The sequence below is a fragment of the Leptodactylus fuscus genome, unplaced genomic scaffold (genome assembly GCF_031893055.1).
Source record: "Leptodactylus fuscus isolate aLepFus1 unplaced genomic scaffold, aLepFus1.hap2 HAP2_SCAFFOLD_80, whole genome shotgun sequence".
Taxonomy (NCBI): Eukaryota; Metazoa; Chordata; class Amphibia; order Anura; family Leptodactylidae; genus Leptodactylus; species Leptodactylus fuscus.
In genome coordinates, this window is record NW_027440839.1 from 245,856 (window position 1) to 390,034 (window position 144,179).

General features: G+C 44.2%; 4 protein-coding genes across 5 annotated transcripts in view; all 4 read right to left on the reverse strand.

Annotated features, from left to right (window-relative positions):
- Window positions 1–41,953: 41,953 nt before the first annotated feature.
- Window positions 41,954–66,014, reverse strand: LOC142188812 (NACHT, LRR and PYD domains-containing protein 12-like). Its single transcript, XM_075262036.1, has 9 exons — window positions 65,968–66,014; window positions 61,844–62,010; window positions 60,034–60,205; window positions 58,278–58,343; window positions 55,327–57,019; window positions 49,234–49,404; window positions 47,793–47,963; window positions 44,079–44,249; window positions 41,954–42,044 (listed from the first exon to the last, which is right to left on the reverse strand). Exons 1-9 carry the CDS (start codon window positions 65,990–65,992, stop codon window positions 41,954–41,956), a joined length of 2,727 nt encoding a protein of 908 aa, XP_075118137.1. The 5' UTR covers window positions 65,993–66,014.
- An 11,974-nt stretch (window positions 66,015–77,988) lies between these two features.
- Window positions 77,989–80,238, reverse strand: LOC142188794 (C2 calcium-dependent domain-containing protein 4C-like). Of its 2 annotated transcripts, none has more exons than XM_075261995.1 (2): window positions 78,872–80,238; window positions 77,989–78,059 (listed from the first exon to the last, which is right to left on the reverse strand). In XM_075261995.1, exon 1 carries the CDS (start codon window positions 80,222–80,224, stop codon window positions 79,085–79,087), a length of 1,140 nt encoding a protein of 379 aa, XP_075118096.1. In that variant the 5' UTR covers window positions 80,225–80,238; the 3' UTR covers window positions 77,989–78,059; window positions 78,872–79,084. The 2 variants fall into 2 exon arrangements, with proteins under 2 accessions (XP_075118096.1, XP_075118095.1); XM_075261994.1 differs by having other exon boundaries at window positions 77,994–78,291.
- Window positions 80,239–98,048: 17,810 nt separating this feature from the next.
- LOC142188796 (acyl-coenzyme A thioesterase THEM4-like) lies at window positions 98,049–118,729 on the reverse strand. The gene is made up of 7 exons (XM_075261998.1): window positions 118,637–118,729; window positions 105,941–106,043; window positions 105,714–105,870; window positions 103,441–103,594; window positions 103,256–103,366; window positions 103,000–103,124; window positions 98,049–101,944 (listed from the first exon to the last, which is right to left on the reverse strand). The coding sequence occupies exons 2-7, from the start codon at window positions 106,037–106,039 to the stop codon at window positions 101,895–101,897; spliced, it is 696 nt and encodes a 231-aa protein (XP_075118099.1). The 5' UTR covers window positions 106,040–106,043; window positions 118,637–118,729; the 3' UTR covers window positions 98,049–101,894.
- Window positions 118,730–138,437: 19,708 nt separating this feature from the next.
- The window catches only part of LOC142188809 (protein S100-A10-like), a 13,964-nt gene continuing 8,222 nt past the window's right edge, over window positions 138,438–144,179 (reverse strand). The window contains exons 2-3 of the mRNA XM_075262032.1: window positions 141,018–141,172; window positions 138,438–138,737 (exon numbers count right to left, since the gene is read on the reverse strand). Of these exons, the coding sequence (XP_075118133.1) occupies window positions 138,582–138,737; window positions 141,018–141,152 (291 nt within the window). The 5' untranslated portion in view covers window positions 141,153–141,172 and the 3' untranslated portion in view covers window positions 138,438–138,581. The remainder of the gene's footprint in view (window positions 138,738–141,017; window positions 141,173–144,179) is intronic.

The following is a 144,179-nucleotide window of genomic DNA, read 5'->3' on the forward strand; positions in this document are numbered from 1 at the left end:
GCCCAGTGCTGCCAAACACTGTCTGCAAGTACCAAGAAGAAGGCAAAGGGCAAAGGTCACACCGAATATCGATGGGATTTACATTTCTCTTTTCTTAATTCACTTAATTTTGTTAATTGACAAAAGTAAACAATTAACCCTTCTATTTCTGAAAGCTTTCTTACTGTACAGAATTTTTCCACACCTGCGTAAAATGTTTTCACAGTACTGTGGACATGTAGATGAGTAAGATATATATATATATATATATATATATATATATATATATATATATATATATATATATATGAGGTAGGCAGATAGAAAGATATGAGGTTGTCCTGATCACTCTCACAGACGTCTCTTGTGATTTCCTCCTTATTGTTGTTTTTTATCATCTATAAATAATCTGAGTGAAGTGAAAGTGAAACATGTTATATAAGTGTACAGTATATATATCCATATTACACATATCTATATCACATACATAGATACACATAATATACACATATATATCATACATACAGTCCTATGAAAAAGTTTGGGCACCCCTATTAATCTTAATCATTTTTAGTTCTAAATATTTTGGTGTTTGCAGCAGCCATTTCAGTTTGATATATCTAATAACTGATGGACACAGTAATATTTCAGGATTGAAATGAGGTTTGTTGTACTAACAGAAAATGTGCAATATGCATTAAACCAAAATTTGACCGGTGCAAAAGTATGGGCACCTCAACAGAAAAGTGACATTAATATTTATACATTTATATACATTTATATCTTTTGCAAAGATAACAGCCTCTAGTCGCTTCCTGTAGCTTTTAATCAGTTCCTGGATCCTGGATAAAGGTATTTTGGACAAACAATTCAAGTTCAGTTAAGTTAGATGGTCGCCGAGCATGGACAGCCCGCTTCAAATCATCCCACAGATGTTCAATGATATTCAGGTCTGGGGACTGGGATGGCCATTCCAGAACATTGTCATTGTTCCTCTGTATGAATGCCTGAGTTGATTTGGAGCGGTGTTTTGGATCATTGTCTTGCTGAAATCTCCATCCCCGGCGTAACTTCAACTTCGTCACTGATTCTTGAACATTATTCTCAAGAATCTGCTGATACTGAGTGGAATCCATGCGACCCTCAACTTTAACAAGATTCCCGGTGCCGGCATTGGCCACACAGCCCCAAAGCATGATGGAACCTCCACCAAATTTTACAGTGGGTAGCAAGTGTTTTTCTTGGAATGCTGTTTCTTTTTGGACGCCATGTATAACGCCTTTTTTTTTTATAACCAAACAACTCAATCTTTGTTTCCAAAATGAAGTTGGCTTCTCCAAATGAGCTTTTGCATACCTCAGGCAACTCTATTTGTGGCGTACGTGCAGAAACGGCTTCTTTCTCATCACTCTCCCATACAGCTTCTATTTGTGCAAAGTGCGCTGTATAGTTGACCGATGCACAGTGACACCATCTGCAGCAAGATGATGCTGCAGCTCTTTGGAGGTGGTCTGTGGATTGTCCTTGACTGTTCTCACCATTCTTCTTCTCTGCCTTTCTGATATTTTTCTTGGCCTGCCACTTCTGGGCTTAACAAGAACTGTCCCTGTGGTCTTCCATTTCCTTACTATGTTCCTCACAGTGGAAACTGACAGGTTAAATCTCTGAGACAACGTTTTGTATCCTTCCCCTGAACAACTATGTTGAACAATCTTTGTTTTCAGATCATTTGAGAGCGGGCTGTCCATGCTCGGCGACCATCAAACTTAACTGAACTTGAATTGTTTTGTAGAAAGAAATGGTCCAAAATACCTTCATCCAGGATCCAGGAACTGATTAAAAGCTACAGGAAGCGACTAGAGGCTGTTATCTTTGCAAAAGGAGGATCTACTAAATATTAATGTCACTTTTCTGTTGAGGTGCCCATATTTTTGCACCGGTCAAATTTTGGTTTAATGCATATTGCGCATTTTCTGTTAGTACAATAAACCTCATTTCAATCCTGAAATATTACTGTGTCCATCAGTTATTAGATATATCAAACTGAAATGGCTGCTGCAAACACCAAAATATTTAGAACTTAAAATGATCAAGATTAATAGGGGTGCCCAAACTTTTTCATAGGACTGTATATACACATAGAAACAGATACTATACAAATAATATACACAGACATATATACTATACATTACATCTACATAGAGACAGATAATTTACATGTACACATAACATATATACATAATACACATGACATACACATATACTCTATAACACCATACACTCACCGGCCACTTTATTAGGTACACCTGTCCAACTGCTCGTTAACACTTAATTTCTAATCAGCCAATCACATGGCGGCAACTCAGTGCATTTCGGCATGTAGACATGGTCAAGACAATCTCCTGCAGTTCAAACCGAGCATCAGTATGGGGAAGAAAGGTGATTTGAGTGCCTTTGAACGTGGCATGGTTGTTGGTGCCAGAAGGGCTGGTCTGAGTATTTCAGAAACTGCTGATCTACTGGGATTTTCACGCACAACCATCTCTAGGGTTTACAGAGAATGGTCCGAAAAAGAAAAAACTTCCAGTGAGCGGCAGTTCTGTGGGGGGCGGAAATGCGTTGTTGATGCCAGAGGTCAGAGGAGAATGGCCAGACTGGTTCGAGCTGATAGAAAGGCAACAGTGACTCAAATAGCCACCCGTTACAACCAAGGTAGCCAGAAGAGCATCTCTGAACGCCGCACAGTACGTCCAACTTTGAGGCTACAGATGGGCTACAGCAGCAGAAGACCACACCGGGGGCCACTCCTTTCAGCTAAGAACAGGAAACTGAGGCTACAATTTGCACAAGCTCATCGAAATTGGACAATTGAAGATTGGAAAAACGTTGCCTGGTCTGATGAGTCTGGATTTCTGCTGCGACATTCGGATGGTAGGGTCAGAATTTGGCGTCAACAACATGAAAGCATGGATCCATCCTGCCTTGTATCGGTAACGGTTCAGGCTGGTGGTGGTGGTGTCATGGTGTGGGGAATATTTTCTTGGCACTCTTTGGGCCCCTTGGTACCAATTGAGCATCGTTGCAACGCCAAAGCCTACCTGAGTATTGTTGCTGACCATGTCCATCCCTTTATGACCACAATGTACCCAACATCTGATGGCTACTTTCAGCAAGATAATGCAATGCCATGTCATAAAGCTGGAATCATCTCAGACTGGTTTCTTGAACATGACAATGAGTTCACTGTACTCCAATGGCCTCCACAGTCACCAGATCTCAATCCAATAGAGGAGCATCTTTGGGATGTGGTGGAACGGGAGATTCGCATCATGGATGTGCAGCCGACAAATCTGCGGCAACTGAGTGATGCCGCCATCATGTCAATATGGAGCAAAATCTCTGAGGAATGCTTCCAGCACCTTGTTGTATCTATGCCACGAAGAATTGAGGCAGCTCTGAAGGCAAAAGGGGGTCCAACCCGTTACTAGCATGGTGTACCTAATAAAGTGGCCGGTGAGTGTATACACAAATAGTCTACTGGTACATATACTACATACAAATACAAGAGTAATATACTTATATATACACATATAAACAATAATATCTATACACAATGTATAAATATTACATAGACATACAGGCAATAATATACATATATACATTACATACACATATAAACAATAATATACACGCATGGCATAGACATATACAATAAATCTGTCATATACACAATGTATAGAAATATATACATTACATAGACATATAAACAATAGTATATGTTACATACGTATACATTCTATATAGCCATAGACAATAATATACATATATACATTACATAGACATATAAACAACAATATACATATATACATTATATACCCCTATACCTATCAATATGTTATATCCACAATAATCACAATAATATACATTATAGAGACATATAGACAATAAATACCTTCCATACACAACATATTCATATATACAATACATACACATAGAACTATAAATATGTTATATACACAACATATAGAGATATACATTACATAGACATACGGACAATAATATACATATATACATTACATAGACAATAATATACATGTATACATAACATATACATATAAATATATACACATAGAAATATGTTCTGTAGATATATACATTAGGTACACATATAAACACTAACATAGCTGTATACATGACATATATATATATATATATATATATATATATATATATATATATATATATATGTAGATATATACATTACATACTCAGATATAATGATATAGACACCTGACATCTCCTGACCATGTAGTTTGGAGAATACAATATGGCGGCCTCCTCCTCTTAGCTATTGATACACATGACATCCTAATGTTACTTGTATTCCTGATTTGGGGCCACAGATCCAGGACTGAGGGGGCCCTGACATATCCCCAGTCACACCTATAGCACAGTTGGTATATAGGGGTTATATGGACATTCACCATGTGTGAGATTTACATTATGACTCTCTCTATGTAGTTTTTTGCATCATTGTAAGGTTTATTAGAGCGGTGTGTAGTTATATGTGTATGTGATATTATTGGGGTGCAGAGGTCGCCAGCACTATGGGGGGGCCCTGAAAGCTGCGCCGGCCCAAGGACCTCACTACGGTATTATACAGTATAATATAACTGAGGAGATTGTCTGCTGCTTATGGGAATACATTATACTATAGTCACGGGATTATGGAGTAATAAGAATGAATACATTCATGCAGAAATTGTTTACATATATACATTACATGCACATATATACACAATAATTACATACACATGGACATAACATAGATATATATGCACAGAAAAAACTATATATATGTATAAACATATACAATCTATAGATAGATGTGTGCAAAAATAATATACATTACATACACATAGACACAATATACGTTACATATATATATATATATATATATATATATATATATACATTACATACACAATATACATATATTTATCTATATTACATACTGATATAGACAATATACATTACATGACTGTCCATTCCTTATATACAGCTTATTATACAGCTTATCTGCATATGTCTCATTTCTATCCACCCTATGGCTATGATATTTCTACGTGTATATATATATATGTACACAAGATGTCTATACGTAATGGACATATCCGTGACACATACAGATATATAACAGTATATAACACACAGTATACATGTACGTACGTATATATGTTATTCTATAATGCTTAGTTTAGTGATAAATCTATATGGGCCTCCAGCAATAAGATATAGGACTAGTCCGCCGGAGACTGCAGATTACAGGGGCTGTATATACTTCTTTATCACTACATGGACTGTATATATGTCATTATTATATAGATGTCCCATGTTATAATACAATATCTGCAGCTGATATCACTGACGGTCAGCTACAAGGCAGACGACCATAATATAAGTATATATATATATATATACAGTGTGACAGACGAGCTCCACATCACCACGTATCACTGCCAGCAAGAACTAATAACTCCACCAGATCCACAAACCAGTGACAGCTGATACCATAGACATGTCCTATAAATTTATTCAGGTGTGAACAAGAGCTGAGTGTCATACAGACACCAATATACACACGATAATTGTAATATAGAAGCACAAGATGGCGGCTGCCACAGCCATGATGGCCCACAAGGGTACAACACAGTAAACTACGGTATATACATGAAGCAGACTAATGTCATCTGATATAGGAACGCCGAGCGCCACACGTTACATAAATGACAGAGTATGTACCTGGTAATGTGAGGGCACACGTGGTTGTCACCGTAGTCACATTGTTATGGCCGGTCATCTTGTAGGACTCATGACAGACATTTGTAATGCCCCGAAGGGATCACTATGGAGTAGGGGAGGTAGTGGCTGCCATACAGGCGCTCATCCCCAACTCCCACCAGGGTCTACTGGAATGACGGGTGATCCAGGGTATGTCGCAATCTGTTATATGGCCTCGAGGTTCCTTACTGCCTTACGATACAATATAACCAGGCACCGGTATAATATACATCACCCCATATCACCCTGATCTGGTGTAGCGGAGGGTTATAGAGATGGTGCACTATAGGATGGTTATATCTCCAGTCACCATCGTCCCCACATATAACCCGGCAGTCATTCTGATAAGAATCTGATCACAAAGTCATTTGCAATTCGACAGATACGAAGAAGCAGAAATCGAGAGCGGAGAGAGGGGCGACAGCTAAACTGTGCCAGATGTGGGTCATACCTCGTATGTTTGACATCGTCCTCTTCTTCTTTCGTCCCCACCACATCTAGTCCATGGTCTGGTCCTCAGACTACAGGTGATATCTAAGGTGTAAGCGGGTGAGGGGCCAATAGTGTTCAGGGGGCTGAGCTGGCCTATCACCGGCAGCCAATGGTTGATAGAAATCAGGACTACATCTATACCTGGCTCGCCGCCCCCTACAGGTGGCACATGGAATAGTAGTCACCATGCGTGCCCTTGGGCTAGGTCTGCTACTTCTAGAGCTGAGGGGTTGGCACAGCTGTACAGGATCTTATAACCTCCGAAATAAGATGAAATAAACCAGTGACACATTATAGTAATATGCGGCGGTGAGATGAGGAGACAAGGACGCACCTGCAGGGGCAACACCAGGGCATCTGGTGAAATGCCTAGGATCAGGCACCTGATAATAGAATAGGAATTATACCCGACCCCAATCAAAAGAGAAACCTGGGAGCAAAGTCACCTCAGAACATCATAGGGGCATCCTCGGGACCCCTATATTGTGGGGATAGTGCAGAGCGGCAGCAATGAGCTCTGATCACTCTGTAAGACCTGTCCTGTCCTCCATTACACACAACCCAGGAATCTATAAGATGTCCGCAGATTGCCGCTTAATACAGCAGGAAGACACTTATATATCCATATATACTCCTTATACCACAACTAACATATACAAACAGCAATGGAGGCCAGTGTATAGAACAAGGGATCAGACCAGAGCCCACCCACCACCAGTCTACAGCGTATCTCCTACTTACTATCAGCCACAATCATTCCATGTTAGCACAGCCATGAGACACGGACAGGGAGCAATACACCTGCCGCCACATTATATATACAGATGTTACTGATAAACATGGAGGGTCCCCACACCCCAGCACATCGCCCGCCTCGTGCCCATGATGCCCTATGACAGCTGGTGGGATGTTTGACAAGCTACATGTAACTTCACACCTTGTAACGTGTTAACCACAATGCACTAAAATGTAGACCCCGGCCTAACCACATCTGCTCTTTGAAAAAGCTTACAAAGCAAATACAGAGAAGCAAAAAATATTCTCCAATAGAAAGTAACAGGAAAGTAGAACAAAATATAGTAGTGAGGGAGCGAGACAATAACAAGACGGAGCCATCAAGACCAGGAAGAGAAAGAGAGAGGTGATACATAGTGCAAAGGTGCAAAGGAACAGTGAAAATCCACTTTACCACTTTGCCCCTCACCTTAACGCTACTCCAGGAGGCTCTTTAATGCTCCGGAGCAGCCATGTTTGCCAACCCCCACCGCTCTGACAATCCGCGACACCGCCCACCCATGTCAATACCCCTAGGCGGTCTAATAAATGCAAAAAAAAAAGTTTAAAAAAAGGAAAAAAAAAAAAAAAAGGATTAAAAATTAAAATCACCCCCCTTTCCCTAGAACACATATAAAAGTAGTTAAAAACTGTGAAACACATACATGTTAGGTATCCCTGTGTCCGAAATCGCCCGCTCTACAAAGCTATACAAATATTTTTCCTGTTTGGTAAACGCCGTAGCGGGAAAAATGGTCAAAAGTGCCAAACTGCCGTTTTTTCACTGTTTTGATTCTGATAAAAATTTGAATAAAAAGTGATCAAAGCAATAACATTTCCTGAAAATGGTAGAACTACAAAGTACACCCAGTCCCGCAAAAAAGGACGCCATATACATCCCCGTACATGCACGTATAAAAACGTTACGGCTGTCAGAATATGGCGACTTTTCAAAAAAATTTTTTTAACAGTTTTGGATTTGTTTTTAAGGGGTCAAAATGTAACTAAAACCATATAAATTTGGTATCCCCAGCATCGTAACGAAACACAGAATACAGGGGACATGTCATTTTGGTTGCACAGTGAACGCCGTAAAACCAAAGCCCGTAAGAAAGTTGCAGAAATGCATTTTTTCTTGAAATCCACCCCATTTTGAATTTTTTCCCTGCTTCCCAGTACATTATATAGAATAATTAATGGCGGCATCATGAAGAAAAATTTGTCCCGCAAAAATTAAGACCTCATATGGCTCTGGGAGCGGAGAAATAAAAAAGTTATGGGGTTTAGAAGGAGGGGAGTCAAAAATGAAAATCAAAAAATGCCATCGGCGGGAAAGGGTTAACTTCAAATACCTCTGTCCCAAAGTCACTATGTAAAGTTTCTCACAACACCGTATATATAGCAGCTCAAATACACATTACATCCAACACAAAAGTCTCACGTATTCTCTGAATTACAGAAAAAACAAGATACAAACTTACATTTCATATCCCATACCTTATACACAGTACGAAAACCTTACCCGCGCCTGTATATACCCACTTCTACAATCACCGCAGACGAAGTCGCGGGTACCAGCTAGTAACTACTATAATACTGCTCCTATGTACAAGAATATAACTACTATAATACTACTCCTATGTACAAGAATATAACTACTATAATACTGCTCCTATGTACAAGAATATAACTACTATAATACTGCTCCTATGTACAAGAATATAACTTCTATAATACTACTCCTATGTACAAGAATATAACTACTATAATACTACCTCCTATGTACAAGAATATAACTACTATAATACTGCTCTAATGTACAATAATATAACTACTATATTACTACTCCTATGTACAAGAATATAACTACTATAATACTGCTCCTATGTACAAGAATATAACTACTATAATACTACTCCTATGTACAAGAATATAACTACTATAATACTACCTCCTATGTACAAGAATATAACTACTATAATACTGCTCCTATGTACAAGAATATAACTACTATAATACTGCTCCTATGTACAAGAATATAACTTCTATAATACTACTCCTATGTACAAGAATATAACTACTATAATACTACCTCCTATGTACAAGAATATAACTACTATAATACTGCTCCTATGTACAAGAATATAACTACTATAATACTACTACTATGTACAAGAATATAACTACTATAATACTGCTCCTATGTATAAGAATATAACTACTATAATACTACCTCATATGTACAAGAATATAACTACTATAATACTACTCCTATGTACAAGAATATAACTACTGTAATACTGCCCCTATGTACAAGGATATAACTACTATAATACTGCTCCTATGTACAAGAATATAACTACTATAATACTGCTCCTATGTACAAGAATATAACTACTATAATACTGCTCCTATGTACAAGAATATAACTACTATAATACTGCTCCTATGTACAAGAATATAACTACTATAATTCTACTCCTATATACAAGAATATAACTACTATAATACTGCTCCTATGTATAAGAATATAACTACTATAATATTACCTCATATGTACAAGAATATAACTACTATAATACTACTCCTATGTACAAGAATATAACTACTATAATACTGCCCCTATGTACAAGGATATAACTACTATAATACTACTCCTATGTACAAGAATATAACTACTTCTCCCCTACTCCCCTCCCTCCCTTCCTCCCCTTGCCCTCACCCCCCCTTCTCTCCCTCTCTTTCACCTACCCCCTCTCCCTTAATCTATTCCTTGGTTTTAGTTCTTCTATCCCCAAAAAGAAAAAACTTGTACAATGTATTCTTTAATTGTCTTGTATTTTCTTGAGTTCTGGATTGCATTGTACTCAATAAAAACAGTTTTCAAACAAACAAGAATATAACTACTATAATACTACTCCTATGTACAAGAATATAACTACTATAATACTACTCCTATGTACAAGAATATAACTACTATAATACTGCTCCTATGTACAAGAATATAACTACTATAATACTACCTCCTATGTACAAGAATATAACTACTATAATACTACTCCTATGTACAAGAATATAACTACTATAATACTGCTCCTATGTACAAGAATATAACTACTATAATACTGCTCCTATGTACAAGAATATAACTACTGTAATACTGCCCCATTGTACAAGGATATAATTACTATAATTCTGCCCCTATGTACAAGGATATAACTACTATAATACTACTCCTATGTACAAGAATATAACTACTATAATACTACTCCTATGTACAAGAATATAACTACTATAATACTGCCCCTATGTACAAGGATATAACTACTATAATACTACTCCTATGTACAAGAATATAACTACTATAATACTACTCCTATGTACAAGAATATAACTACTATAATACTACTCCTATGTACAAGAATATAACTACTATAATACTGCCCCTATGTACAAGAATATAACTACTATAATACTACTCCTATGTACAAGAATATAACTACTATAATACTACTCCTATGTACAAGAATATAACGACTATAATACTGCCCCTATGTACAAGAATATAACTACTATAATACTACTCCTATGTACAAGAATATAACTACTATAATACTACCTCCTATGTACAAGAATATAACGACTATAATACTGCTCCTATGTACAAGAATATTATTACTATAATACTGCTTCTATGTACAAGAATATAACTACTATAATACTGCTCCTATATACAAGAATATAATTACTATAATACTGCTCCTATGTACAAGGATATAATTACTATAATACTGCTCCTATGTACAAGAATATAACTACTATAATACTGCTCCTATGTACAAGAATATAATTACTATAATACTGCTCCTATGTACAAGAATATAACTACTATAATACTGCTCCTATGTACAAGAATATAACTACTATAATACTACCTCCTATGTACAAGAATATAACTACTATAATACTACTCCTATGTACAAGAATATAACTACTATAATACTGCCCCTATGTACAAGAATATAACTACTATAATACTGCTCCTATGTACAAGAATATAACTACTATAACAGTACTCCTATGTACAAGATTATCAATACTATAATTCTGCCCCCTATTTACAAGAATATAACTACTATAATACTGCTCCTATGTACAAGAATATAACTATTATAATACTACCTGCTTTGTACAAGAATTTAACTACTATAATACTACCTCCTATGTACAAGGATATAACTACCATAATACTGCTCCTATGTACAAGAATATAACTACTATAATACTACTCCTATGTACAAGAATATAACTACTATAATACTACTCCTATGTACAAGAATATAACTACTATAATACTGCTCCTATGTACAAGAATATAACTACTATAATACTACTCCTATGTACAAGAATATAACTACTTCTCCCCTACTCCCCTCCCTCCCTTCCTCCCCTTGCCCTCACCCCCCCTTCTCTCCCTCTCTTTCACCTACCCCCTCTCCCTTAATCTATTCCTTGGTTTTAGTTCTTCTATCCCCAAAAAGAAAAAACTTGTACAATGTATTCTTTAATTGTCTTGTATTTTCTTGAGTTCTGGATTGCATTGTACTCAATAAAAACAGTTTTCAAACAAACAAGAATATAACTACTATAATACTACTCCTATGTACAAGAATATAACTACTATAATACTACTCCTATGTACAAGAATATAACTACTATAATACTGCTCCTATGTACAAGAATATAACTACTATAATACTACCTCCTATGTACAAGAATATAACTACTATAATACTACTCCTATGTACAAGAATATAACTACTATAATACTGCTCCTATGTACAAGAATATAACTACTATAATACTGCTCCTATGTACAAGAATATAACTACTGTAATACTGCCCCATTGTACAAGGATATAATTACTATAATTCTGCCCCTATGTACAAGGATATAACTACTATAATACTACTCCTATGTACAAGAATATAACTACTATAATACTACTCCTATGTACAAGAATATAACTACTATAATACTGCCCCTATGTACAAGGATATAACTACTATAATACTACTCCTATGTACAAGAATATAACTACTATAATACTACTCCTATGTACAAGAATATAACTACTATAATACTACTCCTATGTACAAGAATATAACTACTATAATACTGCCCCTATGTACAAGAATATAACTACTATAATACTACTCCTATGTACAAGAATATAACTACTATAATACTACTCCTATGTACAAGAATATAACGACTATAATACTGCCCCTATGTACAAGAATATAACTACTATAATACTACTCCTATGTACAAGAATATAACTACTATAATACTACCTCCTATGTACAAGAATATAACGACTATAATACTGCTCCTATGTACAAGAATATTATTACTATAATACTGCTTCTATGTACAAGAATATAACTACTATAATACTGCTCCTATATACAAGAATATAATTACTATAATACTGCTCCTATGTACAAGGATATAATTACTATAATACTGCTCCTATGTACAAGAATATAACTACTATAATACTGCTCCTATGTACAAGAATATAATTACTATAATACTGCTCCTATGTACAAGAATATAACTACTATAATACTGCTCCTATGTACAAGAATATAACTACTATAATACTACCTCCTATGTACAAGAATATAACTACTATAATACTACTCCTATGTACAAGAATATAACTACTATAATACTGCCCCTATGTACAAGAATATAACTACTATAATACTGCTCCTATGTACAAGAATATAACTACTATAACAGTACTCCTATGTACAAGATTATCAATACTATAATTCTGCCCCCTATTTACAAGAATATAACTACTATAATACTGCTCCTATGTACAAGAATATAACTATTATAATACTACCTGCTTTGTACAAGAATTTAACTACTATAATACTACCTCCTATGTACAAGGATATAACTACCATAATACTGCTCCTATGTACAAGAATATAACTACTATAATACTACTCCTATGTACAAGAATATAACTACTATAATACTACTCCTATGTACAAGAATATAACTACTATAATACTGCTCCTATGTACAAGAATATAACTACTATAATACTACTCCTATGTACAAGAATATAACTACTATAATACTGCTCCTATGTACAAGAATATAACTACTATAATACTGCTCCTATGTACAAGAATATGACTACTATACTACTACTCCTATGTACAAGAATATAACTACTATAATACTACTCCTATGTACAAGAATATAACTACTATAATACTACTCCTATGTACAAGAATATAACTACTATAATACTGCTTCTATGTACAAGAATATAACTACTATAATACTACTCCTATGTACAAGAATATAACTACTATAACAGTACTCCTATGTACAAGATTATCAATACTATAATTCTGCCCCCTATTTACAAGAATATAACTACTATAATACTGCTCCCATGTACAAGAATATAACTATTATAATACTACCTGCTTTGTACAAGAATTTAACTACTATAATACTACCTCCTATGTACAAGGATATAACTACCATAATACTGCTCCTATGTACAAGAATATAACTACTATAATACTACTCCTATGTACAAGAATATAACTACCATAATACTACTCCTATGTACAAGAATATAACTACTATAATACTACTCCTATGTACAAGAATATAACTACTATAATACTGCTTCTATGTACAAGAATATAACTACTATAATACTGCTCCTATGTACAAGAATATAACTACTATAATACTACCTCCTATGTACAAGAATATAACTACTATAATACTACTCCTATGTACAAGAATATAACTACTATAATACCGCTCCTATGTACAAGAATATAACTACTATAATACTACTCCTATGTACAAGAATATAACTACTATAATACTACTCCTATGTACAAGAATATAACTACTATAATACTGCTCCTATGTACAAGAATATAACTACTATAATACTGCTCCTATGTACAAGAATATAACTACTATAATACTACTCCTATGTACAAGAATATAACTACTATAATACTGCTCCTATGTACAAGAATATAACTACTATAATACTACTCCTATGTACAAGAATATAACTACTATAATACTACTCCTATGTACAAGAATATAACTACTATAATACTGCTCCTATGTACAAGAATATAACTACTATAATACCGCTCCTATGTACAAGAATATAACTACTATAATACTACTCCTATGTACAAGAATATAACTACTATATGGATATAACAGTAGTATGGCTTCCTCTATGACATCTTTGATGTATTATTTCTCACTGTTATCCAGGTCTCTGTGTTGCTTTGTATCTTTCCATACGGGGTTTACTTTGCTACTTGTTACAGTAAGTGTGTACCATTCTGTATGGGGGAATCCCCTGGTGTGTGACTAAGCCTATGAGTCCTGGCAACTGCTACAATGATGTCAATCACAATGTTGTACGAGTCTCTAGGATAGTGAAATAATAATGTTCCCTCCTTCGGCCGGGGGCCCCACGTGACATGTTACAGTCACTGCAATCTCATTCACACATTGCAGGAAAATATGCACCTTGAAAATGCTGCAATCTCCCAAACCATTACGGTTTTGGAAATCCCAGCATGTTAATTGTACAAAAATTTTTTTCTCTACTTTGCAAAGTTTACATTTTTTTAAAAAATGTATAAAAAAAATTACAAATATGGTATAAATTTGGTATCACTGTGATCCTGAGATGCAGAATACATGTAACTATATATATATATATATATATATATATATATATATCACTGTAATCGCACTGACATACAGAGTACAGGTGATATGTTATTTATACCACATAGTGAATGCCCTAAACATTAAACCCTTAAGAAATTTTTTTTCCAATTCTACCTCATTCAGAATTTCTTTCCAGCTTCCCAGTACATTACACAGAATATTAAATGGCGCCATTACAAAGTACAATTTCTTTCACATACAATAAGCCGTCAGGTGACTCTGAACTGAAAATTTAAACAAATATTGCTTTTGGGATTTGGAGAGGGAAAAACGGAAATGCAAAAAGCAGAAACATACAATGGAATGAAAGGGTTAAAGGTACACCTTCCAATACAAGGATCCTAACTATACCGGTAGCTTATGTAAATTGTAGACTTTTCCTAAATATATTGCTATAGAAATTCTGATTTGTTTGCCTGTTATGTGAAATTATTCCTTCCATTGTTTACATATTGTTTCCATAGCGCCGGACCTGTGTGATAAGCAGGACAAGTGATGTCACTCACAGCTCTCACTGTTATCTAGGGGGAGGGAGAAGAAATACAGGAAGTGTGAAGAAGAGACATCAGGCAAAGCTGCTGAAACACTGAGATTGGAAAACCCCTTTTAAACCTTACCCAAAATTGCTAAAGTGCAAACCTTGCAATTACCATAAGTATATCTCGGCAATTGTTCACACTCTTATAGGACTGAACTACTGCTATTTCCTCCATCCTAGGCCGTGTTCAGACGTGGAATACGAGTCAAAATCCTGACCAAAAAAATGCCTCCAATTGAAATCAGTGAGAGCCGGTTGTTTCCTTTTTCCTCCTTGCGACACCTCCCTCCCAACTAGCTCTATTCTGGATCGAAATGTCACGACTGGATGCCAGTGCACTGCATCAGCATCCAGGTGCATCTAGCTGTTTTTTGGTCCGGTGTCTGAGGTGGCCTCTGCGTTAAATTCCAGACCAAAAAACTCATGTTTGAACTTAGCTTTATAAATCTGTCCCTGATATATCCATTGCAGTCTCAGGCCTTACTATAACTCCTAGGCAGCAGGCCCGCTGCCTCGGGGTTATGTTTGACGCAGACCTTTCCTTCACCCCCCATATTGAATCACTGGCACGCTCATGTCACCTCCACCTCAAAAACATCTCCAGAATACGCCCATTCCTCAGGATCAGGATCCCCCCGACATGTTTTGCCATCCCTGTGGTGTCTTTAACCCCTTCCCACTGACGGCATATTTTGTTTCACTTCTCCGCTCTCAGAGCCATATGAGGTCTTAATGTTTGCGGGACAAATTGTTCTTCCTGATTCCGCCATTATTTATTCTCTACAATGTACTGGGAAGCTGGAAAATAATTCAGAATGGGGGGAAATGGAGAAAAACTGCATTTGTGCGACTTTCTTACAGGCTTCGTTTTTACAGCGTTCACTGCGCAGCCAAAATGACCTGTCCCCTGTATTCTGTGTTTCGGTACGATTCCGGTGATACCAGATTTATATGATTTTATTTACATTTTAACCCCTTAACAAAAATCCAAAACTGTGCCAAAATTTATTTTTAAAAGTCACCGTATTCTGACACCTGTAACTTTTTTATACTTCCATGTACGGGGGCGTCGTTTTTGCGGGGTCGGGTGTACTTTTTAGTTCTACCATTTTGGGGAATTGCTTTTGCTTTGATCATTTTTTATTCAAATTTTTTTCAGAGACAAAACTGTGAAAAAACGGCGGTTTGGCATTTTTGACTTTTTTGTACCCACTACAGCGTTTTCCGTACGGGAAAAATATTTTTATAGATTTGTAGAGCGGGCGATTTCAGACACATGGACACTAATGTGTAGGTGTGTCACAGTATTTAGGTACTTTTATATGTGTTCTAGGGAGAGGGGTGGATCGGAAGTTTTATTAGACCCCCTAGGGGTCTGATCACTAATGCAATGCAGTATAATGCTAATGCATTGCAAAATCACGGCAGTTCTATTGCAGGCTACATAGAGTAGTCTGTAATAGAAAGTATTGATTGACAGACCTGGGAGCCTTCACAAGACTCCCGGCGCCTCGTTCAGCTTTAACTGAGGCGCCAGAGGGCTTAATGCCCATATAAAACAGCAGACACCCACTGGCTATGGCAGCCCCCCGACTCCCGAGCTGCCGCCGTGTTTCAACACCCAGCATCCGGTGTACTAATATGATGGATGTCGGGAAGGGGTTAAAAGAATAGCGACAAACCAACGTACAATGGCATCTATGCACTTCCTCAATGCAATGTTCAGATTAGGTAGCCATCAGACAGAAGAGTTAGCCAAAAAATGCAAAAGACATTTAGGCCGAGGCTCCACATTGCAGCTTATTTTGTTGCGTTTTTTTGAGCCAAGGCCAGGAGTGGATTGAGCAGCTGAGAAGTACAAGAACTTCTTAGATATCTCACATTCCTTTTGTAGCCATTCTTGGCTTTGGCTCAATAAAACGCAACAAAATCTGGAACAAAAGAAGCTGCGTTTCTGCAACATGTGATCTGAGCCTTAAAAATCCTTTTTATTTCTGACATAGCCGGATACAAACGGTTACGTGTTTTGGACTTAGTGCTCCTTTATCACACCTTACGGGCTACCTAAGAGCCAACCACCGTTTTTTTTATCATTTCACCTACCACAAAAATTAGAGAAAAAAAAGCGATCAAAACACCAGACATTCCCCAAAATGGTGTCACAGGTCCTGGGTTTTGCAACAGGATAATGACCCAAAACACAGCTAAACCCCCTTAAGAATGGCTGAGAGGAGAACATTGGACTATTCTGAAGTGGCTTCTATGGGCCCGCACCTAAATCCTATGGAGCATATTTGGAAGGAGCTGAAACATGTCGTCTGGAGAAGGCCCCTTCACCCCCGAGACAACTGGAGTAGAGGAGGGGACCTAAATCCCTGCAGAGAGTGGCAGAAGTCTCATTGACAGTTACAGGAATTGTCTGATCACAGCGACTGCCTCCAAAGGTGCAACAAAACATTTAGGGAACCGTCATTTCTGTCCAGGCCGTGTCGTGAGCGAAAATCAAAGTGTGACTTTCATTTCTTCATTTTCATTTTATTTCTTATTACTTTTGTCAGATACAAGTTATTTCTGGGACCATTGGGGGGTATTCTTTCATTAAACGAGGGGAACAACATGTGTGTAGCCTTATTCCAGAGCCTTATTCACACTGTCCCTAGGCAATGACCTGAGTCTGATATATGGAGATAGAAGCAGTGAGTATGAGAACTAGAGGACTGTAAGGACGCTCATGGAGAGCTTTAGTTTTACTATGGAGTGTCTATTCAAGGTAAATAGGAAATATCAGTCGTCTGCTTAGTGTGCCAGGAGGACCAGAAGAACGGACAGATCGCAAAAATAGTGAATCCTGAGGGACCCTGTTCACTGTAATGGGGTCCATTGGGCGTCCATTCTTTTTAAATGAATTCACCGTATGATAAAGTAAGGCTTGGGGACTTCTGGCAATGTATGTCAGATCTGCGGCGGTTGGAGACCAGGCACCCGGCCTTACATATACATGTATACCGTAGGTAAACCCTTCATATAATCCCTGAGGATCCCAGGATCAGCTCTTGAATACATCTTTCCTCTGCAGAAGTCTCTCTCGTCGCCCACAGAGAAAAAGCATTTGTTTTTGGGCACTTTTGTTTCTAGACGACACTACCCTTCAAAAGTTTAGGGTCACCCGGACAATTTTGTGTTTTCCACTTTTATTTATCAAATGAGTTGCAAAATGAATAGAAAATCTCGTCCAGACATTGACAAGGTTAGAAATAATCATTTTCTCCATCACACTTTGCTCCTTTTGCAGCAATCCCGGCCTTGCAGACCTTTGGCCTTCTCGCTGGTAATTTGCTGAGGTCATCTGGAGACATTTCCCCCTGATACTTCCAGAAGCTCCTCCCACAAGTTGGATTGGCTTGATGGACAATATTTGCGTACCATACGGTCAAGCTGCTCCCACAACAGCTCAGTGGGGTTGAGATCTGGTGACTGCGCCGGCCCCTCCATTACAGATAGAATACCAGCTGCCAGCTTCCTCCCTAAATAGTTCTTGTATAATTTGGAGGTGGCTTTGGATCATTGTCCTGCTGTAGGATGAAATTGGCTCCAATGAAGCGCCCCCCACAGGGTATGGCATGGCGGTGCAAAATGGAGTGATAGCCTTCCTTATTCACAATCCCTTTTACCTTATACAAGTCTCCCACTTTACCAGACCATCACATTCCCTCCACCATGCTGGACAGATAGCCTCAGGCTCTTCCAGCATCTTCTTAGTTGTTCTGCGTCTCATAAATGTTCTTCTGTGTGATCCAAACACCTCTAACTTCGATTCGTCTGTCCATAAGACTTGTTTCCAATCTTCCTCTATCCAATGTCTGTGTTCTTTGTCCCATATTAATCGTTTCCTTTTATTAGCCATTCTCAGATATGGCTTTTTCTTTGCCCCTCTGCCCTGAAGGCCGGCATCCCGGAGTCGCCTTTTCACTGTAGACGTTGACACTGGTGTTTTGCAGGTACTATATAATGAAGCTGCCAGTTGAGGACTTGTGAGGTGTTGATTTCTCAGACTAGAGCCTCTACTGTCCTTGTTTTGTTGCTCAGTTGTGCAGCGCGGCCTCGCACTTCTCTTTCTACTCTGGTTAGAGCCTGTTTGTCCTCTGAAGGGAGTAGTGCACACCGTTGTAGGAAATCTTTCCTGGCAATTTCTCGCATGGAATAGCCTTCATTTCTAAGAACAAGAATAGACTGTCGAGTTTCACATGAAAGTTCTCTTTTTCTGGCCATTTTGAGAGTTTAATGGAACCAACATATGTAATGCTCCAGATTCTCACCTAGCTCGAAGGAAGGTCAGTTTTATGGCTTCTCTAAGCAGCAAAAACTGTTCTCAGCCGTGCTAACAGACTTGTACAAGGGATGTCCAGGGTTTACTAACCATCCATTAGCCTTCTTACACAGTCAGCAAACACAATGTACATTAGAGCACTGGAGTGATGGCTTCTGGGAATGGTCCTCTATACACCCATGTAGATATTGCATTAACAACCAGACCAGGGGTCCTCAAACTTTTTAACCCCTTCCCGCCGATGGCATTTTTTGATTTTCGTTTTTCGTTTTTGACTCCCCTCCTTCTAAACCCCATAACTTTTTTATTTCTCCGCTCCCAGAGCCATATGAGGTCTTAATTTTTGCGGGACAAATTTTTCTTCCTGATGCCGCCATTATTTATTCTATATAATGTACTGGGAAGCAGGGAAAAAATTCAGAATGGGGTGGATTTGAAGAAAAAATGCATTTCTGCGACTTTCTTACGGGCTTTGGTTTTACGGCGTTCACTGTGCAGCCAAAATGACCTGTCCCCTATATTCTGTGTTTTGGTACGGTTCCAGGGATACCAAATTTATATGGTTTTATTTACATTTTGACCCCTAAAAAAAATTCCAAAACGGTGTTAAAAATTTTTTTTTTCTAAAAGTCGCCATATTCCGACGGCCGTAACTTTTTTATACATACGTGTACGGGGATGTATAGGGCGTCTTTTTTTGCGGGGCCGGGTGTACTTTTTAGTTCTACCATTTTTGGGAAATGTTATTGCTTTGATCACTTTTTATTCAAATTTTTATCAGAATCAAAACAGTGAAAAAACGGCGGTTTGGCACTTTTGACTATTTTTCCTGCTACGGCGTTTACCGAACAGGAAAAATATTTTTATAGATTTGTAGAGCGGGCGATTTCGGACGCGGGGATACCTAACATGTATATGTTTCACAGTTTTTAACTACTTTTATATTTGTTCTAGGGAAAGGGGGGTGATTTGAACTTTTAATACTTTTTATATTTTTTTATATTTTTTTTTGCATTTATTAGACCCCCTAGGGGTGTTGAACCCCAGGGGGTCTGATCACTAATGCAATGCATTACAATGCTAATGCATTGCAATGCATTGCAAAAAATCATCAACTCTTTTGCAGGCTGCATAGACCAGCCTGCAAAAGAGAGAATTTGCAGACCGGCTGGGAGCCTTTAACAAGGCTCCCGGCTGTCATGGCAACATGACGTCGGCCCTGGAGCATGCTCCAGGAGCCGGCGATCCCTGCCAAAATGGCGGCGCCCATGCGCTGCCGGGAAAATGGCGCCTCCGGCGCCTTTGACAGCAGCGCCGGAGGGGTTAATGCCTCCGATCAGTCCGGGGACCGATCGGAGGCATTAGAGCCGGTTGTCTACTGCTTAAAGCAGTAGACACCCGGCGGCTATGGCGGCCACCCGGCTCCCGGGCGGTCGCCATAGTTACAGACCCGACACGCGCCGTACTATTACGGCGCATGTCGGGAAGGGGTTAAACAGTGGGCCGGAGGCAGAGCAGGTCGCACAGACATCGGGAGCGGTGCCCTCCAATAGGTAAAGTGAAGTGCGCTCCACGGCCTGGCCCGAGCTCCCCAGGAGCTTCATTATAAATGCACGCCTGCCGGCGTTGTCGGCGGGGCCAGACAGAAGTGCTTGGCGGGCCACATGTGGCCCTCGGGCCGCAGTTTGAGGACCCCTGAACCAGACACTTGCAGCTGAATAGTCATTTACCACAGTAACAATGTATAGAGGATTTCTGATTCATTTACTGTTCTCTTCACTGAAAAAAACTCTGCTTTTCTTTCAAAAATGAGGAAATTTCTAAACTTTTGAACGGTAGTGCATGTCTTATTGTTATGCGATGTAATATGATTGCAGAATCTTAAGACTCTCCTGGGCCGTATAACCCCTATAAGGTGCTATTTCCTTGGCCCGTTCCTTTACATGGTGTAGTTTCTGGAATATTCTGTCACAGATAAGGGCTGAGCCTGTGTATGACGGGTTGTCGCTGACCACACAGCAGGAAGTCTATCACTGCCCTCCTGTGCACATCGTGCAGGTGTAGGTACCTTGTGCCGGGAGTCACACTTGGGCGTTTTTGACAAATGACCACAATTTTTTTTGTGATAAAATGTAGAGCTGATTATTTGTAAGGCGTATAAATGGTGAGGGGTGCGAGGTTAGGGGAGCGAGGTTAGGGGAGCGAGGTGTGGGGAGCCCGCCCTTCCCTTGTGGTCGGAAGGGAGAGTGATTGAGGCCAGAGATGTGCCTGGCAGTTATTGTGGTCAGTGTAATATGCTATATCCAACTCGGACAGGTTAGTTAAGACACCGTAGCGATTACTCAAGATTGTACCTCCTGTGTCTCCCGGCTTCTGACCTGCACAGAGAAGCTTCCTCTGAGCCAACCGCATGATCAGAGCTTCATGTCTAACCTGTATTGCATAAGCATCCCCTTAGAAGAAGCCGAAGAAGAAGCCTTGTCCACGTATCCTGTGCCACAGACCTGATAAGTAACTGCCTCGAAGGGAACTTAACCCCATGGTGGCTGCAGGTATTATTAGTACTAGTTTATATGGCACACAGAATCAATCTATCTATCTATCTATCTATCTATCTATCTATCTATCTATCTACTCCATTTATTTGGGGTGCTCACTGCATAAAGATGTATACCTAGTGAATGGAACAACAAGGCCCCATGCTGAGTGTGCAGCCCGTAGAGGGTTCGGATGCTCCGTTCTGCGGGATATAGATCATGTCCTATCAAGCTCCATGACCATAGAACAGAGCGGCACCCCCATTGAAATCTATGGAGGATGCCATCCAAGTGCCTCCTAAAAATTGTAACCCCCTCGGTCTGCTTACTTGGTTGTGTGCATGAGGCCTAAATCTGCAAGTTAGGCCCCTTGCAGATGACCATGGTGTGGGTCAGTGTGCTATCCATGTATTTCACACACTGACCCATTCTTTTCTATGGGCCCGTACACACAATTGGGATTTTCACGGTCCTGTGTGTGGTCCGACAGTGCGGGCCGCATCAGATACCACAGGTCCTATTTATTTAATGAAAGGAGTCGTGGAAGCTCGACCTGTGCATGGCCAGCACATGGGGACATCCCCGTATCCCCTGTGTGTAGCCTGTGCTTAAGTCATGGCGGGCCGGTGGCATCATGGTCATCTGTAACCGGCCTTATTAGGATCCTCCTCGTGTTGCTGCAGGAGGACAGAACTCCACCATTTGGCTTTGCACCTATGCAGGAGTTCTGTAACCCAGAAATGAAACGTCTAAGCAGCCAGGCATTAAATCGGACCCCGTTTATCATGAGGGGAATTTTTGACACTTCTCCGACTTGGCTTAATTTTTACTAATGTGTTTTTTTTTTTGTGACAAATTTATCAAAATTTCTCCTGGTTTGTGAATTTGTCACAATTTTCTTGCTCTCCGTTGGTGGAAATGCAGCTTTGTTTGGTGCAGATTTTGCTGCGGTTTTTTGATCCAAATCCAGGAATGGACTGAGTGGTAGGTAGAAGTAGAACTTTCTAGATATTTCCCTTTCCTTTAACAGCCATTCTGGGTCTACAAAATAACCGCGTTTCTGCAATGTGGGGCCTCCAACATAAGAGTAGTCTGGCAATGAATGGGGGTTCTCTGCTACCGTTTTATGTACAACTGTACCCCGTTACGAGGGACTGAGACAAGATGACTCCACATCCTGCAGACTATACAGACTGCCAGTGTTATACTGGGCCCACCAGTGAGATTTATTGTAGGGGACACGTCTGACAGCGACTTATCTCCAGTAAGTATGTACATTAGGAGATGGTGAAATGCAACATACCCACGTTTTGCTACCCCATTCACGTGGCCAGTCCCACTGATATCAGCAAGTCCAGACAACATGGCACAGTACAGATGAGTCTGCGATGCTTTCCTATCCTTTAGGTGTTGCGCTGAATGTGGTCATAAGAGCTCGCAATCACAGCTGTGTCAGGAAACGTTATCTGTACGATCGAGCAATTAATTAAAGGTTCACTTGGATGCGCTTGTATCCCGCCTGTTAATGGAGATTCTTGTAACTGATCTGCAATATCAACATGTACACAACACCCGATAGCCCCGTTATAGTATCCGCACCGAGAGACTGATCTTCTGCAAGTTCTACTTCATCTAAATCCTCCGCAGATCCCTGCTATGATCGGTAGTGTTATAGAGTGATGGGTGGTAATGGAATTGTTACTGATGCCCCCCTACCAGAAATAACAAAGCCTCTTGGGGTGTCCTAACACAGCGTGTCCCAAATTGTACTTGTCGTGCCATTGATCAAGTGCAGCCTGGCAGACAGCAGTGGGTAAGTATATAGCTGACTAAGGGGTTATTGTGGCAGCGATGTACATGGGGAAGGGGGGCGATATCTGTTATTAACATCAAACACCCCCCAACAATGTCTATGATGCCGAGCACCAAAGAGGTCATTTAGGGAAAGGGGATTCCTCCGACACCTGGTTGTTTCCACCAAGACTATATCGCGGGATGCTGATGTGAAAGCTTTCACCCAGGCCATGCTGAGTTTCCTATTAAGCCCTGCATGATAACATAGCGAGCGCAATTATAATATACTTCAATACTACTGTATAGGTGATACTAATACTACTGTATAGGCGATATATGGGGACTAAAAAGGAAAGTAAGTTTTCAGTAACCCAGAAGACTCCATGTGCCCCATAATGGCACCAATAAAAATTACAGCTCATCCCACAAAATAAGAGCTCTTACACTGCCCCATAGATGGAAGCCTAAAAAGTGCTGGATATGTCAAACAAATTTTATTTCATAAGAATAGTATTGAGGCCTAACACAAACAAAATAAATCTGTCCCCTCCACCTTCAAGCATGCTACCGTCACTCCTACACTTAAGAAACCGTCCCTCGCCCCGTCCTCTCCTGCCAACTATCGTCCCATCTCACTGCTCCCGTACGCCTCAAACACTGCTTGAGCAGCATGTCCACTCCAAACTCTCCTACTATTTCTCATCCAACCTGCTCTTTGACAGACTCCAGTCAGGCTTCAGACCCCGGCACTTCACTGAAACTGCCCTAACAAAAGTCACTAATGACCTGCTAACCGCTAAAGCCAAGCGCCATTACTATGTCCTCCTCTTCCTTGTCCTCCTCCTCTGTCCTCCTCCTCCTTGATCTCTCCTCTGTTCTTCTCCTCCTTGACCTCTCCTCTATCGTCCTCCTCCTTGACCTTTCCTCTGTCCTCCTCCTCCTTGTCCTCTCCTCTGTCCTCCTCCTTGACCTTTCCTCTGTCCTCCTCCTCCTTGTCCTCTCCTCTGTCCTCCTCCTCCTTGTCCTCTCCTCTCCTCTGTCCTCCTCCTCCTTGTCCTCTCCTCTGTCCTCCTCCTCCTTGACCTCTCCTCTGCCTTTGACACAGTTGACCACTCCCTCGTGTTAGAAATTCTCTCATCCCTTGGCATCTCAGACCTGGCCCTTTCCTGGATCTCCTCATACTTCACCGACCACACATTCAGTGTCTCCCACTCGCACACCACCTCCTCACCTCGCCCTCTTTCTGTAGGTGTTCCCCAGGGCTCTGTCCTAGGACCCCTCCTGTTCTCCATCTGCACCCTCTGGTGTAGGTCAACTCATAGAATCTCATGATTTTCATTACCAATGCTATGCTGATGACACTCAGGTATATCTCTCTGGACCTGACATTACCTCCTTGCTGGCCAGAGTTCCAGATTGTTTAGCAGCTGTAGCCTCCTTTCTCTCCTTCCTCTTTCTCAAACTTAACATGGAGAAAATGGAGTTCATCATCTTCGCCCCACCTCATACGGCCCTGTACATTACCCATCTATCAAAGTTAATGGAACCATGCTTACCCCTGTCTCATAGGTCTGTTGCCATGGGATAACCCTGGACTCTGACCTATCCTTCACGTCGCATGTCCAAACCCTGAACACTTCCTGCCGCCTCCAACTCAGGAACATCCATCAAATCTGCTCCTTCCTCACCCCTGAAACTACAACGATGCTCGTCCAGGCCCTCATAATCTCCTGCTTAATTACTGTAACACCATTCTCCATGGACTCCCAGCGAGTACTCTCGCCCCCCTCCAGTCCACCCTAAACTGTGCCACTTGCTTAATACACCTCGCTCCCCCATTCTTCATCGGCCGCTCCCCTCTGCCAGTCCCTCCACTGGCTACCTATAATAATAATAATAATAATAAATTTTATTTATATAGCGCCAACATATTCCGCAGCACTGTACAATTTGTAGGGTTCAGATACAGACAGATACATAACAAAGAACTTCATTTCACACAATGGGACTGAGGGCCCTGCTCACAAGAGCTTACAATCTATGAGGTAGAGAGGATGACACAAGAGGTAGGATGGTCGGCATTGCTTATGCAGAGGTCAGACGCTTCTGTAATAGAGGTGACTGTCATTACACAAACAAAGCTTTATGGGCCGTCACTAGTAGTGTCCTTTAACATGTGGATAGAGCATGGACAAATATGTTAGGCTGAAAAGGCATCAAGAAGGGTTTGCATTAGGAATTGTGATAGGCCTGTCTGAAAAAATGCGTCTTTAGTTTGCATTTGAAACTGTAGAAATTGGGAGTTAATCTGATTGTCCGGGGTAGAGCATTCCAGAGAAGTGGTGCAGCTCGGGAGAAGTCTTGTATACGAGCGTGGGAGGTTCTGATAATAGAGGATGTAAGTGTTAGGTCATTTAGTGAGCGGAGAACACGGGTTGGGCGGTACCTATAGCCCAGCGAATAGAGTTCAAGTTACTAACGCTAACATACAAAGCCATCCACAACCTGTCCCCTCCATATATCTCCGAACTCATCCACACATTAATATAATAATGTGCAGAGCACCATGGGATTAACATAATAATGTACAGAGCACCATGGGATTAATATAATAATGTACAGCACCATGGGAATAATATAATAATGTACAGAGCACCATGGGATTAATATAATAATGTACAGAGCACCATGGGATTAATATAATAATGTACAGAGCACCATGGGATTAATATAATAATGTACAGAGCACCATGGGATTAATATAATAATATACAGCACCATGGGATTAATATAATAATGTACAGCACAATGGGATTAATATAATAATGTACAGCAACATGGGATTAATATAATAATGTACAGAGCACCATGGGATTAATATAATAATATACAGCACCATGGGATTAATATAATAATGTACAGCACAATGGGATTAATATAATAATGTACAGCAACATGGGATTAATATAATAATGTACAGCACCATGGGATTAACATAATAATGTACAGAGCACCATGGGATTAATATAATAATGTACAGAGCACCATGGGATTAATATAATAATGTACAGAGCACCATGGGATTAATATAATAATGTACAGAGCACCATGGGATTAATATAATAATATACAGCACCATGGGATTAATATAATAATGTACAGCACAATGGGATTAATATAATAATGTACAGCAACATGGGATTAATATAATAATGTGCAGAGCGCCATGTGATTAATATAATAATGTACAGCACCATGGGATTAATATAATAATGTACAGAGCACCATGGGATTAATATAATAATGTACAGAGCACCATGGGATTAATATAATAATATACAGCACCATGGGATTAATATAATAATGTACAGCACAATGGGATTAATATAATAATGTACAGCACCATGGGATTAATATAATAATGTACAGAGCACCATGGGATTAATATAATAATGTACAGTACCATGGGATTAATATAATAATGTACAGCACCATGGGATTAATATAATAATGTGCAGAGCACCATGGGATTAATATAATAATGTGCAGAGCACCATGGGATTAATATAATAATGTACAGAGCACCATGGGATTAATATAATAATGTGCAGAGCACCATGGGATTAATATAATAATGTGCAGAGCGCCATGTGATTAATATAATAATGTACAGCACCATGGGATTAATATAATAATGTACAGAGCACCATGGGATTAATATAATAATGTACAGAGCACCATGGGATTAATATAATAATGTACAGAGCACCATGGGATTAATATAATAATGTACAGCACCATGGGATTAATATAATAATGTACAGCACCATGGGATTAATATAATAATGTACAGATAACCATGGGATTAATATAATAATGTACAGAGCACCATGGGATTAATATAATAATGTACAGAGCACCATGGGATTAATATAATAATGTACAGAGCACCATGGGATTAATATAATAATGTACAGCACCATGGGATTAATATAATAATGTACAGAGCACCATGGGATTAATATAATAATGTACAGAGCACCATGGGATTAATATAATAATGTACAGAGCACCATGGGATTAACATAATAATGTACAGAGCACCATGGGATTAATATAATAATGTACAGAGCACCATGGGATTAACATAATAATGTACAGAGCACCATGGGATTAATATAATAATGTACAGAGCACCATGGGAGTAATATAATAATGTACAGAGCACCATGGGATTAATATAATAATGTACAGCACCATTGGGATTAATATAATAATGTGCAGCACCATGGGATTAATGGTGCTATATAAATAAATAATAATAAATTTGGCATCGCCATGATTTTATTGACCCCCCCCACTTGTCCTTCTTACTTCACAGTGAACACCAAAGACATAAAACCCGAGACACAAGGACACAACAGGTTTTTTTCATGATCCATTCAATAATTTTTTCAGCTTCCAGATATATTGTATGACATAATAAATGGTGTAATTAGGAACTACAGCTTGTCCCACAAAAACTAAGCCCTTATGGCTGTGTTAATAGAAAAATAAGAAATTAAAAAAGCAGGGAGTTAAAAACGGAAATGCAAAAATGGAAATTGTCTCTGATGGGAAGATGCTAAACCTGCTGACTGGTGAAATCTGATGGCAATAGCGCCCCCCACAGGGTGGGATGTATAAGGCAGCAAGTGGTAGGAAGAAGAACAATGGGCAAGCAAGTGGTACTGAGCACTATGTATACAGAGTAAGAGAAGTGGTACTGTGCACTATACATACAGAGTAAGAGAAGTGGTACTGTGCACTATACATACAGAGTAAGAGAAGTGGTACTGTGCACTATACATACAGAGTAAGAGAAGTGGTACTGTGCACTATACATACAGAGTAAGAGAAGTGGTACTGTGCACTATACATACAGAGTAAGAGAAGTGGTACTGTGCACTATACATATAGAGTAAGAGAAGTGGTACTGTGCACTATACATATAGAGTAAAAGAAGTGGTACTGTGCACTATACATATAGAGTAAGAGAAGTGGTACTGTGCACTATACATACAGAGTAAGAGAAGTGGTACTGTGCACTATACATACAGAGTAAGAGAAGTGGTACTGTGCACTATACATACAGAGTAAGAGAAGTGGTACTGTGCACTATACATATAGAGTAAGAGAAGTGGTACTGTGCACTATACATACAGAGTAAGAGAAGTGGTACTGTGCACTATACATACAGAGTAAGAGAAGTGGTACTGTGCACTATACATACAGAGTAAGAGAAGTGGTACTGTGCACTATACATATAGAGTAAGAGAAGTGGTACTGTGCACTATACATACAGAGTAAGAGAAGTGGTACTGTGCACTATACATACAGAGTAAGAGAAGTGGTACTGTGCACTATACATATAGAGTAAGAGAAGTGGTACTGTGCACTATACATACAGAGTAAGAGAAGTGGTACTGTGCACTATACATACAGAGTAAGAGAAGTGGTACTGTGCATTATACATACAGAGTAAGAGAAGTGATACTGTGCACTATACATACAGAGTAAGAGAAGTGGTACTGTGCACTATACATACAGAGTAAGAGAAGTGGTACTGTGCACTATACATACAGAGTAAGAGAAGTGGTACTGTGCACTATACATACAGAGTAAGAGAAGTGGTACTGTGCACTATACATACAGAGTAAGAGAAGTGGTACTGTGCACTATACATACAGAGTAAGAGAAGTGGTACTGTGCACTATACATACAGAGTAAGAGAAGTGGTACTGTGCACTATACATACAGAGTAAGAGAAGTGGTACTGTGCACTGTCCATATATACAGATACAGAGCATTACACCTAATATATAGAACAGACATAGACAATGACTCATCTGAAAACCTTCATACATGTCTAACCATTGTCATCCTGACGTCTATATCTTATAAGACACTAGTGCAGGAGTTACAGGACTGACTATATGGCGGGATTATGGATGTAATGTCTGGATGTTTTATCTGTGGGTGACACCCGGTATAGTCTGTGTGTCTGTCCATTGAGCGTTGTTGTGTGCGCTCAGTCCTCAGACACAAGATGTTATCACATCAGTGCTATACCCCGCAGTGAGGCGGAAGATACTGCTCTCGGCTATCACCACCACAGACATAGTCACACGACATGAGGGAAACCACACTGACATCTCCCCCTTATCTCCTCTAATCAACATATGCCCTCTTCCCAAGTACAGCCGTGCCCCCAGGAAACACACATGAGGGGTCCATGACCCATACACCAGCGAGGCGTCCATTAGTATGTACCACCCGGTAATGTCACCTTGTATACTTGTAATAATCTGTGGAAATAGTCAATCTACGGAAAGTACAAAGGTGAATGGTGGGCGGCCCTGGAAAAGGTAAAGACGACCAAACTTGATGAGATCGATGTTCACGAGGTGGCAGCTGACCATGACTTTCCACTGCCGACTGCCGAAGATGGAGAACTTCTTGCCTCGCAACAGCATCAAAACCACGTGGACTCTTCGTAGTCACAATACAGGGACTGACCGATTCTAGAGATAGCGCCCTTCACAGTATCAGCTTGTATGATAACCTGCACTAGCCCATGGTTCGGCCTTCATAGACCTCCCCAAGAGATTCAGATCCAAATTTTGGAGGTACTTGTGGTGGGAAGAGTCGTCAATAAAATGAGCTATCTTGGAATAATCTAGATCATCTGCATCTCCAGAAGGTTTTATAGGGGGGAATGTTCTCCGGTAGGTTTTATAGAGAGGAATGTTCTCCGATAGGTTTAATAGGGGGGAATGTTCTCTGGTAGGTTTTATAGGGAGTAGAGATGAGCGAACAGTAAAATATTCGATGTTCGTTATTCGTTTTGAATAGCTGCTCAATATTCGACTATTCGATCGAATATCGAACCCCATTATAGTCTATGGGAGAAAATGCTTTGTTTCAGGGGATCCCACCATTCGACTCAGGAGGGTCACCAAGTCCTCTATCACACCTCAGCAAATGATGCCAACACCTCTGCAATGCAACTGGGACAGCAGGGGGCGCATGTCTGGGGGCATCTAACACACCAAAGACCCTCTATTACCCCAACATCACAGCCTAACAACTACACACTTTACACACTCAAAAAAACCTCTTTCAAAGTGGGAAAATACCTGGAACCTTCTTTACTCCCCAGTTCAATAGACAGAAACCCAAATTTAAAGTAGAGAAACATTAATTAGCACCCCTTTAAATCACGTTGCCCATGACAACCACAGATGGAATAGGCAATGGGAAATCCTTCAGTCCCCCCCGAACTGTCATTGTGGATGTGTGTGATGTGGTGAGACCTTCCAAAATTCACTTTTCTAGCCCTTAACGTGAGCCCTTCCAAATTAAGTTCCAGGCCCTTAAGCTGAGCTCCCAGCAGAGATTGAGGCCCTTCAGGTGACTTCAGCCTCTACCTGCAGAGTTTTAGGCCCTTTGGGTGAGTTGATCCTTGCACCAGCAGAGTGTTAGCCTCTTTATAATTGTTAGCCCCCAAAATAGTGGTTCCAGAACCATCACTCTCATTGTGTTGAATTGATGCAGTGGATTGGACTGAGGACCCAGACATTGACCTTGATTGTGATTGTGAAATTGATAACATTTTGGCATCAAGTCCTGGGGGTAACTTTTATTTAGAGGACCGCAAAGGTGGAGAATTGGCTGCAACCACTACTGTCCTCTAAGAGTCCTCTAATATCGGACTCTACATTACCTCTACAGGGTTCTGATCAGGTGTTAATAGTCCAAACAACATGCTCCAGTACTTTAGCTGTAGATCAGAAACCACTTTCCCTTCCGACACCAGATTTAACCAAGCTTCACCATCATCATCCTGCTAAGATGGAGCCACTAAAGGAAACCTTGCCTTCAAAGGCATGTCCTGGAGCTGCGACTGAGCCAAATCTAAACACAGGGTCCTTTGGAATGGAACAAAATTCACCAGTAGTATTTTTGGCCCTTTGGGTGAGTTGAACCTTGCACCAGCGTGTGTCCCGTAACATCAGGCAGTCCCTAAGTTCTGCGCAAAGTTGCACAAAGTTCCACTTGACCACCGACGCGTGGACAAGTGCATGCGGCCAGGGACGCTACATCTCAATTGCAGCACACTGCCTGAATATAGTTGAGGCTGGGACTGGGTCGCAAACTGTGGCGGCCTGCCTTGTCTCCACGCCCAATATTCCTGGCAGGAGTGCTGAAACACCACCCTCCTCCTCCTCCGTTAAATCGACCCCAGCTACGAGCTGGAAGATCTGCAACACTGGCGTGGGGAGATGTCATCAGGCCGTGCTGAAGCTCATCAGCTTGGGGGACAGACAGCACACTGCCTCCGAGGTGAGGGATGCCATCCTGGATATTTTTTGCCCCGCTGCACCTGGGCCCAGGTGCAGGTTGGCGTATGGGATAATGGCCAGAACCTGGAAGCAGATCTGGAGCTCGTCAGACTTAAACACGGTCCACACATGGCCCACGTTTTCAAATTATTGGTGCAACGGTTTCTAACAACTTACCCCAATTTACACAAGCTACTGGGTAAAGTGCGGCACTTGTGCTCCCCCTTTGGCAAGTCTACAGTACCTGGTGCTAGCCTCAATACACTCCAGCAACGCCTACATCTGCCTGAAGCACCGGCTGTTGTGTGAGGTCACCACACACTGAAACCCTAGATACCGTATGTTGAGCAGGATGTGTGAGCAGCAGAGACCTTTGATGGAGTTCCATCTACAAAACCCAAGGGTTCATCAAAGTCAGCTCCCTCAGTTTCTACACCATGAGTTTCCATGGGTGGCAGACTCCTATCCCATCCTTTCCACTGGACAAGAAACATTAGCATGCGCTCATCACAATTCCTGACATTAAGCAGGGTGCAGGGTACAACGCAGATCAGGCCCGAGCATCAGGAACAGGTGTTACAATGGCTAGTGGATAATGCTTCCAGCTGCTTTTCCAGCAGCCGGTCAGCCACTACCTGCAGTCGTGTTCATACCCAAGAGTCTGCCCCTCCTTCCTCCCAACATGCCCAATCTTCCCAACAGAGTCATCCCACCCTTGCCCCCTCCCAGGATCTCTTTTCAGGTCCTTTTACTGTCTCTCCCTCTGTTGAACCACTTCCCGAATCCCAGGAGCTACCAGACGTCTTTGTATGTACTGATACCCAAATTCTGGAGCATGCACCATCACCTGGCATTTTTGTGGTTGTGGACCCGCAACCAGCATTTTCTGCCCTCAGTGATGATGATGATGATGAGACACAGTTGCCATCAGGGAATGCTGTTGTCATGTGCGGTTTGCAGTAAGAGGAGAGTGAGCAATTGGAAGAGGAGTTGGTGGACGACAAGGACACCGACCCTAAATGGACAGGGGTGATGTATAGTGGGGAAAGCAGTGTAGATGTGGAGGCAAGCTAAACAGGAAAAAAGGTGGCTACAGGCAGAGGCATGTCCAGAGGCAGCAAGGCCAAAGATTTTCCGTGTACTAGCCACTCATGCAAAACTCGCCCATGTTGCCAGACTAATTCCTCCAACAAGCTAACAACTGCTATCCGGTCCACACCTACCAGGGGCACACTCTCCAAGATCTAGTACATGTTAATTGTACTCCCTAGCCAAACTACCGCCACTGAGGGGCCTAGTGTTACCAGGAGGGACAAGTATAGGCGCATGTTGTGGGAGTACCTGGCCGACCCCAGCCCTGTCCTCTCCGAACCCTCTGCGCCCTACATTTAGTGGGTCTCCAAGTTGGATTTGTGGCTGGAACTTGCGCTCTACGCATTGGAGGTCCTTTCCTGCCTTGACGCCAGCGTGCTATCGGAAAATGTCTTCAGCGCAGCCGGTGGCATCATCACGGATAAGCATAGCCGGCTGTCTGCTGACAGTGCTGACAGTGCTGACCGGCTGATGCTGATCAAAATGAACAGCCACTGGATAGACCCATCATTTTCATAGCCACCGGTGTCAAGCACCCCAACATGAAGTTTCATGTGTGTGCTCACCCTCTACAATTCTTCCTCCTACTCATACTCCTCCACATCAGTGTTGCACAATTCTGCTCCTACTAGGTTCAATTCACACTAATGCCCCCAAACTCTGCTGGTTAGAGGCTCAATCTACCCTGATTTTCCCAACTGTGCTGGTTTGAAGCTCATTATAAGTCATGCCAAGTAACACTGGCACACATGGCTGACTTCATGTTAGGTTGCTTTTCAAGAGACAAAGGCATAGTTCATATCATGGAGAGCAAACAATAATGGATTTTTGCAATCTTTGACCCCCGGTATAAGTTAAAAATCTCATCCTTTATTCTGGTACAGGAGAGGAAAAAAATTACACAAATCATATGTAAATATGGAATCAGGAAAAAACGTGGCTAGAAGCAGAGGCATGGACAGAGGTGATGTATAGCAGGGAAAGCAGTGTAGATGTGGAGGCGAGCTAAGCAGGAAAAAAGGTGGCTACAGGCAGAGGCATGGACAGGGGTGATGTCTAGGGGCGAAAGCTGTGTAGATGTGGATGCAAGCACAGCAGCAAAAAAGGTGGCTAGAGGCAGAGGGATGTCCAGAGGCAGCAAGGCCACTCATGCAAAACTCGCCCATCTTGCCAGACTTATACGAGATATCTCCGTGTCCACCAAGAGGGTCAGCTGTGACGAAGCACTCATGAGTGTTACAATCCCTCATCGCCATCATGGATAACACATTGTCGGGCATAGGGGCAGAAACATCCCAGCAGTATAGTCAGTGCACACTCCTGTCCACTTCACAGCATATATTGATGGGGGAAGAGGAGGATGACAAAGTGGCAGATGATCTCATTGTCACACAGGAGGCTAGCGTCACCCCCTGGCCAAACTACCGCCACTGAGGTGCCTAGTGTCACCAGTTACATGACAAATTTAGTGCGGTTTGCACACTTTGCAAGTCTAAACTGAGTAGGGGCTCTGAAAAGAGCAACCTTACCACCTTTTGTGTGCGCTGCCATTTGGAAGGCAAGCCCTGGGCTCAGTGGGAGAGAGCAAACACAGGACAATCATCCCCCGGCGTTGCCGACACTGCCTCTTCCACTGTTTATACCAGCCTGGACACCTACACATCTCTCTCTGACACATTGGGGAGTTCACCCTCATCCGCCCTTTTGGCCTTCACCATCATGCACCTCTTCCTAGCCACTCCCCATCTCCCAGGCATTTCAATGCAGGCAGAAGTACAGCACAACCCACCCACATGCCCAAGCCTTTAACGGCCTCATCGAAAAACTGCTGGCCCTGGAGAAGTTGGTGTTTATGCTTCTGGATACCCAGGCCTTCTGTCACCAGATGGCAGCTGGGGCACCTCCCTATGCTGGGCCTAGCTGTTACTACTTCTCTTGGTGTGCTGTCCCCGCCTTGCGCCTGCACGTGTCTGTTAAATATATTTACAATATTCTCTAGCAGACATGGGGTTAACACTCTACTGACATCATATCTGTTGTATTTTGGGTGCATGGGTGCGGTTAGAGTACACCATAGTAGAAATCTCCTTACATAGCTGTAACATGGAAGGTAACACCCCCTCTCATGAACATAAATGAGTGACAGACACACACGTCGGGGTCGTCATCGTTATCCATGAGGGAGATCCATGGGGAATCTATGGCAGGTCTGTCTGCCATCCCTCTCTGTCATCCTGGACAAGATGTCGTGAATATCCCAGATGACCAGACCAGATGACAAGCATGAACCAAGCTGTAACTACAAGATACCCAGATGATTTAACTTCTCTGAAGATGTAAGCTATTGACAATTGACTGATATTTGTGTTATTTGGACATTTTCCCTGTTCCTGCGTTTTCCTTCAAGATATTAATAAACCCTTACATTGACTTATAACAAGCTGACTTCTTCCTATCGTGGATTTGGCCTACAACAAGTGACACAAGTCTATCCCACAATTTCAAGGCCAGGTACGGATATTTAACAGTGGACACAAGTCTCACCGGCAAATACAAGGTATTTAACAGTGTCCCATAACATCAGTCGGGCCCAGAGCTCCGCGCTTTACTGCAAGATCCACTTGACCACCGACGCATCGACAAGCGCCTGTGGTCAGCGACGCTGCTTATCTTTAATGACAGGCCGGGTGAATGTAGTGGAGTCTGGGCCTGGGGTGCAAACTGGGGTGGCCTATCTCCTCTCCCAGGCCATAATTCATGGCAGGGGTTATCTGAAAGCCTACTGCGCTGCAACCTCCAACCCAGCTAAGAGCTGGAAACGCTGTAACACTGGCGTGGGGAGATGTCAGCAGGACGTGCTGAAGCTCATCACATCAGCTTGGGGGGCAGACAGCACACTGCTTCCGAGGTGAGGGATGCCATCCAGGATGCTATGGCAATATGGTTTTTCCCGCTGCACCTGGGCCCAGGCATGTTTGCATATGTGATAATGGCCAGAACCTGGTAGGGCCCCTTCACACGGCGGATACGCTCACTGCTTTGGAGCGTGTAAACGTTCCGTAGCAGCGGCGTCTAAAAGCAGATCGCATTGTTTTCTATGGGAGCCGGCAGACGCGCGCTCGCCATAGAAATGAATGGGCTGCTTTTTCCATTCATTTCTATGGGGAGCGCACGTATGCCGGCTCCCATAGAAAACAATGGGAACTGCTTTAGATGCCGCTGCTACGGAACGTTTACACGCTCCAAAGCAGTGAGCGTATCCGCCGTGTGAAGGGGCCCGTAGCAGATCTGGAGCTTGCCAAACACTCAAACACGGTCCACACATGGCCCACGTTTTCAACTTGTTGGTGCAAAGGTTCTTTGAAACCTACACCATTGTGCCTGATATACTGGTCAAAGTGTGGCCATTTTCGTAAGTGAGAAGTAGCCTCTGCTAGGCTGAAAACATTCAGAGCACACTCCTGTCATCTTCGCACCGTTGGCTGGCGGAGGAAGACAACGGGGTTGGAGTGGCATTTCATGTCACTGTCCCACACAAGGCTTGAGGGTGCACTTCAGTGCATCCCATTGCTTCACCACAGATGGTGTGAAGGAGAGTGGAAAATGGAGGAAATGGAGAGTGACCCTTACAGTTGGGGGCAGCAAAGTCATGCCAAGTAACACACTGGCACACATGGCCGACTTCATGTTGGGTTGCTTCTCAAGAGACAAAGGCATAGTTCACATCATGGAGAGCAAACAATACTGGATTGAACAAAAAATTGGATTGAGTTTATATAGCGTGACTGAATTGCTGTGTCTCCCACTTAGCTTTAGGGGGTAGACCCTTAAAAATTGGATTGGGCTGATATAGCCTGACTGAATTGCTGTTTATCACACTTAGCTTCAGGCAGTACAGCATTAAAAACATGCATGGCCTGACTGAATGAACGGCTGCCTCCCACTTAGCATGGGGGGTACAGCATGTGGAAAGTTGGATGTCGCGTATATAGCCTGAGTGAATTGCTGTGTATCCCACTTAACTTTGTGGGTTAGACTCCTAAAAATTGGATTGAGCTGATACAGCCAGACTGAATTTCAATGTCTCCCACCTAGGTTTTGGGGGTACACACCCTGGATGTCTGGATACATAGCGTACATAGCCTGACCTAATTGCTCTGTATCCCTGTTTTGGGGTTACACAGCCTGAAAAGCTGGTTTGCACGTATATAGCAAGAAGTAACTGCAGTGGAATTGGGCTATTTTGTGTGCGGACACCCCTAAAAGCTGGTTGGAACGTATATATCACAATAACTCTATACTCCTCTCCCTGCAGTGTATAGCTCTGAGAAGAGTTGTTGTTTTTCTTTGGTTTTTCCCTGCCTATTAGAAGCTAATCGCTATCTAGCCCTCAGCTGCTATGTCTCTCTCCCTATCTCTGACCGCAAAAATGGTGAATATGGCGGCGGCCGTTCTTATAAATGGGAGGTCACATGTTTTCGGCAGCCAGTGGGTTTTTTAAATTTTTTGCAATGCCTCAGTTATTGGTGCAAACAACGTCCCAGGGAAGGTGGGAGGGGAAACGAATTTTTACTGCGTTTGCCTCATGGTATTCAATTGGAATCGAATACCTCCAACGGCCTGATATTCAATCGAATACCTATTCGATCAAACGGTGTTCGCTCATCTCTAATAGGGGGGAATGTTCTCTAGTAGGTTTTATGGGGGGAATGTTCTCTACTTCACTTGCAATAGTTCAGACTGGATTAATTGTATATTTTTGGCTCCAACACCAGGTCAGATGGGTGAAACAAATGTGAAAGTGCTGAGGGTGTTGTGTAAGTGATTTCCTGATCTCCTCATACGGGTATCTGGTCTTCACTGAGGGGATCCACAAGGTCACTACCTCTAGGAGTAGGCTCAATTAATGGTGGGTGTCACAGGTGGGCCGTCATATTGCAGTGAATATAGAGCTAAAGATGTGGTCAATGCGTAAGCTGAGGTTAGGGCCGGTGGAGTTCGTTCCTCACAATATTCAGGCACAGGTCAGGTCAAGTAGTAGAGATCTATTTGGTCAGCACTACAACAGCATGCACATATGGAGTCTGATGAACCCAATGTGATCCATCAGGTAGCCATTCTCTCAAACTGGAATCACTGGATGAAAAAGTTGGACTTGCAGGACTTTTTCTGTGCAGCGATCTGAACGCAAACTGCAGATGTGAACGTAGCCTTATACTAAAGATACTGAATTTTACAGGACAGTGGTCCTGGGTGTTGCTTTGTGTAGGAGCAGTCTGCCACCTACTGGACAGTTGTCATACAGCGGTACATACAGGACAGAGCAGGGCAGGAGATGATGCCACATATATACAGCATAGTATGGATAAAAATGACACAAATCTTCTTATTGTTACATGATCTGCTGCCCTCTGGTTTTTATGTGTGTTTGTCAGATGTTTTTATGACATACAGAAATAGAATTGCAATCATATTCTGAGTAACAAAAGCTTATATTGACAGAATGAGTTAATGCAGCAAGTCAGTATTTGCAGTGTTGGCTAGAGATGAGTGAACACTGTTCGGATCATAAAATCCGAACAGCACGCTCCCATAGAAATGAATGGAAGCACCTGGCATGCAGACTTTGCCGGCGGCCGGCCACTTAACCTCCGGCGTGCCGGCCGCTTCCATTCATTTCTATGGGAGCATGCTGTGAGCGTGCTGCTCGGAACGGCTCTAGTGTTGACCCTTCTTCAGGACCTCTGCAATTCTCCCTGGCATGCTCTCAATCAACTTCTGGACCAAATCCTGACTGATAGCAGTCCATTCTTGCACAATCAATGCTTGCATTTTGTCAGAATTTGTAGGTTTTTGTTTGTTCACCCGTCTCTTGATGATTGACCACAAGTTCTCAATGGGATTAAGATCTGGGGAGTTTCCAGGCCACGGACCCAAAATCTCTCTGTTTTGTTCCCTGAGCCATTTAGTTATCACCTTTGCTTTATGGCAAGGTGCTCCATCATGCTGGAAAAGGCATTGTTGATGGCCAAACTGCTCTTGGACGGTTGGGAGAAGTTGATCTTGGAGGACATTCTGGTCCCATTCTTTATTCATGGCTGTGTTTTTAGGCAAGACTGTGAGAGAGCCGATTCCCTTGGTTGAGAAGCAACCCCACACATGAATGGTTTCAGGATGCTTTACAGTTGGCATGAGACAAGACTGGTGGTAGCACTCACCTCGTCTTCGCCGAATAAGCTGTTTTCCAGATGTCCCAAACAATCGAAAAGGGGATTCATCAGAAAAAATGACTTTACCCCAGTCCTCAGCAGTCCACTCCCTGTACCTTTTGCAGAATATCAGTCTGTCCCTGATGTTTTTCTGGAGAGAAGTGGCTTCTTTGCTGCCCTCCTTGAGACCAGGCCTTGCTCCAAGAGTCTCCGCCTCACAGTGCGTGCAGATGCACTCACACCTGCCTGCTGCCATTCCTGAGCAAGCTCTGCACTACTGGTAGCCCAATCCTGCAGCTGAAACACTTAAGAGACGGTCCTGGTCTTTCTTGGGCGCCCTGGAGCCTTTTTGCCAACAATGGAACCTCTCTCCTTGAAGTTCTTGATGATGCGATAGATAGTTGACTGAGGTGCAATCTTTCTAGCTGCGATACTCTTCCCTGTTAGGCCATTTTAGTGCAGTGCAATGATGACTGCACGCGTTTCTTTAGAGATAACCATGGTTAACAGAAGAGAAACAATGATGCCAAGCACCAGCCTCCTTTTAAAGTGTCCAGTGGTGTCATTCTTACTTAATCATGACAGATTGATCTCCAGCCCTGTCCTCATCAACACCCACACCTGTGTTAATGCAGCAATCACTGAAACGATGTTAGCTGGTCCTTTTAAGGCAGGGCTGCAATGATGTTGAAATGTGTTTTGGGGGATAAAGTTCATTTTCTAGGCAAATATTGACTTTGCAAGTAATTGCTGTTAAGCTGATCACTCTTTATAACATTCTGGAGTATATGCAAATTGCCATTAGAAAAACTGAAGCAGTAGACTTTGTAACAATTACTATTTGTATCATTCTCAAAACTTGTGGCCATGACTGTATACAGATTCCCTTTAGTGTCCTTGTATATTATCAGCCTACTGTATCATCATCATCATCATCATCAAAGGTCCGATATGAGACTGATACAAGTTTTGCTTCCCGCTTCAGTGTTTTTGGATCATTTAGGGCTCGTTCACATGGAGTAAACGCGCCGCGTATTGTGGCGTGTTTACGCCGCGTGTACGCCGCGTTTTTTTACGGTGCGCGATAACGCTGCGTAAACACGGCGTTAACGCGGCGTAATCGCGCACCGTAAAAAAACACGGCGTACACGCGCCGTAAACGCGCCACAATGCGCGGCGCGTTTACTCCGTGTGAATGAGCCCTAAAATGCCTTTCATTGCAACTAACAGAAGTGAAGGCGGCCATGATACGACTAGTGAGTTGTGTTTTGCAAATTTGCTAATTTTCTATTGGCTGTGGGGGCAACACGATGGTCGTAAGAGGCCAAAAATGGTGATGGTCTGGATCATGGTGGTGATCGTGGTACTCACTCCCACTGACTGCGATACAAATCGTATACTCAATGATCTCGGGCTGTGTGATGTGGCCATAGTGGTGGCCTAGAGATAAGCGGCATTCTGGTCATTGGTTATTATGTATCATCCATTCTATAGACTGTAGAAGAAGGATAACTCCCATTATCAGAGGGGATGATATCCTGTAACGTGATGGCGTATGGCTTATTTATACAATCACTATGGACACTATGCACTTTCGGGCAAGGCTGTGGAGTTGGAGTTGGTGGTTTTGTCTTCTGACTCCTAGATAGAACCTCTTACGAGTGTGATGTGCAGAGGCCTGTACACAATATCGCAGCCTGTCAGCTCTTCAGGGCAGATTTCGGGTTGGCGACAGTAGACAGACGGATAAATCCGGGGAGATGCCCAATTGTTACTAACCACCACATTGTTGCCCACATACAGATGTCATAAACGCTGGACATAAATGGGTTATAGTGTTTACATATGAATATGGCGGCCGCTATGGCCTGGTGTGCCCACAAAGAACACGTCAATTACTGTAACAAACATTTACTTTTATCAGAGTGTCACAGGGGTCACATGATGAGAGGGATTCCCAAGATTCCAAATAAATAAAAACAAACATAAATAAATTCGATATCCCTGTGTCCGAAATACAGACGTAGAAAAATTTTACAACGTATAAAAAACGTATAAAAAAGTACAACTGACCCGCATTAAAAACCAAACTCCTTACATGGGAGTATACGGAAATATAAGAAAGTTATGGGTGCGTTGTCTGATACGTATCCCACTTCTTGCTTCTTTAGTAAAGTATCTTCATATCGTCATCTTTGTCTGTTTTCAGCTTTCTTATCTTTTCCTTCTCCTCTTCGGACCAGTCATTGCGCCCAATGCTAGAATGAAAAACAGAATCACATTGAATTGGTGACTTATCATTTCGAGGATCTGCCTCTTTGGTTTACATTTTCCTGGATATTAAAAGAAAATTAAAAACAAGCAAAGATAAAAAACAACATAAAAATAAAGCCCGAAATGACGCATAAATTAGGTGACTAATTCAAATGGTAAAAATGTTACAGCCCTCAAAACCGCACAAAATAATCCGAAAATGTGTCCGGTCCTGAACCAGAGAAGCTGGCTGGCACTGACGTGGTTAAGTTGAGAGATGCCACACCCAATTGTCACACAAATGTTTTGTTAATAATGTTAATAATGTTTTTGTGTAACTTTCCCCTTCTGATACGTGATCTCTGTTCTATTGTGTAACTTTCACCTTCTGATATGTGATCTATGTTCTATTGTGTAACTTTCACTTTCTGATATGTGATCTATGTTCTATTGTGTAACTTTCCCCTTCTGATATGTGATCTCTGTTCTATTGTGTAACTTTCACTTTCTGATATGTGATCTATGTTCTATTGTGTAACTTTCACCTTCTGATATGTGATCTATGTTCTATTGTGTAACTTTCACTTTATGATATGTGATCTATGTTCTATTGTGTAACTTTCCCCTTCTGATATGTGATCTCTGTTTTATTGTGTAACTTTCACTTTCTGATATGTGATCTATGTTCTATTCTGTAACTTTCACCTTCTGATATGTGATCTATGTTCTATTCTGTATCTTTCACCCTCTGATATGTGACCTCTGTTCTATTGTGTAACTTTCACCTTCTGATATGTGATCTATGTTCTATTTTGTAACTTTCCCTTTCTGATATGTGATCTATGTTCTATTCTGTATCTTTCACCCTCTGATATGTGATCTATGTTCTATTGTGTAACTTTCACCTTCTGATATGTAATCTATGTTCTATTCTGTATCTTTCACCCTCTGATATGTGACCTCTGTTCTATTGTGTAACTTTCACCTTCTGATATGTGATCTATGTTCTATTTTGTAACTTTCCCTTTCTGATATGTGATCTATGTTCTATTCTGTATCTTTCACCCTCTGATATGTGATCTATGTTCTATTGTGTAACTTTCACCTTCTGATATGTAATCTATGTTCTATTCTGTATCTTTCACCCTCTGATATGTGACCTCTGTTCTATTGTGTAACTTTCACCTTCTGATATGTGATCTATGTTCTATTTTGTAACTTTCACCTTCTGATATGTGATCTATGTTCTATTCTGTATCTTTCACCCTCTGATATGTGACCTCTGTTCTATTGTGTAACTTTCACCTTCTGATATGTGATCTATGTTCTATTTTGTAACTTTCCCCTTCTAATATGTGATCTCTGTTCTATTGTGTATCTTTCACCCTCTGATATGTGATCTATGTTCTATTTTGTAAGTTTCCCCTTCTGATATGTGATCTCTGTTCTATTGTGTAACTTTCACCTTCTGATATGTGATCTATGTTCTATTTTGTAACTTTCCCCTTCTGATATGTGATCTATGTTCTATTGTGTAACTTTCACCTTCTGATATGTGATTTATGTTCTATTGTGTAATTTTTACCTTCTGATAGATGCTCTATATTCTATTGTGTAACTTTCACCTTCTGATATGTGATCTATATTTTATTGTGTAATTTTCACCTTCTGATATTCTTTACATTTTGCGTGTCCCAGTAATATAATATTAAAAACACTGGAAATATGAGTTCCCCCAATGTGTTTCCACATAACGTGGCTTTCCTGTCCATGAATAGACGCCTTGTCACATATTTTACAACCAGCCATTTCTTACATGGGCAGCTAAAGTGATTTGAGTAGAAGAGATGTCAGACATTAGTAGAGACGTCACATATGAAGATGCAGTCAGTATCACAAGGTAGAGACATCACATGTGAAGGTGCAGTCAGTATGATGCGATATAGAAGTCACATATGAAGGTGCAGTCAGCAGTTTATATCATAGATGTAATGATGGTGCGGAAGAACATAAAATAGAATAAATCCTCTAATACTCACTTTACTTCCTTTAACTTGCAATCTGGACTGGACAGAGCAGTCATCAAATCACTGAAGTGAGGACCGGACAGACGATTACCAGACAGGTCAAGTATCTTCAGGGACTGGTTATTCCTTATTCCAGAGGCCAACTGGGTGCAGGCAGTGTCTGGTAGAGCGATGTCAGCTAGTCTGTTGAAATACAAAGATGAGATGTTGGTGACGCTAACAAGGGGCCTTATTACAACATCTGTAGACTGAAAATGTGCAAAACAAATGTCCCTTGTAGTTGTAAAATCCTTAATTTAGAAGTCACCTCTTGTGTGTGGTGGATGTCAGTAATACCGGCAGCTGTGATCTGTCCAGTAACCTCAAATCTATGTTGTACAAATACTGAATCCCTCAGTAATGTCCTCATGTTACGGCCCATCATAAAGGAGTAATTTTTGCAGCACATGAAATCTACAATGGTCATTAAGCTGCTGAGAATCCTTCTTCATAAACGATCTATTGTAGCTCTCAGTCTCTGGCTCCTGGGTCTGCATCTAACATCCTGTTTTGTGTTGGGTGTGTGGGTTGCATTTGCTGGTAAGATGTGAGTATAATACTTATTACTGTGCCTGTCTCTGATAGCAATGAGAGGACATTTCTGGTTAGGTGAATATATGAGATGAGAATTTGACTACAGATGGGGAATAATCATCAGGAGCCCAAATATTCAATAATACAAGATGTCAGAAGAAAAAGGTGTGTGATATCTGATGTTCTTAAAAAATCATGCTGTATCAGTCACTGTGATAAATCAGGTGTAGTTTCAGTAATAAATCAGGTATAGTATCAGTAATAAATCGAGTGTAGTATCAGTGATAAATCAGGTATAGTATCAGTAATAAATCGAGTGTAGTATCAGTGATAAATTGGGTGTAATATCGATGATAAATTGGGTGTAGTATCAGTGATAAATCAGGTGTAATATCGGTGATAAATTGGGTGTAGCATCAGTGATAAATCGGGGGTAGTTTCAGTGATAAATCGGGTCTAGTATCGGGTGTAGTATCAGTGATAAATCAGGTGTAATATCGGTGATAAATCAGGTGTAGTATCGATGATAAATCGGGTGTAGTATCGATGATAAATCGAGTGTAGTATAAGTGATAAATCAGGTGTAATATCGGTGATATATTGGGCGTAGCATCATTGATAAATCGGGTGTAGTTTCAGTGATAAATCGGGTCTAGTATCGGGTGTAGTATCAGTGATAAATCAGGTGTAATATCGGTGATAAATCAGGTGTAGTATCGATGATAAATCGGGCGTAGTATCAGTGATAAATCGGGTGTAGTATTGATGATAAATCGAGTGTAGTATAAGTGATAAATCGGGTGTAGTATCAGTGATAAATTGGGTGTAGTATCAGTGATAAATCAGGTGTAGTATCGATGATAAATCAAGTGTAGTATAAGTGATAAATCGGGTGTAGTATCAGTGAAAAATTGGGTGTAGTATCAGTGGTAAATCGGGTGTAATATCGATGATAAATCGAGTGTAGTATAAGTGATAAATCAGGTGTAGTATCAGTGATAAATTGGGTGTAGTATCAGTGATAAATCGGGTGTAGTATCAGTGATAAATCGGGTGTAGTATCAGTGATAAATCGGGTGTAGTATCAGTGAGAAATTGGGTGTAATATAGGTGATAAATCGGGTGTAGTATCAGTGATAAATCGGGTGTAGTATCAGTGATAAATCGGGTCTAGTATCAGTGATAAATCGGGTGTAGTATTAGTGATAAATCGGGTCTAGTATCAGTGATAAATCGGGTGTAGTATAAGTGATAAATGGGTGTAATATCAGTGATAAATCGGGTGTAGTATCAGTGATAAATCTGGTGTAGTATCGATGATAAATCGAGTGTAGTATAAGTGATAAATCGGGTGTAGTATCAGTGATAAATTGGGTGTAGTATCAGTGGTAAATCGGGTGTAGTATCGATGATAAATTGGGTGTAGTATCAGTGATAAATTGGGTGTAGTATCAGTGATAAATTGGGTGTAGTATCAGTGATAAATCAGGTGTAGTATCGATGATAAATCAAGTGTAGTATAAGTGATAAATCGGGTGTAGTATCAGTGATAAATTGGGTGTAGTATCAGTGGTAAATCGGGTGTAGTATCAATGATAAATTGGGTGTAGTATCAGTGATAAATTGGGTGTAGTATCAGTGGTAAATCGGGTGTAGTATCAATGATAAATTGGGTGTAGTATCAGTGATAAATTGGGTGTAGTATCAGTGATAAATTGGGTGTAGTATCAGTGATAAATTGGGTGTAGTATCAGTGATAAATTGGGTGTAGTATCAGTGATAAATTGGGTGTAGTATCAGTGATAAATTGGGTGTAGTATCAGTGATAAATTGGGTGTAGTATCAGTGATAAATCGGGTGTAGTATCAGTGATAAATTGGGTGTAGTATCAGTGGTAAATCGGGTGTAGTATCAATGATAAATTGGGTGTAGTATCAGTGATAAATTGGGTGTAGTATCAGTGATAAATTGGGTGTAGTATCAGTGATAAATTGGGTGTAGTATCAGTGATAAATTGGGTGTAGTATCAGTGATAAATTGGGTGTAGTATCAGTGATAAATTGGGTGTAGTATCAGTGATAAATTGGGTGTAGTATCGATGATAAATAGAGTGTAGTATAAGTGATAAATCTGGGCCAATGACTCTGAAATGTTCATTTTGGAAACAGTTAGCACTTTTTTTTTTTATCTTTGGTTATATTTTTGCCCAGACCAGGACGTGTCCATTCAGCTGTTGTCTGGCCAGGACGTGTCCATTCATCAGGTGTCTGACCAGGACGTGTCCATTCATCAGGTGTCTGACCAGGATGTGTGCATTCATCAGGTGTCTGACCAGGACATGTCCATTCATCAATTGTCTGACCAGGACGTGTCCATTCATCAGGTGTCTGACCAGGACGTGTCCATTCATCAATTGTCTGACCAGGATGTGTCCATTCATCAGGTGTCTGACCAGGACGTGTCCATTCATCAGGTATCTGACCAGGACATGTCCATTCAGCTGTTGTCTGACCAGGACGTGTCCATTCATCAGGTGTCTGACCAGGACGTGTCCATTCATCAATTGTCTGACCAGGATGTGTCCATTCATCAGGTGTCTGACCAGGACGTGTCCATTCATCAGGTATCTGACCAGGACATGTCCATTCAGCTGTTGTCTGACCAGGACGTGTCCATTCATCAGGTATCTGACCAGGACATGTCCATTCAGCTGTTGTCTGACCAGGACATGTCCATTCAGCTGTTGTCTGACCAGGACGTGTCCATTCATCAGGTGTCTGACCAGGACGTGTCCATTCATCAATTGTCTGACCAGGACGTGTCCATTCATCAGGTGTCTGACCAGGACGTGTCCATTCATCAATTGTCTGACCAGGACGTGCCCATTCATCAGGTGTCTGACCAGGACGTGTCCATTCATCAATTGTCTGACCAGGACGTGCCCATTCATCAGGTGTCTGACCAGGACGTGTCCATTCATCAGTTGTCTGACCAGGACGTGTCCATTCACCAGTTGTCTGACCAGGACGTGTTCATTCATCAGTTGTCTGACCAGGACGTGTCCATTCATCAGTTGTCTGACCAGGACGTGTGGGAGTCCGACAGCTTCAACCATAATGGAAAGAACAGACTAATGCTTGTTTCATGTCTTACCGTAACTCCTCTATCCTGCAGGCTGGACTGGACAGAGCGGCCATCAAGTCACTGAAGTGAGGACCAGAAAGTTGGTTACCAGACAGTTCTAGATTCTTCAGGAACTTGTTATTCCTTATTACAGAGGCCAACTGGATACAGGACGATTCGGGTAGATCATTATAACCTAAACTGTAAGAATAAGAAGATGAGATGTGGAGATGCCTCTATAGAGCAGTAATATACACCTGGAATATTGTGAGAAAGTGTCCATCCAATCTATATATGTCTTCACCAGAACCCACATCTTGTAGAACATGGTGTCATAAATCAGAAATTGCTGGCAGTTATATAATATGTTCGCTGACACCAAATCCTGGAAATAGATAATCTCTGTATAATGGCCTCACTTTATGGGGTGTCATAAATCAGAAATTATTGTCCTACATGTAATCTACAATAGAGGAACTTGACTCACCCAACATCAGGAGGAAGATTACATGTATGAGAAGATAACCCGACCACAATAAGGACATCATGGCTGGTTATCAGTAGGATACTACATGTATGAGAAGATAACCTGACCACAATAAGGACATCATGGCTGGTTATCAGGAGGACACTACATGTATGAGAAGATAACCTGACCACAATAAGGACATCATGGCTGGTTATCAGGAGGACACTACATGTATGAGAAGATAACCTGACCACAATAAGGACATCATGGCTGGTTATCAGGAGGACACTACATGTATGAGAAGATAACCTGACCACAATAAGGACATCATGGCTGGTTATCAGGAGGACACTACATGTATGAGAAGATAACCTGACCACAATAAGGACATCACGGAGCATCATGAGGAGGAACAGACCTGACTGAAGAACATCTTATTACTCGGGCAACAGACTAAGGAGAAGAGCAAGAACCTTGAGCATGAGCTGCTGGTGTGGGTCAGGGGGTATTCTCAGGAATACTTTATTTCAGCTTACTTCTACTTTACTTTCTATTCTGTCAGCCTGAGGTCCCAGGAGAAGTTGCAGGGAGACGCATCTGTTATTATGTAGCCGGTCTCCCTGTAACTAAACTGATGGACGAGCTGGAGATGCCCAAAACTGAAATGCCCTTTTCCAACTAAGCGAATCCTGCTTGCTGCAGTCTGTAGCGGGATTAAATGTGTTTCATGAATTTACAGAAGAACTCAATCACATAACAATATTCCTTATTGAACATAAGGAGTCCCACAAAAGTGTAGGTACAAAAAAGTACTAGTCCTTAGTAAGTGAGAATACCAATAAGGAGGAGAGCGAATGGAATTTAGCCAGAATTCGAATTATACAAAATAGAAGCCACCGAAGGATCAGAACAATAAGGAGATGAAGGAGCAGTACATGGAGTAGAATATAGAATAGAATACAATCCACTTATAACATGTCACCCTGTATCTCTTATACTCACTGTAATGTCTCGATCCTGCAGGCTGGACTGGACAGAGCGGCCAATAAGTCACAGGGTTGAGGACCGGACAGACGGTTACCGGACAGATGGAGAATCTTCAGGGACTGGTTATTCCTTATTACAGAGGCCAACAGGGCGCAGGAAGTGGCTGATAGGTTATTACCCCCCAAACTGTAAGAAGAAGAAGATGAGATGTGAGTGATGCGTCCATAACTCTGTGTAACTGCAGAGAAAGTGTGAAGTCCGCTGAAATACAGAATCCCCAAATAATTGTCTCACTTTATGGCATATGAGAAATCAGAGCTTGAGGCAGAACATGGAAGTTATAAGGGCCAGTCTAAAAACTTGTGTCTCCATTCACCAGCTGGTGTGATAACCCTTTGCTTTCCATCAGTTCTTCTCGGTAGTCACAGGCAGTTTTTGGCAGAACTGGGGAGGGAGCTTGTCCCGTCAACCAGGGGTGAACCTGGGCTTTCTGCCGCCAAGGAGGGGCGGAGCTGAGGGGGTGGGGTCGCAAGAAAGGGGCTGAGCCGAGCAGAAGGGGGCGGGTCGAGCGGAAAGGGGGCATGGCCGAGCGGAGCAAGCGGAGTTTGCAGGCAGGAAGAGGACCTGCTCTCTGCCTGAGTGTGAGGGGCGGCCGCTGGAGCAGCGCTGCGTCCAGCAGGGCCACCCCAATATACTGCTTGCTTCCCGTGTCGGGCTGCAGACATGGTGACACTAAGCCAGTCCAGGACAGCTTGTCCTAGACTGGCTTAGCTCAGCAAAAATGCCGCCCACCCGAGGCCCTGGCATAGTGCCGTCTGAAGTGGTCGCCTCATGGGAAGTGCGGCACTGCCGCCAACGTACACTTACCTTAGATTGTCTCCAATTTCTTAAAACTTATTTAATAGAATAGCATCATGACACGCTAACAAAACCCTTAAAACGGTGAAATTCACATCTCAATCTCTGGGTGGCCACACATAGATTAGATACTATGAAATCGTGTTGTTTCGAAAAGCTTAACATCTATTGACACACATATCTGGTTACAAAGTTGTAAAGACAGGGATATCTATATCCAACACTGTCTTCTTACTCAAACAAGAGGCCATGGTCAGTGGAATCACTGACCATGGAACGAACCTAAAGGACTAACCATTCGAAACACTCCATTTCCCATTTTAAACGATGGATATTGCCGTATTGTAAATAGTCTATTAATATATGGAAGTATAGGAGTATGTATACCATATAGGAATGCCTCAAACAGCCACCCTTAGAGAGAACTGAGAGATGAAAATGATACCTATAAAACTGCAAGTCTCCCTGAAGAAAACAAGTCCTCCTAGATTTAGGCCTGGTTCACATCTGCATTCGGTATTCCGTTCGCAGACACCGAGCGGAGACCACACGGACCCTATTATAGTCTATAGGGTCTGTGTGGTTTCTTAACTAACCGCTTTTTAATGTGTATAGGTTTCCATTTGGGGGATCCCTAAGCTGACTTCCCAAACAGAATACTGAATGCAGATGTGAACCGGGCCTAAGTCTAGGAGGGCTTGTTTTTTCAGGGAGACTTGCAGTTTTATTGGTATCATTTTCATCTCTCAATTCTTTTTAACCCCTTCCCGACATGCGCCGTAATAGTATGGCGCATGTCGGGTCTGTAACTATGGCAACCGCCCGGGAGCCGGGCGGCCGCCATAGCTGCCGGGTGTCTACTGCTTTAAGCAGTAGACAACCGGCTCTAATGCCTCCGATCGGTCCCCGGACCGATCGGAGGTATTAACCCCTCCGGCACCGCGGTCAAAGGCGCCGGAGGCGCCATTTTCCCGGCGGCGCATGGGCGCCGCCATTTTGGCCGGGATCGCCGGCTCCTGGAGCATGCTCCAGGGCCGACCCCCCGTTGCCATGACAGCCGGGAGCCTTGTACAGGCTCCCAGGCTTATCTGCAAATCCTTTCTTTTGCAGGCTGGTCTATGCATTAGCATTGTAATGCATTGCATTAGTGATCAGACCCCCTGGGGTTCAACACCCCTAGGGGGTCTAATAAATGCAAAAAAATAAATAAAAAAAAAGTTAAAAAAAATATAAAAAAAATATAAAAAGAACTAAAAGTTCAAATCCCCCCCCTTTCCCTAGAACACATATAAAAGTAGTTAAAAACTGTGAAACATATACATGTTAGGTATCCCCGCGTCCGAAATCGCCCGCTCTACAAATCTATAAAAATATTTTTCCTGTTCGGTAAACGCCGTAGTGGGAAAAATAGTTGAAAGTGCCAAACCGCCGTTTTTTCACTGTTTTGATTCTGATAAAAATTTGAATAAAAAGTGATCAAAGCAATAACATTTCCCGAAAATGGTAGAACTAAAAAGTACACCCGGCCCCACAAAAAAAGACGCCCTATACATCCCCGTACACGCACGTATAAAAAAGTTACGGCTGTCGGAATATGGCGACTTTTAGAAAAAAAATTTTTTAACACAGTTTTGGAATTTTTTTTTAGGGGTCAAAATGTAAATAAAACCATATAAATTTGGTATCCCTGGAACCGTACCGAAACACAGAATACAGGGGACATGTCATTGTGGCTGCACAGTGAACGCTGTAAAACCAAAGCCCGTAAGAAAGTCGCAGAAATGCATTTTTTCTTCAAATCCACCCCATTCTGAATTTTTTTCCTGCTTCCCAGTACATTATATAGAATAAATAATGGTGGCATCATGAAGAAAAATTTGTCCCGCAAAAATTAAGAGCTCATATGGCTCCGGGAGCAGAGAAATAAAAAAGTTATGGGGTTTAGAAGGAGGGGAGTCAAAAACGAAAATCAAAAAATGCCATAGGCGGGAAGGGGTTAATGGTGAATTTTTGAGGCATTCCCGTATGGTATACATGAACCGGGCCTTAGGTAGACGGAAATATTATCATGTTATGGATATCAGAATATAGTGATGCAAATAAAGTTTTTTTTTATGTATTACCCCAATTCCAAAAAAAGTATTCAAAACCAAAATGGAATAATTTGGATATTGGGAATTGAAATATGGCAGCCACTCAGGAGCTGTATAATACATATTGTAATGTATTATATTAGTGATCAGACCCTCTGACGTTCAAGTCCCTCAGGGGATCTAATAAATGCAACAAAAATTAGTTATTTTTTTTAAAAAGTAAAAAAATAAAAAATAAATTATATATATATATGTATATAGGCATATACGATCCAGACTCCCATTGAAATCAATGGGAGCGTATACGGCGCTCAAAGTCTCACACGCCATATACGTGCCACATCACGTGCCACATTACTCCGTGTGAATGCACCCTTGTGGAACACTTTTCTGACATTGGCGCCCACCTTTCTATAGATAGGTGAGACTCTGTCTCTCTAACATGCTGTGTATATATATTACATTGTGTCTATATCTAGTATTCAGAGAATTTGTGTGTTATATTTGTAACAAAGGTTTTTTGTCTGTGCAGAGGTTGAGGATTTGGTATCACAGTCTTTGTGTTTACAGTGACTTGTATGTGTGAATCCATCTTGTTATTTGTACTCCTATATATGCTTTGAGATTTGTATTTTATATTAATAAAATTGGAATTTTTTATTTTTTTTAATACATATTGGTCTGTTTCTATAGGTATTTTTTGGGGTTCTAGAAGTGTTTATCTTCTATTGTGTAACTTTCACCTTCTGATATGTGATCTCTGTTCTGTAATGTAACTTTCACCTTCTGATATGTGATCTATGTTCTGTAATGTAACTTTCCCCTTCTGATATGTGATCTATCTTCTATTGTGTAACTTTCACCTTCTGATATGTGATCTATCTTCTATTGTGTAACTTTCACTTTCTGATATGTGATCTATCTTCTATTGTGTAACTTTCACCTTCTGATATGTGATCTATGTTCTATTGTGTAACTTTTGCCTTCTGATATGTGATCTATCTTCTATTGTGTAACTTTCACTTTCTGATATGTGATCTATCTTCTATTGTGTAACTTTCACCTTCTGATATGTGATCTATCATCTATTGTGTAACTTTCACCTTCTGATATGTGATCTATCTTCTATTGTGTAACTTTCACCTTCTGATATGTGATCTACTGTATGTTCTATTGTGTAACTTTCACCTTCTGATATGTGATCTCTGTTCTATTGTGTAACTTTCGCCTTCTGATATGTGATCTACTGTATGTTCTATTGTGTAACTTTCGCCTTCTGATATGTGATCTATCATCTATTGTGTAACTTTCACCTTCTGATATGTGATCTATCTTCTATTGTGTAACTTTCACCTTCTGATATGTGATCTCTGTTCTATTGTGTAACTTTCGCCTTCTGATATGTGATCTACTGTATGTTCTATTGTGTAACTTTCACCTTCTGATATGTGATCTCTGTTCTATTGTGTAACTTTCACCTTCTGATATGTGATCTATGTTCTATTATGTAACTTCCCCTTCTGATATGTGATCTCTGTTCTGTTGTGTAACTTTCACCTTCTGATATGTGATCTCTGTTCTGTTGTGTAACTTTCACCTTCTGATATGTGATCTATGTTCTGTAATGTAACTTTCACTTTCTGATATGTGATCTATATTCTATTGTGTAACTTTCACCTTCTGATATGAGATCTATGTTCTGTTGTGTAACTTTCACCTTCTGATATGTGATCTCTGTTCTATTGTGTAACTTTCCCCTTCTGATAGGTGATCTATGTTCTATTGTGTAACTTTCACCTTCTGATATGTGATCTATGTTCTATTGTGTAACTTTTGCCTTCTGATATGTGATCTATGTTCTATTCTGTATCTTTCACCCTCTGATATGTGACCTCTGTTCTATTGTGTAACTTTCACTTTCTGATATGTGATCTATCTTCTATTGTGTAACTTTCACCTTCTGATATGTGATCTATCTTCTATTGTGTAACTTTCACTTTCTGATATGTGATCTATCTTCTATTGTGTAACTTTCACCTTCTGATATGAGATCTATGTTCTGTTGTGTAACTTTCCCCTTCTGATATGTGATCTATGTTCTATTGTGTAACTTTCACTTTCTGATATGTGATCTAACTTCTATTGTGTAACTTTCACCTTCTGATATGTGATCTATGTTCTATTGTGTAACTTTCACCTTCTGATATGTGATCTATGTTCTATTGTGTAACTTTCACCTTCTGATATGTGATCTATGTTCTATTGTGTAACTTTCACTTTCTGATATGTGATCTATGTTCTATTATGTAACTTTCCCCTTCTGATATGTGATCTATGTTCTATTATGTAACTTTCCCCTTCTGATATGTGATCTATATTCTATTGTGTAACTTTCACCTTCTGATATGAGATCTATGTTCTATTGTGTAACTTTCACCTTCTGATATGTGATCTCTGTTCTATTGTGTAACTTTCGCCTTCTGATATGTGATCTATGTTCTATTGTGTAACTTTCACCTTCTGTTATGTGATCTATGTTCTATTGTGTAACTTTCACCTTCTGATATGTGATCTCTGTTCTATTGTGTAACTTTCGCCTTCTGATATGTGATCTATGTTCTATTGTGTAACTTTCACCTTCTGATATGTGATCTATGTTCTATTGTGTAACTTTCACCTTCTGATATGTGATCTATGTTCTATTGTGTGACTTTCACCTTCTGATATGTGATCTCTGTTCTATTGTGTAACTTTCGCCTTCTGATATGTGATCTATGTTCTATTGTGTAACTTTCACCTTCTGATATGTGATCTATGTTCTATTGTGTAACTTTCGCCTTCTGATATGTGATCTATGTTTTATTGTGTAACTTTCACCTTCTGATATGTGATCTATGTTCTATTGTGTAACTTTCACCTTCTGATATGTGATCTATCTTCTATTGTGTAACTTTCACCTTCTGATATGTGATCTATGTTTTATTGTGTAACGTTCACCTTCTGATATTTGATGATCTGCAGAATACAGATAAATATGATTCTTTACTACTCAGTAAACACTGTATAAACAAAACCTGTAAAACAATGGCAAAATTATAATATTAGACATTCAAAAATTTAAATTAAATTAATTAAATGAATCTCATTACTACTTTACCAGAAGTACTGGAGGTTGTGTAACATTGGTGCAAATTGTAGCAATCCTTCAGTGTCTAAGGAACATCTAAATAGTTTGAGTTCTTCTATATGTGTGCAGGTTTCCATGATAAAGGCTAACGCTGTGCAGTCTAGAGCGGACATGTGAACACCACCTAGGTCAAAAATTTTATGTGACTTTAATGTTTCCAGCACTAGAGCCTTATTCCGGGTTTCAAACAGATATAAGAATGTCCTGAGAAGTTGCTTTTTGTCTTCTCTTTTCTCCAGTTTTTGTTCGGAAATTAGGTTTTTCAGCCAAGTTATAACAACTACAGAAGCCTGAGCTGCTTGTTTGTCCAGGTATCCAGTTAGTATTGACCTGGTGGTGCCGTCTGATAGACCACACAGGAAACGGAGGAACATCTCACCACGTCCATCAGGATAGGATTTGGCTTCTTCTAGTGATTTCTGTAACTTCTCAGGAGAATATTCAGTATAATGGACTAAGGCAGAGAAGAATTCCTGAACAGTGAGATGTAAGAAGGAATAGGTCACAGGTTCTTCCGATTCCATCAGAAAACTTGATAAGAGCTTTGACTTGTTGTCCACATAGAAAGAATCCAGATCTCGTTCCTCAAAAATAACCCTGTGATTCATGACTCCATGTTGTGCCATCCATCCGATGGACTGCAGGATCTTCTGAGCGTCACTTTTCTCCAGGCTGTGATTGGCCAGAATGTTGGCGACAAATATGGCAAAGAGTTGTGTGACTGTTCTAGGTAATAATGTCACCTGCTGGTCACTACTTGTGGTCTGGAAGCTCCTGGATAATACAGTACAGATGATCCAGCAGTAGGACGGGAGGTAACAGAACGTGTACAAGGTGGCATTCTGCTTCACATAAGTAAAAGCCTTCTCTGACAGTTCAGGGTTGGAGAAGAAATTCTCAAAGTAAATCTGTCGTTCTTCTGGAAGAAACCCAGTGATTTCTACTATTCTCTGGAAAACTGTACAATCAATGGATGCCAGTCTGGTTGGACGACTGGTCATTAGGACAGAACAACCATTAAGAAGAGACTTTCTCACCAAACTAACCACAATCTGACCACAATGTCCGAGCTGTTTAGGATGAGAGCATAAGTGACGTGATGTGAAATCCATTGTATGATTGCTTTCATCTAATCCATCAAATATAAACAGAAGTTTCTCTGGATCTTGTAAGATGTTCTCCAGCTGCTCCTCCAGATATGGGTACTGATGAAGGATCATGGTCTCCAGACTAACCTTATCCAGTCTGTTCAGTTCCCGGAATTTGAAGAAGAAGACAAAAGAGAATCTTTGATAGAGATCGCCCTTCACCCAGTCATAGACAAACTTCTGCATCAGTGTGGTCTTCCCTACACCGGGCACTCCACTCACCATTACCACATGTGGTACAAGACTGGATCGGTGGCACCAACGGAACATCTTGTTAACGAAAATGCGCTCTAATTGTTTTTCGGTTTTCTTTAAATTTTTCTCATGTCTTGCCCCGGTCTCTATGAGCTCATTCTGAGAACGTTCCCTAAAGTGATCAGTGGAGACAATGACGAGGTTCACATAACGTGTTGGGAAGGAGAAACTTTCCTCTCCCTGGTTACATCTTGGAGGGTTATTTTCTTTAAGTTTCTGAGTTTTTTCATGTAAATGTTTCTTGTGACAGTTCTGGATATCTGTAGAAAATAAGAAAATAAAGGTGAAGATACAAAGCTGAAATGTTTGTCTCCTTTTTTGTGATCAGTAATTAAGCATTTTATTTTATGAAAGGGGTGTTCCAGGCTACATATATTGATGACTAACCCTAATCATAAGTCATCTGTTTCATACTGTTGGGCTCTGACACCCAAAACTCTAATCAGCTACATGTTTTAAGCAGCCAATATACAGACAATGGAGCAGAAGGTTAGCCTTTTTTAATGTTTTTGACTTTAAGGTTCTGCAGGATTGTTTGGATTTCAAAAGGCTAAAGGTAATTACCCATTATTACCGCAGCACCAACCACCATCAGTGGTACCAGGCAGAGCTGAGTATCGGCCAGTACCCGACCATCTGAAATTCTTGTTGAATATTGAGACAACCACAACTTGGTGTTAGCAAGCTGAGAAGTGGCCAAAATGTAATTCTGGCTTAAGGGCTCGGTGATTTTTTTTCTCCATTTTTATATTTTGGAAAAAGTCAGAAAACTGTAATTTATTTTATTTTTTGGGCAACGTAGCCGTTTGAGGGCTTGTATTTTGTAGAATATATTATACTTTCAATGGCACCTTTTGGGGACTTGTTGTAGGGCATGTATAAAATAGTCTTCTTCTTCCAAGGTTCAGTACAGTTATGATGATATTGTATATATATATATATATATATATATATATATATATATAGTTTTGCTCATTTTGCACAACATGAGCACTTTCTTTTTTGTATAATTGTTGTATAGTCTCTCTGATTGACTGTAGTCTGTCTGTCATAAGGGCTGATTGCAGGGCATTATGGGTAAGCCTGCCTGATCTCCAAGGCTATGTGATCCTCCTCTCTGTTTTCACATGATGGAAGCCATTTTAGTTTTGTAACCGTTCCACCTTACAAATAATATATTTCTTAAACAAATTTGGAACATTAAATTGTGCAGTTACAATGTAGACTTTACACCTTTGGTTGATATTTGGGGATAAAGGGTTGACTCAAGGTTAGAAGATTATTATGACAGCCATGTCAACGGATCCAGCGGGGATCATACCGGAAACGTTTCATCGAGCAAGGTCCACCAAGTTTTATTCTTAGAAGAGTAGAAGCTTCATGACGATATTGAGAGGTTTTGGTAGAATACATAGAATATACTCCATGATATATAGTCTGATGTAAGGGGATGAAAAATAATAAAGGGCCCTATCAATACTCACAAGGATTACTGTAACCTTCTCCCCCAGTACTCACCTGCCAGCTCTGGGGTTAGTCGGTGTCCGTCTTCATCCAGTAGTATTTGTTCCACCAGAGAGTCACCTAATAAGAAACAGTAGGATTTAGGAGACATCATCAGTGCCGGTGTAGAAGTGACTGCACTAAATGTGATCCAAGTCATTTTATACTAAGTTTCCTGCAGGGGGCGCTCTATGTCTGGTGTGTTTTTCAGTCAAAATGATAAAAAATATAATTTTCCTATCAATTTTATATAAAATCCATGAAAATGAGACAAAATTGTGATGGAATTGTTGCAGAATGTTACCGGTTCTTGGGCTAAAAGATGCAGAGAAGGAGAGAAAATGTTCTCAGGTCTTTTTGTTTTTGCCCTTATACGTTCATAGGACCGTACAGTTGTCTAATAGCGAGACAAGAACATGATCACTATATAACCTATATACATTTATAGATCTATATACATGAGATATTGCCATAGTCATACCGCAAAGCAGAGAGATACTCAAAGAAGATGTAGAAAAAAACTGTAAACCTACCAATTCTCTTACATAGCGATCCCCTTAAAGTGTAACTCCCATTTTTTTAATGTTGTGTTTGGTGTTCGGTGACCATTTTTGTAATATACTGTATTCTCCTATCTAACTTGCTTTTTATTATAAAACAGGCTGTGACTGAGCTGTTACTAGGGAGAGTCCGTCCACACTTGTCTTGTGTATATGCTGAGCTCCATAGAGTACAGGGGTACGGACAGAGTCTCCCTGGCAGAGCTTGGTTTCAGTATTACTAATGTAAACTTTACAGTCTGTTTTCTATTAAAAGGCAGTTAGATAGGTTAATAAAGTATATTACAAAAATGTTCTTCATACATCTGAGTAGGCTTTTTTTTGTGCATTCATGTGACACGATGAGCAGCAATTCAATATTTGGGTGTAATATTTTGACTGCAGGTAACAATCTGAAGACAGAACAGCATATCCTATCCTTCCTTCCTATCCTATCCTATCCTACTAATACTAATATATTTGAATGTTTGTTCCTCAATCACGCAAAAACAGCTGAACGGATTTGAATGAAATTAGGCACATAAATAGATTGTAACCTCGATTAACATATAGGCTACTTTTTACATATAGGCTACTTTTTATCCCGGTAAATGACATGGCTTCATGACTGTTATGAATTTATGTTCACATACTATATTACACTGCTCTTATGTCAGCTTCTGAGAAAGCCAGGGCTGTTATCTCTCTGAGTAAACACACGCTAACCCTTAGTGTACATACATTTGCATATTATCTGATCTGCTTCAGTCACTGATGACAAACTGACATGGGCAAACAACTTTAATTCAAATTGGCAGTTTGACAATTTTCAACATTCCTAATGCTTGGAAAAAGGAAATGTAATTTGTCGCGAACAAGGAGAGCTATGAAGGCAGCCAGAAGTCACAGAGTTCTCTTTAATCGGGGCTGAGGGGGATCATCGACGCCAACAACACGCTCATTATATGGTGTCCCAGTGAGCTGCTGACATACCAGAACAATCACAGGCACGGTATGAGGAACAAGGTCAGCAGCAGGACAGCTTGCGAGCTGCCAAAATGCTGGAGCAGGCAAACCATCAACGGCAGCAATTTGCTGAATATAGGCGGATCATCGATGCCAACAACCCGCAGATGAAGTTGCGGGCAGAAGCTAGTACGTTATATTTTGGAGAGAGGTTGGATTTATATAATAGTATTATTTCATGCTGGACACATCATATATAACATTACCTCTGTGTCGGAGTTCCTCCAGTACAGCCTGCAGGCTGGGGGACTCCTGATTCTTCTGTAAGGCATAAAGACTGTCCCACAAAGCGATCACAGCCTTCCTTCCTACGCTGAAAATATCTCGTAGTAAAGTCCGGGCCAATGTTTTTGTATCGTTTTCTAGATTCAGATAATTCTAGAACATAAAATAGGTCATACATATGAAATATTACAAAGGGTTAACACTGATGGATATTTCAGGTCAGTCTTCCCTATAAAATACAACATGGTTGTCAATTGTGATGAGAACTTGTTACTGGATATATTGTTAGATCTGACAACGGAGAGATTCTAGAGATTCTAGGAGTCAGTGTGTTAGTCAGACCTGGCGGCCACTGCTGCGGTGACAATCCTTATATTACTTTTGGTGCTGATATCATGCCACGCCGTGCTCATGGACCTGACATCACTGATTGTTTTGGATATATCTAATGATGCCACGAGAAAATGGCGGATTATTTTGGGTCAAGCAGTTATACAGCACTATAATACTCCGGTCTGTCACATGATCCAGGGTGGAGATGGAATCCCAAAGAAAAGGAAAGGCCGTCAGCGCTAACCCAGTGGAAGGCTTTCATTGAAGTGCGTGTGCTACGATGCTATGGCCACCTATACATAACTTTATACTGAAAAAATGGAGCGGTAACCCCACCCCCAAGGTCAGGGGTAGAGGTCAAAGTGCATGGAAGCATCAACACACAACAATCCATACAAGTGAATACATAAATAACATATAATAGCAAGATTGTTCTTCAAGATGCTACAATGTACTGGGAAGCTGGAAGATAATTCCGAATGGAGTGAAACTGGAGAAAAACTGCGACTGTGCAACTTTCTTACGGGCTTCATTTTTATGGCGTTCACTCTGCAGCCAAAATGACCTGTTACCTGTACTCTATGTTTCAGTACGATTCTGTTGATGCCAAATTTATCTGGTTTTATTTACATTTTAAGGGACTTTGCATCCTGAAATGTGTAACCGGTTCACGGTGTCCATTGTGTTTTTTCCCCGTGATGGATGTGTAAATTTTTATACTAAATTAAAAGCTAAATTTTCTAATGCCATTGGATTATCGCTGGATCACTCCGTCTGCTTCAGACTGCGGGGTTCTTTTTCTTTTCGTTGCGAGGAGTGGGCTGCTAACACAGTCTATAGAATATTTCTATAAGTTTGGGGCACCAGAGGCCTTATTGCCTGCGATCAGTTTGGGCTGCCATAGTTAAATCCCCGACTTGTTAACACCCCTACCTACCACATCCGTACCAACACTGAATACATTCAAGTATAGAGGATACATTGCTGATCAGACTGCTGACATTTCCTCTAGGATTGCGCTCAGGACAGACAAGATGTGTTTTTCACATTACAAAGAGCATAGGTCGGGACAGGCTGAGTTTGTTCATCATGGTAAACGGGCATTACGGTAAGTCAGGGCAGGCAGAAGAGGATCAGAGTCAAGTGCACACTGGTAGTAAGAGTATGTAGTGTTAGAAGCCTGCTGCACAAGGACTAGCACATTAGGTACATTATTGTACTATCCGGTGGAGGTAGGTGCCTTAAGTACCCAGGATCACAGGCTACTATGGCTTTAGGAGCTGGGCAGGGACTGTGAATGTGTCCTATGGGGATGAGCAGCAGAAGAAGCTGGGATACGGTAACAATGGCAGAGATGTGAGACATGGCATGCCGACTTACTCTAGGTAAGGGGAGATGCCATCAGCACTACAGTAATGGGACACTTGTATGCAAGTCTGAAAGTCCCTGTCTTCTCACCTCAACATCAGTGATATTCCGGGATTTCAGCTCACTCAGAAGTGATCGAGGACTCCTCACGTTCTCCACAATGTAGAGCAGATCATCCTGGAAATATTCATACGTCATCCTCAGGACATGATCCTTATACTGACAAAGCCGCTGGTGAAACTGCCGGGTCTCATCATCTAGGACATGAAGGAGACACAAGAATGAAATCTTCTAGGACATGGAGAAGACTCGCAGCATTGTATGGAGAATAGTCATGTTCTGGATCATTTTAGAAGCTTCTACCTGCCCCGTCTTTATTGCATTTTAGAGACTTAACATTTCATTATGTGGTTTGGTGGGGAATGGAATAGCTTAAAGGGGTTGTCCCATCACAAGGACCCTATCTATACTGCTAGTTTATGTGGATTTAAGACTTTTCCTAAATACATTGCTTTATCAAAGCTGCTTTGTTTGGCCGCTATCTTAATTTATTCACTCCATTGTTTACACTGCGTTTCTATGGCCACTGGGCTTATCTGCTCAGTTCCCAAATGACATAGCTGCCTGCTTCTGCCTGCTCTCAGGGGGGGGAAGGAGAGGCTGAGTGCTGGGAACAGCTTTTGGCTGTTTATGTCTGACAAGTAACGGAGCTCCTCAGATAGGGGAAAGGGGAGGTGAGAGCTCCAGCATTTCTGAACTCAGCTCCTCCACTTATCAGCTGGTTTAATTGAATTTGGCTGATAAGAACTGAGATAAGGAGTCCAGTACCTCTGTATATAATGCAAGCTGACTCAAATCCAGCTCTGCTACATCAGCTTCATACTATGGTAATGCATTTACAACCAATCCTTCATTACTGACTACAAACATAGCAGATAGTAGAGCAAGTGAAACCCCGCCCACCAATGTGCTGAGAAAACCAGGAAGTGAAGAGAGCACAGAGCCTGCAGGTTGGTGAACAAGAGTTATGAGAATACCCCTTTAACATCATCACAAAGAAAGGATTGTCCGGCGTCTCCCGACAAGCGGGATTTATTACTATGTGGACAGACAGACAACCAAGTTGGTTTTCCGTGCAGCAGAGATGTCTGAGGATAGTTGTTACTTGTATCACAGCGCCTGCACTGCCCTCCACTAACTAAGGTGCAGACATTCTTAGGCACCTCTAGAACTTTATACTAGGCAGGAAAATCATCCTATAGGCCTGGTTAATCTCTCTATATTATACAAATGAATTCTTATCTGTCTGTCTGTCCAAACCAAACGACTGGACCGATCTTCACCAAATTTGGTACAGAGATACTTCAGGTATCCAGGAAGGTTTAAGACAAGACTCCAACTCGCTCGGACGTACCGTTGCTGAGATACAGCATTCCAAAAACAATGCCCGCCCCCCCCCCCTTAGCCAATGCAAACCTGCAAGTCTTTCACTCATATTCCAACTGCAATACACACAATACTCCACATGCACAATACAACACTGATATCCAAACTGAGATACACGCATCAGAGGATTAGATACACAGATCAGCACACAGTATCACACGCCAGAGGATTAGATATGTGCGTCTTCACACAGTACCACATGCCGTAGAATTAGATACGCGCATCTACACACAGTTCCACACTCCAGAGGATTAGATACACGCGTCTGCACACAGTACCACACGCCAGAGGATTAGATACACGCGTCTGCACACAGTACCACATGCCGTAAGATTAGATACACACGTCTGCACACAGTTTCACTTGTCGGAGGATTAGATATGTGCCTCTTCACACAATACCACACGCTGGAGGATTAGATATGCGCGTCTGCACACATTACCACACCAACAAGGATTAGATACTTGCGTCTAAACACAGTACTACACGGGGAAGGATTAGATACAGCTTTACTCCAGGTATCCATAACAACTGATCACAGATTTTTCACTGGTATACAAAATGAGATACACATAATCACATGACGCTTATGGACATACACACAAACCACATACAAAATACACCAGTGCAAAACTGGACAATTCTTATGGGGCCACTACACAAACATAAAATGTAATATACCTGTGCGAGGCCGAGTCCTCCTGCTAGTAGTTTATAAGTTTATATTTGTTAGTATTCATTGAATATTTCAATAATCGATATTCGCTGTGACCTTTGCCCTCCATCAGTTCTTCTTGGTACTTGCAGTTTTTGGCACAGCTGGGCAGGGAGGTTGTTCCCGCCGCCATCTTGGAGAACTAAGCCCAGATCTTCTATGGATGTTGCTTGCTCCAATCCGTCTCTCTTTGTCACCTCAGACAGATTAGATAGTGACGAGATCAGGGCTATATCTGCGGGGGCAAAATCATCACTTCCAGGACTCCGCCTCCAAAGGGCAAAGGTCACACCAAATATTGATGGGATTTATTTATTTATTTCTTTTAAATGTAGATTGTGAGCCCCACGTAGAGCTCACAATGTACATTTTTCCCTATCAGTATGTCTTTTTTGGAATATGGGATGGAAATCCATGCAAACACGGGGAGAACATACAAACTCCTTGCAGATGTTTTTTTTTTTTGCCCTTGGCGGGATTTGAACACCAGGACTCCAGCGCTGCAAGGCTGCAGTGCTAACCCCTGAGCCACCGTGTGGCCCCTATTGATGGGATTTAGGCCGGGTTCACACGGAGTATTCTGGCTCGTGATTTGGTACACAGACGCCGCGGGATCTTTTGCGGGCCGTATACGCTCCCATTGTTTTCAATGGGAGCCGGTACCGTATACGCAGTGCTATTTTGCGGCGACCGCAAAATAGCGCCGCGTATACGGTACCGGCTCCCATTGAAAACAATGGAAGCGTATACGGCCCGCAAAAGATCCCACGGCGTCTGTGTACCACATTACGAGCCACAATACTCCGTGTGAACCCAGCCTTACATTTCTCTTTTCTTTATTTTTGGTAATTCCCAAAAATAAACTATTAACCCTTCTATCTCTGATAGTGGCCACTGGTTAGCACCGCAGCAATGAATCCTGGGCCCACATCTGACCAAGGACATCTGCATGAAGTTTGTATGTTTGGTGGGTTTCCTTCCTCATTCCACAAACAACATCTGTATATGATACGTAATAGAATACAATTCTTTGCAGCATTATTTTGCACAGTACTGTATACACTTGGGTTGAGAGTTAGTGGCAGGGCTCTGTATAGTCTGTATGAGTCTGGCGTGTATACATGTGAATACATTTTGTGTAATTGTTTATAGAATTGTAGCAATAAGAGAATTCCAGAAAGAGACAAATATTGGAAGAAACTTCCTTAAGACCCCTCAGCCTGCCCGGGGAGATTATTCTATCGCTCCTCATACACATCTGTTATATGTCAGCTGGACATCGGCCTACACTGCTTTGTCCTACACTAAGCCTTGCACCAGCTGTCCCACTACAGACACTTATCCCATCATCAGGGCTCAGACTCCTCTACTTCTTATCAAGATGTTGTAGGAACATTTGTCAAGTACAGGAAGAGGAGGAGAAGAAGGAGGAGGAAGAAGAGAAGGAGGAGGAGGAGGAAGAGGAGAAGAAGGAGGAGGAGAAGGAGGAGGAGGAAGAAGAGGAGGAGGTGGAAGAGGAGAAGAAGGAGAAGGAGGAGGAGGAAAAAGAGGAGGAGGAGGAGCAAGAGGAGGAGGAGGAGAAGGAGGAGGAGAAGAAGGAGAGGGAGGAAGAAGAAGAGGAGGAGGAGAAGAAGGAGGAGGAAGAAGAGAAGGAGGAAGAAGAGGCGAAGAAGGAGGAGGAGGAGTAGAAGGAGGAGGAGAAGGAGGAGGAAGAAGAGAAGGAGGAGAAGAAGGAGGAGGAAGAAGAGGAGGAGGAAGAAGAGGAGAAGAAGAAGGAGAAGGAGGAAGAAGAAGAGGAGGAAGAGAAGGAGGAGGAAGAAGAGGAGAAGAAGGAGGAGGAAGAAGAGAAGGAGAAGAAGGAGGAGGAGAAGGAGGAAGAAGAGGAGGAGGAGGAAGAGGAGAAGAAGGAGGAGGAGGAGTAGAAGGAGGAGGAGGAAGAAGAGGAGGAGGAAGGAGGAGGAGAAGAAGGAGAAGGAAGAAGAGGAGAAGGAGGAAGAAGAAGAGGAGGAAGAGAAGAAGGAGGAGGAGGAAGAAGAGGAGGAGTATTCCTTACCATCAGCAGAAGATGTGTCACTCATTCTTGAGCCTCGATAGATAGTAAAATCCTACAAGATATAAAAAAACCCCTTTACTATATTTCAAACAAACCCCGCAGATCCTCCCTCCGCCCATCCTAATGGCTACAGCCTTGTCCCGCTGATATAACTGGATGAGGGCTTAAAGGGACTGTCCACATCATGGCATCAAACACGCCGGCCCCAGAGATTTAACAATGTACTTGTGTTATGAAAAGTTTCTAAGTCTTGTTCTGTACAGAAGATTATGAGGAGGGGAGGCAGGCAAGGATCCAGCATACCACCGCCATGCTGATGACTATCATATATATCTGCCTGGCCAGATATTACCGCTCTGCTATCCAGAGTACCAGAGTGTCTATCAGCTGTAGCCTCCTCCTTGTCTATGGCACCATATAGATACTGTATATAAGAATAATATATGTTATTAATATATATAATATTATAATAGACAGAGGCTGCTGCAGATAATAGTAAGTTTCTATCTCACCCCAACTGAGTATCTTATGTTTGATCATAGCAGCTAGTCTCCATCTAAGTGTTCAAGCGCCTTGGGCACCACTGTATTTTATCTGATTGCCACCTTCCTGAACTTCCGAGGGCGGTGATTGGTTGCCATGACAGGCGAGAGCCTATTGAAGGGTCCCGGGCTTGTCATTACATTAGGCAATAGATTTTACCATATACAGCAGTGCATTAGTATTGAAGTATGAGCAATGAGACCCTCTGAGGACCTTGCACCCTCAATATATATTATACACACTATATAAATTTGGTGACTCGCAGAATACAGGTAACATCATTTATATCACATAGTAATTGCTGTAAAAATGAAACCCATAAGAAATTGGCACAAATGCATTTTTTTCCAATTCCACCTCATTCAGAATTTTTTTTGTACAAAGTGCAATTTGTCCTACAAACAATAAGCCCCCCCCCCCCCACACACTCTAATCTGTGAGCTGAAAAATACAAAAAATGAGTAAAAAACAGATGCTCAAGAAAAAATTGGCAAACAGCTGTAATTCCGGAGCCGCGGGGGCCCGAGCAGGGATCTGCAACTTGTGTTAAAGCGAAGAATCAATCTTGGTTTTAAAACAAGACCAAGAGTGTGTCTGTATACATAGATATCACTGCTTACAGCGGAGCGGCATCTCCTCACAACTTCACTTTATCCAGTATATAGGAGAACACGAGCACTGGTATATAGGAGAACACGAGTACTGGTATATAGGAGAACACCAGTACTAATATATAGGAGAACACGAGTACTGGTATATAGGAGAACACGAGCACTGGTATATAGGAGAACACGAGTACTAATATATAGGAGAACACGAGTACTGGTATATAGGAGAACACGAGTACTGGTATATAGGAGAACACCAGTACTAATATATAGGAGAACACGAGCACTGGTATATAGGAGAACACGAGTACTAATATATAGGAGAACACGAGTACTGGTATATAGGAGAACACGAGTACCGGTATATAGGAGAACACGAGTACTGGTATATAGGAGAACACGAGTACTGGTATATAGGAGAACACCAGTACTAATATATAGGAGAACACGAGTACTGGTATATAGGAGAACACGAGCACTGGTATATAGGAGAACACGAGTACTAATATATAGGAGAACACGAGTACTGGTATATAGGAGAACACGAGTACTGGTATATAGGAGAACACCAGTACTAATATATAGGAGAACACGAGCACTGGTATATAGGAGAACACGAGTACTAATATATAGGAGAACACGAGTACTGGTATATAGGAGAACACGAGTACCGGTATATAGGAGAACACGAGTACTGGTATATAGGAGAACACGAGTACCGGTATATAGGAGAACACGAGTACTGGTATATAGGAGAACACGAGCACTGGTATATAGGAGAACACGAGCACTGGTATATAGGAGAACACGAGTACTAATATATAGGAGAACACGAGTACTGGTATATAGGAGAACACGAGTACCGGTATATAGGAGAACACGAGTACTGGTATATAGGAGAACACGAGTACTGGTATATAGGAGAACACGAGTACTGGTATATAGGAGAACACGAGTACTGGTATATAGGAGAACAGGAGTACTGGTATATAGGAGAACACGAGTACTGGTATATAGGAGAACACGAGTACTGGTATATAGGAGAACAGGAGTACTGGTATATAGGAGAACACGAGTACTGGTATATAGGAGAACACGAGTACTGGTATATAGGAGAACACGAGCACCGGCAGTGCAGGAGAACACGAGTACTGGTATATAGGAGAACACGAGTACTGGTATATAGGAGAACACGAGCACCGGCAGTGCAGGAGAACACGAGTACTGGTATATAGGAGAACACGAGTACTGGTATATAGGAGAACACGAGTACGGGTATATAGGAGAACACGAGCACCGGCAGTGCAGGAGAACAGGATTTTATGATTCTTCTGTCCCATAATCCCAAGCAATGGGCTTTTATTAGTAGGGTTGAGCGATTGGGATCGGAAAGGAATTCCAATCCTGATCTTTTCCGATGGGATCAAGGTCAGAGGTTATCTCAAGATCGGCTCCACCCTATTCATATATATGTCATTCATAGGGTTAAGTGATCGGGATCAGAAAAGATCGGATTCCGATCGGCGATCGAACATATTTCACGATCAGGATCGGCTGGAAAATGATCGAAAATCGGATTTTAAAATTGCTCCTGAAATCTCAAGATCGTCTCAACCCTAATTATTAGTGAATGTCACTGGATATAGGGGGTCGGTGATCGCTCTGTTACCTCGCCCCTCAGGATACACAATTACCATAGATTTCTATGAAATAATAATATTTGTTGGGTTTACACCGCGCCCTGCAATGTATACGGAGTGGTAGATAGTGAGGACTAACATAGTTTACATATTGTAGCACATCCACCCAGCAGGGGTCACTGAATGTCGCCTGCAGTGGTTTTATGGCTGCCATATTGATCCCTTGTTATGGGTGTCACGTTACCCTTGCTTACACTTTCCATATCACCTGCACTCCGCAGGTAAAGAATAACAAGTAGGCTATAAGAGCAGATACAAGAACCCCACACCCAGCCTGAGAGCATAGACCGGGGGGGCTGCAGGGTGATACACAGGGCCGTGCCACCCAATGTTAGGACCCTCGCCAGGAGACCAGGTGGTAAATGTCCTTCTATACGGTTATCAGGACATTATATGGCGCCATATGACTCACTGGTTTTCCCAATACAGCTGGACATAGAGCAAACAATGAACCTTACGTGACTGATATTTGATCTTTACGTTTCCGTGTATCTACAGTTCCACCCTTCATCCTTTCTGTGGTGTAGCGCGTGACTCAGACGGGTGATGTGTTCCCATGACAGTCTGTAAGACCAGTCCAGTAGTGACATGATGGTACATGGGGATGAATATGGGAGAACGGCCATGTGGGAATGGGGAACACTCTCCGTAGTATCTGCACATACATCTGTATACACAGTACCAGGAGCGTGAGCAGGATTAGCATCACTACATAGAGCCCGAGCACTGCGGGATCGATTCTGGGCGTCAGACCCCACCGATCTGACATCGATGAGGACCGATCCTAAGGACAGACATAATGGTTCAGTCTACAATACTCCATTACCTGTCCCCGTGGCTGGACATGCCCAGATACAAGTATCACCAGATGACCAGCTTTTGATGACAATATTGTTTCGCTGTGTTGCCCCAGATTCAGTAATACAGTGAACACTACGGTCACCAAAAATCTGCAGCTACCGCCCATGGATATGAAGGAGGAGTTCAGGTATTTTTGGATGCAGAAACTGCCGCAAAATCAGCTCTAAAAAACACGGAGAGAAAAGTGGAAAGGGGAACGGAATCCGCGACCAGCCACGTGAACCTAGCCTAAGCCTTGCTTACTTGTCGCACATGAGTACGCCACATTCTGGTGAGTCTTACATCCGAATCTTACACAATGTGATCTCCTCTACGTGTCTATGTGCGGCCGACCAGTCTCGTTCATTACACCTTTTCAGGGGTCTTGTTAACCTGTTGCGATTTAGAACTGGTTTCATAAGATATTGTACTCTATCCCCAAATCCCGCCCTGGTAAAGCCGGACACGTCAGAACTAAATGTACTCACAACAGGCGCAGATTTCAGGCTCTGCCCCTCTTATCACACTGGTGGATGAAGCCCCCTTTATGTATCGGAGGGTTTCGTGGCAGGATACGATGGAGGATAGACTGGTCTATGGGATGAGACTATCACACCGGTGTGTACCAGCGAGTAGAAAGGAGGAGGCACAGACACAGTGTGAACACTGCCGTATAATGTATCAGATGTTATATAGAAAACCAGAAGGTCTAGTCTATGCGTACTGGGGTCCTCCGCCCACTTGTCACGCTACACAAACATACACGAAAAATAATTACCCTGATGTCATTACACAACCGTCTACACAGTCTCTACTCTCACTCTCTGCTATTTGCCCCGACAATAGTCCATCTAAGCAGTCTCTGCCCTCACTTTCTGTCTTCTGCCCCCTATAGTCTATCTAAGCAGTCTCTGCCCTCACTTTCCGTCTTCTGCCCCCTATAGTCTATCTAAGCAGTCTCTGCCCTCACTTTCTGTCTTCTGCCCCCTATAGTCTATCTAAGCAGTCTCTGCCCTCACTTTCTGTCTTCTGCCCTCTCGGCCTCCTCTCGCCTCCGGTATTATTTGGCCGTCCTTTACCCTCATGTTTATCGCACTTGTTTTCTATCTACATTACAGTTTCTGTATTTTATCTCTAAGACCCTGAGAGACAGTAAAGCCCCAATAATTGCCCCGCCATACCTCACAGTCAGTGAGTGAGTAACAGAGGAGGTAACAAAATACAATGTCCGAAAACTCCCATAACGTGAACCTTTATCTAATTCCAGACCAGAATTCTGAACGTTTGAACCAATGTCAGGTTATGGTAATGTTTGGAGTAAATTCCGTTATACATGAGTATTGTACTGAACATGGCCTAAAACTGGATCCACCTGAAAGTTTGTGACCCCCTTCATGATAATTGTAATATCCCCCCCCCTAAAAAGGACCATCACATAAGACATACGGCATATAAGAGAGGTGAATATGTTACCTGAAAGCCGAGCGCAATGTATAGACTTCCAAGATCTACGGGGAAAGCCACATCAACAAGGAATGTAAAGGAGGGGGCGCGACTGTTCAAGTGTTATTTACACAGGTTTAACCCTGTCTGCTACTATTCTGGAAGGTTCTGCTTTCTCAGTCTTAACCCCACCGTGACCTCCACACAGTATAATGTCCTCCTTATGGCGCACAGACAATATAAAGATCACTTATGGTCCCCATACAATATAATGTCCTCCTTATGGCGCACAGACAATATAAAGATCACTTATGGTCCCCATACAATATAATGTCCTCCTTATGGCGCACAGACAATATAAAGATCACTTATGGTCCCCATACAATATAATGTCCTCCTTATGGCGCACAGACAATATAATGACCACTTATGGTCCCCATACAGTATAATGTCCTCCTTATGGCTCACAGACAATATAAAGATCACTTATGGTCCCCATACAGTATAATGTCCTCCTTATGGCTCACAGACAATATAAAGATCACTTATGGTCTCCATACAGTATAATGTCCTCCTTATGGCTCACAGACAATATAAAGAACAACTATTGGTCCCCATACAGTATAATGTCCTCCTTATGGCTCACAGACAATATAATGACCACTTATGGTCCCCATACAGTATAAGGTCCTCCTTATGGCGCACAGACAATATAATGACCACTTACGGTCCTCATACAGTATAATGTCCTCCTTATGCCCCACAGACAATATAATGACCACTTATGGTCCCCATACAGTATAATGTCCTCCTTATGGCCCACAGACAATATAATGACCACTTATGGTCCCCATACAGTATAAGGTCCTCCTTATGGCTCACAGACAATATAATGACCACTTATGGTCCCCATACAGTATAAGGTCCTCCTTATGGCCCACAGACAATATAATGACCACTTATGGTCCCCATACAGTATAATGTCCTCCTTATGGCCCACAGACAATATAATGACCACTCATGGTCCCCATACAGTATAATGTCCTCCTTATGGCTCACAGACAATATAATGACCACTTATGGTCCCCATACAGTATAAGGTCCTCCTTATGGCCCACAGACAATATAATGACCACTTATGGTCCCCATACAGTATAAGGTCCTCCTTATGGCCCACAGACAATATAATGACCACTTATGGTCCCCATACAGTATAATGTCCTCCTTATGGCCCACAGACAATATAATGACCACTCATGGTCCCCATACAGTATAATGTCCTCCTTATGGCTCACAGACAATATAATGACCACTTATGGTCCCCATACAGTATAAGGTCCTCCTTATGGCCCACAGACAATATAATGACCACTTATGGTCCCCATACAGTATAAGGTCCTCCTTAAGGCCCACAGACAATATAATGACCACTTATGGTCCCCATACAGTATAATGTCCTCCTTATGGCCCACAGGCAATATAATGACCACTCATGGTCCCCATACAGTATAATGTCCTCCTTATGGCTCACAGACAATATAATGACCACTTATGGTCCCCATACAGTATAATGTCCTCCTTATGGCCCACAGACAATATAATGACCACTTATGGTCCCCATACAGTATAATGTCCTCCTTATGGCCCACAGACAATATAATGACCACTCATGGTCCCCATACAGTATAATGTCCTCCTTATGGCGCACAGACAATATAATGACCACTTATGGTCCCCATACAGTATAATGTCCTCCTTATGGCGCACAGACAATATAATGACCACTCATGGTCCCCATACAGTATAATGTCCTCCTTATGGCTCACAGACAATATAATGACCACTTATGGTCCCCATACAGTATAATGTCCTCCTTATGGCTCACAGACAATATAATGACCACTTATGGTCCCCATACAGTATAATGTCCTCCTTATGGCCCACAGACAATATACTGACCACTTATGGTTCCCATACAGTATAATGTCCTCCTTAAGGCCCACAGACAATATAATGACCACTTATGGTCCCCATACAGTATAATGTCCTCCTTATGGCGCACAGACAATATAATGACCACTTATGGTCCCCATACAGTATAATGGATGTTTTACTCCGTTTTCTTAAAACTTTATAAGTAGGAGAAGCCGGCCTGCGTCCAAGATGACAAGAGCAGCCATAGAGGTTGAGTGGTGACACGCGGAGGTGACTGATCCGCACTGTACCGTTGTAGTCGGCTCCATCTGATGCATGGTCATTTACTGGTCAGGCCTCTTTTTTGATGTGACCCGAACATAACTCCTCTTTGCTCCTCTCTAGTTGTGTCCACTGAACACAACCTGTCCACGGTGAGCGCATGTTACCTGTATCTTTTTTTACATCAACTCACTTGACGTCCACCACTATTTTGCCCCGTGGGATTGGCTCTGCAAAATGGCACTGAGCCAGTGAGACCCAGACCCAGTCATGGTGAGATGTTGTAATGGTGGACCATGGACAGGTAGTTATCTGGGTACCAACTGAGGTATAAAACGCCAGCCTAAATTTCCAACACACTCACACCTTAGAACCATTGCCCAGCTGTCTGACGGACTATAACACACACTGACAATGGCAGCCGACAACCTGCCAAAAAAATCTACATACAAGGGTGAAGTGGATGGGGTGTATCCGGATTCTAATATGGAGGATCTATCCTTAGGTCTGACATTCAACGCCCCCACCGATCAGCTGTTTGATGGAGGAATTAAGATATCACAAAAGGTCCATTGTTTATATTGAATCCAAAAAGAAACAATTTCTGGATGATGACAGTATGGCGGCCATATATTGCTACCTCCCTATAAGTGTAAGGACTCGTAAACTGGTCATATCACTGTATTCGCCTATAGGGGCCCATTCTTATTATATCTTATCAGGGCATTGAGATGGGTATGGATCATCAAATATAGGAAGACGAGGAGGAGAAGGAGGAGGAGGAATCATTACCACCTCCGGAAGGTTTCTCACTCATCTCTAGAAAGATTCCCACAAGATGAAAACCTTATTACATTTAGGAGGTTCCTCTCCCCACATCTTGACGGTTCTAACCCTTGTCTTTGTGTTCTACAAGGACTCGCGAGCAGAATGACTTGCGGTTTTGCCGTCGACATTTAAGTTCGAGTTTCACTTATATTTTTTGTTTTGGGGAAATGCAGAAAAAGGATCATTTCTGCATTTTGTTGTAATGTTTCTCTCTATGCCATTAACCCATTAATAAGGGGTAGTGATGACCTATCCACAGGATACCCGAACCCCAAACCGATCAGCTGATGTGGTTGCTGGAAGCCATATACTAAGTATAGTAGCCCTGCACCTACTGAAGTGAATGGAACCAGGCACCACCACTACACTGTATGGACCAGAAGCTGTATACAGTGTACAGAGCTCCGTATCCCCAGACCTCAGGTTGTGACCTCACCTACTGTAGGATGTTTCTCCATACCAGAATCTCCATATCCCCACCCATCACTATTGTCAGACTGAGCTTTCCATGGCTCCATCTCTTGGTCATAGTTTCCTGTATCTCAAGGTTCCTATCCGGTGGCTACCGCAAGTTCTTCAAGGGTTCTGTGATACATCCAGAAGACAACCACTCCTTGGGACAAAAACAGATTATGTCTCAGGTCCACCATGATCTCATCACACTAGTTCTCCAACATCTCAGAGGCTTCTGATAACCATCCTATGCTTTTGGGATCTCACATTTCGATTTAGGCCGGGGCCCCATGTGGTTTAATCGCTGAGGTTCAGTCTAGCGAATTCCATCGACACATTGTGGAAAAATACGCACAAGTGAACGAAGCTAAGCTGCAATACTACTGGGCATGTTACAGTGCAGTCTCGTCAAGCACTAATGGGTCCGACCCCCTGATATTGATAACATATCCTAAAGATAAGTTATTTCCTTAGGTAACCTCACTTCAGTCACAGCTGTCTCACCAGTCCACCCATAGGAATGGTCTATAAATCCAACCATGCCCCCAATGTCTGAGCACACTACTGTGCTCACCTAAGCTTGGCTTCCATATTGATCCCAAAGCACGAGTGGTCAACCTAAATCTACAAACAACGGGTGATGATGCACTCCACCACCAAGGATATAGACCATATGGAACACTGGCTGGCCCACCGCCCACATGGCCTCACTATCAGCCCCCGGACTAGAAGAAGAACATAAAGAAAGAGGGAAAAACTAACTATTGCCAATTAATGGAGGTAGATGTTAGTGCCAGGCCCATTACGAATTACACAAAAATTTTTCACAATTTTTGGGTTCCGTCTTGCCAAGATTGTTCAACATCTTCTCTGGTCCCCAGGTCATGTAGGAGGCACCAACGTCATCATGATGACATTGTAGAATCAGAGTATGATGATGTTCTTGGCCCACATTGGCCCATTGAGGACCTATCGCAGGCCTCAATGATGATCTGGAGGCCCAAGAAGATGGTGGATGGCCTGGGAAGAGAAGAATGTCCAAAGACGCCACAGTGGAGTCCAGGGAAGGAGGGAGATTTATTTTATTTTTAGAGCCTTCCACGGTCTAATAAAATTTCCCAGCAAACCTCTCGAATATTTGCAAAACCAATCTTACAAGGTTCGCCCATCGCTAGTAGAGTCTCCATAGGTCAACATCCGACCCTGTAACAAACCTGAAAACTGAGGGCAATAACTAAACCAGAATCTCCTCCAAAACAAAAAGACTCCAATCAATGACGATGTTTTTTTTGTTACTTTTTAGTAAATCCAAGTGTTTTGGCAGAGAGGACATGACATGGTTAAATTAAAGTCACAGTCTCATGTTGTCAAGAAACCGGCACACGTCTGTTGTCAGAGTTGTCAGAGACTCTCATTGACCCGTTGTGGTCAGGTTTATGACTCGCTGCCTCGTCCTGTAGCCACAGCTTCTCCTTTCCGTCACGCCTTTGTTTCCTCATTGACATCAGTAGTAAAAACCTAACAGTCTTAACTTGGCTTAAAGCTGGACGTGCCTGGAAGTTAGTGACCCCCTTTTATCAGTCTCCCCCCCCATAATACAAGACGCTACATATCTATAGGATAGAAGAGAGATGAACGTCTTACCTGGAAGGCGAGCACAGCGCGGGGAATTACAAGACGTGAGGAGGAAGGAAGGGAGGATCCTCGCAACGTTACACTCACTGTAGTCATATTAACCCTATCAGCTCCTTACACATATATGGCCCTGTGCCTGCGACCATCACATAGACATGGCGGCCGGGACTGACGTGTACGGCGGGGTTATCTCCAGCACCACATGGGGGTCACATCCTCATTTTCTTTAACCATTTCCAGGCCGGGTCTATTTCCCATGTTCATGACCGGACACATTTTTCAGTTTTTTTTCCGTACGTGCGGTTTTGAGGGCTATAATATTATTCAAATCATTTTTGCGCCTTCTTTTCAGAGACACATAGGACTTTATTTTATACATCGGTTTTATTTTTGCATGTTTTTGCTTTATTGATATTGTCTGATGAAATCTACATAAGAAATAAGGAATTTGTTTCTGTTTTTCATGTTTTTCTTTAATAACACAAAATCTAAATTTTTTTTTTACTCTAGGGCCCCTCTGTATTTTCTGCGAGAAGAACCGCTATAACTGTTGCAGAATCCAGGCCAGAAATATGTGAGGAATCTGCGATATCTCAAGTCACCCTATAAGTTAGAGATCCCATATGGTTTTATAGGTTGGTTTTGGCCCCGCCCATGTCACCTACTTCCTGTTTAGTCTTGGTGACTTCCTGTCTACCTTGGAGGGAGGGGCTTAGGGCGGAGACTGAGACAGAAGTGCGAATGGTCTGCGGGGATAGGTAACAAATCAGTATGGAGCGGCAGTAGCCATCCCCTCTCCTCCCACTAGGGGCCTGACAACAACAAAAGTCACCCCTCCATGCTGACAGGTGACGTTAAGGTCGGAGCAAGCTTTAACTCTGTCAACTACAACTCCCAGCATGCCCTTCAGATAGTGTAGGTATAGCAGAAGGCAAGGCTTATATGGAGGGTTAGCTTATACCGCCCCCTTCTTCATGGTAACAATAGGCTTATAATTTGTCAGGTGTATATCAGATTTTGGATTGGCCAAGGGCAGGATAAATGGTGGGATCACCTGTGTACATAACTCCAGAGGATGTGACATGTGGGAGGAGCTATATGTTGGGTGACTTTGGGGCACGCACCCAGTTTGCAGTGTGACACCTATGTATGCTGGGTAGGCTCTGTGGCTATCTGGCGTATTATACCGTCCTTTGACCTCTTGGTGTTACTATACTGACATAGGAGGGCCTTGTCCTGTTTAATGTCTTCTACTATATAATAGACAAACCTACGGGTAAGTATGAATGCAATTTTATTTTCTAGCTCTCTCTTTCAATTTTTTGAATTTCAATGTTCAATTTCTGGACAACCCCTTTAAGGGACAATATGCTGTGATATAAGGTATCAGAGACTCTCCCATGTTATGTGCCAGTGTGTGGATGTGTTGGTGCGGTGCGCCACCTACTGGACAGATATTGAACAGTACATATAGACTTGGGTCACCAGGAGATAATGACGTATACACGCAGTATGGTATATTGGTTTATTCAGCGTATCTACAGATCCCAGTACTAATACTTACAAACATCTAATAAAAATTACATTATATCATAAAGTGTATAAAAATACCCCCGACCGTCCCCTCCCCCTATTATCTCTTCTCATCCTCTCTGTTGTCCACCCTCTGTCATCAACTCCATCTGTCTGCCATCCTTCTTCTCTCTCCTGTCCCCTCTTTACTCTTTGCCTTCTCTCCTTCAGTGCTTCATCACTTCTTCTGTTGTCCTCTCCTTCCTTCCTCTCTTCCTTCTCTCCTTCCTCTCTGCCTTCTCTCCTTCCTTCCTCTCTGCCTTCTCTCCTTCCCCTCTTTCTTCTCTCCTTCCTCTCTGCCTTCTCTCCGTCCTCTCTTCCTTCTCTCCGTCCTCTTTTCCTTCTCTCCTTCCTTCCTCTCTGCCTTCTCTCCTTCATCTTTTCCTTCTCTCCTTTCTCCCTCTTTGCCTTCTCTCCTTCATCTTTTCCTTCTCTCCTTCCTCTCTTCCTTCTCTCCTTCCTCTCTGCCTTCTCTCCTTCCTTGCTCTCTGCCTTCTCTCCTTCATCTTTTCCTTCTCTCCTTCCTCTCTTCCTTCTCTCCTTCCTTCCTCTCTTCCTTCTCTCCTTCCTTCCTCTCTTCCTTCTCTCCTCCCTCTCTGCCTTCTCTCCTTCCTCTCTTCCTTCTCTCCTCCCTCTCTTCCTTCTCTCCTTCATCTTTTCCTTCTCTCCTTCCTCTCTTCCTTCTCTCCTTCCTCTCTTCCTTCTCTCCTTCCTTCTCTCCTTCCTCTCTTCCTTCTCTCCTTCCTCTCTTCCTTCTCTCCTTCCTTCTCTCCTCCCTCTCTTCCTTCTCTCCTTCCTCTCTTCCTTCTCTCCTTCCTTCTCTCCTTCCTCTCTTCCTTCTCTCCTTCCTTCTCTCCTTCCTCTCTTCCTTCTCTCCTTCCTTCTCTCCTTCCTCTCTTCCTTCTCTCCTCCCTCTCTTCCTTCTCTCCTTCATCTTTTCCTTCTCTCCTTCCTCTCTTCCTTCTCTCCTTCCTCTCTTCCTTCTCTCCTTCCTCTCTTCCTTCTCTCCTTCCTTCTCTCCTTCCTCTCTTCCTTCTCTCCTTCCTCTCTTCCTTCTCTCCTTCCTCTCTGCTTTCACCACCTCACTATTCTCTGTACTTAAAGGTCCACTCCTCGTCTCCCCCTCTCTGTAGAGTCCTGTTAGCAGACGACTAGGGTTGTCACTACACATGACGGGGACATCTCCTGGACGCCTGTGATCATGGTGTCCTCATTCCACTTGTGGTCATATTCCCCCGGTATGTCTACAATGCTCTCCCTTCCTTCTATGACATTATATCAGTCCCTTTGATGGAGACATTAGAGTGGGATAATAGTAGACAGTCGTAGTTCGCTGCTCCCCAGTACTTGGTCAAGCTTCATGCCAGTCCCTCTGTTTATGACTTTCATCTTCAGCCTGAGATTATCTAAATCGCCTTTTTTTACCCCTTCAAAATAAAAGTCCTCATTGAAGATGGGGTTCCTGCTACGCCGGATCACGGTGCTTCGCTGCTTCTGTAGTTTTCCAGGCATGAGATAGATCACCACACAACAATTGATGGTGCGCGGGTCTTGATACAACAGATACAAGTTCTCAGCATTGACCAGTTTCACCCTCAGACGTTCCAGCTCTTTCACATACTCGATAGACAATCGCAGAAGACCTCCTTTACTTAATGCCACCTCCGTCTCCTTGGTCAGACGCTCCTGACAGCAAATAAAGTCCAGGTTAAGGATTGGAGGAGGAACCAGATGCATCATGGAGGCCCTTGTACTGGAGTGGTTTTCCTTGGTGGGCAGGTTTGGACTGGTGTCTGTAGAGCTGGTTTCCTCCGTAGACAAGGAGCTGGCTCTGGTTAAGGTGTTGACAGTCAGGCTACGGCAATAATGGAGACGATTGCCAAGATGAGGAACAACTGGACTCCCTTCTGGAGAGCGACTTAGAAGTGGAGAACTATAGGGAGAAGACTCTGCAGAAGATGTTGTGTCATTGTCCATGATTCCACAAGGAAACCTGTGGTGACGCAAGTCGTGAGAAGATGATTTCCAGTTCACAATATGGTCTGGGTCTGATGGGGATAAGGGCTTTAAGTCACAAGGACCATGCGTGTAACACATCTGATGGAAGAGAGACTCTCTCCTTCGCGTATGCGGGCTCTCAGACAGGTGCGGACTTCCCAGAATGCTGGCCGCTATGGACTGATGGTGTCTTTGTTCTGAAGTCTCAGCCTCCGGCTCCATGTCTTCCACCTGGATAACATGACGACTTGCCGACCTAAGCAAGGCCTTTGGAGAAGATCTGACTCCAACATCCGAAGGTTTCTTCTGTAGCCATTTTCCAATGTGACCACCTCCATCTGGGAGCGAGGACAGTTTAGGTGGGATAAAGAACGTAGGAATTTTATTTGGGGTGAGAATATTCGGACATGAGGGCAAAAGCTTCTTCTTAGAGCAAAACATCGAGATGGAAGACTTTCTTGGACCGTACTGTCAAGATGTACCTGAAATGGAGGACAAAAAGATTTCATTTACTAGAATTACCAAGCCAGGAGGGCTAAGAAATCTTCTACTTTTTATACAATCTCTGCTTGTTTGGAGAGAAGAAAAATATCAAAGTGGTCGCCAAACATTAATGGTTATCCCCAAATTAAAAAGTGCCAAGAACCAGAAAAGAGAAGCTAAATCTGTACAAACTTTTATGCAAAAATTAATAACATCAAAATTTGTAAATTGTTTTTATAATAAAAACTGTCTCAAAGCCCTTAAAGGGATACTACCATTAAAAAACTTTTTTCTGTGGCTAACACGTCGGAATAGCCTTTAGAAAGTCTATTCGTCTCCTACCTTTAGATGTGATCTCCGCCGCGCCGTTCCTTAGTAATACCAGTTTTTACCGGTATGTAAATTAGTTCTCTGGCAGCGATGGGAGCGGGCCCCAGCGCTGAAAATGCGATGAGGGCGTCCCCACCGCTGCCCGAGAACAGGATCCTGCGCCGCCTCTGTCTTCTGCTGGATCCTCCCCTTCTTTCTTCAGCAGCGTCCCTCTGTCGCCTCTTACACTAGTAGAGCTGACTGCACATGCACGACCTAGTTCCGAGGCTGCAATTGTGAGCATGCGCAGTCGGCTCTACTAGTGTAAGAGCCAACAGAGGGACGCTGCTGAAGAAAGAAGGGGAGGATCCGGCAGAAGAAGGAGGCGGCGCAGGATCCTGTTCTCGGGCAGCGGTGGGGACGCTCTCATCGCATTTTCAGCGCTGGGGCCCGCCCCCATTGCTGCCAGGGAACTAATTTACATACCGGTAAAAAACGGTATTACTAAGGAACGGCGCGGCGGAGATCCCATCTAAAGGTAGGAGACGAATAGCCTTTCTAAAGGCTATTCCGACGTGTTAGCCACAGAAAAAAGTTTTTTAATGGTAGAATCCCTTTCCATACAATACATTTATCAAATTCACCCGTAGTGCTGAAGATCCATAGAGGGTTCAAACACTTACTCAATATAAGGACAAACTCATATAGAGAGGCTGCTGGAGCTGAATAAGTATCTTCACACACTGACACAGGGTTTACGGGGATGACCCCCTTTCCCGGACATGTCTAGTACGTCACACTGCTTACAGCTGCAATCGCCATCACAGATTATTACCATAAAAACATACTGAAATGGCTATAGGTAACATTACTACCATACATATATAAAACATGATATAATGTATATCATATGCAGGAACCTATACATTATATCATGTACATATCAGGAACATAAATTGTGAGCCCCATACATTGTCCTACAGTCGGCTTCTCCAGACATGGCTGATAACAGATAGTAATAGATTGTATTCCCCTGTCCTACAGTCGGCCTCTCCTCTCCTGACATGGCTGATAACAGATAGTAATAGATTGTATTCTCCTGTCCTACAGTCGGCCTCTCCTCTCCTGACATGGCTGATAACAGATAGTAATAGATTGTATTCCCCTGTCCTACAGTCGGCCTCTCCTCTCCTGACATGGCTGATAACAGATAGTAATAGATTGTATTCCCCTGTCCTACAGTCGGCCTCTCCTCTCCTGACATGGCTGATAACAGATAGTAATAGATTGTATTCTCCTGTCCTACAGTCGGCCTCTCCCCTCCTGACATGGCTGATAACAGATAGTAATAGATTGTATTCTCCTGTCCTACAGTCGGCCTCTCCTGACATGGCTGATAACAGATAGTAATAGATTGTATTCCCCTGTCCTACAGTCGGCCTCTCCAGACATGGCTGATAACAGCTAGTAATAGATTGTATTCCCCTGTCCTACAGTCGGCCTCTACCCTCCTGACATGGCTGATAACAGATAGTAATAGATTGTATTCTCCTGTCCTACAGTCGGCCTCTCCTCTCCTGACATGGCTGATAACAGATAGTAATAGATTGTATTCTCCTGTCCTACAGTCGGCCTCTCCTGACATGGCTGATAACAGATAGTAATAGATTGTATTCCCCTGTCCTACAGTCGGCCTCTCCAGACATGGCTGATAACAGCTAGTAATAGATTGTATTCCCCTGTCCTACAGTCGGCCTCTCCTCTCCTGACATGGCTGATAACAGATAGTAATAGATTGTATTCTCCTGTCCTACAGTCGGCCTCTCCTGACATGGCTGATAACAGATAGTAATAGATTGTATTCCCCTGTCCTACAGTCGGCCCCTCCTGACATGGCTGATAACAGATAGTAATAGATTGTATTCCCCTGTCCTACAGTCGGCCTCTCCTGACATGGCTGATAACAGATAGTAATAGATTGTATTCCCCTGTCCTACAGTCGGCCTCTCCTCTCCTGACATGGCTGATAACAGATAGTAATAGATTGTATTCCCCTGTCCTACAGTCGGCCTCTCCAGACATGGCTGATAACAGATAGTAATAGATTGTATTCTCCTGTCCTACAGTCGGCCTCTCCTCTCCTGACATGGCTGATAACAGATAGTAATAGATTGTATTCTCCTGTCCTACAGTCGGCCTCTCCTGACATGGCTGATAACAGATAGTAATAGATTGTATTCCCCTGTCCTACAGTCGGCCCCTCCTGACATGGCTGATAACAGATAGTAATAGATTGTATTCCCCTGTCCTACAGTCGGCCTCTCCTGACATGGCTGATAACAGATAGTAATAGATTGTATTCCCCTGTCCTACAGTCGGCCTCTCCTCTCCTGACATGGCTGATAACAGATAGTAATAGATTGTATTCCCCTGTCCTACAGTCGGCCTCTCCAGACATGGCTGATAACAGATAGTAATAGATTGTATTCCCCTGTCCTACAGTCGGCCTCTCCTCTCCTGACATGGCTGATAACAGATAGTAATAGATTGTATTCTCTTGTCCTACAGTCGGCCTCTCCCCTCCTGACATGGCTGATAACAGATAGTAATAGATTGTATTCTCCTGTCCTACAGTCGGCCTCTCCTCCCCTGACATGGCTGATAACAGATAGTAATAGATTGTATTCTCCTGTCCTACAGTCGGTCTCTCCTCTCCTGACATGGCTGATAACAGATAGTAATAGATTGTATTCTCCTGTCCTACAGTCGGCCTCTCCTGACATGGCTGATAACAGATAGTAATAGATTGTATTCCCCTGTCCTACAGTCGGCCTCTCCTGACATGGCTGATAACAGATAGTAATAGATTGTATTCCCCTGTCGTCCCCCTCCAGTATACATCCCTTGTCCCCTTTAGTATACAGCCCTTGTCCCCCCTCCGCACTCAGTATACATCCCCTGTCCCCCCAGTATACAGCCCTGTTGCCCCTCACCTGTGTCTCTGCTTCGGTGCTGTCTCCGGCTCCTCTGTGCTCGGTGCGATGCTTGGCACCTCTTATACACACAATGACGTCACTTGTGAATCACCTCTCTCTCTCTCTCTCTCTCTCTCGCTGAGTCTCCACATCTGCCACAGCTGTCTGATTGTCCTATTCCCTCAGAGTGCCCCCCGTCTGCCCCTCCTCCTGCTCAGGATTTGCCCCGGGGTATATTTATAGTAGTATGAGCAGATCTCCTCCCGTGTCAGACTGACAACTTCTATAATCCTGAGGATTCCCCGGTGAACGTCTCAGAAGTATCGGGACTCGGGTGAGGCTTTAACTCTCTGTAGTCCCAGGGGGTACCCCACCTGTGCCCCTCCGACTGCACACCCCACAACACCAGGGTATTATATACATGCCATCAGCTATAAGACACACCGGGGGTTCACTACTTACTCTAAATAATTTTTCCACATTTAACACTAAATCCCCCATTAACAAAGAGCCCCCCAATGTAGTGATGTCTTCATTCTATAATCTATACTCTTCCTTCCTCGTAAGCGATCTTGTCAGTCTATATTCTCCCTCCATTGTATCCAATCTCTTCGGTCTATATTCTCCCTCCATTGTATCCAATCTCTTTGGTCTATACTCTCCCCCCAGTTCTCACCCTCTTTCCTTTCACTACACATTACACTCTATACTTAGTATAATGAGTAGCTATCTCTCCCTCCATTGTATCCGATCTCTTCGGTCTATATTCTCCCTCCATTGTATCCAATCTCTTCGGTCTATATTCTCCCTCCATTGTATCCAATCTCTTGGGTCTATATTCTCTCTCTCTTGTATCCAATCTCTTCGGTCTATATTCTCCCTCTCTTGTATCCAATCTCTTCGGTCTATATTCTCCCTCCATTGTATCCAATCTCTTCGGTCTATATTCTCCCTCTCTTGTATCCGATTTCTTCGGTCTATATTCTCCCTCCATTGTATCCGATCTCTTCGGTCTATATTCTCCCTCCATTGTATGTAATCTCTTCGGTCTATATTCTCCCTCCATTGTATCCAATCTCTTGGGTCTATATTCTCTCTCTCTTGTATCCAATCTCTTCGGTCTATATTCTCCCTCTCTTGTATCCAATCTCTTCGGTCTATATTCTCCCTCTCTTGTATCCGATTTCTTCGGTCTATATTCTCCCTCCATTGTATCCGATCTCTTCGGTCTATATTCTCCCTCCATTGTATGTAATCTCTTCGGTCTATATTCTCCCTGCATTGTATCCGATCTCTTCGGTCTTTATTCTCCCTCTCTTGTATCCGATATCTTCGGTCTATATTCTCCCTCCATTGTATCCGATCTCTTCAGTCTATATTCTCCCTCCATTGTATCCGATCTCTTCGGTCTATATTCTCCCTCTCTTGTATCCAATCTCTTCGGTCTATATTCTCCCTCCATTGTATGTAATCTCTTCGGTCTATATTCTCTTTCTTGTATCCAATCTCTTCAGTCTATATTCTCCTTCCATTGTATCCAATCTCTTCGGTCTATATTCTCTCTTTCTTGTATCCAATCTCTTCGGTCTATATTCTCTCTCTTGTATCCAATCTCTTCAGTCTATATTCTCCTTCCATTGTATCCAATCTCTTCGGTCTATATTCTCCCTCCATTGTATCCGATCTCTTCGGCCTATATTCTCTCTTTCTTGTATCCAATCTCTTCGGTCTATATTCTCCCTCTCTTGTATCCAATCTCTTCGGTGTATATTCTCCCTCTCTTGTATCTGATCTCTTCGGTCTATATTCTCCCTCCATTGTATCCGATCTCTTCAGTCTATATTCTCCCTCCATTGTATCCGATCTCTTCGGTTTATATTCTCTCTTTCTTGTATCCAATCTCTTCGGCCTATATTCTCTTTCTTGTATCCAATCTCTTCGGTCTATATTCTCTTTCTTGTATCCAATCTCTTCGGTCTATATTCTCCCTCTCTTGTATCTGATCTCTTCGGTCTATATTCTCTCTTTCTTGTATCCAATCTCTTCGGTCTATATTCTCTCTCTTGTATCCAATCTCTTCAGTCTATATTCTCCTTCCATTGTATCCAATCTCTTCGGTCTATATTCTCCCTCCATTGTATCCGATCTCTTCGGTCTATATTCTCCCTCTCTTGTATCCGATCTCTTCGGCCTATATTCTCTCTTTCTTGTATCCAATCTCTTCGGTCTATATTCTCCCTCCATTGTATCCAATCTCTTCGGTCTATATTCTCCCTCCATTGTATCCAATCTCTTGGGTCTATATTCTCTCTCTCTTGTATCCAATCTCTTCGGTCTATATTCTCCCTCTCTTGTATCCAATCTCTTCGGTCTATATTCTCCCTCCATTGTATCCAATCTCTTCGGTCTATATTCTCCCTCTCTTGTATCCGATTTCTTCGGTCTATATTCTCCCTCCATTGTATCCGATCTCTTCGGTCTATATTCTCCCTCCATTGTATCCGATCTCTTCGGTCTATATTCTCCCTCCATTGTATGTAATCTCTTCGGTCTATATTCTCCCTCCATTGTATCCAATCTCTTGGGTCTATATTCTCTCTCTCTTGTATCCAATCTCTTCGGTCTATATTCTCCCTCTCTTGTATCCAATCTCTTCGGTCTATATTCTCCCTCTCTTGTATCCGATTTCTTCGGTCTATATTCTCCCTCCATTGTATCCGATCTCTTCGGTCTATATTCTCCCTCCATTGTATGTAATCTCTTCGGTCTATATTCTCCCTGCATTGTATCCGATCTCTTCGGTCTTTATTCTCCCTCTCTTGTATCCGATATCTTCGGTCTATATTCTCCCTCCATTGTATCCGATCTCTTCAGTCTATATTCTCCCTCCATTGTATCCGATCTCTTCGGTCTATATTCTCCCTCTCTTGTATCCAATCTCTTCGGTCTATATTCTCCCTCCATTGTATGTAATCTCTTCGGTCTATATTCTCTTTCTTGTATCCAATCTCTTCGGTCTATATTCTCTCTCTTGTATCCAATCTCTTCAGTCTATATTCTCTCTCTTGTATCCAATCTCTTCAGTCTATATTCTCCTTCCATTGTATCCAATCTCTTCGGTCTATATTCTCTCTTTCTTGTATCCAATCTCTTCGGTCTATATTCTCTCTCTTGTATCCAATCTCTTCAGTCTATATTCTCCTTCCATTGTATCCAATCTCTTCGGTCTATATTCTCCCTCCATTGTATCCGATCTCTTCGGCCTATATTCTCTCTTTCTTGTATCCAATCTCTTCGGTCTATATTCTCCCTCTCTTGTATCCAATCTCTTCGGTGTATATTCTCCCTCTCTTGTATCTGATCTCTTCGGTCTATATTCTCCCTCCATTGTATCCGATCTCTTCAGTCTATATTCTCCCTCCATTGTATCCGATCTCTTCGGTTTATATTCTCTCTTTCTTGTATCCAATCTCTTCAGCCTATATTCTCTTTCTTGTATCCAATCTCTTCGGTCTATATTCTCTTTCTTGTATCCAATCTCTTCGGTCTATATTCTCCCTCTTGTATCTGATCTCTTCGGTCTATATTCTCTCTTTCTTGTATCCAATCTCTTCGGTCTATATTCTCTCTCTTGTATCCAATCTCTTCAGTCTATATTCTCCTTCCATTGTATCCAATCTCTTCGGTCTATATTCTCCCTCCATTGTATCCGATCTCTTCGGTCTATATTCTCCCTCTCTTGTATCCGATCTCTTCGGCCTATATTCTCTCTTTCTTGTATCCAATCTCTTCGGTCTATATTCTCCCTCTCTTGTATCCAATCTCTTCGGTGTATATTCTCCCTCTCTTGTATCTGATCTCTTCGGTCTATATTCTCCCTCCATTGTATCCGATCTCTTCAGTCTATATTCTCCCTCCATTGTATCCGATCTCTTCGGTTTATATTCTCCCTCTCTTGTATCCAATCTCTTCGGTCTATATTCTCTCTTTCTTGTATCTGATCTCTTCGGTCTATATTCTCTCTCTTGTATCCAATCTCTTCAGTCTATATTCTCCCTCTCTTGTATCTGATCTCTTCGGTCTATATTCTCCCTCTCTTGTATCCGATCTCTTCGGTCTATATTCTCCCTCCATTGTATGTAATCTCTTCGGTCTATATTGTCCCTCTCTTGTATCCAATCTCTTCAGTCTATATTCTCCCTCCATTGTATGTAATCTCTTCGGTTTATATTCTCTCTTTCTTGTATCCAATCTCTTCGGTCTATATTCTCTCTTTCTTGTATCTGATCTCTTCGGTCTATATTCTCCCTCTCTTGTATCCAATCTCTTCGGTCTATATTCTCCCTCTCTTGTATCCGATCTCTTCGGTCTATATTCTCCTTCCATTGTATCCGATCTCTTCAATCTATATTCTCCCTCCATTGTATCCGATCTCTTCGGCCTATATTCTCCCTCTCTTGTATCTGATCTCTTTGGTCTATATTCTCTCTCTTGTATCCGATATCTTCGGTCTATATTCTCCCTCCATTGTATCTGATCTCTTCGGTCTATATTCTCCCTCTCTTGTATCCGATCTCTTCGGTCTATATTCTCCCTCCATTGTATCTGATCTCTTCGGTCTATATTCTCCCTCCATTGTATCCGATCTCTTCGGTCTATATTCTCCCTCCATTGTATCTGATCTCTTCGGTGTATATTCTCCCTCTCTTGTATCTGATCTCTTCGGTCTATATTCTCCCTCCATTGTATCCGATCTCTTCGGTCTATATTCTCTCTTTCTTGTATCCAATCTCTTCGGTGTATATTCTCTCTTTCTTGTATCTGATCTCTTCGGTCTATATTCTCTCTCTTGTATCCAATCTCTTCGGTCTATATTCTCCCTCTCTTGTATCCAATCTCTTCGGTGTATATTCTCCCTCTCTTGTATCTGATCTCTTCGGTCTATATTCTCTCTTTCTTGTATCCAATCTCTTCGGTGTATATTCTCCCTCTCTTGTATCCGATCTCTTCGGTCTATATTCTCCCTCCATTGTATCCGATCTCTTCGGTCTATATTCTCCCTCCATTGTATCTGATCTCTTCGGTGTATATTCTCCCTCTCTTGTATCTGATCTCTTCGGTCTATATTCTCCCTCCATTGTATCCGATCTCTTCGGTCTATATTCTCCCTCTCTTGTATCTGATCTCTTCGGTCTATATTCTCCCTCCATTGTATCCGATCTCTTCGGTCTATATTCTCTCTTTCTTGTATCCAATCTCTTCGGTGTATATTCTCTCTTTCTTGTATCTGATCTCTTCGGTCTATATTCTCTCTCTTGTATCCAATCTCTTCGGTCTATATTCTCCCTCTCTTGTATCCAATCTCTTCGGTGTATATTCTCCCTCTCTTGTATCTGATCTCTTCGGTCTATATTCTCTCTTTCTTGTATCCAATCTCTTCGGTGTATATTCTCCCTCTCTTGTATCCAATCTCTTCGGTGTATATTCTCCCTCTCTTGTATCCAATCTCTTCGGTCTATATTCTCCCTCCATTGTATCCAATCTCTTCGGTGTATATTCTCTCTTTCTTGTATCCGATCTCTTCGGTCTATATTCTCCTTCCATTGTATCCAATCTCTTCGGTCTATATTCTCCCTCCATTGTATGTAATCTCTTCAGTCTATAACCCCCCCCCCCGACTCTCGCCCTCTTTCCTTTCACTACACGTTACATTCTATACTTAGTATAATGAGTCTCCATCTCTCCATCCCTAGGATAATACCTTCATGTCAATGGCCCTGTCTCTCCTGGTAACGTATAGAGCGCCTATTATTAATACTCCCCCACTTCAATGAGAAGCTATCAAAGGCCACCGATGAATGCGAATCCGGGAACGACCAGGTGCACGGGGACAAGGATGAGAGGCCAATCTATATCTTGGCTCATAACACACATTTTCAAGTATTCTATGTATTAACATGACTCATCTCTCCACAGCTGACTCTTGTTACAGTGTATCAGTGTAGTTCGGAGCTTTTACCACAAACCCTAGACACGAAAGAAATTAGAGTGTGGGGATTCCGAGATACCCCAATACTGAATGGTCTGTAAAGGTTCCCTATTTACGGCATATAGATGATCTCATCCAGTTACTCATCCCTCGGTCATGGCCTCTCATGTGCCCATACACCAGCCCGGCACCCCCTTAGCCCCGGGCTCTCACCTGCCTGCACTGTTGGGGAGAGGCGCCAGTTACAGATTTTCGGCTGAATACTCCTGTCACTTCTAATATCTTCCTGTTTCCTGCTCGCCGTGCTCAGTCTCACATTCCCCAACACGAGGGCTCAGGGGACAACACATCACGACAACCAGGAAGACAAACACTGACACACGTGTGCCATGACACATGTGATGCCTGCCGAGGGGGACGCCGTGTGCTCGTAATGTTCTGCGGAGTGGAGACGCCGTGATATCATTTATAGTAACTCTGATACCGGAAACAGCTAGGCCTCGTCGCCTTCTGGACGGCAGCGATAACAGACCTGCAGCAGGCTTACAATATACGGATCGGTATTTGGCGCTCACATTTATTTGCTGTTATTTTGCAGCATGACAATGAGATTCGGTAAAGTGTTGCGGAATACGTTGGCGCTATATACATGAATACAGATTGTTACATCAGTCCCTATCAGGCCTCACAGTCTAATTTCCCTGGTTCGTTGGGAGCTCATTAAAGGGGTATTCCTGTCTTAGCAAGTTATCCCTTAACCGAAAAATAAACTTGCAGACCCCACTGATGGGGGTGGTGTGGGGGAGGTTTGTCCCTGAATGGAGTCGTTGTGCAACAGCAATGGAAGTATCTAAAATACAGCGCTCAGAAAAAGCCCTTTAACCCATCAGTGTGTATACTTGGTGCTTGTAGGAAGTAACTTAGAATTCAGGTACAATACAACTTACTATAATAATAGCACAATCCTATCCTATCCTACTATCCTATCCTACTAATCCTTCCTACTTAATAATATTCAGCACATAGATACTCTGTAACCTGGAGTAACACATCGGCTACTTTGTATCCCAGTAAATGACATGGCTTCACTACTGTTATGAATTTATGTTCACATACTATATTACACTGCTCTTGCAGCAGCTTATCCCAGCTTGTGATAAAGCCTGGTCTGTTATCTCTCTATGTAACACTCAGCTAACCCTCAGTCCATTGTGTACAAGCATCTGCATATTATCTGATCTGCTCCAGGCAGTGGTGACACACTGGATGGGAAAACATCTTTAATCCAAATTGGCAGTTTGCCCATTTTAAACATGCCGGAAAAAAGAAAATCTAATTTGTTGCAAAATTCTAAGAACTATGAAGGAGCCAGAAGTCACAGAGTTCTCCTCAAGCGGAGCTGAGGAGGATTGAGCAAGCTAGAGGTCAAGTGGCTCTTAGAGCAGCCGAAACAACGGAGCAGGTGGATCATCGACGACAACAACACACTCATTATATGGCATCCCAGCCAACTGCTGAGATGCCGGAACAATCACAGCCACAGTGCAAGGAAGAAGTTCAGCGGCAGACTAGCTTGAGAGCTGCCGAAACGCCGCAGCAGACGGATCATCAACGGCAGCAACTTCATGAATATAGGCAGAATATTTGTGCGAACACAGAGGAAGTTGCAGGCAGAGACTAGTATATTATATTACTGAAGGTATATGGTTCCAGTGATACATGACTTCATCCTGTTAGCAGCTACTTACTTCACGTATATAACATTAGTAATGTCAAAGAGACAGCAACTTCTACAGCTATGGGTAAATGGATGGCAGCGAGTGGTAGGAGACAGCCTGGGCAACAAAACTTTTACCTACAGAGAATTTTGATAGAATGGAGGAGGACTAGACAAAGCAAAAGGTGATGATAATAAAAATCCTGCTTGGGGATATAGCCTAGCTACTAAAATGACCACAGGGAGGAGGAAGGTCTTTCTGTGAAGAAAAGAAAAAAATTCCACTTGGACACTGACTAAGGTTGAAAGGCAAAGGAACACAATCAGCAGAGGATCACAATCAGCAGAGGAAAACAATCAGCAGAGGAACATAATCAGCATAGGAATACAATCAGCATAGGGACACAATCAGCAGAGGAATACAATCAGCAGAGGAACACAATCAGCAGAGGAACACAATCAGCAGAGGAATACAATCAGCAGAGGAACACAATCAGCAGAGGAATACAATCACCACAGGAACAGAATCAGCAGAGGAACAGAATCAGTAGAGGAAAGCAATCAGCAGAGGAACACAATCAGCAGAGGAATATAATCAGCAGAGGAACACAATCAGCAGAGGAACACAATCAGCATAGGAATACAATCAGCATAGGAATACAATCAGCAGAGGAACACAATCACCAGAGGAACACAATCAGAACTGGGAGGAACACAATCAGCAGAGGAACACAATCAGTAGAGGAACGCAATCAGCAGAAGAATATAATCAGCAGAGGAACACAATCAGCAGAGAAACACAATCATCAGAGGAAAACAATCAGCAGAGGAATACAATCATAATTAGCAGAGGAACAAACTCATCAGAGGAAAACAATCATCAGAGGAACATAATCAGCAGAGGAACAAAATCATCAGAAGAATATAATCAGCAGAGGAATACAATCAGCAGAGGAATATAATCAGCAGAGGAACACAATCAGTAGAGGAACACAATCAGTAGAGGAATACAATCATCAGAAGAATACAATCAGAACTGGGAGGAACACATCAGCAGAGGAATACAATCATCAGAGGAATATAATCAGCAGAGGAAAACAGTCAGCAGAGGAACACAGTCAGAACTGGGAGGAACACATCAGCAGAGGAACACAATCAATAGAGGAACGCAATCAGTAAAGGAACACAATCAGCAGTGGGACACAGTCATCAGAGGAATACAATCAGAACTGGGAGGAACACAATCAGCAGAAGAACATAATCAGCAGAGGAACACAATCAGACCTGGGAGGAACACAATCAGCAGAATAATACAATCAGAACTGGGATGAACACAATCAGCAGAGGAACACAATCAGAACTGGGAGGAACACAGTCAGAAGAAGAACACAATCAGCAGAGCAATGCAATCAGCACAGGAACAAAATCAGTAGAGGAACACAATCAGCAGAAGAATACAATCAGAACAGGGAGGAACACAATCAGCAAAGGAACACAATCAGTAGAGGAACACAATTATCACTGGGAGGAGGATTTAAATATCAATTAAAACATTTAGACAAAATTTTTTACTTGGGAAGTGACAGATATCATTAGACAACCCCATAAGACTGGCCATATGAAGATGCTATGACCCATTAATTGCCTTCACAATTTGGTCCATGTCATGGCCATTTAGATTGTTACGCTTCCAAAAAAACTGACAGTTACTTGCTGAGATATACAGTACTATCCATGTGAGCAGCCACTGTCTCCAGGTAATCAGTGTTATATACGACACCTAGCAGTGGTTTGCATGATGGAGTGCGGCTCACTGGTGACCTCTAGTGGTAACATAAAAACCTTATTCAATGTTTGCTTATTTGACACACAAGGACCAATGTCTCTCATTAGGAAGAGACTGATATAGGGACCATGCGTGTGCTACCATGTAGTCTGGGTAAAGAATACAAATAAGACCTCATTGGAGAAAAACTGGAATGTGCTCCTGGTACCACCTACTGGAAGGAGCTCCAGCTCCCTATAGATTAATACCTAAGGGAATAATCTTGGAGTAATAGTCAAGTCAGTGTAACTTCTACAAAAAAAGGACACAACAAGTCACATTCTATGATAATATGTCAATTCTGCTCACACTTGAGTCCAATCTTACAGCAATGGTTCCTGATAGACCAGAGACAACATCTACTGTACATGTAATCCCCATAGAAAACATAAAAAGTATCCATGGCCAGTGAATGGTGAACCTCTAAAGGACTATATATCTATAATGCATAGTGTATGACACTGTCAGGGCTCCTAGGACTATATATATCTATAATACATAGTGTATGACACTGTCAGGGCTCCTAGGACTATATATATCTATAATACATAGTGTATGACACTGTCAGGGCTCCTAGGACTATATATATCTATAATACATAGTGTATGACACTGTCAGGGCTCCTAGGACTATATATATCTATAATACATAGTGTATGACACTGTCAGGGCTCCTAGGACTATATATATCTATAATACATAGTGTATGACACTGTCAGGGCTCCTAGGACTATATATCTATAATACATAGTGTATGACACTGTCAGGGCTCCTAGGACTATATATCTATAATACATAGTGTATGACACTGTCAGGGCTCCTAGGACTATATATTTATATCTATAATACATAGTGTATGACACTGTCAGGGCTCCGAGGACTATATATATCTATAATACATAATGTATGACACTGTCAGGACTCCTAGGACTATATATATCTATAATACATAGTGTATGACACTGTCAGGGCTCCTAGGACTATATATATCTATAATACATAGTGTATGACACTGTCAGGGCTCCTAGGTCTATATATATCTATAATACATAGTGTATGACACTGTCAGGACTCCTAGGACTATATATATCTATAATACATAGTGTATGACACTGTCAGGACTCCTAGGACTGTATAAATCTATAATACATAGTGTATGACACTGTCAGGGCTCCTAGGACTATATATATCTATAATACATAGTGTATGACACTGTCAGGGCTCCTAGGTCTATATATATCTATAATACATAGTGTATGACACTGTCAGGACTCCTAGGACTATATATATCTATAATACATAGTGTATGACACTGTCAGGACTCCTAGGACTATATATATATCTATAATACATAGTGTATGACACTGTCAGGGCTCCTAGGACTATATATCTATAATACATAGTGTATGACACTGTCAGGACTCCTAGGACTATATATATCTATAATACATAGTGTATGACACTGCCAGGGCTTCTAGGACTATATATATCTATAATACATAGTGTATGACACTGTCAGGGCTCCTAGGACTATATAGATCTATAATACATAGTGTATGACACTGTCAGGGCTCCTAGGACTATATATATCTATAATACATAGTGTATGACACTGTCAGGGCTCCTAGGACTATATATATCTATAATACATAGTGTATGACACTGTCAGGGCACCTAGGACTATATATATATATATATCTATAATACATAGTGCATGACACTGTCAGGGCTCCTAGGACTATATATATCTATAATACATAGTGTATGACACTGTCAGGACTCCTAGGACTATATATATCTATAATACATAGAGTATGACACTGTCAGGACTCCTAGGACTATATATATCTATAATACATAGTGTATGACACTGTCAGGGCTCCTAGGACTATATATATATCTATAATACATAGTGTATGACACTGTCCGGGCTCCTAGGACTATATATCTATAATACATAGTGTATAACACTGTCAGGGCTCCTAGGAATATATATATCTATAATACATAGTGTATGACACTGTCAGGACTCCTAGGACTATATATATCTATAATACATAGTGTATGACACTGTCAGGGCTCCTAGGACTATATATATCTATAATACATAGTGTATGACACTGTCAGGACTCCTAGGACTATATATATCTATAATACATAGAGTATGACACTGTCAGGACTCCTAGGACTATATATATCTATAATACATAGTGTATGACACTGTCAGGGCTCCTAGGACTATATATATATCTATAATACATAGTGTATGACACTGTCCGGGCTCCTAGGACTATATATCTATAATACATAGTGTATGACACTGTCAGGGCTCCTAGGAATATATATATCTAGGTCTATATATATCTATAATACATAGTATATGACACTGTCAGGACTCCTAGGACTATATATATCTATAATACATAGTGTATGACACTGTCAGGACTCCTAGGACTGTATAAATCTATAATACATAGTGTATGACACTGTCAGGGCTCCTAGGACTATATATATCTATAATACATAGTGTATGACACTGTCAGGGCTCCTAGGTCTATATATATCTATAATACATAGTGTATGACACTGTCAGGACTCCTAGGACTATATATATATATCTATAATACATAGTGTATGACACTGTCAGGGCTCCTAGGACTATATATCTATAATACATAGTGTATGACACTGTCAGGACTCCTAGGACTATACATATCTATAATACATAGTGTATGACACTGTCAGGGCTCCTAGGACTATATATATCTATAATACATAGTGTATGACACTGCCAGGGCTTCTAGGACTATATATATCTATAATACATAGTGTATGACACTGTCAGGGCTCCTAGGACTATATAGATCTATAATACATAGTGTATGACACTGTCAGGGCTCCTAGGACTATATATATCTATAATACATAGTGTATGACACTGTCAGGACTCCTAGGACTATATATATCTATAATACATAGTGTATGACACTGTCAGGGCTCCTAGGACTATATATATCTATAATACATAGTGTATGACACTGTCAGGGCTCCTAGGACTATATATATATCTATAATACATAGTGTATGACACTGTCAGGACTCCTAGGACTATATATATATATCTATAATACATAGTGTATGACACTGTCAGGGCTCCTAGGACTATATATATCTATAATACATAGTGTATGACACTGTCAGGGCTCCTAGGACTATATATATATATATATCTATAATACATAGTGTATGACACTGTCAGGGCTCCTAGGACTATATATCTATAATACATAGTGTATGACACTGTCAGGGCTCCTAGGACTATATATATCTATAATACATAGTGTATGACACTGTCAGGGCTCCTAGGACTATATATCTATAATACATAGTGTATGACACTGTCAGGGCTGCTAGTACTATATAGATCTATAATACATAGTGTATGACACTGTCAGGACTCCTAGGACTATATATATCTATAATACATAGTGTATGACATTGTCAGGGCTCCTAGGACTATATATATCTATAATAAATAGTGTATGACACTGTCAGGACTCCTAGGACTATATATATATATATATATAATACATAGTGTATGACACTGTCAGGGCTCCTAGGACTATATATATCTATAATACATAGTGTATGACACTGTCAGGGCTCCTAGGACTATATATATCTATAATACATAATGTATGACACTGTAAGGACTCCTAGGACTATATATCTATAATACATAGTGTATGACACTGTCAGGGCTCCTAGAACTATATATATCTATAATACATAGTGTATGACACTGTCAGGGCTCCTAGGACTGTATATCTATAATACATAGTGTATGACACTGTCAGGGCTCCTAGGACTATATATATTACATAGTGTATGACATTGTCTGCCATTTCTTTGATACATTTTGTGGTTATGTGTGACCCTGGCTAGTTACTATCACTGCCACCAGGACCCTCTTTCCCTATATGACCCTTCCAGTACCCCGACTACTATCACCATTGGCAATGGTCATGCCCTCCACCGCTGCCACATGACAAGTTTAGTAATGACCGCAGCTTACAATTGGCAGTGAGAATACTGAAGATGAATTGCGGGTGTCTCACTATCCCTGGCTGTATTCTCTGTAGTATTGCTATGAGTTTTGTCCTGTCCCTGCTGGCTGAGGTCTGTCCCTGCTCTCTTTGTCTTCTTCTCCACAAATGGGCTTCTCTTATTGCCTATGACATCATCAGTGACTTCTCCACCCACAGCCCCTCAGGATTGGCTAACATGGTGATGCAAGGGATTACTGGAGAGCCCAGGTGGATCAAAGGACGTGTGATCCTGCACCTCTCGGTAGGTTCCCATTGGTGGCAGCCACATCTGAAATGAATTACCAAAAATGTTGGTGCTGTCTGGAACATTTTGTGTATTTCTGGTCAAATCTGGTTAGTTATAATCTGGGTCGCCCATGTGTATCTGTACAGCGCTGTAGTATATGCTGGCGTTATATATTTATAATCTAGGTTCATAGCACCTGCAGTTATTATAGCAGTTCGTACGATACGGTCCTGGTACAGATTCTGTATTCAGTGTGCATGCCTGACCTCTGAAGGGTTAATAATGAGGACAGGGGTGTGTCAGGGACATAGTAGTGGTCACATGGTCCTGGCAGCCGCTGCAGGAAGCGTGCCATCACTGTATGTACTGTACTCCAGCACCAGGAAATACCTGAGAATACGAGATTCCTACAACACGTGGGGATAACAATAGATTCCGGCACATTCTGTCTCCTCTGCCGTTATAGTGGGGGGTGTGACGGGGTCCAGGGGGGAGCTGGAGCTGCAAATCTATTCCCTAGCAGGAGTGTATAAAGCTTGTGCAAATTGGAAAAAAAAAAATCCAACCCGATAGATGAAGTTTTTTAATAGACAACAGTTTGTCCTTGGCCACTCAAGCCATTTGCACTCGAGGAACGGATCGTGGACTTATAATAAACCCTCATATGGACAAGGCTAGTGGTCTGTGCTGCACATAGGGGGCGATGTCTTCATTGCTATCCTGCCTAGTGTACAGGTACGGTCCCATACACTGTACCTGCTTGTCTGGTCCCTGGCGCAGGGCCACATACACTAGGCGGGTGTGTCAGCCATGTTCTGTGTATACAGGGGATTACAAGGCGAGGATGGTTGCAGGCAGTGCACAGACCGACTGTCACATCTAAGGCCAGGGACAGCCGCCGCCTGTACTCACATTACTATAGTCAGGGAGCACAGTGTGCAGCAGACAAGCACATGGTGCAAACAACCCGACCGGGCGCTCTCACATCGCAGTTATGTAATTCTGGCACAAGCCCTAATAGCTAACAGTGCGCAGCTCAGGCCATACAGGGGTTCGTCTCAGAGTCTATTTTTGGGTAGTGTACCTCTTGGTGAGAGATCACTGACTTCTCGACATAAGTCTAATAATGCTCGTGAAGACATTTTGCCCCGTTGGGCACAACATTGGACTAAGAGAAGCAGGATGGTCATTTTGATAAATTGTCGCCATGCTGGGCTGTTTGACATAGCTGCTACGAGGTGTGAACAGGCCCCGGACGGCCCAGGTAGATCACCAATAGAGTTTGATCCATCTTCTTTCCTTGTCCATCCATTTCCAAGTGCTTAGCAGAAAGATAGTGTCATGGCGCCCATTACTTGTCCTCTCATTGACATCCTAACCCCCAGTGTTGTTTTTCATGGGAGGGCCGACCACTCGCCTACCCACAGTTTCTGCCATGTTTCTCCTACATATAGAACATGAGTCGGATGACAGTGAAACTTCTCCAGAAAACCAAATTTTTGAGCGGCCATCACCTTACTCAGAGCACTCCATGAATGTCCACCTCCAATGGTCATCTCAAAGAGGTTTCATTGTTATTCAGTAGACCACATTTGATGTTGTAAAGGTTCTTGGAATTTTCTAGTCCTGATTCAAGTTAGGGATCTTCCCCTTGTTAGTGGTCATTATGCAGTGATAGGTGAAGTCCGGATGATGAGATTAGGGGACTGCCTATAACACAGGTGAGGGGGTCCTGGAAATACGTATAGTAACACTCATCTTTTTGTAAGAGTGCATTCAGTTTCCTTAGAGCTCCCCTTAGTATCTCAAGTAGGGTTGAGCCGATCTTGAGATTTCAGGATCGATTTCAAAATCCAATCATTTTCCAGCCGATCCCGATTGTGAAACTTGCTCGATCGCCGATTGGGATCCGATCTTTCCCGATCCCTCAACCCTAATTGTATATTATATGTGCTCTAGGGTTGAGCTGATCTTGAGATTTCAAAATCCGATTTTCGATAATTTTCCAGCCGATCTCGATCGTGAAATTTGCTCGATCGCCAATCGGGATCCGATCTTTCCCGGTCTTGATCGCTCAACCCTAATCTCAAGCTGAGGGTTGTAGATGACAACCAAGGACACCCCATTGGTTTGTCCTCACATCACGGTGTTCTGTTGGCTCTGCCAATTTGGTTTTTAATTGTTCTTGGATGGTCGTTCTGCTTCAAGAATGTCTTTTCGAGGCCACCGTGATATTTGTCCATATCTATAAGGTCAGGACATATGTGGTTGTATCCGTAGAAAGTAGAGGGTTTCTTTCTTTAACGTGTTTTGGATTAAAATGGTCTCATGATGGGTGGTTACTTGTCTACCACTATAGCTATGTCTCAGTTTTGTTGTTCTATGTCTATGTCGGTAAAGGAGTATCTGAGTGTCAGGTTAAGAGTGGATGACACTGACCGAAATGCTCACAGAAGGTTTTCAGCTGTTGTTCCGACTCTGTCCAGAGTAAGATATCATTGATGTACAAGAGTAGGCCAGAAACCTGGAGGTGCAGATGGACCGTAAGTCAATCTCAAACTTGGCCACGGTAAGACTTACCTACTATGGTGCCATTTTTCTCCCCATTGCCATACCAGTCTGCTGTAAATATATGCTGTGAGTGAGGATGAAGTTCTCGAGTCTCACCACAGGTTCAGCGGTCATACCTTACCTGGCAGACCATTATGGTGTGGGACATTGGAGTATAAAAATTCCACATCCATGGGAGATAAGATGGTGACACATGGGTGACACTTATTGTCGACACTTTATATAATGGATCTGTAGTAACTTGAAGGTAGCTCTCTCCCTCACTAAAGCTTAAGACTCATCCAGAGATGTCCTCAGTGAAGGTGCCCACACATTAAATAACTGGTCCTTCTGGATTCCCTCAGGGGCTGGAAAGGATCATGCCCCTATCCTTGGACCTATTGGTATGTGGTCATTTCATTTCATGGTCTTGTCCGAGACACCAGCAATGATCTTTTTTATTATTACTGTTACGTAGTAACGTCCTACCGGTGGTCTATGCGTAGTAACGTCCTACCGGTGGTCTATGCGTAGTAACGTCCTACCGGTGGTCTATGCGTAGTAACGTCCCACCGGTGGTCTATACGTAGTAACGTCCTACCGGTGGTCTATACGAAGTAACGTCCTACCGGTGGTCTATACGTAGTAACGTCCTACCGGTGGTCTATACGTAGTAACGTCCTACCGGTGGTCTATACGTAGTAACGTCCTACCGGTGGTCTATACGAAATAACGTCCTACCGGTGGTCTATACGTAGTAACGTCCTACCGGTGGTCTATACGTAGTAACGTCCTACCGGTGGTCTATACGTAGTAACGTCCTACCGGTGGTCTATACGTAGTAACGTCCTACCGGTGGTCTATACGTAGTAACGTCCTACCGGTGGTCTATACGTAGTAACGTCCTACCGGTGGTCTATACGTAGTAACGTCCTACCGGTGGTCTATACGAAGTAACGTCCTACCGGTGGTCTATACGTAGTAACGTCCTACTGGTGGTCTATCTCACATCATCATACAATCATAGATAAGAGGACGGATCTCCCGGTGCCAGAATAATTCTATAGATCTGACCACAACACTTAGGACAAAGAAACTTTAGTATTAAAATTAACCTTCAGATCTCAGAGACCCCGGAGGGTCTGTGAGTATAAAGTCCTGACAACCGGTGACACTCCGAACAGGAATGAATGAGTCCCACGTGTCCAAACAAAAACCACGGGGGGAACCCTGAAAGATGAATCTCGTGATGTTTGCCGAACACATACCCATACTATAAAAAGGGCGCAGTTTTGTAAGCGGCATGGCTAAACAATCGCCATTAATCCTAACGGAGGTAAAACGCCCATTAATTGCGGTAGAGGTCAGAATCGCAACTCCAAGTGACACATAAAATTACTTTACAACCCAAAACTGCTCTCTACTCGGTTTCCCCCATAAGGTGGCGCTGTTTCTCCTTTATTCTTCCCTATGTGACAAGGTGGAGCGACCATGCAGTACGGTGCGGAGTGTGTCCCATAAGTTATTAAATAAGACAAAACCTTACGCTAACAACCCTAATAACTGCGCTATAAACGACCGGAAAACAAGTCGCCCATCATACGGCCCCCGTTTCATCTTCTCGTTAAGGTCCATAACACAAACAGAAGAGGGGTTACACAGGTGCGCCCTAAATCTGGTAACACTGCTCTAGTCATATCCAAAGATGTAGCGAGGGGCGCAGTACAGTGCCCTCTAGTTGTCACCGCACATAATACATCTCATGTCCATGAAGTAAAGCCCCCAGAACGCAGACGTCTCAGTGTATGCAGGAGATGTTGTCATCAACCGATGATACAAGGAGAACATTCAATACTGCTGGTGCCCTGTATACTGAAGAGACGCTCATCCTGACATCTGCATCCCGGGCCGCACATGGTGTCGGTATGACTAGAACGATGGGCGCTCCACGTCCCACTGGTTCAACTTGATGAAGAGGCCTGGAAAGACAAATAGAAGAACAGAAGTGAAGGGTTGGCAGAGCCAGGGAGGAAGAGTGTAAGGGTTGGCAGTGCCAGGGAGGAGGAGTGTAAGGGTCGGCAGTGCCAGGGAAGAGGAGTGTAAGGGCGGCAGTACCAAAGAGGAGGAGTGTAAGGGTCGGCAGTGCCAGGGAGGAGGAGTGTAAGGGTCGGCAGTGCCAGGGAGGAGGAGTGTAAGGGTCGGCAGTGCCAGGTAGGAGGAGTGTAAGGGTCGGCAGTGCCAGGGAGGAGGAGTGTAAGGGTCGGCAGTGCCAGGGAGGAGGAGTGTAAGGGTCGGCAGTGCCAGGGAGGAGTGTAAGGTGGGCAGTGCCAAAGAGGAGGAGTGTGAGGTGGGCAGTGCCAGGGAGGAGGAGTGTAGGGATGGTAGTGCCAGGGAGGAGGAGTGTAAGGGTGGCAGTGCCAAAGAGGAGGAGTGTAAGGTGGGCAGTGCCAGGGAGGAGGAGTGTAAGGGTCGGCAGTGCCAGGTAGGAGGAGTGTAAGGGTCGACAGTGCCAGGGAGGAGGAGTGTAAGGTGGGCAGTGCCAAAGAGGAGGAGTGTGAGGTGGGCAGTGCCAGGGAGGAGGAGTGTAGGGATGGCAGTGCCAGGGAGGAGGAGTGTAAGGGCGGCAGTGCCAAAGAGGAGGAGTGTAAGGTGGGCAGTGCCAGGGAGGAGGAGTGTAAGGGTCGGCAGTGCCAGGGAGGAGGAGTGTAAGGGTCGGCAGTGCCAGGGAGGAGGAATGTAGGGCTGGCAGCGCTGGGGTGGAGGATTGTAAAGATGGCAGTGCCAGGGTGGAGGAATGGCAGTGCTAGGCTGCAGGAGTGTAGGCGGATTGTGGCATCATGGAGAACTGTAAGAGGGCAGGGTTTCCAGAGTGTAGGGTCTGCAGTGCCAGGATAAAGGAGTACAGGGGACTGTAGTGCCAGAATAGAGGAGTTTAGGGGTATCAGTGCCAACATACGGCAGTGTAAGGGGAACTGTCAGTGAGAATGGAGGATCAGGAAGTGACTGTGGACATGGACAACAATAAATCTCCTACCTGTGGCCTCTGTGTGCAGGATCTGGTCATCATGACTCCGTATCTGGCCGCGTGCAAACACTTTCCGTCCTTCTATCTTCTCCACATGACTGTCCACAATGACGGTGGAACCTAATGGGATCGGGCTGTGAAAAGATAATCGGTAAAGGGAGACCGAGAACATGTAACGTGCAGATGATTATGGAGGTGGCGATTATGGGGGTGATAATGATGGTGATGATGAGCACAGTGTGTACAGTGTCTGAGCAGCACTTACTTCCGGTAGTTGATGTTCAGATTGGCAGTCATTACATGTCCACTGACATACACGACTCCTGCACCGAGTGTGCTGTCTAAGATGGTAGCGATGCAGCCGCCATGTGTGTACCTGAGGAGCAGAGGGTATGTGAGGGGTGTGTGGCGATACACCTAGGACACATACACAGAGGGAGCAGAGCTTACCCTGGGGGGCCTTCAAGATAGGGGCCCGGCTGGAATATACAGATCATCCTCTTCTCAGCTGTGTTATAGAACATGCTGTACTCAAAGCCCACGCCGTCCTGGTCATGGTTCCTGGTGAAGAGACGGGTGACCCTGCTCTCCTCCGGGGGAAAATCTGTCATGGGGGAGACAGAGCTCGGCCCTGAGATCTCACAGCACAGTAGTGACATAACAATGATGACAAGGGGTGAGAAGGGCCAACCAGCTGGATGTCTCGTGGTGTACAGAGCCGCTACCTGCTATGTGGTGTACAGAGCCGCTACCTGCTATGTGGTGTACAGAGCCGCTACCTGCTATGTGGTGTACAGAGCCGCTACCTGCTATGTGATGTACAGAACCATTACCTGCTAAGTGGTGTACAGAGCCACTACCTGCTATGTGGTGTACAGACCCATTACCTGCTATGTGATGTACAGACCCATTACCTGCTATGTGGTGTACTGAACCATTACCTGCTATGTGGTGTACAGAGCCACTACCTGCTATGTGGTGTACAGACCCATTACCTGCTATGTGATGTACAGACCCATTACCTGCTATGTGATGTACAGACCCATTACCTGCTATGTGGTGTACTAAACCATTACCTGCTATGTGGTGTACAGAGCCACTACCTGCTATGTGGTGTACAGAGCCACTACCTGTTATGTGGTGTACAGAGCCGCTATCTGCTATGTGGTGTACAGAGCCGCTACCTGCTATGTGGTGTACAGACCCATTACCTGCTATGTGGTGTACTGACACATTACCTGCTATGTGGTGTACAGAGCCGCTACCTGCTATGTGGTGTACAGAGCCGCTACCTGCTATGTGGTGTACAGAGCCGCTACCTGCTATGTGGTGTACAGAGCCGCTACCTGCTATGTGATGTACAGAACCATTACCTGCTAAGTGGTGTACAGAGCCACTACCTGCTATGTGATGTACAGACCCATTACCTGCTATGTGATGTACTGAACCATTACCTGCTATGTGGTGTACAGAGCCGCTACCTGCTATGTGGTGTACAGAGCCGCTACCTGCTATGTGATGTACAGAACCATTACCTGCTATGTGGTGTACAGAGCCGCTACATGCTATGTGGTGTACAGAGCCGCTACCTGCTATGTGGTGTACAGAGCCGCTACCTGCTATGTGGTGTACAGACCCATTACCTGCTATGTGGTGTACTGACACATTACCTGCTATGTGGTGTACAGAGCCACTACCTGCTATGTGGTGTACTGAACCATTACCTGCTATGTGGTGTACAGAGCCACTACCTGCTATGTGGTGTACAGAGCCACTACCTGCTATGTGGTGTACAGAGCCGCTACCTGCTATGTGGTGTACAGAGCCGTTACCTGCTATGTGGTGTACAGAGCCGCTACCTGCTATGTGATGTACAGACCCATTACCTGCTATGTGGTGTACTGAACCATAACCTGCTATGTGGTGTACAGAGCCACTATCTGTTATGTGGTGTACAGAGCCGCTACCTGCTATGTGGTGTACAGAGCCGCTACCTGCTATGTGGTGTACAGACCCATTACCTGCTATGTGGTGTACTGACCCATTACCTGCTATGTGGTGTACAGAGCCACTACCTTCTATGTGGTGTACTGAACCATTACCTGCTATGTGGTGTACAGAGCCGCTACCTGCTATGTGGTGTACAGAGCCGCTACCTGCTATGTGGTGTACAGAGCCGCTACCTGCTATGTGGTGTACTGAACCATTACCTGCTATGTGGTGTACAGAGCCACTACCTGCTATGTGGCGTACAGAGCCACTACCTGATATGTGGTGTACAGAGCCGCTACCTGCTATGTGGTGTACTGAACCCTTACCTGCTATGTGGTGTACAGAGCCACTACCTGCTATGTGGTGTACTGAACCATTACCTGCTATGTGGTGTACAGAGCCACTACCTGCTATGTGGTGTACAGAGCCACTACCTGCTATGTGGTGTACAGAGCTGATACCTGCTATGTGGCGTACAGAGCCACTACCTGATATGTGGTGTACAGAGCCGCTACCTGCTATGTGGTGTACAGAGCCACTACCTGCTATGTGGTGTACAGAGCCGCTACCGGCTATGTGGTGTACAGAGCCGCTACCTGCTATGTGGTGTACAGAGCTGCTACCTGCTATGTGGTGTACTGAACCATTACCTGCTATGTGGTATACTGAACCATTACCTGCTATGTGGTGTACAGAGCCGCTACCTGCTATGTGGTGTACAGAGCTGTTACCTGCTATGTGGTGTACAGAACTGTTGTACGATGGGATCCTCCTCCAGGCTCCGCCCCTGCTCAGCTCCTCATACTTCCTATACAACTCCTGTGTGTTGCGACTCCACGATGCGTTGGGCAGGCTGTAGTCCCGATGTGCATGAGACCGCTGACAGGTCTGTGACACAACACATAGAAATCACCTCATGTACGGTAATGGCTGCAGCAGACAGGAAGTGACTACTCACCGAAAACCAGCGTAGAGGGGAGGGGCCTATATGTGACTGTGAGATCCGATGGCCAAGGACAGCGCCTCCACAGAACAACCGGGAGCAGATGGGAATCATAATCCTGGAGAAGACAGAGGACGCTGATCATACCTACAGCCCATCATACACTCCCACATACTGATCACCTATAGCCAATCATACCCCGCCCATACTGATCACCTATAGCCAATCATACCCTGCCCATACTGATCACCTATAGCCAAACATACCCTGCCCATACTAATCACCTATAGCCGATCATACCCTGCCCATACTGATCACCTATAGCCAATCATACCCTGCCCATACTGATCACCTATAGCCAATCATACCCTGCCCATACTCATCACCAATAACGAATCATACCCTGCCCATACTGATCACCTATAGCCGATCATACCCTGCCCATACTGATCACCTATAGCAGATCATACCCTGCCCATACTGATCACCTATAGCCGATCATACCCTGCCCATACTAATCACCTATAGCCAATCATACCCTGCCCATACTAATCACCTATAGCCAATCATACCCTGCCCATACTGATCACCTATAGCCAATCATACCCTGCCCATACTGATCACCTATAGCCGATCATACCCTGCCCATACTGATCACCTATAGCCGATCATACCCTGCCCATACTGATCACCTATAGCTGATCATACCCTGCCCATACTGATCACCTATAGTCAATCATACCCTGCCCATACTGATCACCTATACCCTGCCCATACTGATCACCTATAACCAATCATACCCTGCCCATACTGATCACCTAGAGCCGATCATACCCTGCCCATACTGATCACCTATAGCCGATCATAACCTGCCCATACTGATCACCTATAGTCAATCATACCCTGCCCATACTGATCACCTATACTCTGCCCATACTGATCACCTATAACCAATCATACCCTGCCCATACTGATCACCTATAGCCGATCATACCCTGCCCATACTGATCACCTAGAGCCGATCATACCCTGCCCATACTGATCACCTATAGCCGATCATACTCTGCCCATACTGATCACCTATAGCCGATCATACCCTGCCCATACTAATCACCTATAGCCGATCATACCCTGCCCATACTAATCACCTATAGCCAATCATACCCTGCCCATACTGATCACCTATAGCCAATCATACCCTACCCATACTGATCACCTATAGCCGATCATACCCTGCCCATACTGATCACCAATAGCCGATCATACCCTGCCCATACTAATCACCTATAGCCAATCATACCCTGCCCATACTGATCACCTATAGCCAATCATACCCTGCCCATACTGATCACCAATAACCAATCATACCCTGCCCATACTGATCACCTATAGCCGATCATACCCTGCCCATACTGATCACCTATAGCCAATCATACCCTGCCCATACAAATCACCTATAACCAATCATACCTTGCCCATACTGATCACCTATAGCCAATCATACCCTGCCCATACTGATTACCTATAGCCGATCATACCCTGCCCATACTGATCACCTATAGCCGATCATACCCTGCCCATACTGATCACCTATAGTCAATCATACCCTGCCCATACTGATCACCTATACCCTGCCCATACTGATCACCTATAACCAATCATACCCTGCCCATACTGATCACCTAGAGCCGATCATACCCTGCCCATACTGATCACCTAGAGCCAATCATACCCTGCCCATACTGATCACCTATAGCCGATCATACCTTGCCCATACTTATCACCTATAGCCGATCATACCCTGCCCATACTGATCACCTATAGTCAATCATACCCTGCCCATACTGATCACCTATACCCTGCCCATACTGATCACCTATAACCAATCATACCCTGCCCATACTGATCACCTATAGCCGATCATACCCTGCCCATACTGATCACCTAGAGCCGATCATACCCTGTCCATACTGATCACCTATAGCCGAACATACCCTGCCCATACTTATCACCTATAGCCGATCATACCCTGCCCATACTAATCACCTATAGCCGATCATACCCTGCCCATACTAATCACCTATAGCCAATCATACCCTGCCCATACTGATCACCTATAGCCGATCATACCCTGCCCATACTTATCACCTATAGCCGATCATACCCTGCCCATACTGATCACCTATAGCCGATCATACCCTGCCCATACTGATCACCTATAGTCAATCATACCCTGCCATACTGATCACCTATACCCTGCCCATACTGATCACCTATAACCAATCATACCCTGCCCATACTGATCACCTATAGCCGATCATACCCTGCCCATACTGATCACCTAGAGCCGATCATACCCTGCCCATACTGATCACCTATAGCCGATCATACCCTGCCCATACTTATCACCTATAGCCGATCATACCCTGCTCATACTAATCACCTATAGGCAGATCAGATCACAACCTGGTACATCTGCGACCCACATACATTCCACTGGTGCGCAGAGAACCGGCGGTTACCCGTACCGTGAAGATTTGGTCAGAGGGAAGTGTCGAGTCTCTAAGGGACTGCTTTGATATAACTTTATGGGAAGTGTTTCAAGACTCATTTCCAGAGGACATTGAGGGACTCACACATTGCATAACGGACTACATTAATTTCTGTGTGGACAGCACGGTACCAACTAGGAAGGTGAGGTGTTTCTCCAATAACAAACCATGGATTAACTCTGAGATTAAAACTCTTCTCAAGCAAAAAAAGAGAATTTTTAGGTCTGGGGACAAAGATGGCCTGGGGGCGGTTCAGAAACAGCTGAGACAATTGATCAGGGAAGGGAAAGCCAACTACAGACGGAAGATGGAGCTACAGATGGGGGAGGGTAGAATCTCTGAGGTGTGGGACAGCCTTAAGGCAATTTCAGGACACAAGGAAAAGACAAGGCACCGAACAGTAGGGGACAGGAAGTGGCTTAACGAGCTTAATCTATTCTTCAACAGATTCGACTCCAAGCAAATGCTCCCTCCACCAGCATGTCAGCTAACCGCCCTCCCCTCACACACCAAGACCCAACCCCCACCGACCTGCGGTCAACTGCAATCTGACTATCTGATTCTGCAGGAGTCTCAGGTGTGTAAGGAAATGAAGAACATTAGAGCGAACAAAGCGGGGGGACCAGATGGTATAAGCGCAAGAGTTCTTAAAATGTGCAGTGACCAGCTGTGTGGTATTATAACGCACATGTACAATATGAGCCTGAAGCTGGGGGTGGTACCTCAACTGTGGAAAACATCTTGCGTGGTACCAGTCCCAAAGAAACCCAACCCGATGGGCTACAATGACTACCGACCTGTAGCACTGACATCCCACCTGATGAAGGTCCTAGAGAGACTGGTCCTGACACACCTACACCCCCTAGTGAGCTCCGCTCTGGACCCCCTCCAGTTTGCCTATCAGCCAGGCATTGGGGTAGATGACGCCATCATCCACCTTCTTCATAGAGCTCTCTCTCACCTGGAGAAACCCGGGAACACTGTGAGAATAATGTTCTTTGATTTCTCCAGTGCGTTCAACACCATTCAGCCAGAACTACTGAGGGAGAAGCTGAACCTTGGTGGTGTGGACCATCACCTGTCCAACTGGATCCTAGACTACCTGACAAACCGCCCTCAGTATGTGAGAGCCCAGGACTGTGTGTCTGACACTGTGATCTGTAGTACGGGGGCACCTCAAGGTACAGTTCTTGCTCCATTCCTCTTCACACTGTACACTGCTGACTTCAGGCACAACTCATCCAGCTGTTACTTACAGAAGTACTCCGATGACTCTGCTATAATAGGCCTTATCACTGATGGCGATGATAGGGAATACAGAGACTTAAACCGGGATTTTGTTGAATGGTGCCAGCAGAACCAGCTCAGGATTAATGCTGGGAAGACCAAGGAGATGGTGGTGGACTTTAGTAAACGGAGAGGTGCTCCGACCCCGGTGGAGATCCAAGGAACATGTATTGAGATAGTCAGGACCTATAAGTACCTGGGCGTGCTCCTCAATAATAAACTAGACTGGGCTGATCACCTGGGGGCGCTGCACAGAAAGGGTCACAGCAGACTCTACCTGCTCAGGAGGCTGAGGGCCTTCGGAGTCCGGGGGACACTTCTTAGGGCCTTCTTCAACTCTGTGGTTGCCTCAGCCATCTTTTTCGGTGTGGCCTGCTGGGGAAGCAGTATATCAACCAGGGACAGAAATAGACTTGACAGGCTGATCAGGAGGGCCAGCTCTGTCCTGGGGAGCCCCTTGGACCCAGTACAGGTGGTGGGTGACAGAAGGATACTGTCTGTGGTGACCTCCATGCGGGGGAACAAATCCCACCCCATGTATGGGACCCTGATGGGACTTGGCAGCACTGTAAGCGACCGTCTGCTTCACCCCAAGTGTGAGAAGGAGCGCTATCGCAGGTCCTTCCTTCCAACCGCGACCAGGCTGTATAATCTACATCAGACCAAACGAAGAGCTCTCCGCACAGAGAACTAATGATTATGAGGATGACCATGAGGTCTTCCTCTTTCTCTTCTGTTTTTCCTTAGCTGCCATGGACTCCTAGTATATCTTCTCTTCTCAGCTTATCTGTGTCTACGTCTGTAACATATTACTCTGTATTATCCTGTATCTGTATTACTATGCTGCTGTAACACGCTGAAATTTCCCCAAGGTGGGACTATTAAAGGATTATCTTATCTTATCTTATCTTATAGCCAATCATACCCTGCCCATACTGATCACCTATAGCCAATCATACCCTGCCCATACTGATCACCTATAGCCGATCATACCCTGCCCATACTGATCACCTATAGCCGATCATACCCTGCCCATACTAATCACCTATAGCCAATCATACCCTGCCCATACTGATCACCTATAGCCAATCATACCCTGCCCATACTGATCACCAATAACCAATCATACCCTGCCCATACTGATCACCTATAGTCGATCATACCCTGCCCATACTGATCACCTATAGCCGATCATACCCTGCCCATACTGATCACCTATAGCCGATCATACCCTGCCCATACTAATCACCTATAGCCAATCATACCCTGCCCATACTAATCACCTATAACCAATCATACCTTGCCCATACTGATCACCTATAGCCAATCATACCCTGCCCATACTGATCACCTATAGCCGATCATACCCTGCCCATACTGATCACCTATAGCCGATCATACCCTGCCCATACTGATCACCTATAGTCAATCATACCCTGCCCATACTGATCACCTATACCCTGCCCATACTGATCACCTATAACCAATCATACCCTGCCCATACTGATCACCTAGAGCCGATCATACCTTGCGCATACTGATCACCTAGAGCCAATCATACCCTGCCCATACTGATCACCTATAGCCGATCATACCTTGCCCATACTTATCACCTATAGCCGATCATACCCTGCCCATACTGATCACCTATAGTCAATCATACCCTGCCCATACTGATCACCTATAACCAATCATACCCTGCCCATACTGATCACCTATAGCCGATCATACCCTGCCCATACTGATCACCTAGAGCCGATCATACCCTGCCCATACTGATCACCTATAGCCGATCATACCCTGCCCATACTGATCACCTATAGCCAATCATACCCTGCCCATACTGATCACCTATAGCCGATCATACCCTGCCCATACTTATCACCTATAGCCGATCATACCCTTCCCATACTGATCACCTATAGCCGATCATACCCTGCCCATACTAATCACCTATAGCCGATCATACCCTGCCCATACTTATCACCTATAGCCGATCATACCCTGCCCATACTAATCACCTATAGCCGATCATACCCTGCCCATACTAATCACCTATAGCCAATCATACCCTGCCCATACTGATCACCTATAGCCGATCATACCCTGCCCATACTTATCACCTATAGCCGATCATACCCTTCCCATACTGATCACCTATAGCCGATCATACCCTGCCCATACTGATCACCTATAGTCAATCATACCCTGCCCATACTGATCACCTATACCCTGCCCATACTGATCACCTAAAACCAATCATACCCTGCCCATACTGATCACCTATAGCCGATCATACCCTGCCCATACTGATCACCTAGAGCCGATCATACCCTGCCCATACTGATCACCTATAGCCGATCATACCCTGCCCATACTTATCACCTATAGCCGATCATACCCTGCCCATACTAATCACCTATAGCCGATCATACCCTGCCCATACTGATCACCTATAGCCAATCATACCCTGCCCATACTGATCACCTATAGCCGATCATACCCTGCCCATACTGATCACCTAGAGCCGATCATACCCTGCCCATACTGATCACCTATAGCCGATCATACCCTGCCCATACTGATCACCTATAACGAATCATACCCTGCCCATACTGATCACCTACAGCCGATCATACCCTGCCCATACTTATCACCTATAGCCGATCATACCCTGCCCATACTGATCACCTATAGTCAATCATACCCTGCCCATACTGATCACCTATACCCTGCCCATACTGATCACCTATAACCAATCATACCCTGCCCATACTGATCACCTATAGCCGATCATACCCTGCCCATACTGATCACCTAGAGCCGATCATACCCTGCCCATACTTATCACCTATAGCCGATCATACCCTGCCCATACTAATCACCTATAGCCGATCATACCCTGCCCATACTAATCACCTATAGCCAATCATACCCTGCCCATACTGATCACCTATAGCCGATCATACCCTGCCCATACTGATCACCTATAGCCGATCATACCCTGCCCATACTTATCACCTATAGCCGATCATACCCTGCCAATACTGATCACCTATAGTCAATCATACCCTGCCCATACTGATCACCTATAGCCGATCATACCCTGCCCATACTGATCACCTATAGCCGATCATACCCTGCCCATACTAATCACCTATAGCCAATCATACCCTGCCCATACTGATCACCTATAGCCAATCATACCCTGCCCATATTGATCACCTATAGCCAATCATACCCTGCCCATACTGATCACCAATAACCAATCATACCCTGCCCATACTGATCACCTATAGCCGATCATACCCTGCCCATGCTGATCACCTATAGCCGATCATACCCTGCCCATACTGATCACCTATAGCCGATCATACCCTGCCCATACTAATCACCTATAGCCAATCATACCCTGCCCATACTGATCACCTATAGCCAATCATACCCTGCCCATACTGATCACCTATAGCCAATCATACCCTGCCCATACTGATCACCTATAGCCGATCATACCCTGCCCATACTGATCACCTATAGCCAATCATACCCTGCCCATACTGATCACCTATAGTCAATCATACCCTGCCCATACTGATCACCTATAACCAATCATACCCTGCCCATACTGATCACCTACAGCCGATCATACCCTGCCCATACTTATCACCTATAGCCGATCATACCCTGCCCATACTGATCACCTATAGTCAATCATACCCTGCCCATACTGATCACCTATACCCTGCCCATACTGATCACCTATAACCAATCATACCCTGCCCATACTGATCACCTATAGCCAATCATACCCTGCCCATACTGATCACCTAGAGCCGATCATACCCTGCCAATACTGATCACCTATAGTCAATCATACCCTGCCCATACTGATCACCTATAGCCGATCATACCCTGCCCATACTGATCACCTATAGCCGATCATACCCTGCCCATACTGATCACCTATAGTCAATCATACCCTGCCCATACTGATCACCTATAACCAATCATACCCTGCCCATACTGATCACCTACAGCCGATCATACCCTGCCCATACTTATCACCTATAGCCGATCATACCCTGCCCATACTGATCACCTATAGTCAATCATACCCTGCCCATACTGATCACCTATACCCTGCCCATACTGATCACCTATAACCAATCATACCCTGCCCATACTGATCACCTATAGCCGATCATACCCTGCCCATACTGATCACCTAGAGCCGATCATACCCTGCCCATACTGATCACCTATAGCCGATCATACCCTGCCCATACTTATCACCTATAGCCGATCATACCCTGCCCATACTAATCACCTATAGCCAATCATACCCTGCCCATACTGATCACCTATAGCCGATCATACCCTGCCCATACTGGTCACCTATAGCCGATCATACCCTGCCCATACTTATCACCTATAGCCGATCATACCCTGCCCATACTGATTACCTATAGTCAATCATACCCTGCCCATACTGATCACCTATAGCCAATCATACCCTGCCCATACTGATCACCTATAGCCGATCATACCCTGCCCATACTGATCACCTATAGCCGATCATACCCTGCCCATACTAATCACCTATAGCCAATCATACCCTGCCCATACAGATCACCTATAGCCAATCATACCCTGCCCATACTGATCACCAATAACCAATCATACCCTGCCCATACTGATCACCTACAGCCGATCATACCCTGCCCATACTGATCACCTATAGCCGATCATACCCTGCCCATACTGATCACCTATAGCCAATCATACCCTGCCCATACTGATCACCTATAGTCAATCATACCCTGCCCATACTGATCACCTATAACCAATCATACCCTGCCCATACTGATCACCTACAGCCGATCATACCCTGCCCATACTGATCACCTATAGTCAATCATACCCTGCCCATACTGATCACCTATACCCTGCCCATACTGATCACCTATAACCAATCATACCCTGCCCATACTGATCACCTATAGCCGATCATACCCTGCCCATACTTATCACCTATAGCCGATCATACCCTGCCCATACTAATCACCTATAGCCAATCATACCCTGCCCATACTGATCACCTATAGCCGATCATACCCTGCCCATACTGGTCACCTATAGCCGATCATACCCTGCCCATACTTATCACCTATAGCCGATCATACCCTGCCCATACTGATTACCTATAGTCAATCATACCCTGCCCATACTGATCACCTATAGCCAATCATACCCTGCCCATACTGATCACCTATAGCCGATCATACCCTGCCCATACTGATCACCTATAGCTAATCATACCCTGCCCATACTGATCACCTATAGTCAATCATACCCTGCCCATACTGATCACCTATAGCCAATCATACCCTGCCCATACTGATCACCTATAGCCAATCATACCCTGCCCATACTGATCACCTATAGCCAATCATACCCTGCCCATACTGATCACCTATAGCCGATCATACCCTGCCCATACTGATCACCTATAGCCGATCATACCCTGCCCATACTGATCACCTATAGCCGATCATACCCTGCCCATACTGATCACCTATAGTCAATCATACCCTGCCCATACTGATCACCTATACCCTGCCCATACTGATCACCTATAACCAATCATACCCTGCCCATACTGATCACCTAGAGCCGATCATACCCTGCCCATACTGATCACCTAGAGCCGATCATACCCTGCCCATACTGATCACCTATAGTCAATCATACCCTGCCCATGCTGATCACCTATACCCTGCCCATACTGATCACCTATAACCAATCATACCCTGCCCATACTGATCACCTATAGCCGATCATACCCTGCCCATACTGATCACCTATAGCCGATCATACCCTGCCCATACTGATCACCTATAGCCGATCATACCCTGCCCATACTGATCACCTATAGCCGATCATACCCTGCCCATACTGATCACCTAGAGCCGATCATACCCTGCCCATACTGATCACCTAGAGCCGATCATACCCTGCCCATACTAATCACCTATAGCCAATCATACCCTGCCCATACTAATCACCTATAGCCAATCATACCCTGCCCACACTGATCACCTATAGCCAATCATACCCTGCCCATACTGATCACCTATAGCCGATCATACCCTGAGATACCAAGAGATGAGAGGTCTGTGGGGGAGGGGATGTCTGAGGGGATCAGCCATGTTTCTGTGATACTGAGAAATGTAAATTCATTAGAAATGAAGAGGTTGTGGATGTATTTGAGTTTATTGTGTGTGGAGCGAGTGATCCATAGTGCACCGGAGTGGACAGGGGGAGGGGCAGGAGCGGGTAAGATAGGTGTAAGATTTAGGTGGTTCTGTGTGCTGATGCTGGGTGTGCGGAAAGAGGTGACAGTAGGGGTTAGCTGGGATAGTCCAGGATTAGTAGATGTCACCAGAAGTAAGGAGTAGCAGGGAGGGGGACAGAAGGTGTAAATAGGAGGGTGCAGGGGGGTGTCTGGGGCGGAAAGCCTGCAGGTCTGTGTTCTCTTCTGGTCCCATTCTGGCCTAATTTTGATCTGCACACTTAGATTCCACACTGCGATTGCACACTTGGATTGCACACTTAGATTGCACGCTTGGATTGTGCACTTAGATTGCACGGTTGGATTGCACAATGACTTCAGGTCACCATGACCCAGGTGCGGCCCTTATGGCTTACGCTGCATTTTAAGTCACAGAACACTTTCCCATTTCCCTCTTTGGACCTACAGGACTTGTTTCTTGTGGGATGAGCAGCAGCTTGTTGGGACTATTTTGGGGAAGGACTGGTATTTCCGATCGCTTTTTATGGCCCCAGTATCACAAGCACTATATCCCATGATGGCAACGCGGAACAATTATACAAAAATTTACAAACTGTTCAACACGTGACCAAGTTGTATCCGCCATAACGGCTCTAGGTGCAATCCGCGATTGTCTAATTCGTCGTCGTCTTCCACTGAGGTCACCGCTGCCGTGACACTGTTTTTGAGCTCATCCCCTTTTAGCGGCTAATGGTGGCCCGAAAACCGGGGATCCGAGATATCCTCTGAATAAAAAGTGTCAGGGTGTAACGGTGAACGATGTGGGCGGACAAGAGTCTATCACCGAGTCTTGGGCTCCCATGTGACCTATGCAACATTTAGAAAACATAGAACCTGTAGGCACCAATGTGGCGGCCATTAAGTGGGAATGGTGGGGGTGAGGTGGAGGAAGGAAAAGGTTGGAGGAGGCGGTAAATGGTCCGAAGTGGTGGAAAGAACCCGTTCTGCAGCATTTCCAGATACTTGTGTCCCGTAACTGTGTCTCTCGAAAAAAAACCCAAAAAAACAAGCCATAACCCTTTAAGAGATCGCATTCATTCATTTACTAAGTATATATATATATATATATATATATATATATATATATATATACACATCTATATACCGCCTCCTGTAGACCTGCCAAAACCTCTATAATGTCCCAATGTATCTTACACAGATAATACGGCTGCCTTATGAACAGTCTGTACAAAACCTACAATCATTTTAAGTATACAGCTCCTCTGTGTGTCCTCGGTTACAGACTACAACCGCCATGTGGTCCTCCATTCATGAACAGCTCTTCTGGGGTGTCCGGCTAAGGACCTCAACTGAGGAGGGGCAGTCATGGCTCCTATATGTATGAGTGAGGGGCCCCGGCTGAGGAGAATACATGTACATGAGTGAGGGGCCCCGGCTGGGGAGGGGCAGTCATGGCTCCTATATGTATGAGTGAGGGGCCCCAGCTGAGGAGAATACATGTATATGAGTGAGGGGCCCGGGCTGGAGAGGGGCAGTCATAGTTCCTGTGTATATGAGTGAGGGGCCCTGGCTGAGAAGAATACATGTATATGAGTGAAGGGCCCGGGCTGAGAAGAATACATGTGTGAGTGAGGGGCCCGGGCTGAGGAGGGACAGTCATGGCTCCCATGTATAGGAGTGAGGGGCCCGGGCTGGGGCAGTCATGGTTCCCGTGTATATGAGTGAGGGGCCCTGGCTGAGAAGAATACATGTATATGAGTGAGGGGCCCGGGCTGAGAAGAATACATGTGTGAGTGAGGGGCCCGGGCTGAGGAGGGACAGTCATGGCTCCCATGTATAGGAGTGAGGGGCCCGGGCTGGGGCAGTCATGGTTCCCGTGTATAGGAGTGAGGGGCCCGGGCTGGGGCAGTCATGGTTCCCGTGTATATGAGTGAGGGGCCCCGGCTGAGGAGAATACATGTATGAGTGAGGGGTCCGGGCTGGAGTAGTCATGGCTCCTATATGTATATGAGTGAGGGGCCCGGGCTGGGGAGGGGCAGTCATGGAGATTACATGTGTGAGTGAGGGGTCCCGGCTGAGGAGGGGCAGTCATGGCTCCCATGTATATGAGTGAGGGGCCCGGGCTGAGGAGAATACATATGTGAGTGAGGGGCCCGGGCTGGGGCAGTCATGGCTCCCGTGTATATGAGTGAGGGGCCCGGGCTGGGGCAGTCATGGCTCCCGTGTATATGAGTGAGGGGCCCGGGCAGTCATGGCTCCCGTGTATATGAGTGAGGGGCCCGGGCTGGGGCAGTCATGGCTCCCGTGTATATGAGTGAGGGGCCCGGGCAGTCATGGCTCCCGTGTATATGAGTGAGGGGCCCGGGCTGGGGCAGTCATGGCTCCCGTGTATATGAGTGAGGGGCCCGGGCAGTTATGGCTCCCGTGTATATGAGTGAGGGGCCCGGGCTGGGGCAGTTATGGCTCCCGTGTATATGAGTGAGGGGCCCGGGCTGGGGCAGTTATGGCTCCCGTGTATATGAGTGAGGGGCTTCATCCTCCATCTGTCACATCACTCACCTCAGTAGCCGGCAGGTTCTTCAGTCACATTTCGGCATCCTCACGAGGACATTCCGGTCATTCCGTCCTTGGCCGCGGACATCTTCCTGGAGACAGCCGTATAGACGTCCTATAGTTCGGGCTCAGGTAAAATGGCGGCCGCCTGTCTATAGCAATGTGACATATCAGGTGACAGCCCAGCCTCTAGTGACAGCTCTATACATCCACCGCAATGTCACCGGCTACGAGCGCCATGTCCGAATCATGTGACCTGCTGTGGTAACCATAGTAACAAGATTCCTCTCTCTCTGTTCTGCTGTATAAGATGTTATTACCTGCACCAGCGTATATATGGAAGAGGGGGATATAGGGGGTAGGTGGTGTAGGGGGCAGGTAATGTAGGGGGTAGGTGGTGTAGGGGGTAGGTAGTGTACTAGGGGGCAGGTAATGTAGGGGGCAGGTGGTGTAGGGGGCAGGTAATGTAGGGGGCAGGTGCTGTACTAGGGGGCAGGTGGTGTACTAGGGGGCAGGTAATGTAGGGGGTAGGTGGTGTAGGGGGCAGGTAGTGTAGGGGGCAGGTGGTGTAGGGGGCAGGTAGTGTACTAGGGGGCAGGTAATGTAGGGGGTAGGTGGTGTAGGGGGCAGGTAGTGTAGGGGGCAGGTGGTGTAGGGGGCAGGTAGTGTACTAGGGGGCAGGTGGTGTAGGGGGTAGGTAGTGTACTAGGGGCAGGTAATGTAGGGGGCAGGTAATGTAGGGGGCAGGTGGTGTAGGGGGCAGGTGGTGTAGGGGGCAGGTAATGTAGGGGGCAGGTAGTGTAGGGGGCAGGTAGTGTAGGGGGCAGGTAGTGTAGGGGGCAGGTGGTGTAGGGGGCAGGTGGTGTAGGGGGCAGGTAATGTAGGGGGCAGGTAATGTAGGGGGCAGGTAATGTACTAGGGGCAGGTAATGTAGGGGGCAGGTGGTGTAGGGGGCAGGTAATGTAGGGGGCAGGTGGTGTAGGGGGTAGGTGCTGTACTAGGGGCAGGTAATGTAGGGGGTAGGTGCTGTAGGGGGCAGGTAATGTAGGGGGTAGGTAATGTAGGGGCAGGTGGTGTAGGGGGCAGGTAATGTACTAGGGGCAGGTAATGTACTAGGGGCAGGTAATGTAGGGGGCAGGTAATGTAGGGGGCAGGTGGTGTAGAGGGCAGGTAATGTACTAGGGGCAGGTAATGTAGGGGGCAGGTAATGTAGGGGGCAGGTGGTGTAGGGGGCAGGTAATGTAGGGGGCAGGTGGTGTAGGGGGCAGGTAATGTAGGGGGCAGGTGGTGTAGGGGGTAGGTGCTGTACTAGGGGCAGGTAATGTAGGGGGTAGGTAATGTAGGGGCAGGTGGTGTAGGGGGCAGGTGGTGTACTAGGGGGCAGGTAATGTAGGGGGCAGGTAATGTAGGGGGCAGGTAATGTAGGGGGCAGGTGGTGTAGGGGGCAGGTGGTGTAGGGGGCAGGTAATGTAGGGGGCAGGTAATGTAGGGGGCAGGTAGTGTAGGGGGCAGGTGGTGTAGGGGGCAGGTAATGTAGGGGGCAGGTAATGTAGGGGGCAGGTAATGTACTAGGGGCAGGTAATGTAGGGGGCAGGTGGTGTAGGGGGCAGGTAATGTAGGGGGCAGGTGGTGTAGGGGGCAGGTAATGTAGGGGGCAGGTGGTGTAGGGGGTAGGTGCTGTACTAGGGGCAGGTAATGTAGGGGGTAGGTGCTGTAGGGGGCAGGTAATGTAGGGGGTAGGTAATGTAGGGGCAGGTGGTGTAGGGGGCAGGTAATGTACTAGGGGCAGGTAATGTACTAGGGGCAGGTAATGTAGGGGGCAGGTAATGTAGGGGGCAGGTGGTGTAGGGGGCAGGTAATGTACTAGGGGCAGGTAATGTACTAGGGGCAGGTAATGTAGGGGGCAGGTGGTGTAGGGGGCAGGTAATGTAGGGGGCAGGTGGTGTAGGGGGCAAGTAATGTAGGGGGCAGGTGGTGTAGGGGGCAGGTAATGTAGGGGGCAGGTGGTGTAGGGGGTAGGTGCTGTACTAGGGGCAGGTAATGTAGGGGGTAGGTAATGTAGGGGCAGGTGGTGTAGGGGGCAGGTGGTGTACTAGGGGGCAGGTAATGTAGGGGGTAGGTGGTGTAGGGGGTAGGTTCTATAGGGGCAGGTAATGTAGGGGGCAGGTGGTGTACTAGGGGCAGGTAATGTAGGGGCAGGTGGTGTACTAGGGGCAGGTAATGTAGGGGGTAGGTGGTGTAGGGGGTAGGTTCTATAGGGGCAGGTAATGTAGGGGGCAGGTGGTGTACTAGGGGCAGGTAATGTAGGGGGCAGGTGCTGTACTAGGGGCAGGTAATGTAGGGGCAGGTGGTGTACTAGGGGTAGGTAATGTAGGGGGTAGGTGCTGTACTAGGGGCAGGTAATGTAGGGGGTAGGTGCTGTAGGGGGCAGGTAATGTAGGGGGTAGGTAATGTAGGGGCAGGTGGTGTAGGGGGCAGGTGGTGTACTAGGGGGCAGGTAATGTAGGGGGTAGGTAATGTAGGGGGTAGGTTCTATAGGGGCAGGTAATGTAGGGGGCAGGTGGTGTACTAGGGGCAGGTAATGTAGGGGCAGGTGGTGTACTAGGGGCAGGTAATGTAGGGGGTAGGTGGTGTAGGGGGTAGGTTCTATAGGGGCAGGTAATGTAGGGGGCAGGTGGTGTACTAGGGGCAGGTAATGTAGGGGGCAGGTGGTGTACTAGGGGCAGGTAATGTAGGGGGCAGGTGCTGTACTAGGGGCAGGTAATGTAGGGGCAGGTGGTGTACTAGGGGTAGGTAATGTAGGGGGTAGGTGCTGTACTAGGGGCAGGTGCTGTAGGGGCAGGTAATGTAGGGGGTAGGTGCTGTAGGGGCAGGTAATGTAGGGGGTAGGTGGTGTAGGGGGTAGGTTCTATAGGGGCAGGTAATGTAGGGGGTAGGTGCTGTACTAGGGGCAGGTAATGTAGGGGGTAGGTGCTGTACTAGGGGCAGGTAATGTAGGGGCAGGTAATGTAGGGGGTAGGTGCTGTAGGGGCAGGTAATGTAGGGCGTAGGTTCTATAGGGGCAGGTAATGTAGGGCGTAGGTTCTATAGGGGCAGGTAATGTAGGGGGTAGGTGCTGTAGGGGGGTAGGTAATGTAGGGGGTAGGTTCTATAGGGTAACATGGTGCTACAATTCCCCTTTGCCTCCTGTATGGGCGCCTATCCTGAGACTTGTTGCCCTTGCTGGGGCAGATTTCTCTCCCTGGGTCTGAGTACATTGCCTGCGCCTGTACAGCTGCTCCATTACTCCTCCTGGCAGGCTGGGACTTTGCCTTGTGCCCTCCTTAGTACCATGTAAGTAGACAGGAGTGTGATAGCGTCTGTGGACAGCAGGGGGTGCTGTGCACTGGCCTATCATGTAATATTTGGGCGGACCCCCTGGCACTGGTAGGTGGTAGTACCTAGGCCTCTCCATTCTTCTGCTAGGGGTGGTCCTTGTGTCTGTCTGTGTGCTTGTGTATACAGTGAGTCATTGTGCTGCACAGATGGCGCTGCCAGGACGGGGACACACCCAGCTAGCGTGGTAGTCAGGCGGCAGCCTGGGGCTGGGCTTGTGGTCAGGCTACGTGGTGCCCTGCGGCTCCTGTATATGGTGCCCACACCCTATTAGAGGGTCGGGGAGGTGGGGGCAAATAATCTGCTATTATGGCCAATCCCAGGAGAAATGGCTACAGGATACAGCTGAGATCAGTGCTGCAGATATATCCTGGTGTCTGTAGTGTGTCGGGACCCACCAGCTGTCACTCCACCATGCTTTGCACTGCAGCTCTGCCCCACTAGCCTGCAGTCCACCACCTGTCACTTGCTTTGCCCCTCCACCATGCTTTACACTGCAGCACTGTATGTGTGATCCTGGTGCGGGTTCGGCATTGCCCCCGGCCCGATCCCTGCACACACGTGACGCTGTGCCTTTAACAAGCAGCCATTGTCAGGGAAGCGTCTCAGGAATGTGGGAGTAGATAGAAAATCCTGCGAGTTTTTGCAGTTTTCCCTGCCCTGGGTGTTGCAGCTTCACCTTGGAATCTGGTCCCTGTGGATGACACACTCGGCCTTGTAGCATTAACCCCTTCGTGACGATTCCTCACCCCCTCCGCACTGCACAGACCTCACCCGTCTCCACCTCCATGACTTCATCCTTGTAAGATGCAGGCCTGGCCCCGCTGGAGGAGAGGTGGAATTGGGCCAAGACCTGAGTCAGCGGCCGGCAGGGGCTGCAGAGGAGCTGTGTGCATGATACGGCCCAGGGCTCGGGCGGACATCACTGAGGCGCGAGGTACCGTGTGCCTGATGCCTAAATGTATCCTCAGATACTCTGTACACTTGGGAGAATTATTGCAATGGGGTTTGCAGAAATCTATAGGGCGGATATCAGATGCAGGAAGTTTTACGACATATCTGCACCGTGTAATATACAGCACCCAAACCCCCGCAGCTGTGCCCAGGGATGTATGTGTGTAGGGTGAGCTCTCCTCACTGCTTTACCCTGCTACATCTCTCTCTAATCCTTATTAGCAGGATTCCATCTATGATATATACAATATATACCGTCACAGACCCTCATACATATACAGTATACATATATACGCTGACTATAATACACAGATGTAGACCAGCTGTGCAGATACAGCACAATATCTGCTTTTTCCACCTCTGACCACAGTTTGAGGAAATCCCAAATCTGCGAGATGTGTCATTTTCCGGTGATTCACACACAGACGCAGCGCTCTGTACACACCCGCACTGCCGCGCACCCCAATTACTATGGGAACGCAAAATATTGTTCAAAACACTCCGCACAACTGGGCCTGGGTATCTACTGGGGGGGGAGAGGATACAGAGAGCGGAGGGAGAGAGAGAGGATACGGAGAGAGGATACAGAGAGAGGAGGGAGAGAGAGGATACAGAGAGCGGAGAGAGGATACAGAGAGAGGAGGGAGAGAGAGGATATATAGAGAGAGGATATAGAGAGTGGAGGGAAGATACAGAGAGAGAGGATATAGAGAGAGGTTACAGAGAGCGGAGAGAGGGTACAGATAGAGGAGGGAGAGAGAGGATACAGAGAGAGGAGGGAGAAGAGAGGATACAGAGAGAGGAGGGAGAGAGAGGATACAGAGAGAGGAGGGAGAAGAGAGGATACAGAGAGAGGAGGGAGAAGAGAGGATACGGAGAGAGGAGGGAGAAGAGAGGATACAGAGAGCGGAGAGAGGGTACAGATAGAGGAGGGAGAGAGAGGATACAGAGAGAGGAGGGAGAAGAGAGGATACAGATAGAGGAGGGAGAGAGAGGATACAGAGAGAGGAGGGAGAAGAGAGGATACAGATAGAGGAGGGAGAGAGAGGATACAGAGAGAGGAGGGAGAAGAGAGGATACAGAGAGAGGAGGGAGAAGAGAGGATACGGAGAGAGGAGGGAGAAGAGAGGATACAGAGAGCGGAGAGAGGGTACAGATAGAGGAGGGAGAGAGAGGATACAGAGAGAGGAGGGAGAAGAGAGGATACGGAGAGAGGAGGGAGAAGAGAGGATACAGAGAGCGGAGAGAGGGTACAGATAGAGGAGGGAGAGAGAGGATACAGAGAGAGGAGGGAGAAGAGAGGATACGGAGAGAGGAGGGAGAAGAGAGGATACAGAGAGCGGAGAGAGGGTACAGATAGAGGAGGGAGAGAGAGGATACAGAAAGAGGAGGGAGAAGAGAGGATACAGAGAGAGGAGGGAGAGAGAGGATATTGAGAGAGAGAGAGGATATAGAGAGCGGAGGGAAGATACAGAGAGAGGAGGGAGAAGAGAGGATACAGAGAGAGAGGGTACAGAGAGAGGATATAGAGAGAGAGGATATAGAGAGGGTAAAGAGAGGGTACAGATAGAGGAGGGAGAGGGGATACAGAGAGAGAGAGAGGATATAGAGAGCGGAGAGAGAGGATATATAGAGAGAGGCTATAGAGAGATGGTACAGAGAGAGGATATATAGAGAGAGGCTATAGAGAGAGGGTACAGAGAGAGGATATAGAGAGAGAATATAGAGAGAGGATACAGAGAGAGGGTACAGAGAGAGGAGGGAGAGAGAGGATATAGAGTGCGGAGAGAGAGAGAGGATACAGAGAGAGGATATAGAGAGCGGAGAGAGGATACAGAAAGAGGAGGGAGAGAGAGGATACAGAGAGAGGATGTAGAGAGCGGAGGGAAGATACAGAGAGAGGAGGGAGAGAGAGGATACAGAGAGAGGTTACAGAGAGAGGTTACAGAGAGAGGATACAGAGAGAGGATATAGAGAGAGGATATAGAGAGCAGAGGGAAGATACAGAGAGAGGAGGGAGAGAGAGGATACAGAGAGAGAGAGGATATAGAGAGCGGAGGGAAGATACAGAAAGAGGAGGGAGAGAGAGGATATAGAGAGAGGAGAGAGGGTACAGGGAGAGAGAGAAAGAGGATACAGAGAGCGGATAAAGAGAGCGGAGAGAGAGGTTACAGAGAGAGGTTACAGAGAAAGAGAGGCTATACAGAGAGAGAGAGAGAGGATACAGAGAGCGGAGAGAGGGTACAGAAAGAGAGGGGATACAGAGAGGATATAGAGAGCGGAGAGAGAGGATACAGAGAGAGGGTACAGAGAAAGAGAGGATATACAGAGAGAGGATATAGAGAGAGGATATAGAGAGCGGATGGAGAGAGAGGATATAGAGAGAGGTGAAATAGAAGTGAGAAGATATAGAGAGAAGAGGGAGAGGATATCCTAAGAGGAGAGACATACACAAGTGGAGAGCTCAGATCAATGACTTTCTATCGTACAGGATTTCCTGTTTCGATCAGATCTGATTGTTGATGCTTGGAGTGATTTCTGTCTTAGATGTGATTCGGTCGCTCTCTGTTACCCTTTCCCGCTGTAGACTGAAATGAAGGACCAGAGGTCCGTTGTGCATGAACCGCGCTCTCTGGTGTACAGAAGAAGATGGTAGGCCAAGATCCAAACTCTAAATATTTATTGGATAACATACAGCACAGCAAACAGCACAACGCGTTTCGGACCCTACAATGGCCCTTTCTCAAGTGCAAAGGGAAAGCAGCTCTGGTCCTTCATTTCAGTCTACGGCTTTCCCAGTCCTCCAGTGACGGATTAAACTGCTTCCACTCTCACCTTATCACGCTCTTCAAGTGTTGTGGTTGTCACAACCTCATAAGGTGAGAGGCCATCTGGTCTTTATCTACTTTTTGATATACTTGAAGTTACTGACCACTCCCAATACTGCACTTAGTGCGCTCGGTGCCCCCTCTTTGTTTTTATATCCTTTCCCGCTGGATCACCTACAAGAATTTCCCACAATCCTATATAACTGATACTGTCAGTCCAGGTGATGTCCCAGCCCGTAGAAATGACGCGTGGTCGGCTCTTGTCAAGCTACAACTCAAGGCTGCCAACTGTTGTGGTGTACTGAGCTTGGTGACCGCTGCGTTGTATACCACTGAGCTAACATTGGGGATATATAATACAAGTAATAGCCCGGAGCTGTGCCTATAGATTGCTCTGTGTGTGACTATGTCTACAATCTGACCTCTGCATACATATCACCGTCCTAACCCCATATCTGCATTACAACAACGAGAGGAGGATATAGGAAAGAATGGGAAGCATCGAAAGCCAAATGATCTTCCAACGTAAATAGCGATGAGTACAGAGGCCCGAACTTCGCTCCTACCCCAGAGCGTTCTCACAGTCAGAGGAAGGAGCCGCCCTTGTTTTCTGATTTCTTTCTATTATCGCTGTCAGTTTTACTTCCAACAATCCTAAGGTCATGGAGAATATTTCAGAGGATTCGCGCCCTGGACACAACTGAAAATACTCCAAATTTTTGGCCAGATTGAAATGACCGTAAGGTAACCTGTATAATGGATGAAAGGGCTGGATGCCCCTTTTGTTTTGTGTAATGGAAATTCAAGACTGGCCGTATACTGTGCTTGGGTGGGTCTACCCTAGTTGGGTAGAGAGGAGGTCCACTGTGACCTTGTCACCTAAGTGCCCACATAACCCTCAGAGTATCTGTTTGACCCTTTGGTTCTAAACCATAGGGCTTAAAGAATGGATCACCGAAAAGTCCACCAGAGAACCCTTACTTAGAGTTGTCCCTTCTGGTCTTTGGGTCATGTTATCTTTGGCTAACTCTACCCCCTCCGTTTCGTTCTGCCTCGGGTAGACACAGTTCACGCAGCATTGTAATAGAGTCGTGGTCCTGAACCTCTATTCCTCGTGTGACTACTCTTTTTACATAACCATGCTTTCTCCCTCTCTCTATATAGTCCAACCACTATAGCCATAGTTATGCTCGTCCTCCTACTTACCCTCCAAGGTCGGTGACCGCTGTTCAGTAGTCTCAACGACAGAGAAGTGAGATGAAGATCTTCAAGTGTTGACACGTTCCCGTCCCGCTTCATTGTAGAAATACCTGAACTTAAATTTACACAAGAGCTTTGTTCTTTGAGTCTGGTAGAAGTGGGTAAATATTTGTCCGCGTATGACACAACGGGGCCTCTATGGCTTTCTGAAAATATTTGGTGTCTATATAAAGTTTCTGATCACTGTCTCAGGGTCGAGCTACGAGGTTGACCTGTGGTGGACTGTGACCACACTAGTGTAGTTATCTTTGTTTCTGTCTGTGTTAGTTCACACACACGATACCTTTATTTGGGGGTGGGAAGGATCTAAAGGGTGTCAGTAATTGTCAGAAAATATGGAGAGCACAGCCAGATCCTGAGGAAGGTATCTTTGTGTTTGTGATCTGGTAGTTTACACTCAATGAATTATTTGGGCATCTACAAGATCTAAGGGGTCTCACTGATCACCAGAACTTAGCGAGAGCCCAACCTCGATAGGTATTTTTGTGTCTGTGGGCCATCTGATAGTTCATGCGCAGTAACTTTTTTGGGGTGTAAAGGATCTAAAGTATGTCAGTGATTGTCAGAAATTATGGAGTGCCCAGTCAGTTCCTGAGGAAGGTATTTTTGTGCTTATAATCTGGTAGTTCACACCACCAGAAATTATCGAGAGCTCAACCTTGGATTCGGGTGGGTGAGTGGTGGGTATAGGGGGTGGGGGGGTGGTTTGGGTTATAACAGTCCAGGGAGTTTCATCTTCCTCTTCGTTGGTGACCGCTATATGGGGAGGTGGGGTTGGAGGTGGTAGGTGGGGTGGATAAATATAACAGTCCATGGAGTCTCATCTTTCTCTTAGTTGGTGACCGCTATATGGGGAGGTGGGGGTGGGGTGGGTGGGGGGAATGGGATAAATATAACAGTCCGTTGAGTCTCATCTTCCTCTTGTTTGGTGACAGCTTGACACGTATTGGGCAGCGATCTCCACAGTGGCCTCTTCTTCTCCCAGTAGGATGTAGAGTTTCCTCTTCTCGTCTGCAGATATGAAGTCTGGGATGTGGGCAGAGAGTCTTTGGTAGTAGACGGCCCTCACAGCTGAGTATTTGGTGCAGTGTAGCAGGAAGTGGGTCTCGTCTTCTAGGGCCCCCTGGTCACAGTGCTGGCACAGACACCACCAGAAATTATCGAGAGCTCAACCTCGATAGGTATCTTTGTGTCGGTGGACATGGTAGTTCACGCCCGTTGACTTTTTTGGGGTGTAAAGGATCTAAAGTGTGTTAGTGATTGTCAGAAATTATGGAGTGCCCAGCCAGTTCCTGAGGAAGGTACCTTTGTGCTTATAATCTGGTAGTTCACACTCAATGAATTATTTGAGGTCTACAAGATCTAAGGGGTCTCAGTGACCACCAGAAATTATCGAGAGCCCAACCTCCATAGGCATCTTTGTGTTGGTCGACCACCTGGTAGTTCACACGCAGTGACTTTTTTGGGTGGTGTACAGGCTCGTCAGAAATTATCGAGAGCCCAACCTCCATAGGCATCTTTGTGTTGGTCGACCACCTGGTAGTTCACACGCAGTGACTTTTTTAGGGGGTGTACAGGCTTGTCACAAATTATCGAGAGCCCAACTAACTTGATAGGTTGGTATCTTTGTGGACTCTCGAGTAGATCACACATGGTAACTTTTTCAACAGTGTACAAGATCTAAGGTGATTCATTGATAATCCCATAATTCGGTCTCTACTGTCACCTAATTTGATACATCAGGGGTGCGGTCCTTTTTTGTTGTACTTTTCTATTGCAGCATTTTGGAAAACTTTCAGCTGAACGTTCACATTTTATTAACTCTTAAAGGGAAGACAAAAAGAAGTCGTCATTTTTTTCTATTGTAAATTTCGCGTGGTGCACTGGGCAGAATGGATGACATAGCCTGAGGTATAATGGAAATCTCTGCCAGTCCTAATAAATTTTCCCCATTGAGTTTTTTTGGGGAGGACATGATCAAGTTCCCAGTCAGCTCGAGAGGGTGGTCCCTTTGTGTTTGTGAACTATCTGCTAGAGCTCACACATTGACTTTTTTGGGAGTGTTCAGGGTCAAAAGGATCTAATAGATCATCTGGAATTATCGAGGGCCCAGCCAACGCAAGAGGGTATTATCGTTGTGTCTGTGATGCTAGATCACCCATGATAACTCTTTTGGGGGTGTACAGGATCTAACAGGTCTCACTGATCATCATAAATGATTGAGAGCCCAACCTGATCCTGAGGGCAGTATTGTTGTATCTGTGTGACTGTTATGTGTCTACAGTACGGTTGAGCATTCGGGGTCGGAAAAGATCGAATCGCGATCGTGAAATTTGCTCTATCGGGATCGACTAGAAAATGATTGGAAATTGGATTTTGAAATCTCAAGATCAACTCAACCCTAAAAGTACCTTTTCCTATAGAGAAGCATTGACTAGAGTTGAGCGATCGGGATCGGAAAAGATCGGATTCTGATCGGCGATCGTGCAGATTTCATGATCAGGATCGGCTGGAAAATGATTGGAAATCGGATTTTAAAATCGATCCTGAAATCTCAAGATCGGCTCAGCCCTAGTCTACAGTTTCCATAGACCAGAGCTGGAGTCATGTCGTACACAAACCGAAAGACCCAACTCAACACCCAAGAACTAGAGATCATTCTATGAATTATGGAGAGATTTCTGGGGGCAAATACAGGCAGAAGTCTTCACACCCCTTGAACTGTTTCACATTTAGTCATAACAACAAACTTAATTGTATTTTTAACATTTTCAGTTATCACAATTCTAATCAAATAAAATCTGAAAAGTGTGAAGTGCAAAAGTCTTCAGCCCCTCGATGCCAATACTTTGTTGAGCTGCCTTTTGGTACAATTCCAGCTACATGTCTTTTGGTCTCGGTCTGAGCTGTGCACCTCTAGAGATGAGATTTCGGCCACTTCTTTGCAGTCAGATTAGTTGGAGCGTGATCAGTAATTTCAATGGGATTTGGGTCTGACCTGTGACTGGGCCATTCTAACTCCGGAATATTCTGTGATCTAAACCAGTCACTGGGGCTCGGGCCGGAGGTTTAGGGTCATTGCTGGGTTACTTCTCCACCACAAATAGCGCTTGGTATTTAGTCCATAAAGTTCCCCTTTGGTCTCCTCTCACCGTCTCCCACATGTTTGCAGGGTCCCCCTATATGTCTTGTGGCCATAAACTGCAGACGCCCTTCTTATGTCTTTCTTACAACAATGGTTTCCTTCTTGCCGCTTTCCCATATAGATTGTCAGATTTGTGGGGTGTGCAGTGACTTCTAGTTGTCCTGTGGACAGATTCTCCTTGTGCCTGAGGATTTCTGCGGCTCCTCCACACTGACCATGGACCTCTTGGTGGCTTCTCTGACCAGAGCTCCCCTTGTCAGTGATCTGTTAGTTTAGGTGGACGGCCATGTCTTGGTAGGTTTCCAGTTGTAGAATATTTTCTCCAGGTTTGGATGATGCATTTGCATTGAACAGTGCTCTTGGGATGCTCAGAGCTTGGGAGATGTTCTTATAACCTGACAACTTTCTCTCTGAACTGTCTGGTGAGTTCCTTGGTCTTCATGATGCTGTTTGTTCACTAGTGTTCTCTAACAAATCACTGAGGCCTTCACAGAATCCTGATATTATAAATGTGAAAGTTTGTGTGTTTAATGTTTGTTCCTCAATCACTGAGCTGAGCGGATTTGCCTGAAATTTGCCACATACATAGATAGGAACCCGGATTAAAACATAGGCTACTATTTATCCCAGTAAATGACGTCCCTACACGACTGCTATGAAGGAATTTAGGTTCACACAACACTAAAGGACCTGTGATGATGTCATCACAGGTCCTTGAGCCGTTCTCTGATAGGATCAGGCCATGCGGTGGGCGGAGCAACATGCTAATTTGTGGGCTGAGCTATATTAGATGAAGCTGGACAGTGTGAAAGCTGAAGAAAATGGAGTCTCATGGAAGATCAGGAGACTACAGAACATGCAGGCTGTGTCTGGATAAGAGGAGTATATTGGGTGTACAGTTTCAGTAAGTGTTATGTCAGTCCTGGTAGCTGCAACGGGGCTAAGGGATAGCAGTAGGGAATCTCGCCCTGCACTACTCCCACTAGCTAACCCGGTCCCTGCCTCACGGGTGTAGGTCGGCTGTTCTCAGGCTAAGCCTGACCCCGACAGCTCCTCTCTCACTGACACCGTAGGCCTAGAGGGAAGTGGGAGAAGGAATGCCCTATAAGATCTCTAGGGACTGGAGACTAAAGGGGGTCACCCCTAACGAACAAGTGAAGCTGCTACTGACAGGGACTGACAAGGGTGTGCGCTGACTAACAACACAAGCAGCACACAGGAAACATGTAGGAAAGGAATTCCCCAAACCAATATGGGAAGGAACTTTACACTAGGAAACAAACACAGGGAAACTGAGTAGAAATCAAAGGATAAGGCAATTCACTCACACAGTCAATTATACACAGAGGGAGGATTGGTGAACACAGAAGGGAAAACACACACACCAACTTGTTCACCCAAAACCTCCCAAAAACCAACCACGGAACTTCCTCTATCCAAGATAACCACCTACTCCTCCTGCTAAGGCCTAGCTCTGTAAAAGCGACACTCAGCACAGAACCATGGGAGGCATGGGTTTAAATACCGAGTAGAGACCACTCCTCCCAGGTGCAAATGGGAGGACAGACTAATCAACCAGGAAAGAAAGCAATGAACCTAAATACTCCTAACAGGATCCTCCCCTCAAGGAGAAGACTCCGGATTCTCTAGGAGCATCCTTCTTCGGGAACTCCTTGTGGAATTTCTCCACGAGTCTGGGGGCTGACATATCCGACTCCAGAACCCAAGAATTATCCTCAGGACCGTATCCCTTCCATGCCACCAGATACCGTAGCTTCCCCCGAACATATTTGCTATCCAGAACTCGGGATATCTCATACTCCCCGGACTCAGAAACTGGTGGAACCTTAACAGGAGACGTTCCCTTCTTGGCCTTCTTTAACAAGGAGACATGGAACACCCGGTTTATCTTCCACCTTTTAGGTAGTTGCAGCTGCGCCGCCACTTCATTTACCATCTTGATGATCTTAAAAGGACCCACAAACCTGGGACCCAGCTTCTTGCAAGGAACCTTCAACCTGATATTCTTGGTGGACAACCAAACCATCTCACCAGGGAAGAACTGCAACTCTCCTCTCTTCCGATCCGCCTGGACCTTAGCCTGGTGCGACGCCCGCACCAGATTCTCTCGGATACGGGACCATACCCCTTGCAGCTTTTTAGAAAATAGCTCCTCCTCCGGAACTGGGGAAGAAATGGAAGAAAATACTCCGAAAACAGGATGTCTACCACCGGAGCAAAAAAAAGGTGTGGTACCTGTGGCATTGGAATCATGGTTGTTTAGGGAAAATTCTGCCAGGGGGAGAAAGGCAGCCCAATTATTCTGGTTCTCTCGAACAAAACACCTCAAAAACTGTTCCACATCCTGATTCTTCCTCTCTGTTTGTCCGTTAGACTCTGGGTGAAACCCGGAGGAAAACGACAGTGTAACTCCCAACCTGCTGCAAAAAGCCCGCCAGAATTTAGCCACAAATTGCGGTCCCCTGTCCGAAACGATATCCTCAGGAAGACCATGCAACCTTACAATTTCTTTAATAAACGCCTCAGATAGTGTCTTGGCACATGGCAGCCTGGAAAACGGGATCAAATGGCACATTTTCGTGAAGCGGTCAACGACTACCCAAATGACCGTGAAACCCTTAGACACCGGAAGGCCCGTGATGAAATCCATAGGCAGATGAGTCCAAGGTGCCTTAGGAGGTTCCAATGGATGTAGAAGACCGTGGGGACGGGTATGCGACGCCTTGGCTCTTGCACAGACCGAACAATTTTGAACAAACTGTAAGACATCCTTACTCCACCCTGGCCACCAAAAATTCCTAGACACCAATCTCATGGTCTCTGAAACCCCCGGGTGACCAGCAAGAACCGACTCGTGACACTCCCTCAGGAGACTTTGTCGGAGAGTAGTTGGAACAAAAAGCTTGTTTCTAGGTATCTTGGAAGGTGCAGCGTGTTGCGCTTCGATCAAGGCCTTCTCCAATTTCGCGCCCAATACTGCTACCACCACTCCATCCCCAAGAATAGTGGCAGGCGCCTCTCGTTCCTCCTCAGTCGACATATACCGGGATAAAGCATCAGCCTTAACATTCTTTGAACCCGGCACATAAGTCACGGTAAAATGGAACCGCGCAAAAAATAGAGCCCATCTGGCCTGCCGTGCATTTAATCTCTTCGCCGACCCAAGATAAACCAAATTCTTGTGGTCAGTAAATACCTGGACTGGCCTTCTGGCCCCCTCCAGGAAATGACGCCAATGTTCGAACGCAAGTTTTATTGCCAGTAGTTCCCGGTCTCCGATGTCATAATTCCGTTCAGAGGCAGAGAATTTCTTAGAAAAGAAGGCACAGGGATGCGTACCCTCCTCGAACTCCTGAGAAAGTACTGCTCCCACCCCCACCGAGGAGGCATCCACCTCCACTCGGAAGGCCAACCTCTCATCAGGCTGTCTCAAAATGGGAGCGGACGAGAATCGCTTCTTCAGTTCTTCAAACGCAGCTAGCGCCTCTGGCGACCACTTAGCACAGTCAGCCCCCTTCTTAGTCAAGTCCGAGATAGGTTTCACAACCTCAGAAAATCCCTTGATAAACTGGCGATAATAGTTGGAGAACCCCAAGAACCGTTGGACCGCCTTTAGGTTCTCGGGTCGCGGCCACTCCAAGACTGCCCTGACCTTCTCAGGGTCCATCTCAAACCCCTTGTCCGATAGGATATAGCCAAGGAAACATAATTTATTGACCGCGAACACACATTTCTCCAGCTTAGCACTTAATTGGTTAACCCTCAGGAGATCTAAAACCTCTCTCACTCTCTCCCAATGAGTCTCCAAATCCGGGGTGTAAATGAGTATATCGTCCAGATAGACCACAACCCCCCTCCCTATGACGGCACTTAGTACATCATTAATAAAATTCTGAAAAAACGCAGGCGCATTGGTTAGACCAAAAGGCATCACAAGATTCTCAAAGTGTCCTAGGGGTGTGTTAAACGCTGTTTTCCACTCATCCCCCTTCTTGATTCTCAGCAAGTTATATGCCCCACGTAAATCTATTTTACTAAACCAGCGGGCTCCCGTAATCTGGCTGAATAGATCCGAGATCAACGGAATGGGATAGGGATTCCGCACCGTGATTTTGTTAATCTCCCTAAAATCCAAACAAGGGCGCAACCCTCCATCTTTCTTCTTTACAAAGAAAAACCCCACTGCTACTGGGGACTTAGATGGGCGAATATGCCCCACCTCTAGACTCCCCTCAATATACTCTTTGAGCGCCTCCCTCTCCGGAATAGTGAGATTGTACAACCGTGTCTTGGGTAGCACTGCATTTGGTATGAATTTAATCGAGCAATCATAGGTGCGATGTGGTGGTAATGTCTTGGCTGCCCTTTCCTCAAAGACCTCCCTAAACTCACATATTTCTTGAGGCAAATTGTCTATAGACAAAGACATAACGGATATGGGCAGACATCGACCATTACACCCCTGCCCCCAAGAAACTACTGACTCGGTCTCCCAGTTGATAATAGGGTTATGCTGCTTCAGCCAGGGCCACCCCAACACTACTTGTGCTGGTAATTTAGACAACAAGAACAAGTCAATCTCTTCCCGGTGGCCACCCACAACAAACTCCAGACCCTCCACCTGTTTGGAGATGACAGCTTGCTGTAGAGGGGTCTTATCAATAGCCCACACCGGTATCTGAGACTTCAAGACCAAAGGACTCACCCTTAATTGCTCACAAAACTCTGAGTCAATAAGGTTGACTGCCGAACCACAATCAACCAAAATCCGGCACTTCTGCCCATTTACCCATCCTTCAAGGGTCAACCCGGCAGTCTGAGTACAGGAAATATGCACACCTCCCTCCTTAGTAGGTTTTCTCCCTTTACCCTCAATAGACCTGGGGTTATTACTCTCCTTGGCGAACCATTCTCTGGAGGGGCATACCCTTGCTACATGTCCCATCCCTCCACACACAAAACAGCGTACTGTGCGGGACCCTTCACTCTTGGGTCTAGCACTTCGCACAGTGGCCCCAATCTGCATGGGTTGGTCCCCCGGGTCCTCTCTAAAAACGGAGAATTGAGGAGGGTTAAGCCCCCCAGGACTCTTGTCTCCACGCTCCCGGAGGCGCCGTCCAACTCTAATTGCCAGCTGCATGGCCTCATCTAGATCTCCCGGAACAGGGTGAGAAACTAGATGGTCTTTAACCTGGTCCGAGAGCCCTGTCTCAAACTGACTAAGTAGAGCGGGGTCATTCCAGTGTACTTCTGCTGCCCACCTACGAAACTCTGTGCAATATTTCTCTATAGCGTGATCCCCTTGCACCACACGTCGTAGGTTATACTCAGCCGTGCGTACCCTGTCTGGGTCGTCATACAGTAACCCCATTGTGGAGAAAAACGCCTCTACAGTTAGTAAGCAAGCTGAGTCGGCTGGTAACGAATGTGCCCAGATGAGGGGATCATCTCTCAATAAAGTAATAATAATCCCAACTCTCTGTACCTCAGAACCGGAGGAAAACGGCCGTAGCCGGAAATACAAAAGACAGTCCTTTTGAAATCGGAAAAAATCTGACCTCTTACCTCGGAAGGGTTCAGGTAAGCTGACTTTTGGCTCCAGAGGCCGACCCACAGGGGCGCTACTCACCTGCCTCTGTATGCCCTCCACCTGAGAGGCTGTGTGTTGAGCCAACTGCTGTACTTGAGATACGCCAGAAGCTTGGATGGCATCCATTCGTAGCTTGATCCCCTCCATCTCAGTGGAGATCTGCTGCACCGCCTGGTACAACTGTTTCAGGTCCGTCATAATACAAACGAACCTTTTTTTTTTTTTTTTTTTTTTTTTTTTACCGGCTGAGTGTACTGTTATGTCAGTCCTGGTAGCTGCAACGGGGCTAAGGGATAGCAGTAGGGAATCTCGCCCTGCACTACTCCCACTAGCTATCCCGGTCCCTGCCTCACGGGTGTAGGTCGGCTGTTCTCAGGCTAAGCCTGACCCCGACAGCTCCTCTCTCACTGACACCGTAGGCCTAGAGGGAAGTGGGAGAAGGAATGCCCTATAAGATCTCTAGGGACTGGAGACTAAAGGGGGTCACCCCTAACGAACAAGTGAAGCTGCTACTGACAGGGACTGACAAGGGTGTGCGCTGACTAACAACACAAGCAGCACACAGGAAACATGTAGGAAAGGAATTCCCCAAACCAATATGGGAAGGAACTTTACACTAGGAAACAAACACAGGGAAACTGAGTAGAAATCAAAGGATAAGGCAATTCACTCACACAGTCAATTATACACAGAGGGAGGATTGGTGAACACAGAAGGGAAAACACACACACCAACTTGTTCACCCAAAACCTCCCAAAAACCAACCACGGAACTTCCTCTATCCAAGATAACCACCTACTCCTCCTGCTAAGGCCTAGCTCTGTAAAAGCGACACTCAGCACAGAACCATGGGAGGCATGGGTTTAAATACCGAGTAGAGACCACTCCTCCCAGGTGCAAATGGGAGGACAGACTAATCAACCAGGAAAGAAAGCAATGAACCTAAATACTCCTAACAGTAAGTATGATGGAGAATGTGTTGTTCTGCCTCTGATGGGGGAGAGGGGAGAACTGTGGCACATTTCAGCAACATCTGTTCAGCCATTTGTAACATAGAAGCTGCTCAGACACTCTCACACAAGACAACCCCTGTAATCCAAATTGCCAGATGTAGCAGTTTGTGTGCGTAACATGAGGCCATGTGCTGTTCGGGCTCTGCTGGGGGGAAGGGCGACCTGTGTGAAACTTCAGCAGCCGTTCAGCAGTGTCTAACGCAGACTCTGCTAGGACACTCACACAAGACAACCCCTCTGATCCAAATTGCCAGATGTAGCAGAGCTGGGGCAGCGCGGTAGCACAACTTGCTCTGCTCTCCATAGGGATGTACATACAGCTACGTCTGCTATGCATATGCACAGATGTAGCAGAGCTGAGACGCGGACGCAGACGGATCATCGCCAACCGCATTTCGCTAAATATAAGCAGCTCATCGCCAACATCAACCCGCAGACGAAGTTGCAGGCAGAAGCTAGTAGGTATATATTTATACTGAGACTCATTAAGTGACTCCTGAAGACAATTGTGCGCACTGGATCTTATATAGGAGGATCAAAGTACAGGGGGCTGAAGACTTTTGCACGCCACATCTTCACCTGAATAATTTTCCTTCCACTTCACAATGATCTGATACTTTGTGTTGGTTATCACTTAAAATTGCAGTAAAATACATTTACGTTTGTGGTTCTAAGGTGAGAAAATGGGGGTGTAAATACTTTTGCAAGGCACTGTATCCACATGGGTGGGCTCAGGGTCAGTAGGTGACAGTAGGATTTTGACAACGGTAACAGTTTTTGCTTGTGGTGAACATTAGTAAGACGTTTTGATGGTCGCTCGCTCTGATAAGTGTTACATGTGGGTCATGTAGGAGACTTGTAGGGTGCGACTTAATGTAACCATGAACCTGCCTGGAGCTTGTAGAATCTAAGCTCATGAATAATACATGTAACACATGTTCCTGACAGTTTGGGAATGGATGGGCCGGGGTGTAGTCATGACAAGTACTTATCATCTAATCAGATCCTAAGCTAGAGGAGCCGATCATACAGGCACGGCCAACCAACGTACATCGTATCCACCCATTCACTTATCTAGAAGGTTCCAGCGAGTTTTGCCCAGATCTTTAGGGACTGTCCGATGCCGGCCTGATACATTAAGTCTGCACCGGCGCCAGTAGATGTCCTGACAGTGACAGGATGAGCGGGCGTTGCAGCCAGAACTGAAGTAGTTCCCTGAGGGCGTAGGTACAATGCCAACTTCTCATAGGTGGCAAGGTAATTATAGGGTAGGTGAGACCTAGTGCTAAGAGCTGCCCCCTATGGACTGCTTGTGGTATTACACAAGTGTGTGGTGAGCTGTGAGTCAATGAAATGTAAAGTAACTGCTAAATATCGAGTTGGCAGTGTTGTGAATGGTGCCGTTCCCAGCGGGGCAATGGCCATGACCATAATGTAGCCCATATCTGCTCAGGCTTCTCGGGTATGGATATGACAGGTGCGGCTTTCTTCCTCTCCGTATGCTTATCAGTTGACATGGCAGCCTGGCAGAACTTCGAAATGTTGTGGGTATTGTCTTATCGGTTGCCTATGGCCATGTGTATAGACTGAGTGCGGTAAAGAAAAGACAACGAGACCGGGGTACAAAAACACTGGGGTATTTATTACAGCTTTGGTTTTGGAGCGGATTGAGCTGAGTGGACAAGTGGGGGGCTCTTCCCCCTATGGAGCGGCCTAGCGAGATGGGTGGATACAGAAGGAGTCGGGCCCGAGGCGGGGGTTTGCTTTATTTCTTGCCCTTCATGTTCTTGCAGTAGTAGTCATTACAGGCAATGGTCAAGCCGGCGATTAAGGAGAAGAAGCTATGGAAGTTGACACGTCCATCCCGACATTGATCCAGATCCTTCATAATCTTATCCACAGCCAGGGGGTCATTCTGGTTCTGTCAAGGGAAAAGAGAGGGGTCAGATTAAGGGAGGGGAGCAAAGCCTGATGCAAGTGTTCTGGATATGTAATAAGATAATATGGTGCTGCTCGAAGAATTGTGAATTAATAAACCCCGGCACGCTGAGACTGAGTTGCATTTTTAAGTTTATTGGATTAAGGCAATCCTGTATTATAACCCAGAGCTGCGCTCACTATTCTGCTGGTACAGTCACTGTGTACATACATTACATTACTTATCCTGTATAATACTCCAGAGCTGCACTCACTATTCTGCTGGTGCAGTCACTGTGTACATACATTACATTACTTATCCTGTATTATACTCCAGAGCTGTGCTCACTATTCTGCTGGTGCAGTCACTGTGTACATACATTACATTAGTTATCCTGTATTATACTCCAGAGCTGCACTCACTATTCTGCTGGTGCAGTCACTGTGTACATACATTACTTATCCTGTATTACACTCCAGAGCTGTGCTCACTATTCTGCTGGTGCAGTCACTGTGTACATACATTACATTAGTTATCCTGTATTATACCCCAGAGCTGCGCTCACTATTCTGCTGGTACAGTCACTGTGTACATACATTACATTACTTATCCTGTATTATACTCCAGAGCTGCACTCACTATTCTGCTGGTGCAGTCACTGTGTACATACATTACATTACTTATCCTGTATTATACTCCAGAGCTGTGCTCACTATTCTGCTGGTGCAGTCACTGTGTACATACATTACATTAGTTATCCTGTATTATACTCCAGAGCTGCACTCACTATTCTGCTGGTGCAGTCACTGTGTACATACATTACTTATCCTGTATTACACTCCAGAGCTGTGCTCACTATTCTGCTGGTGCAGTCACTGTGTACATACATTACATTAGTTATCCTGTATTATACTCCAGAGCTGCGCTCACTATTCTGCTGGTACAGTCACTGTGTACATACATTACATTACTTATCCTGTATTATACTCCAGAGCTGCGCTCACTATTCTGCTGGTGCAGTCACTGTGTACATACATTACATTACTTATCCTGTATTATACTCCAGAGCTGCGCTCACTATTCTGCTGGTACAGTCACTGTGTACATACATTACATTACTTATCCTATATTATACCCCAGAGCTGCGCTCACTATTCTGCTGGTACAGTCACTGTGTACATACATTACATTACTTATCCTGTATTATACTCCAGAGCTGCGCTCACTATTCTGCTGGTAAGTCACTGTGTACATACATTACATTACTTATCCTGTATTATACTCCAGAGCTGTGCTCACTATTCTGCTGGTACAGTCACTGTGTACATACATTACATTACTTATCCTGTATTATACTCCAGAGCTGCGCTCACTATTCTGCTGGTGCAGTCACTGTGTACATACATTACATTACTTATCCTGTATTATACTCCAGAGCTGCGCTCACTATTCTGCTGGTGCAGTCACTGTGCACATACATTACATTACTTATCCTGTATTATACTCCAGAGCTGCGCTCACTATTCTGCTGGTGCAGTCACTGTGTACATACATTACATTACTTATCCTGTATTATACTCCAGAGCTGTGCTCACTATTCTGCTGGTACAGTACTGTGTACATACATTACATTACTTATCCTGTATTATACTCCAGAGCTGCGCTCACTATTCTGCTGGTGCAGTCACGGCTGGAGTATACAGAGTGACTGTCTTGCTTCTGTAGATTATATCTATATGTTAGTTGTGCAATACTAATTATACGAGATTATTTTGGCAGTGATAATTTTTGGCACCGGGGCCAGCACATGTAGGGCCCCTCCTTCAGTCACCTACCTCCCTTCTCTATACATATTCACAAGGTGGGCGCTTATCTCGCTTCCCACACTTCAGATTGTGAAATGACTTGTAAATCCCATTCATTGTCTCTCCTCTGCCACAGGACACACCCACAGGAGGAGGGAGATTACAAATAATAGCGGGCAGGATAGGGCTCGCAGGAAGGATTCCCACCAGCTCTCTTGGAGAGCTGCGAACTGCACACTTGGAGTATCTATTAGTTGACAAGTAGATTGGCAGCTGCAAAAACTTCTTCAGAGACCCACCAAGGTGATTACTAAAATAAGACATAGATGGGCTTCCAAGCAAAAGTCCCAAGAAGTCCAAGCAGCCGGACACCTGAGATCAGTAAGGAGAGGGGTGGTCCCAAGAAAACAATCTCTATCTGTAGGTCCAGTGTTGACTGGGAGATCTCCAGTGTATTGTCTACGGTCTACAGACATACCTTCAGGAATTCATTGAACTCGCTTTCCATCATTTTATGGAGGTCTTCCTTGGTCATGTAGGACTTGTCCCCAGCATATTTATGGAAGGAGAACATCAGGATCTGCATAGCTTGCTCCAGTTCAGAGGGGACCATGGTTGCTGTGATCTAGGGGTCTGTAAGAGAAGACAAAGCCCATTACTCCCAATTATTGCCTGACTATGTGCCCATGTAGTTAGTACAGCGGAGACGAGAAGATATGGCTGTTTTCACCCTGTTATTGCCTGACTCTGAGCCCATGTTTACAGGACAGCGGAGACAAGAAGATATGACTGTTTACACCCAGTCATTGCCTGACTCTGAGCCCATGTTTACAGGACAGCGGAGACAAGAAGATATGACTGTTTACACCCAGTCATTGACTGACTCTGAGCCCATGTTTACAGGAGAGCGAGACAAGAAGATATGGCTGTTTACACCCAGTCATTGCCTGACTCTGAGCCCATGTTTACAGGACAGTGGAGACAAGAAGATATGGCTGTTTACACCCAGTCATTGCCTGACTCTGAGCCCATGTTTACAGGAGAGCGGAGACAAGAAGATATGGCTGTTTACACCCAGTCATTGCCTGACTCTGAGCCCATGTTTACAGGAGAGCAAGACAAGGAGATATGGCTGTTTACACCCAGTCATTGCCTGACTCTGAGCCCATGTTTACAGGAGAGCGGAGACAAGAAGATATGACTGTTTACACCCAGTCATTGCCTGACTCTGAGCCCATGTTTACAGGACAGTGGAGACAAGAAGATATGACTGTTTACACCCAGTCATTGCCTGACTCTGAGCCCATGTTTACAGGAGAGCGAGACAAGAAGATATGACTGTTTACACCCAGTCATTGCCTGACTCTGAGCCCATGTTTACAGGACAGTGGAGACAAGAAGATATGACTGTTTACACCCAGTCACTGCCTGACTCTGAGCCCATGTTTACAGGAGAGCGAGACAAGAAGATATGGCTGTTTACACCCAGTCATTGCCTGACTCTGAGCCCATGTTTACAGGAGAGCGGAGACAAGAAGATATGGCTGTTTACACCCAGTCATTGCCTGACTCTGAGCCCATGTTTACAGGAGATCGAGACAAGAAGATATGGCTGTTTACACCCAGTCATTGCCTGACTCTGAGCCCATGTTTACAGGAGAGCGAGACAAGGAGATATGACTGTTTACACCCAGTCATTGCCTGACTCTGAGCCCATGTTTACAGGAGAGCGAGACAAGGAGATATGGCTGTTTACACCCAGTCATTGCCTGACTCTGAGCCCATGTTTACAGGAGAGCGGAGACAAGAAGATATGACTGTTTACACCCAGTCATTGCCTGACTCTGAGCCCATGTTTACAGGACAGTGGAGACAAGAAGATATGACTGTTTACACCCAGTCATTGCCTGACTCTGAGCCCATGTTTACAGGAGAGCGAGACAAGAAGATATGACTGTTTACACCCAGTCATTGCCTGACTCTGAGCCCATGTTTACAGGACAGTGGAGACAAGAAGATATGACTGTTTACACCCAGTCACTGCCTGACTCTGAGCCCATGTTTACAGGACAGTGGAGACAAGAAGATATGACTGTTTACACCCAGTCACTGCCTGACTCTGAGCCCATGTTTACAGGAGAGCGGAGACAAGGAGATATGACTGTTTACACCCAGTCATCTGTCTACGAAACAATCCTCCCGACTTGCCCTTACACCTGGTAGTGAGCTGCTGCCCGACATCACAACATTGATGGGTTTGGCAATCTCTTCTCTTTCATGTATGAGAGTCATTGAGGGATTTTGCCCATCTCGGAAGTGTGGGTGTTTGTGGCAGGATTACAGGGGGTTAACGCCTTCCCGGAGAGAATGAGTCAGGAGTCATTAGTGCCTTCCTGATATCGATCCTTAAGATGTCTATTCAGAGAAGATAATAGTCATTTACTATATACAGAAGACTTAATGGAGGCTAATGCTCTCAAGATGTGCTCCGATAAGAAATGGCTTCTAAATACGTCTGGCCCCTCCCACATCAGACCACCGTAATGACATAAATACATCAGCCCCTCCCACGTCGGACCACCGTAATGATATAAATACATCAGCCCCTCCCACATCGGACCACCGTAATGACATAAATACATCAGCCCCTCCCACGTTGGACCACCGTAATGATATAAATACATCAGCCCCTCCCACGTCGGACCACCGTAATGATATAAATACATCAGCCCCTCCCACGTCGGACCACCGTAATGATATAAATACGTCCGGCCTCTCCCACATCACACCACCGTAATAATATAGATACATCTGCCCCTCCCACATCAGACCACCGTAATGATATAAATACATCAGCCCCTCCCACATTAGACCACCGTAATGATATAGATACATCTGCCCCTCCCACATCAGACCACCACAATGATATAAATACATCAGCCCCTCCCACATCGGACCACTGTAATGATATAAATACGTCCGGCCCCTCCCACATCAGGCCACCGTAATGATATAAATACATCAGCCCCTCCCACATCGGACCACCGTAATGATATAAATACGTCCGGCCCCTCCCACATCGGACCACCGTAATGATATAAATACGTCCGGCCCCTCCCACATCAGGCCACCGTAATGATATAAATACATCAGCCCCTCCCACATCGGACCACCGTAATGATATAAATACGTCCGGCCCCTCCCACATCGGACCACCGTAATGATATAAATACGTCCGGCCCCTCCCACATCGGACCACCGTAATGATATAAATACGTCCGGCCCCTCCCACATCGGACCACCGTAATGATATAAATACGTCCGGCCCCTCCCACATCAGACCACCGTAATGATATAAATACATCAGCCCCTCCCACATCAGACCATCGTAATGATATAAATATATCCGGCCCCTCCCACATCAGACCATCGTAATGATATAAATACATCAGCCCCTCCCACATCAGACCACCGTAATGATATAAATACATCAGCCCCTCCCACATCAGACCACCGTAATGATATAAATACATCAGCCCCTCCCACATCAGACCATCGTAATGATATAAATATATCCGGCCCCTCCCACATCAGACCACCGTAATGATATAAATACATCAGCCCCTCCCACATCAGACCA

What these genes read in the sequence shown, in the direction of transcription:
- LOC142188812 (XM_075262036.1), bottom strand. Translation starts at nt 65,992, where the DNA reads ATGAGTGACACATCTTCTGCTGATG. An exon ending in TGCAGGATCGAGACATTACA is followed by an intron (nt 47,964 to 49,233) that starts GTGAGTATAAGA and finishes TTATTCTTACAG; the next exon opens with TTTAGGTTATAATGATCTAC. An exon ending in TGCAGGATAGAGGAGTTACG is followed by an intron (nt 44,250 to 47,792) that starts GTAAGACATGAA and finishes GTATTTCAACAG; the next exon opens with ACTAGCTGACATCGCTCTAC.
- LOC142188794 (XM_075261995.1), bottom strand. Translation starts at nt 80,224, where the DNA reads ATGTTTTGCTCTAAGAAGAAGCTTTTGCCCTCATGTCCGAATATTCTC.
- LOC142188796 (XM_075261998.1), bottom strand. Translation starts at nt 106,039, where the DNA reads ATGATTCCCATCTGCTCCCGGTTGTTCTGTGGAGGCGCTGTCCTTGGC. An exon ending in TTCTGTACACCACATAGCAG is followed by an intron (nt 103,595 to 105,713) that starts GTAACAGCTCTG and finishes CCCCCATGACAG; the next exon opens with ATTTTCCCCCGGAGGAGAGC. An exon ending in CCTGCACACAGAGGCCACAG is followed by an intron (nt 101,945 to 102,999) that starts GTAGGAGATTTA and finishes TTGTCTTTCCAG; the next exon opens with GCCTCTTCATCAAGTTGAAC.